Raw genomic sequence first — 123,035 nt, forward strand, 5'->3', positions numbered from 1 at the left:
CCTCAAATTTTATCTCCACATTATAGCTTATTGATAGCAGGTGGGTACTTTTTCATAGGTGAGAAGGGGTGAAAGCATCATTTTGAACATAAATTAATGGTAAGCAGTGTCAGTGTAGATAACCACGTAGATGGTACGGTACCCCAGAGCGATGAAACTTTCACCACTTATAGATACATGTCTTGGCTATGCCGGATATAAATCAGAACAACTCAACTCCTTCCTATATTACTCAGCTATTGAAAAGAAGTAGTTTTCCTGTACTCGGCCAATATGATGATATCTTGTATGGTACCTCTCAAATTAAAACTGATACCCATATCAAAGATACCAGATACTCTGAGCCTGAGGTATACTCTCTGGTACATAATCATTCTTTATTACAAAAATACATGGAAAATCAGCAGAGCCCTATTGGCATATGCATTTCGTTCTAACTGTAGAGCATCATTAGTGCCTTATTCAAATAGAATGATTTGATTCTATGCCTACAAAAATAGTGGTATGGTAGAAAAACACGGCTCACACTCATTGTTTGTTTTGAAATCGCAAAGGTTTTTTTTTTCGAGTCTTTTGCGCTGTCTGGTAAAATAATTCATTTGCAATGTTCTTCAACTGAACGAAACTGCACAAACAAAATTACGCACTGCATTTCACAACAGTAGGCTACTTTTTTCAGCAATTTAAAAAAAATTCTCCAAAGTTTTCTGGTTTAAACTTTTGGACATGCTTTCCAATACTTCCCTCTAAAGCCGACATAATTTGTTCGTGTCCATTCCTTGGAAAGCCAGTCGCCGACGGATGACATCAAAAGCATTTAAACTTCTTTATTGGGAAGTGTGATTATTCCTTTTGTGCGCTCTTCTGTTTTAATGAAGCCCAGCTGTGCAAAAATTGGTTCTTTATAGTGCGATGTCTAGCACATAAGATTATGGCCTGTAATTACAGACACTTGTCTTTGTTTTGATCGAATGCGTCTGTCTCACCTTTGCTTCATTTTGCCTTTGAACATTGCAGACAATTATGCGAAGCAAAAAAGAGACATTCTCTTTTCGCTTACGGGTATAATTATACGATTAACTGAATGAAGTATGCAAACTAGAAGCAAATCCTGATGCTTTTATCCGACTTATGCTTTTATCCGACTTATTCTTTTAAGCGGTATATATACGCTTAACCGATGTTTTTACTTAACATTAGATTGGATTTGGTTTGGGATTTCAGGTTTTGATTCAAATAAACGATTGATTTGTTTAAGCAGTATACTATTAACCGATTTCGTCTGTACAATAATCAAAAGATAATAAATGTCACCAGGAGAAAATGGCTTTGTATGATACTGACAAACTCAGAAAGTTGCAGCATAAGAAACTTTGGAGCTAGTATACAAGTCCCCCCCCCCCCCCCTTGGTAACTCATGACAAAGACAGGACTCGACCAAACATATAGGGCAGTGGTTCCCAGGTCGCGAAGCTGTTGCTCATACAACTACAAAAGTGAATGTAAGTAGGACGAGGTACTGGTCCGCTAATAGTGAGTGCCAGGCTACGTTTACAACTTTACCTGACGTTTCATTGCGCCCAAAATAAAAAAATTTTGTTTTGGTTAGTCTGCCAGACTCGTAGTCTGTTTGCATGCGATGACCGAAATGAGATTCTTGGCGGTCTGGATTTCATGTCGATAGTTTCAACAAAAATGAAACCGAAATGAAGCGGTTGCGGGTGATGTAAACACACCGCAATGAGATCCTAGCAACGAGATTAGCCCTAGTGCTAGTAGTTTGTGGTCTGTTTAAGTATTTATTTGTAGTGTAGAAGGAAGAGAGAACTTGAACATTACATCAGTGCAATAGCTTTGTGTTTTTGAAATCATAATGATAGATATTTTGAACTGGGACTGAAATGCTGGTTGTTTAATTTAAGTGAGCAATTAGCAATTGCGAAACAGCAATACAAAGTCACTCTCTCAATTTTGGTGTGAAATGTATGATTCATACCCACAGATTTCTAAGCTGGCTTTTCAAGTATTACTGCTCTTCGCTACGGCGTATCTAAGTGAGAGTGGTTTTTCAACTCTTCTGCATATGAAAACGAAGAAAAGAAATAAAATGGATGTGGAAGACGACATGAGACTGGCTCTGCCTAGCACGCAACCTCGAATTTCACGGTTAGCTGCAGACCTACAATGTCAACCACCGCATTGATTTGTCAATAAATGCAAGAAAAACATTTTTAGTGCCGACTTTTGTTGTATTATTTGTTAATAGTATACTTGCATTTAGGAAAGAATATAAGTGGGGGTCGCGGTACTTACAAAAAATTTTAAAGGGGGTCACCAAGACAAAAAGGTTGGGAACCACTGATATAAGGTGAAACTAATTTACCTTTGCTTTACTGTTCACACACACAATCCACATGTTTTGGTCAATTCCTCTTTGTCATGAGTTATCAAGGGAGGGGGGTACTTGTATACCAGCTGCGAAACTTTAATTTCAGACAAAAACTAGGTATAAACTTAAAAAAATAAACAAAAGACAATTTAGCTAAAGGGTGTTGCAAGATATATACCATATACACTATACAGTATAGTACTTTCAAGGACTGAACAAAACAAAACAAACATTTTTCGTTAAGTATGACTTAAAATCTTTTGCCAATTGTTTGAAATGTATTCAAGCTTATGCATATTCAGAACAATAATTTACAAAATTTTCTCACAACACTATGCATTTTTATTAATTTTTCTGTGAAGAATATTGTTCCAGTCAAAACCCAATGGGTTTACAGTAGTAGGCCAAAAAAGCTAAGTTTGTAGTTTGTATCAGTACGGTACTGATTTACGACCAAAATCTGGAAGTTATTTCCGATGGAAAAGCAACAATTGACATGCTTGGTAGTTGCAGGCAAATGAGTTTTGAAAAAAGCTCATTATTTTTTCACAAGCTCTCAAAGTTACACATACTGTACGATACTTATTCTTGATTTTCAAAAAAAAACTTATTATGTCTTAAAAAAAAAACAAACAGGAAACTACAAAGCCTTGCGCAAAGCCAGAAAGCTCCTTTCTACACAACTTCACACCATGTTAACTTTTGGTAGGATTTTTATTCAGTGCTTATCACATGCCAGGTAGACAAATCTCTCTGGCCATAGTTTGGGGGCCTGTGATCAGGAGTATATATCTATAAGCTAGCAAGAATTAGGTTGTAAAATAAAACATTGCTAGAAGTTTAATATTACTAGGCTATCACTTATAAATAACCAACATATGCAGTATGTTACAAAAACAAAGTCTCACGCTCTCCTCTTCAGTGTTTTTGTTTCATAGCCTACTTCCAAAATTATTAGACATCAAGCTCCAAACTCGTCAACCCAGTAAGGAAAAAGTAGGCCCAAGTTGACGGAGTCTAACCTATACGCTTAGGTATTAAGAAACACACCTAACCAAATCCTATAGCTGAGATTAAATTAAACACTTTTGAAGGGTCGCTGCTCGGTTTGACTGACTAGAATTAACTGAATAATTTGACATAAGAAATTAATAAATTGAAGGGCCTAGTGCAAAAGGGAGGTAGGCTATGTCAATTTTTACCAAATTTGAGTTAAGCACGCCAGGAAGTTCATGAGCCTGCTGTGCGTCTTGTGCAAAAAGGCCGTGTGTGTATCTTGAGAAATGAAGGAGATAGGCGAAGGAAAAGGTACTCCGTCAGTTGGTCAACAGACATTTAGTCGACAGGACGTTTGGTCGACAGGACGTTTGGTCGACAGGACGTTAGGTCGACAGGGTTAGTTAACTAACCTTAACCCTAACCTAACCCTAACTCTAACCCTAACCCCAACCCTAAAATGAATCGTTCTGTCGACCTAACGTCCTGTCGACCAAGCGTCTTGTCATTCAAACGTCTTGTCGACCAAATGTCTTGTCGACCAAACGTGCTGTCGACCAAACGTCTTGTCGACCAAACGTCCTGTCAACCAAACGTCCTGTCGACCAATCGACCATACACCAAGGAAAAAGGGGATATGTCACATAATTTTTTTATCATTTCAGTGCAAAAAGGATTACTGCAAGCAACAGATTGCAATAATTGAACATATAACCTGCAAATCCTAGCTTATCCAAGCAAAGCATTCTCGACGTTTTTTTATTGGAAACACTATCTCGTGTTCAATGAAGTGTTGCAAGCATCTCATTTTCCAGCACGTGAGGCTATATGCTCCTGATAGAAGTGAAGAAACCCAGTGTCATGGCTTAGAAACATCAAAAAAAGGGGGCACAATGCTGGGGAGTTGAAGCAAGTATGTGAAGATCAGCTTTGCTCTGAGAAATGTAGGTTGAAGTGCTCTTCAAAGATCGATTATTATTAGTCAAGGCATCAACTTTTCATAGACTTTTATTGGAAAAGTTATGATGCACAGCAGCACATTCTGTTTGGATGCATTGAAAACTTCTCTCCTCGACATAAAAAAGAGCAGTAAAGCATCATGCGATGTCATTCCGATACAAGGTTAAAGTAGCTACAAATGAAAATAACCATATGAAAGAAGCATACGTGTGCAAAAGAGCTTTGACTAAAATTTATGTGCTTAGCGATAAGAGAATAGATTTTATCAATGCTCAAATGAAAAAGGGAACTGTAAGTCCGAAACCTGATGGAAGAGGAAAGCATGCACACAGAACAAACAGGATCCCAGAAGCAGTAGTGGATAATGTTAAATATCATATATCATCATTTCCAACTGACGAATCACACTACAGTCGAATGCAAAACCAATTTCGAAAATATTTACCGCCTCATTTGAGCATAACCAGGAATACCTTGATAAGTTACCGAAGAAAGAAAATGATGACATGTTTGTTAAAGAAGGATATTACAGTGCGTGAGAAATATGGAGCAGAAGAAATGAAAAAAGATAGAGAGGAAGCAAGAACCAATCCCGGAATCGTTTTTATAAGTTTTGACAGAGGTGGGCACCCGCTACTTTTAAAGTAGCGCGCTACCCGCTACCGCTACTTGGGCCAAAGTAGCGCGCGCTACCGCTACCCGCTACCAATTTACAAAAGTAGCGCGCTACCCGCTACCGCTACTCGGGCCAAAGTAGCGCGCGCTACCGCTACTTTTTCCTCTACTTTTGTCTGAAATGACACTAGGAAACACTCAAGTCCCTAGTGACGCAAAAATAACCTTGAAAACGAATGTTATCATTCGTTTACGTTGTCATTTTAACGTCGTTATAGAAAACACATTCTAAGGGAAGTTTATTGTTTCGCATCTTTCAAAAACACGAGCATTTCAAAATGAGAGTCACTAAGTCCTGCCGGCTTTCGCTTAAGCACATCTTTTCCAACAGAGAAAAGTCTCTCCACCGCAGCACTGGAAGGAATGGGGGTGTTGTATAATGTATTTAATGAACAGATGTTTTAACTCGGTATTCGACAAGCTCAAGGACTAGCTCTTGTCCGAAAAAAAGGCGTCCACAATTGTTTCTTCCTTCTGCACCAACGTTTCACGGGATGGCGCAAACACTCCAAACAAATATATCCTCGGAGTCATGACTGGTGTTGGCGTCACTCTTCTCGGTATCAACCTGGCTTGATGTCTCCCGCAACGGTCAAATTACATCTGTCTTGACTTTTTCTCGCAATGCGTCAGCATCATCCGTGGAAACGTAGTGCAGAAATTGTAGCCAAGACGTCTTGCAGGAGGTATGAAGACATGATGCCATAACGCATTTCATGTTGTTGAAGCACTTGTTGAATCGTTTCTTCACCCTATTCAAGGACTTTCACTTTCAACTCCTCACAGGTCACAAGATCACTAATCTCGGTCAACTTCTTCTCGCAAATAGTGATGGTTGGAAGCAAGACTCCGCAATATGCCTTGGACTCGCCCTGGAGAATGTCTAAAGGCTTCATCACACGGAGATATTCGCCGAAGAAGTTGACGATAGCTGGAAAAGACCGAAACTTTGCAACCAAGCCGATTATGTAGCTGCTTGACCACGCCAGTATTGCAAAAAAGACAAGCATTTTTTCAATTTAAATTAAAAAGTAGCGGTAGCGGGAGTGCGACTGAAAAAAAGTAGCGCCTCTCCCGCTACCGCTACTTTGGAATAAAAATAGCGCCGCTACTGCAGCCGCTACTCCAACTAAAAAGTAGCGCCGCTACCGCTACTTTTACCGAAAAAGTAGCGCCGCTAGTAGCGCCGCTACAAAAGTAGCGCGCTACTGCCCACCTCTGAGTTTTGAGCTACAACAAGCAATGCCTCTCCCAAAAATATCTACATCTGTTGCATTTTATTTGAGACAACTTTGGATGTAGGAACTTTGGAGTTCATTTGATCCGAAAAAATGATGATTTGAGTAATGTGGAAGAAAACGGATTCATGCACTATTGGGTAGAGAATGAAGGAGGCAGAGTGTCGAACGAGATCATCTCATCTTTCTATGCTTTTATGGGGTCTGCTACTATTCGATGAGTCCAATTCGGTGAGTCTGATTCGGTGAGTTCCTAACCTCTAACCCCAACCCCTAATCCTAAAACGGCAATGATAATTCGGAATGGCCCGTTTCGGTGAGTCCGATTCGGTGAGTCCGATCCCTTAACGGGGGATTTTTTTCAACTTTTTTTTTAAATTATCGGGTACCGTAGCCTAATTATCATTGCCGTTTTAGGGTTAGGAGTTAGGGTTAGAGGTTAGGAACTCACCGAATCAGACTCACCGAATCGGACTCACCGAATAGTAGCAGACCCATGATAATTAGGCTACGGTACCCGATAGTTTAAAAAAAGAATTGAAAAATCACCCGTTAAGGGATCGGACTCACCGAATCGGACTCACCGAAACGGGCCATTCCGGCTTTTATGTTAGAAGCTGAGGAACACGGTGACACACTAATAGCTTGGTCGGATTCCTGTGGAGGTCAGAACAAAAACTTCTTTGATGGCTTTCTGGTACTTTCTTGTTCAAACAAAGAGATTCAAAAAAAATTTTCATAATTTTCCGATTGTTGGGCATAGCTACATGGACTGCGACAGAGACTTTGGTCATTTGAGAAGCAGCTAAGAAAACATCAGCACATGTACTTGTCAGAGCATTATAGAACTACCATGCGGGACACAAAACATCCAAACAAATTCCGTGCCTATGACATGGCAAACTATTTTTGTGACTTTAAACTGATGCCTGAACAACTTGAACTATACTTAAAAGAAGCAAGAATACCTGTAAGGAAGAATTCTCCATTCAGAAAGTTAGTGTGATGTTTATCAAGAAATTCAACACAACTTGCTATAAAAACGATTTTGAAGATGAAGAATGGAAATCTCTGGATATTAAGCATAAAAGAAAAATTGCTGATTTCAACATTGATTCCCTTAGGTTGCACCAAAACTACTCACGTGGAACTTCCAGTAAAAAGTTTGCAGATATCCAGAAGCAAATGCCTTTTGTTCCTCACCAACATCACTGGTTTTACCAGCGTCTCGTACAATGTGATGCAGAAAAATTTGAAGAGTAGGCTATGATGGCCGTAAAAGATCCAAACAACTTAAACGAACTTTTTTAAAACAACCTAAGCAAGAAATAGATTGTCTCTTTGCTTTGTTCTTGAAATCTTGTTCTTGAGTGTGACATATCTCCTACCATGTGAATAAATTGTTGTGCAAACAAGTGGTATGTCATTTCTTGCGCAAAATAAAGACACTCAACTTGTTTTCAAACAACAATAAACTGTACTGGCACACTTTAACAACTATTAGGGACTGACACATAACCATGAAATTTGGTGTAATGCCAAGAGAAGAGCAGGGTACAACGATATACTTTAACCTTCATTTTCTCAAAAGTGCTATTTTTGACATATCTCGTTTTTGCTCTAGGCCAGGGGTGAGCAAAGTTGTTCAAAGAAAGAGCCGCTCGCGGATAAACCATAAATACCAGCAGGCCGCAACATCAGTTGACAACACAACAGCAATAAAAACACAATGATTGTTTATCCATATGAGTTTTGTACTTGACTCACTAATCTCTGAAAATTTGGACGATAAGTTGTTAATGCTGTGCGAATTAATTTTTCCAAGTGTTCATTTGTCAAGGTTGCAAGATGTTTTGATTTTGCAAAGTTATAAATTCTTGTAAAAATGAATAAGTAAGTTCTGGCACTACTTCTAAGCTTCAACTAATCGCTGCTTATAGCGACTTTACTAAACTTCCAATTGTTGCTGACTGAACCAGGTCCGTAGCCAGACGGGGACCAGGGGGGGCCTTGCACCTCTCCTGAAAAAATCCCAACATTTTCGAGCAACAGCTACAATTATAATGATTTCTCCCATCTTTCCCGTTGCAGAGCTCCAACCTAGGCCCAAGTAACTACAATTGTTTTGTTTAGTTAACAGCTAAGATGATTAAACAACTTCGCCCCCCCCTACCCCCTCCTTTGGCCACCTCAACATGTTTAATTCAACCAAGGCCAACACGTGTTAGGTTGGTAGAAAAATTGTCAGAAATTGTGCAAAATGAAAATGTTTTGGGAAAGAATGATAACCTAACAAAGAGGGAATGGTTTTCCAGCAGGCCTACAAACCGGTACCTCTAAATACCCATTGTAGGCATTGTCGAGCATTGTCAAGCATTATCGGGCATTGTCGGTTTTTTGGGGGGTCGTGGAGCATTTCTAGGGGTTGTCGAGCATTTTCAGGGGTTGTCGGGCATTGTAGAGTAGCTACTTTCAGGCATTGTTGGGAATTTCCAAGCATTGTCTAGGTCTAGGATTTTCAGGCATTGTCGATCATTATCAGTGGTTGACGGATTTGTTAGGCATTATAGAACATTTTCAGGGGTTGTCGAGCATTTTTAGGGGTTGTCAGGCATTGTAGAGTAGCTACTTTCAGGTATTGTCTATAATTTAAAGGTATTGTCTAGGATTTCCAGGCATTGTCGATCATTATCAGTGGTTGACGGGTTTGTTAGGCATTATAATATAGAACATTTTCAGGAATTGTCGAACATTTTCAGGCATTGTCGAATATATTCAGGGGTTGTCGAGCATTTTCAGGGGTTGTCAGACATTGTAGAGTAGCTACTTTCAGGTATTGTCAATAATTTCCAGGCATTGTCTAGGATTTCCAGGCATTGTCCATCATTATCAGTGATTGACAGGCTTGTTAGGCATTGTCGAACGTTTTCAGGGATTGTCGAACATATTCAGGGGTTGTTGAGCATTTTCAGGGATTGTCAGGTTTTGTAGAGTAGCTACTTTCAGGCATTGTTGGGAATGTCCATTGTCCAGGCCTTGTCTACGATTTCCAGGCATTGTCTAGGATTTCCAGGCATTGTCGATCATTATCAGTAGTTGACGGGTTTGTTAGGCATTATAGAACATTTTCAGGCATAGTCGAACATTTTCAGGGGTTGTCGAGCATTTTCAGGGGTTGTCAGGCATTGTAGAGTATAGCTACTTTCAAGCATTGTTGATAATTTCCAGGCATTGTCGGCAGCAGTGTCCGAGTGGTTAGCGCATTAGGCTCGCAGTCGAGAGCCTGCATGTTCGACTCCAGCCACCCGCACAGGCGCACATGCTGTTGTTTCTCTGGGCAAGAAACTTTACGATAATTGCCTCTAACCAGTGATCGATTTCGAGTAATGGGTAGTACTAAATTTAAGTCATAAGTAGAGTAGACAACCGGAAACAGACATTGCCGTCGGCTGCAGCGTGGGTCAGGAGTACGTCGGAAGGCATGCACCAATGCATAGCGCTCAAGTCTACTTTCCCGCAATGCAGGATAAAGATATAACAAACAAACATTGTCTAGGATTTCCAGGCATTGTCGATCATTATCAATGGTTGACAGTTTTGGTTACACTTATCTGAATACCTACTATTGGCAATTTTCCCTTCACACAATCCTGATATGTAGGCTAGCTTGAACAGTTTTGCGTTCTATCTGTGAAATGAAGCCACAAACTTGATCCAAACTAATTGTTGCGACGAGTTTGACTTCTGGAAACAAACTCATCTACGGTTTCGATGAGATCGAGGGCTTCCACATCATCTCAATAAGTAGCCTACTTATGATGGCCAGGTCATTTAAACGCTGCTGTGTTTGTGTATACAGTAAATACGTTTACAACCTACGCAAAATAAAAAGGGCTCATTTTGCTGCGCATGGAAAGTGTTCGACAATGCCTGATAAACGTGTCAAAAACCAGAAATGACGACAATGCCTGGAAATCCTAGATACTGCTAGGAAATGCCCAACAATGCCTGAAAGTAGCTTAATCTAGAATGCCTGACTACCCCTGAAAATGCTAGACAACCCCTAAAAATGTTCGACAATGCCTGACAAACCCCTTAACCACTAATAATGATCAACAATGCCTGGAAATCCTAGACAATGCATAGAAATGCACAATAATGCCTGAAAATAGCTACTCTACAATGCCTGACAACCCATGAAAATGTTCTGACAATGCCTGAAAATGTTCTATAAAACCTAATAAGCCTGTCAACCACTGATAATGATCGACAATGCCTGGAAATCCTAGACAATGCCTGGAAATTATCGACAATGCATGAAAGTAGCTACTCTACAATGTCTGACAACCCCTGAAAATGTTCGACAATCCCTGAAAATGTTCGACAATGACTGAAAATGTTCCATAATGACTACCAAACCTGTCAACCACTGATATTGATCGACAATGCCTGGAAATCCTAGACAAGGCCTGGAAATTCCCAACAATGCCTGAAAGTAGCTACTCTACAATGCCTGACAACCCCTGAAAATGCTCGACAACCCCTGAAAATGCTCGACAACCCCTGAATATGTTCGATAATGCCTGAAAATGTTCGACAATGCCTCACAAGCCTGTCAACCACTGATAATGATCGACAATGCCTGGAAATCCTACAAATGCCTGGAAATTCCCAACAATGCTTGAAAGTAGTTAGCCTACTCTACAATACCTGAAAACCCCTGAAAATGCTCGACAACCCCTGAAAATGCTCCACAACCCCCCAAAAAGCCGACAATGCCTGACAATGGGTATTTAGATGTACCCCCTGAGAACCCCTGACACCTGAAAATGCTCGACAACCCCTGAATATGTTCGACAATGCTTGAAAATTTCCGACAATGCCTAATAAGCCTGTCAACCATTGATAATGATCGACAATGCCTGGAAATCCTATACAATGCCTTGAAATTACCGACAATTCCAGAAATTAGCTACTCTACAATGCCTGACAACCCCTGCAAATGCTCGACAATCCCTGAAAATGTTCGACAATCCTTGAAAATGTTCTATAATGACTAAAAAATCTGTCAACCACGGATAATGATCATCAATGCCTGGAAATCCTAGACATTGCCAATAAATTATATAGACAATGCTTGAAAGTAGGCTAGCTACTCTACAATGCCTGACAACCCATGAAAATGTTCGACAATGCCTGAAAATGTTCTATAATGACTAACAAACCTGTCAACCACTGATAATGATCGACAATGCCTGGAAATCCTAGAATTGCCTGGAAATCCTAGAATTGCCTGGAAATTCCCTACAATGCCTGAAAGTAGCTACCGTACTCTACAATGCCTGACAACCCCTGAAGATGTTCTATAATGCCTAACAAATCCGTCAACCACTGATAATGATCGACAATGCCTGAAAATCCTAGACCTAGACAATGCATGGAAATTCCCAACAATGCCTGAAAGTAGCTACTCTACAATGCCTGACAACCCCTGAAAATGCTCGACAACCCCTAGAAATGCTCCACAACCACTAAAAATGCTCCACAACCCCCCGAAAAGCCGACAATGGGTATTTAGAGGTACCTGTACCCCTACAAACCTGTACAAATTAGGCTATTTGATATCAGCTGTCGCTATTCTCGGTACCATACCTAATTCTAAGGGTCAGTGATAACCAATTTGTGCAGTGATAAATCGCAAAATGTGCAGTGGTAAAGCAAGTGGTTTTTGAAGACAACGCATACAAAATATAAACCCGTAATCTTTTAAGTAGCTAACTGCTCTAGGCTGCTGCTGAGCTGAGTCGGAGTCTGCCTCGCTTTCTGACCTAGTCTTGTTTTGACACGATCCCTGTTCCATATCTCGAAAGCTAAAACCTCAATTGTTAAGGTAACAGGGATCAGTAGTCAGTAGATGTAGCAGAAAATATATTTCGCACTTGCTAGTGCATCGTCAGATCAGAACTGACGATGCACTAGCAAGTGCGAAATATATTTTCTGCTATATCTACTGACTACTGATCCCTGTTTCCATAACAATTGAAGTTTTAGCTTTTGTAATCTTTTAAGCAGTGTATATATATTTTTTCTCTTCAATCCAATCAGTGTAAATAAATTTTCTTTCTAGTTTTCTGATCTGTGAAGTGTTCAACCTTGCAGCACATATTGCTACATTTGGATCTAGCACTGCCGTTTGTGAGTGTGGATTTTCAGTGTTAACAAGGGTTGACGCTCCCACAAGACGGGTCATGTTACAACCAAGACAGGCAAACTTGGTGCTTATGGCCTTTGAACATTCTGTGTCGAAATTGATCGATTTAGACTTGTTTGTGAGGCGGTTTGCATCCAAAGATACGCGACTGCAATTGCAATAGACTAGTTCACGGGTGTATAGGCGGAATGTAATCATATACAGTCGAAATCGTTTAAGCGCATAGTCAATTTGTCAAGCTTTTTTATGCACTTAAACGGTATATGCGCTTAACCGTTTACATTGTTTGACAGTATCCTATACGTCAATACCGAACGTTTATCTAACGCAAAAGCGTGAAAACAGACCGCTGGACTTTTTCGAGAACGAAGGCATTGAGCCTTAATACGTAACCCGGAGTGTTAGGAGATTTACAGAATATTCTAGAATAGTACTGTACAACCGAATTCCAAATAACGGTACTACTTTGTTTGGCTGTTGGTCAGCGAAGTGTGACGCAGCAACAACTGTTCACGCGCGTTCCTCGTGGCTTTCGGGTAGCTGCCGTGATCACCCAACCGTAACGAATTCGCTTCAGCGAGCAAGACAGAAAATTCACTAATCATGCGATTTAGATTTTCCTTAGTCTTGTGGTTCTACAGTTCGTACTGCGACGTAATGATACTTGTTTATGATGTAACAATCCATAAATGAAATGTGGTCTTGTGATTCATACAGCACTGTACTCAAATCATAGAAGAGAAGGCCTTTTTTCGTGCGGTTTTACTTTATTGTTTAAATCATGTAGGCGCTAACTGTCTGTCTTGAGGTGTTATCTTGAGCAACTTTGCTTTGCCAAAGGAAATATGCGGTTAAGTGATAAAAGTCTACAAATCTATCAAGAATTCCTAGTCGCTTAGCCGATTTATGCGATTAATCATTATGCGACTAACCGTTGAATTTTCTTCACAAGTGAATGGGAATGGTTTGGGATTATGCAATGCTATGCCCTAAAGCGATTTATGCTCTTAACCGATATGCGACTAGCCGATTTCGACTGTATATCAAAATCCTCGGCACCAGCTTCTTCGAGCCAGTTAAAGTTTTTGCTCATAACAAGTACCGCTATTTATACAACAAGTCAACAATTGCTGTGTTATGTTGGTCATTGTAATATGGTTGCCGTGATTTAACTAGCGAATAAAATGAGAGACCAGTGTTGATCTTAACACTAATATATTGCAATTTTTGCGGATACCGGTATTTAAGAGGTTAAAATGCCAAAATCATTTAAATTTTTTTGGCTCTCCCTAACAAAAAGCCGCCCCCCCCCCCCCTTGCTCTGCGGTCTGGCTACGGCCCTGGAATGAACTCAAAATGAGCCAGGAGAAGCACAATGTTGCTTTTGCAAAGTCACAATTCCATTATTATTATATTGTATTCTGGTCCAGTACACATGGTACTACAGAGAACTACATTGTTTAACAATGGCTACAGTAAAAGACAGACTCTTTTTTGATCTTTGTGTTGTATTGGCCGCAAATTTGATTTTGAAGACAGTGTAGGCTAAGTAACAAATTTCAATTTATACCAACCGATTTTTGCGCCCATATCAATGTGGCGCCCATGGCTCGAGCCATACCTGCTATACCCTAGGTGCGCCACTGCTTGGTTGACAGTCCGAGATAATATATTTATAAAGTATATATAATCTTAATTTTTTTGTAATATTACGATTCAATAGAAGAGCCACAAAATTTATGTTGAAGTTGCATGCGGCTCGCGAGCCGTAGTTTGCCCACCGTTGCTCTAGGCAGTGCTTCCACTTCTGGCAATTGATAAATCCTCTTCAATTTCCTTTTTTGTCCTGAAAAATCCCCTTTTTCTCAGTCGGAAATCTTTCAAAATTTCCTTCATAGGCGAGGTTATTTTTGACGTTAATTAGATTAAAAAAGGTGCTAATACAACTTTAAAGTTATTATAATCTCAGTTAAAGCTATTTTAATCTTGATTTTATTCAGTTGCACCGGTATGTCGAAGCAATGTTGTTTTATTAGAACAGTAGGCTGCACAAAAGCAGCCCATATTTTACAATAACATGGTTTACTTCCTTTGTTCAGTGAGCTGTCCAGCCAAAAAACTGCTTGTCAGTTAGTCGGTTCTGGGACATTTACCACCTGGAGTCCTGAACATCATTAACAATTACCACTCTCATCTTTCCTACCCGGACTCCTAACCTATCCCTAACAGCGAAAATGTACAGGTGGTAAATGTCCAGTTTCAACGAATTATCCATCCATTAACAATTAATTTATTTTTGTGTTTAGTTTAGTTTTCCTTAATGCGCTAAGCCGCTAACTTAACAGTTAACACTATTGGCTAGGCCAGGGTTTCCCAAACTTTTTTGGGCCACAGACCACTATTTGTAAATCTGTTTATTCGCGGACCCCCAATACAAAGGTAAAAATAAATAAAACCGAATTTTGTTTATTTAAAAAACTGACAACATCAATGAGACGTATGGGATTGCATAAGTCATCAATTCTCGGAGTTATTTGTGAAAGACAAACTCGTAAGTCAGAGTCCACGGAAAGTCTGAACCTGTATTTTGTCTTCATGTTGGTAAGAGCTGAAAATGCTGTCTCACACATTGTAGGTCGTGGCAAAAGGCAATAAAATCTTAGTTGCTTTTAGCGATAGCAATGGGTATTCCTCCACAACACTCAACCAGAAAGATGCAACAGCTGTTTGATTGAAACTAAGCATTATAGTTCGATCAGATGATAATTCGGCTAATTTTTTTTCTTCTCGTCCTGACAGATCAGTCTTTGTATTAACAAAAGGGTTTAAAATCCAGTCAAAATTCCCATATGTCTCTTTTAAAAAATACTTCTTGAAATGTGCAGAAAGAAATTGCAAATGTTGTGTAACGTCAGAGAAAATCAACTCTGTATTAATTGAGGGTTTGTTGGTAATGTAGTCACACAGAACAGGAAACGTAAAATGCACAATATTATCATTTATTCTTGTTTTCCATATGTTGAGTTTCTTTATGAATGCTGTTATTTTGTTTGTTTGCGGCAATTATCTTTGACAGGGTACGTACTTTACAACGTATATGTGTGACTTTTTAATTTTTTGTCATATCGCCATGGACCACCTGTGCAGTCGTCGCGGACCACAGTTTGGGAAACCCTGGGCTAGGCTATCTCTTTTTTCTCTTTGTCAGTAACGTCTTCACAATCATCTGAGACTGACGAAAAACTCCAGGATACTAGGCCTATTCATGATACTGACTCAGTCTGACTGTGTACATTATACATGTTGTATACATACTACATAGCCTCTTTTATTATGACACCATAATCAGTTTGCATAGGCAAAAACTAACTTTTCTAAACCGGAAGAATATGACTAGCCTAAGCTTATCATACCTAACTGTATGTCGAACCTCAGTGAACTTTGTCATTGCTACTCAACTTCAACTGTAAATCAACGGATTACCTAATTTTAACTCAAAGAATTGAGAACTAACTCTCTCACTGCAGACTGCAATCACGTCCAATTCCCAAAATGGCAAGAAAAGAAATTAAGCCACAGAAAAGCGAAGATGGGAAATAGAGTAAGAGGGGTTCCGGATGTCCAGTGACGACGGAAACCAGCTGATCATCGTTATTCCAATAGTTGTTAGAATTTTTGAAGGGGAATATTAATAAAATTTTCTTTAAAATTGCTAAAAACAATTCCCTTTTTAAGACAAAATTTCCTTGTAAAATTGTTAAAAATCCTTACTGTCTTCATTTCCTTTTTTATCCTTCAAAGCGTTGAAAAATCCCGATTTCGGGATAAAATCCTTCAAAGTGGAAGCGCTGGCTCTAGGCTCTTCAATTATGAAACGATGCAGAACGATGTTAAATGTTGCCAGATGACCACGAGTGAATTTTTGAAAAAATATTAACAAAATTTACCCCGATTGCGTGAAAGCCTCGAACTTCCAATGCATAAAAGGGTATTTTAAGATGTATAAAAAACAACTGCTTGTTTTATCTTAAACCATTAAGGTTTTGCCACCTTTTCCTTTTGTTAGTTTTGTTACTGTATTTCTTTTTCACAATATCATTTTTTTCTGCATTCTGACAAAGAAAAATAAATTGAATGATCAGGCATGTTTTTTCAAAAATGTGCTTGCCTGTTCAAGGCGGTAGCCACTTTAACAAGTCGAAATTCTGCCACTGCGATTGACTACAATGCAAACGTCAACCAATCAGAACATGTTATAAGAGGCTACCGTCCAATTGTGACCTTTCTAGCACTCAGCCAGAGAGTTAATGCTTGTTTTGAACTTTATTTGGTAATTACAGAAGAAAAATGACCAATAGCAGTGGTGGGAATCGAACCCGCGTCAATGAAATAGCTACTTTCTAGCCCTAACTCTAACCCCTAAGCCAACCAGCTGACAGAAAATCCATCACTTGATTTGCTTTGTATTATCTTCTTTTTGCTTTTTTTACACGTCATAGAAAACGTAGCTTATGATTGGTTGGCGGTGCATTCTACTCAATTGCAGTGGCAGAATTTTTCCTTGATAAAGTGGCTACCGTTCAAGACAGTGTTTTTTGTTGAGATAAATTTTTAAACTTTGTAACTTTTATTGCTCCCTATTTTTGCTGAAAATCTTTTAAGTTTTCTCAATCTTACTTTTTCTCAAAATCGTTCAAATTTCTCCAAATTGAGTAATCGTTTTCTGCTGCGGTAGTTCAGTGGTTACGCGTCCAACTCAAGATCAAGCGGCGCTGGTTCGGCTCTTATGATGAGCACTTGAGCAACGCATTTCAGGACAACTCTCCATTCAGCGGCACTTGGTGAATGGAATCATTCTCAAAAAACAATATCTTAACAATCGTATACTTCACTCTGTCAATTTCGGTAACCGGTCCTGCGTCAAGAGCTACTACAAGAATGCGAACTACCAGGAATAATTTATCAAGGCTTTGTCAGTCTAAAGATAAAGATTCAAAACCAATCAAACCAATTGGCAACACTTCAAAAAACTTCATAAAATTGTAGCCTGCATCCGTGTTGCCGTATGTGTTCCAGACAATTCAATTCAATTTATTTTTCTTTGTCGGAAAAAAAACAGCAATGATAAAGTTACTAATAGTTTACGGAACAAACCAACAAAAGGAAACAGCGGCAAAACCACAGAAGTTTAAAACGTGCATGCCATGTAAATTTAAAGCATACGTCGATCAAAGTAAAGTTAAGCACGGCCACCAAACCTAACAGTTTAAAATAGATGAATTAGTTGAAAGAATCAGTTGGCTCCACATACCTAAAGTAACTGGAGGTGTGACAGTTGATGTAGCCATGCGGGGACGACTGTATTTCACAACCAATACAAAAAAAGAAAAATCAAAACACGAGCATTTAATAAACGTAGGGTGAGCCCATTATACAAAAAACTATATACAGTGTTTCGTTTTTAAATAAAGTGAACTGTTCGCAGCAACGACAGTGGTGTAGTTTTAAAACAGGAATCGATAACTGATGGGTTCAGGAATATACACTAATTATTATTTGAACATTATATTATAGTGATGGTCAATGAAAATGGTCTTGATGGCATGCGGGTGACTTCGGTATCGGAGAGGGATGTAGTTTCTAGGCGTTTTTTAAATGAATTTCCAACCAAACTGCTGGAGAGTGATGCAGCTTCATTGTTGTAGTACCATATTTTTTACAAACAAATCTATACAACAAAGTAACGAGAGTCAAAAGATTCTTTGAACAAGTACAATACACAAACTTCCATTATGGGTCATTCTTCGTGAAATCATCCAGGACATGTCACCCATAGCTACAGATATCTATGAAATTTTACACTTGTGGAGCTTAGTTCTCTGAGCAGAACAATATTAATCTACGAAAAATTAGGTCATACTTTATAAGACATGAGTCATGACCCTTTGCAAATGATCAATTTTTGTGATCACTCAAGTATGAAATTTTAAAAATTCAAAAAATGACATAAGATTAAACCTTACTTAAACACCACGAACTTGATTTCTCTCTTTCACTTATTGAAAGCAATCTAAGATATTGCATTAGTGCTTGGAAGCATGGTCATGTAAGTGTAACCATTGTAAATAAACTGCAAAAAGTTTGCAACAAATTCATAAAAATGATCACCAAGCATGAACCTCATTACAATGTTGACATTTTTTTCACAATTGATAACCTTTACCATCGAAACTGGAAAATTCATGTTTAAACTGAAACATAATCAACTGCCAAAAAACTTTAACTCATTATTTCAACAGCAACTTGCATCACTTATCAACCATGCAGTGGCGGCTTGCAAGGCTGCAGCCCCACCTGAAAGAAAGAGAAAGGGAAAATATGTTTTCCTCTGTGTTTGTCCGACCCGATTACTTTTTTCACTGAAGAATTGCAAATAGAATTAATAGTTTCGTTTGGCAATACCGATTTTGGGCAAATTTATCGGTAAGCACTTTAATAGCAAAGTTTCAGTAATTGTCAAGAAAACCTGGAGCCAATCAGAAGCTACATTGTCTGTGACGTAAGAACGTCCAATTCAGGTAAGGTCTGTTGCAGTTGTAACAAAAAGTGGTGAAATTTAGCCTACTTGTGTTTACTTGTCAGCGGATTACAATTATTACTGTTGTAGTGGTTCACTTCTGTGGAAGATAGCATGAAGTCTATTGAAGACTATGCAAAGAAAACAGCAACAAAACTTCTTGTTTCAAAGAAACGAGGATTATGCCTTCCCGATCACTAATGTAAATCTTCAACCACCGGGCGTAAGCCTGGATACGACAAAAAAACTGCTCTTTATCTTCGGTACTATAAATCCCAATTACTTTGTGAGATTACTTTAATCAAACATATTTCTAGCTGAAAAATGTAGGTCTACACCCTGCAACCTTTAAAAGTTTTGCTCAATTAGCTCAAACTGCCTTTGTCTAAATCTTTTCTATCTTTTTCTGCTTGTGCGGTGCCTAAAATATGTAAATAGTCATGTAAATTAGGCCTACCATATTTTCATAGCCTAAAAAGAGGACACGTTTCGCCAGCGAGTAAAATACAAGTAGAATGTTACCGGTACATATGAAGAATTTTTTACATCCTTTTGAATAATTATAGACCTATGCAGTAAAAGTTACAGCAAAAAAACATACAAGTTTGTTTGTTTCTCGAAAGCCGATTTGTTAGATTTGTGTGACAAAATGAAAATGTGATAATGTCGTAAAAATGTGACAATCAGGCAGTACCTGCAGGTAGCCATGCCTTAACTTTTTTCAGAAAAAAGGATTAGCTTTAACGAAATCATAAAATTACTTGCATGAAGTATAATTGAAGTTGTATACAGCTGTTAATGGGATGCTAAGGACAGACTCAACTAAAAGGCTGTTTCTTTCCTTGTACAATTGTGGCTGCATCATAGATTAAAGTCATTCTACATAATTAGCACTCACCCAAGTTGTAGCCTAAGTATCTATGCCACGATTTATTTTTAAATAGGCTACATGTCATGCATAGTGCACTTTGGATTATTTTTCGATTTGCTTCACTTGACAAAGTAGCCAAACTATTAGGTTGGTAGGCCTAATCAGCAACGTTAACAAGCGCTGAATCAATACAAAATACATCTGGGTAAAATAATAATTTATTGTAAAAGTGTGAGAACCTCAAAATGTAAATATATCAAACTCTTTTGCTAGTTTTTGAGTTTTTTAATGTTTCATTTCTTTGTGATTTACTCCATTTTTTAATTTTCTTATTTTTTTTAATTTGTCTAATTTTTCATTTTCATAAATTGGTAATCAGATCTCGTCAATGAGGAAATTTCCTCACAAGTGGTTTTGCAGTTCCACTCGCACTCATCGCTGACCATTATTTGGCTTTTAAGACAATCGCAAAGCAATGTAATATGTTTCAGAGAACACCTAAAATCGTTTAGAACAGCAGATCAAATAGTAGCCTACGTCAATATTTTTTTGAAAATCTATAAATCAGAATGTTGCATTGGTACAGAAATGGTTGGAAATTGCAAAAAAGTCACAAAACAATGAAATCCTGTTGAAAATATGAGCAAGAAAACTGAAAATGTAAAAAAGAGGACATTTGAGCATTTTTGGGTGTCCTCGGAGGACAATTTATTTTTCTTCAAAAAAGAGAACAAATCCTCTTAAAAGAGGACATATGGTAGCCCTATGTAAAAAGTCAATGCACTTTTTGTGAATAGTCAATGCACTGCGGTACTTCCGCTATTGTTAGGCTAGATCATCCATGTGTCCCTCCTCTCCTTGCCTAGATGAGACCTGCCACTTGTCCCCGCAACCCTTTTTGCAGCACGGTTGTTTTCCGACCAAACTGAGAAGTTTAGAGTTTCGTTATTTGTTGGATGTAAATAAACGCATGATTACATTTTTGACCACCTTCAAACACTAAACCAGTTTCTGTTCAACATACAGTGTTTAATTTTTGCCCTAGGAATCAACTCTTCAAGCAATACTTTCCCTACTTTGTTTGCACTAACATCCTCAATTATATGTCATCGTAAACAATTGCGGTATTTTTGAATTCATTCGAGGATTTGGGCACCGGAATCAATATACCGCTAGTTGAACTAGCAAATTCAATCCACAACACTTTCCATTAGGCTGTTATTTAACACTAAGCACGCATATGTGCTGCGATTTGTGGCCGTGTTAGCAAGTGAAAAAAACGTTGGTGTGAAAGTCACAGAATTGTTGAAAATCTCAGCTCAGTATTACCGTGCTTGCAACTGCACGGTGCTATCAACGTGCAAAACAACTCGGCTCCACGTCCCCTGCGGTCACAGACACGCATATTATCCCTGAATACGGGGGGTATCGCGAGTGCCGGTCGCTCATTGTCGCCTGGTTTGATTGCAAACAAGTCAGTTCTCTGTAGTTGCTTTCCTAATTGCGTCTAGAGATGTTGCACCATAAGCAGCCCTCATTGCATCTGCATGCTCTCCATAACGGTGAGCGTAGGGGTTCGGTTTCGCACGTTTTTGTGGCAGTGGATCACACGCAACTTTTCTAGCCGATTCGCGCTTTCGTTTTGCCTTCAGAGATTTAGGCCGAGTATCCTCCCATCCGATTGTTAATCCAGCGTCTTGGCAGATTGATTGAACATTAGCTGTCATTGCATCTATCCGAGCAGCTGTATCATTTATCAATGTGTGATCGTTAACACGATACAGAACATTACGCAATCGATCTACAGATGCATTGAAATCCCTCATAGGAGTGGTAGGTGATGCATTGCTCGGTCCAGGGGCGTCGTGGTTTGTGGATTCAACATTGGTGGCAAATTCGAAAGACGGTTGTACAACACTTTGTCGAGAATGTGATGGGCAAGGCACCGCTAGCTTACCAATCACGTCGGGATCGAGCACATTCAACACAGATTTGGTGTACCACGTTGGAAAGGATTCCCAACCAACATTTGCCACATTATGAGTAGGGGAAAGTGGTGTAAATTGGACCCTCGTGTAAAATGGACCCCAGCTGATTTGAGACTAATAGCCGTAGGTGACGTCACGATTATCACGTGACATGAAAAAAGTAAGCAAGACAACGTGGTAGCAGTTGTGTTTGATCTCATTTCTTTTGTGGTCTAGTTACGAAAACGCAAGTAAACTATTAGGGGTGCTTGATCTTATTTTGGTTCATGCGTTATTTCGATATAATCGGAGGCCAAAGGCAGGTAGGAAAATAATGTTAACGTTTTGAGACAACTACAACATTCACAGATACTGTACCATGACAGTATTAGACTCTCAGTTTGAGATATTAGTGACGAGCCGGAAAGAAATTTTAGCTTAGGGTTGTGTAAAATGGACCCCAATAAAATGTGTAATTTGGACCCAGGGGTCCAAATTACACGTGAAGGCAGATAACATAAACTATTTTCTTGGAGTATTAAACTTTAGATATGTTAGCAAATATGAGAATTCAAATGATCCAATCGCCACCACAAGCTCGGCTCTAGTGGAAAATGCAAGTTCAGCGTGATCTTTCCAGGTTAGATTGAAGGGCAGGAAATCATCAGCCACTCAGTAGTCTCGACATCCAAGACCCTCAGACCATGCGCACCGTGTGGAGGCCGGTGGGTTAGGCAGTGGTGGATGACATGGTCTGCGGTCGTCCAGTGGCACCACACTCGCATTCTGATGAAGGAGCCAAGCCCCACTTGTGCATGTCTGAACGAAAGCGGCCGACGCCAGTTCGCTAGCGGTTAAGCCTGACTCACGCAAGCCTTGCGAGGGACATCCCCGGTGGACGGGGATCGGCGTCGGGTAGCTATGAAGTCACTGAGCGTGGAGGTGGAGATGTGGTTTTGCCACTCCGTGTTCCACATGTGGTTCGTCCAGTGTTCCGCACTTAAACCAAGTTCTTCTGCGTTCTTAAGTAGTTGTTGTGCGACAGGCACAAAGGGGCGTCTCGATTTCAGCCGCTGCTTTGGAGGTGGTGGTCGCTTGAATGTTGCATGGAGGGGATGGTAGGGGTCCAGAGCGCGGTGAGCGAGAGAACTCGTGGCTCCTTTATGACGTACCTCAGCGGATTGGATGCCTGCTAGGATAGGTGGTAGCCACTTTAACAAGTCGAAATTCTGCCACTGAAATTGACTAGAATGAAACCGCCAACCAATCATAAGCTGCGGTTTAAGTGACGTAAAAAAATGCAAGGAATGGGCCCATGAAGCGTGTGCTGATATTCGAGATTCCAAGTAGGCTAGCCTATTAATTACTGCGACAACTGTTCATAAATGTGTGTTTCTGTTTTTGTAACAAAAACTTGTGCATGGGATGTTCTATTTTTGTGAGTTATCGATGGGTCCAGTTTGCACAATCACACATTGTGTAAATTGGACCCCTTATTTGAAAAAGATGAAATTGACTATTTACCTGCAGTGCCATTGAATTAGAAACTTATAGAGTGATGTTAGATGCTATCCGAATAAAATTGTATATTAAGCTGTGCGTTTTGGCCAGTTATGGAAGGGGTCCATTTTACCCAACCGTTGTGTAAATTGGACCCTCACATAAAAAAATTAAATTTGGCAGTGTTACCTGCAGTTCAAATGATTTAAGCCCGATACTTCGTTATGTTGTACCTTTCATCTACGTAAATAAACAAGTGAAGTATGGAAGAAATCGATCAAGGACTTTCGCTATTATCACAGATTTTGCTTAAGGGGTCCAAATTACACGAGTTTCCCCTAATGGCAAACATATGTTTGCAAGGAAGAAAATTGAGTTGGAAATCTTGGCATGTGCAGTTTGGCGAACAGTTGTAACTGCCAAAGGTTGTTCTGTAACATATTTCTGATGAAGTGCTTTTCACAACAAACGTATCTCCATCTTGAACAATGGAGGTCGCGGTGACGTCTTGGGATGAAATGATACGATTCAAACATGCGTGAATAAAATGTTTGGGCCGATTTTTCAAGTAACCAGGAATCGAAGAGTTATAATTCCGATAAAATTCCGACGAGAACATGTTTTCTTGTTCGTACCTAAACATTGCAAAGATAACAGAATTATTAAATAATAGCACAGTTTTGGTAAAGAGGTGAATTTTTTCAACTATACACAGACAAAACCAAGCAACCACACGGCATTTAACACATTACATTCCAAGAATGGTTTGAACATGGTTGGCAATCGAATACATGGTCTTTAATGGGTGTGCCGCCATGTCATGTGCCTTTCTCCCTTGCTTTGCAGTTTCATTCTTATGCATTTCGTTTTTCAATTCATTGTGTAGATCAGTTATTTAATTAATAGCAGACAAACATTCAACGCTTATTCTAGAAAGTCACTAACCGACGTTTGTTGTCAGGGAGAAATTCCTTGTGGAGAAGCGTTACAAGAGCAGATAACGACTTATCTCTTCTCGAGCTGATGTATTCCATCAGAGTCCTGTTCTGTCGCTCCACTCCATTGTTCGTGTGAAACGTGATGTTCACCTTGTCAGAACGGTAAAACCACACCCAACGCTGAAACCCACCAACAAGTTCATTTTATATTGAACTAGCCTATACTGTTAAAATTATCGTACTTTTACTGTCAAAAGAGTAGTAAAATATTGCTACCTTGTTGTAGTATCTGAAATTACTGGCTATTTTGTAGTATATTTACCAGACTAAGACGTCTTTTTACTCTAAATGTAGTATGGAAGATGGCTATCAACGCAAGTAAAACTACTTCGATTGCAGTAAATACAAAAGTAGCATGATTAGTAAATTTACAGGTAATACATGAGTAAAAAAATTACTACCTAGCTTTGTAAAACAAATTACGATTCGGAAGTTATTTTGCTGCCCGTCGAAAGGACAGTAAAATTTTTAGGGTGGTTCTATTGCACACAAACCTTCTTTTCTGTAAGCCAGACATTCTCAACATAATTCCGGAGTTTCGAATTGCTGATCCAACAATTGCTGTCCTTCAACTGGTTTAACGTTTCTTCAAAAGACTGCTCGCTCTCGGCTCTTGCTAGTGCTCGCAAGAATGTCAGCACAGTTGCTTTATCATCACGAACGCCATTGTCACTTTTCCTGATCCACCTTTCCCAGGCTTGTTCGCGATGAAAGGCACAGAGTAACACGGAGCAGCCTGCGGAACAAGAAGTTGTGGGTACTGAGTGGTAAAGTGACGACACAAATTCAAGAGCATTGAGCAATGCAGACAGCACACAAGCAATGAAAATGTGAATGCAATTCACTAACTTGAAAAAACGCTTTCGATCGCCTTGATTTCCGCCTCACATTTATCGGTCATGAAAAATGGAGGGTTCCAGTCTTCTAACCACTCCTTTACAACAGAAAGTGCTTCTGCTATATCCGAAGCTTGTTTATTTTGGATAATAAACGTAGCAACAACCTGGTAACCAACATTAGTTTTGACACAAAGAAAAAATAGGGGAAGGGAATACCTGGACGTCTTGTAAGTTGCATCCAAGAGGCAAATGCCTTGGCCGTAACGATGCAACAATCGTCTTTGCCAACCCATTTGGTGAACAAATAACAAATTCTGGGCGCATTGCATCACAGGAAGTCCATCAGAATTGGTGCTAATCGACTGTGAATCCCCTGCAACGTAGGGTCGAAACAATATATTGTCGTTAGGCCCGCATGTTTTCTTCCACTCTTAAACTAAAACGTGCAAATTTTCTTGATCCATTTTGGATACCTTTTGCTTTGTGTACGCACCAAAGAAGTGATTCTGGATGTCCTTTTTGGTGGGGTTATACCGCCGATTAGTTTCAAGGGGCATTTCAACATCTTTAAACAGTACATGTTGAACATACGACTTCAGACCACGTTGAAGTTCTGGAATGCTACTTATTCCGTCCGCCACCATTTCCTGTATTTTTGCAATTAGCCTCCCATCGATTCTTTGAAGAGGCCCTGCATTCTGCAACAACAAACACAGCTTGATGGTTAACGCACAAAGTACCTGTTACATCACTGTAACCAAAAAGCCAATCACGTCATGCAATTATGTAAAGTAAACCAACCTCTCCGACAACATGGCCGCTGTGGTCACGGCGATCAGGAAATTTGATGCTCCAGTGAACCTCTTTTTTGACATTTTGAGCATCACTGGCTAACGCATGTTTGAGACGTTCACAAATGCCACGGCGTGATGCAAAGACAGGAAATGAAGAAATCTGAAGCAAAAATAAACTCTTTTTCCTGAAACAATGATTGTCATAACAATATGTTAAGAACAAGCATCGCCAATAATCATTGGTGACAAGTGTACTGAGTGATGTCACTTACCGCAAACTCAGGAAACTTTGTAACTTCCTTAGCGTGAATGCGCGCTGAGCAATTGAACTTCTTCGAACCTTGCGGGCACAGGTTCCTACGGGAAATGTTGTGATCTGATAGCTGTGAAAACATGAATCGTAACTCTTCTCACTTCAACAAACCTGAAAATCCTTATACCACATTTAAAGAACTCTCCACTCAATTGTTATTACTTTCACAGCTAAGTTGAACAACCTAGACAGTACATAGAGGAATCACAATAAAGCTTGACAGGTGAGTAAAAAATGATAAGGATTAATAAAATGTCATTACGGTACTTTATTTCTTTTTAGTTAATGCAAAGCCATATCTGAAGTGAATTATTGAACACAAGTATCCAGAAAAGTAGCGTAGCCTACAGCTCGGGAAACCGCCAACTCTCGTTTTCTATCATTCTGCACTTTGTGGTAGTCTTTCCCATGCTGACACATCAATGTAACACTTCTGGATTTGATGTACGGAGTATCAGATGAAAGATCCCATTGAATACGACTCTTTGCAATATCTATCAACACATACACAACATTTAAGGAATTTGTTGTAATGAAATATGGAAGAAGTGATGTGAATTTTACTACCTTCTTTCTGCCAAAATAAAAAATTGAAAAACGAGACAGTCACGTCAAGTTTTACCACAAGTAGTTTTGCTGTATGTGATGAACTTGGTGGATGTTGAAGTTTCAAATAGCAGCACTGAAGATTGAACCTCATCAAATGAAGGTAAGTTGTGCTGGAACAAATTTAATAGGAATTGACAATGCTAACCTTCAGTAGACACAACATACAATTACAGTAGCTACGTGAGCAACAATGCAAAATCACATACAAAATCAATTACATTGAATCACTGAGTTTCATGTACACGATACATCATTGTAAATACAAACCCGAACAAACGTATCATGGTCAGAAGTATCATAGCTTCCGTTAACTTCTGCAGAGTTCTGAAAGATGCAAAGAACATTTGTTATGACACAAAATAATCTCCCGATACGCTCTTTTTCAACCTCACTGTGGACATTCACCTGACATGGATGGTTGTGTTCATTTAGATTAGGAAAGGTAACACAGCATCCAGTCGAGCTTAACCTTGTTGTATTTCCTTTCAATACTATTTGCAGTTGTTTACTCATGTCCCGTTTGGTCGTGGAAGTTTGTGTAGATACCTTAATAAAAACAGAGGGAATGTGATATGAATGCAATCGTCAAAACCGAGTAGGCCTATGACATAGAAATACTTGGAAAATTGGAATTACCTTAAAACGAAAAATCATGGACAGAGAAATATTGCCAACATTATGATAAATGAAAATAAAGAGAATTTCGACACTTTACACCCTGATTAACGTAAAGTCAATAGAGGAACCGCGTAAAGCAGATACAAAAGCATCTAATTTAGTGAAAAAAATTATATGCTGTTTAATATTTTCGTGCTTTTTATTGTTGCAACTGTTGGTTGTATGACCTAATAACCTTCACAATTTGCATAGAAATTGTCATTATTACAGCTCGCAGACTAATTTGTTCCTTAGCAACCACATAACATCAATAGTCATTTTCTGAAGTGAACTGCTGCAAATTTTACTGATACTATGAGCTAATGAAGTTGTACTGAAGTTTCAAATTAAATTTTTTTTCACTAAATTTTGATAAATGCTCGTAAAAGCGAAACTCTATGTATTGCATATGCATTAAGTTACCTTATATTCTGGAAATTCAGCAATTTTCCACAGTTTAATTGTGGCATTGCACTGATCCGTCACCATGACCTGTTATGAAAATCATAGGATAAGTTGATTTTAGCCAAAACATTTGTAGATGTGCATTCCATAGTAGGTTGAAATACAAATTTTATGGTACTGTATTTACCTGAGTGCTTTGCTGTGAAGCAGCTTTTTTGGATGAACATTTGAAGTGGACATATTCCAACTTGACGTATGGTGTGTCCTCTCGCCAATAAATCACACTACTTGGCACTTCTGCATAGCAACATGTTTAGCAGTTAAAACAGTATACAAAATAAATACATTTGTATATCTTTATAGCATTCTTTTTATTGGAGTCAGTAAACAGTTTCCTCTTTTGTGATGCCTAACCTCGAAAGCCCAAAGGAATGTCAAACAAACAATAATCTGTTATAAAACTAACATGGTGTACAATACAGGCCTATTGTCTTGATCTAAGTAGAGTTGCAATCAACCAAATTTTCATTTTGTGATGGTAGCCTACAAAAATAATATACCGTACTGTACGTAACATTGAAAACCACCAACCCTACTGCATGAATATGGTAAAAAATAAATTGTCTCAAAACATAGATTGGTTGTGACCCAAACCCTGCCTTTGGTTACCGCTGGACATGTCACTTGGTCCAATCAATAACACCACATAGGCGTATGGATTTGGCAAACTAGATGGAAAAAATACAAAAGAGGTCAGTGAAGTAGGCTAGGCTACTTTGAATCAACAAAGCTTTTACACCTGAAAACTGCGTGTCTTTAAGAAACGAGATGAAAAGTTGATGAAACAGAACACATTTGTAAATCTTTATAGCATTCTTTTTATTGCAGTCAGTAAACCATTTCTTCTTTTGTGATGCCTAACCTCCATTTTGGTGAAAGAAAAAGGCTTATTACTGTAGTATGAATATCAACACTTAGTACACTAGTTAGTTACAATGATAGGATGTTAAAAATCAATATTAACATGGCATCGTATGCTCGTTTCTGAACAACAAGAAGTTTTGTTCCTGCTTTTGCTTCGTACTCTTCAATGGATCTCATGGCATCTTCCACTGAAGGCAACCACTACAACAATAAATAATTTAAGGTAGCAAGTATAAGGTAGCTGATAGTTCGAAGCTTCATTTTTTCTTCTTTCCTTCTACTATATAAGAACTTCATTTAGGTTTGTTTTATTCTGATGATTGATCCAGATGAGTCAGAACAAAAGAACTGCAGCTTCGAGCTACATTTCACTTACTGTTTCAAAGTTCTGTACAACGTATATTAAATGTGAATTTAGAAGCAGTAAAATGGTTGAATATTGGTTGGAGAACTGTTAAAGATTCAATCAATCAATCAAGTGTGAGACATTACATACATTAGGGTGCATCAAACGCCCTTAGGTTCTTGGATTATATTGCCTATTCTCTCACATGTTACTCAAATATTTACTCAAATATTCTCTCAAAATTTAATTGGCGTTGTGATAAATTTTTGATGAAAATTTGAAAAAAACGTACATTTCCAATACATTGTATGACAAATCGCGATTCGTAAATACATAATTGTGACAAAAATGCACATTTACTTTGTATGCCAAATTTTTATGCCTCATACCAGACAGTTCCTGACATATATTATATATATATACCTGAGTGCTTTGCTGTAAAGCTTCTTTTGGTCGACATTTGAACTGGACATATTCCAATTTAATGTATGGTGTATCCTCTCGCCAATAAATCAGGCTGTTTGAAATTTCTGCAATGATTTTAGCAATGTGTTTGGCTTTAGTTGTTGAACAATATACGATACATAATGAAAATGTTGCATATTAATACACCCAGTGGTGCTTTTTTAATTGTCATATCAATTTATTTTTTTTTCATTAATGTGTCCGGAATGAAAAAAAGATACAATTAGTTGCAATAGTCAATACGCCAGTATGTTAATGAACAGGAAAAGGTGACATGGCCACAAAACTCTGTCCAGCAACACTCGAATCCTGATAAAAGCACTTCTCGTTGACATATTAGCTTACAATTTTATGCCAGTTGAAAGTGAAGATGCCACTTTTTGAAATAAAAAAATTTGAGTACTTCTAAAAACATTACTTCAATACCAATAAACAAGTCACATAGTTGCCCTAAAAAGATAACATTTACACAAGGTGGGCAAGTTGTACAGATCAATGTGGAGGCAGGGTGTGAAGACGATTGCGACACTTGGAGGTGAATCCGGCCCCCTCGTTAACGGGGACATCACCGGATTAAATCTGGACTACTACTACACTACACACTAGAAGTTATGATAACATTATAATAGCTAAATAAACTTAAAAATCTCTACTGTCAAATAATTTTTGAATGGACACAATTACATTGATGGTTGCAAATTTGTACATGGACTCTATATTTGTAAAAAAAAAAGGTAAACTTCAACAGTTTAGTATGAATTTTGAAGGATGTTATGTAGCAAACAACATTCACACCATATGCTCGTTTCTGTGCAATAAGAAGTTTTGTTGCTGTTTTCTCTGTATAGTCTTCAATAGACTTCATGCCATCTTCCACAGAAGTGAACCACTACAACAATAATAATAATTGTAAGCACTGGCAAGTAAACACAGTGCAACCACACGCCATGTACCCAGGTAGCAATAGTCGGCGTGCAGCTGGCGTCATCAGGGCGGCGAGCGCTCACATTGGCGACATCGAAAATCGTTAGCTGTAGGACAGCGCCTCACTGGCAAATATCGTCATGATTTTTTTTCTTTAAAGTCATGACGATATTCGCCAGTCAGGCGCTGTCCTACAGCTAACGATTTTCGATGTCGCCAATGTGAGCGTTTTCTGCTAGCTCTGCGCCGTCGACTTTCGAGCGAGAGACGCGCTTTCGATTTTCGCTCGCTTTCCGCTGGCAACGCGCAGTCGAGTTTCGTCAGATGGTGTTGGTTTCCTACGAAAAGCCGAGCTTCGCGCTTGATTAGAAAAATTTCGTCATCATACCGTTTAGTTGCGCTTGATTGAAGTCACGTGCCATTTCAAACACGCGGTTGATTTGATTTGAAGAGCCTGTTTGTCTGATTAATTGTCTTTTCACTCTTTTGCGCTTGCTCAGTTGTTGGGTAGACCACTGCTGTACAATAAAGCTTACTTTGCACTAATTTTGCTGTACCAGGTTACGCCTACAGCATGTAAGAAAGTGTCGAAAGAGGGAACTGTGTCCTAGTTTATTGTGGTTTAACCTTAATTACATGAAGATTTAAGCAAGCTAACAAACGCTTTCTTTTTGATCTGGAAGAAAAGTTAGAAGCAGATGCGGATGTTTTGGCAGCTATTGTAAGTCACTGTAGGCCTACTCATTTGCTATACACTTTTATGCCACAAGCTACAATGCTACATGTGTGGTAGGCCATGTCGGAATAGGTACATGCAATCATATTTCGACATGGCTACACCAGCCTTATGTCATGCAACAACCGATCAGTTAAATTCTAACATGACGTGTTGACAAAATATTTGTTATTGCACCTATAAAGTAACTGTTGTCATATTAGTTACATGTTTGTTTTCGCTTTGCAGGTGGTAACTACAGTAAATCATACTCAAAAAAGATTAGAACCTCCCAGACAGCAAAACTCGTCATTTTTACATTGATGTGACGTCTACGGACATTGAACCAATGTAAAAATGACAGATTTTGCTGTCTGGGCTTTTAATTATTCAACTGCTCAGTTTCAATTTTTAAAACTTGTTTGTTTTGCTCTAAACGCTTCCACATACATTTTGTGTGCAGAAATACTTTAGTTTGTAAAATAGAATCATGTTTATTAAACCAATTTATGATGATTTTTAAAGAATAACCCAACGATTAACCAATATATAGAACGTGTGGTTGTTTGGTTTGAGTTCACGATCTAGACTTCGCTTGTTACCTTGTTCAGTTCTAAACTGACTATTGAGTAACGCGTGGATGTTCATTTAACAGCGATGGAAAATAACGGTTGGAGGAAATGATTGTACGGAAACTGTGTGGAGAGTTATGCGACTTTTAATGAATGACGATCTGGCCGCTCAGTTCAATTGAAGTGGAAAAAACGAAAAAACTGCCTTTCTTGATCTGAAAATAAAAAAGTGTTATTTGGTAAGTTTGTATTTATATAATTGTATATTTAAGTAGTTTTACGAGCTACCGTCAGTAATAAGTGCTGCAATGCTATTGCTAACACCATGCATACTACAGTACGATGGTGGAAAATGCCAGGCTTCTTTGTTTTTATGAATGGAAGTTAAATATAAATCAAATCAACTGAGGATTGACAAATTGGAAGATTTATCAAGGAATGGAATATTTTTCTGTAATATAAACGTTAAAATGTGACAACGTCCTGTAATATATCAGTTTCTACTATTTAGCCATGCCTTCCCAATGTCACATGCGTGGTTGTTGTTGCAGGATAAAACACTGGTTTCAGCAGCACCTTATCACAAAAGATATTTCAATAATACTGAGTATTATCACTGATGAATTATATTAAACCCTCTCCCCCACCGATGTGACGCTAACGTAACGCTTTACATACCCCCCCCCCGTCGCAGGCGTTACGTAATATTTGAACGTTCCCTAATTACAATTTTGTTTTATTACTACCCGTCTTGCTACGTCATAGGGGGGTTTATACAGTACATTTAATTGTAATGAACCCCGCTTATGTCCTCATGCAGGTTAAGGACACTTGCCATCGGTTCGATCCCTAATAATGAGTTAGTAGTGTAATTAAGTTGTTGTTGTGAGCGAAATTGTTTTCACAGAGAGCTCATATTGTATTATTACAGATGTGATTCGAAGGCAAGCCAAGGCGACGGACAAAGTTTTCAAATCTGCAGTGAAGCGGTATTTGAAGGCGGCTGGTGACAGAAATGAAAAAAAAAAGAACCGGGCAAACAAAACTTCCGGCGCAGATAAAAATTCGGACGATACATGAACGCTATCTGTTTTTTGATTGTCTGTTGACCTTTTAGTGTTCTCTTTTAACATCTTGCTGCGAATTATTATTTTTGCGTGCCTCTTAATTCGGTTTGCTTCCTTCGTACAGTAGTTGTATTTGGGAAAATCTTATCCCGACAAGCTATTGCCAAACACTGTTGTGCCGTCTATGCACTAATATTAATTCTTGTGGTGAAGTCGAGTTTAATGTTATTAATCATTTAATTAATATCTTTAATGTTGTTATTCAAACGTGTTTTCGGAGGGGTGTTTTGCCGCCAGTCCTAATCCCTAACATTACCCCGAACCAAAGCTCTTTGGCGTCAAAACGACCTGTTCCCATTTTTTTTATATTTACCTAATGGATGTCGGAACGCAATAATCACTCATGATTGTTGGTATACTGCATGTATCCTATGTGGATGTTTGAATTTTGTGCTATCTGGCTTTGAAGGTTGCCAGCATGACAGCCACAACAGATGTGCAAACGAAAATGCGTTATGGTCGTCGTTCAGGTGGCCCTTCCCTATAATTGTGGTTGCCGTGCTGGCAACCCTCAAAGCCAGATAGCACAAAAAACTCATTAATTTGAATTTCCCTGCTGGCTACGTATTAATCTTTATTACATCATAGAGTACAGTGGAAGTAATAGTAGTGTTCTTGATGTTGCTGTGTATTTTCTTCCAGTGCTGTGATTTTGACGTATTGCAATACCTATCATATAATTATGCTTATATAATTATGATACTGTCGTATGTAGTAAGTTACACAATTGGTTTCTAACCGGGAGTAAATTTTACTCACCCCTACCCTAGGCCTAAGGTAAATCTTGCAAGCAAACATTTTAATCAAACTCATTATAGTTTGGAAAACCAAGAAAGTTTTTTTTAATAAAATTTTTTGCTTAAAAATTATTGTTTCGCGAAAACTGTCAAAATTCACTTAACACCTGCTGGGCTTTTACAAATAATCTCATGTTTATAGTCTTTAGCTTTGCTCTGACATGGCTTGGACTTGTAAATTGTTCTGTTATTTGTATTACAAATGATCAGAAAAACCGCCATTCATTATTACTGAAACATTTTTTAGCATTGTGTTACGAAAATGGAGCTGTGGTAAGACAGTGTATTAAAAATCTTCATTGTTTTCGTTGTTTTACATTCTTGAATTGCGTCTCGCTTTAACCACAAAAAGACAATTAATACACGAAATGCTTCAAAAAGTTTTAGTGTTTTGTTTTGATAATTTCGCAAACAACAGCTGCTGCTGGTGGCCGAAAAAAAAAGGGCTTCAGCAGGGCGACATTCGTCAGTCCAGCGACAACGCGCGCAGCCGCAAAAACGTGCCAGTAAGTTTTGCGAAATTCGTTGGCGTACAGACAGCACGCCGTTAACTAACTTGAGCGACTTTCGCGATCGAGGCGCTTACGCACAGCCGACTTTATTGTCGAATTTCGCCAGCGTTACGCCGGCTATGCGATGAGCAGATCGGTGGCGGCTGGCTGGCGATTATCGCTGGCGCGTCGCCAATAACTTCGCTAGCGTGGAGCTGGCTAGACGCCAATCTTTGCTACTTGGGTAGCTGACAAAACAAGTAGGCTAAATTATTGAACTCCAAAGTACACCACCACTATTAGTTGAAATACATACTCTAAAGATCTAAATGAAATATGAGCACTTTTTGTATTGTTTTTGATTACTCTTAAGAATAGATCTGACTCTACTGTAACAAACCTTACCTGAGTTTCATGATGATCATTCATGATGCGGGCTATTTGCGTTTAACAAACCTTACCTGAGTTTCATGATGATCATTCATGATGCGGGCTATTCGCCTTTTCCTGCTATGAAGCTAAACAAAAACAAGCCAGCTATCAAGCTAATGCAAAATGCAAATGTGAAATGTCGTCAATTTGGTTTTCGCGCGTTTTTTGCGTTCTTACGTCACATACAACGTAGCTTCTGATTGGCTCCAGGTTTTCCTGACAATTACTGAAACTTTGCTATTAAAGTGCTTACCAAATTTATCTACAGTCCGATTTAAATTTATCTGGCAATACCAATTTTGGGCAAATTTTTGAAAAAGTTTTCCCGCGCTTTTTCAAAGTGAACAGCAAAGTTTTTGCTCTCCAGGTCTAAATATATAAGTTGGAATCAAGAAAAATTTAGGCCTGGAGAATAGCTAGATTTGTACAAATTGAGAAAGGAATTTAATTGTAGTCATTTTAGTCGAAAAATTTTTAAAATCGATAAAGAACTCGCGGAGAAGGGACAATTCAAAGAAACCTTGATTTAGCCTAGCTAGTAGCTACAGTATAAAGGCCTACCAGTGAATTCAGCAGCCATTTTTCTATTTGCATATTCTGAGTTGGATCGCTCATGGATAGCCACTTTTAATATTGAATATTGAAGACAAAGTAAAGAGAAGTCACAAGAAATGTTTTTGTCCTTTTTATATTCCACCCAACCGTAGTCAACCTTCATTTTCACTCAACCAAGTTCAAACCCTACCCAGGCTTGGTGCTGCAATCATCGACTCAAAGGAATGTTGTTTATGGTTACCAAATCAAATTTTTAAAGAAATGAATCTGGACTGTTCATTGTACCGTATGTTACAACCCCGTTTTTGTTTAATTTTGTTTTGTTGGCCAATAGTTTGTAGTTCTGCGCAATTTTGAATTTATAGGAATGTAATCAGCTCGGTCTGACTGATTTTATAATTTTTGCCTAATTTTCATATTTTATGACGCAACAATAATATTTTTGAAAATTTGACCTTTCGAGCTGTTCCTTCGCTTGCTTTTTCTATTTTTATTTCCCCATGTTACAGTAGGCCTAATTGATGTCCTAATTAGGCTACTTGATCCATTAACTGCAACAGACCACATTTTGTTTTCAAAGCTGCATATGTTTAATTTTAATACCACCGTTTTAAACTGAAATTAAATGATTAAAGTTTGTCTGAATAAAAAGTAGTAGGCCTACATCAATTACAGATAGGCTAATATTCACTAATCATCTTATATGTTATTGCGCTCAATTGTGTCTTTGTTTTTTTCTACAAGTCGTGCGGTCACGCTGAACCGGTTTCCTTAATTTTTTATCTTTCGGGGGGTCTTCTGTGACATCACAATTCATTTTTTGACTTGCCTATGAAGACTCAAAGTAAAAAGTTCAGGAAACTTGTAATTTTTTTTTTTTTTAATTTCTTTTCAATTTTATTTTTAATTGTTGGCGCAAACACGTAGTGAACGGCAAACTAACAAAAGGGAAACTGGAAAAATAACTAAAACGTAATTTACCGATGCTTGACATTTGTCACATTAAGAACAGAGAAGCAGCTGACTCGATGACTGATATAGTTTTTCGCTGCTTCCTGTCTGTTGTGGTACCTAGATGGCTATGGTGCTATTCTATTCATGTTGTGTATAATTGTACCGTGCTATTGTTGCAACAGACAAAATAAAAGTTTTCTCTCTCTCCGAGATTCTGGATTTTACACGCTCTAATTGGTTAAAAATTATCCTTGAAGCTCCACCTCTTTTGGTATTTTACAGCAATTTTTGAATCTGTTTGGGGCTGCATGGAAAACAGCCCCGAATACCTTTACAGAATTTTTAAAGTTAGCTTTTATTTTGCAGAGTAGCGATGAGCCATGAATGTAGAAGTGTTAGCTATAGAGTTAGGGTATTCAACAGGTTATAGGAAGTGCTAGTCCAGCCGAGGGCATCTCAAAATCACTTGAACCTTGTATGCAACGGCTAGGCTAGTCAAGACTATGCTCAATACTAGTAGCCTAAATTTTGTCTAAAAAGCAATTGGCCTACTGTTAGTTTTTTTTATATACAGCTTAGGAATATCATCAACTTTTCAACAAAGTTTGAATGCATTTTTTCAAAATTTGGGGTAAAAACATGCTCAGAACGCACCAAATTCAATGTGATTTTTCTAGGGGACTTCCCCCAGACTCCCCAACAAAATCGTTCGCCTTCGGCGATCGAGCTCAGCAACGGGCTTCGCCCCCCGAACTATTCATTGCAGCCCCACTGCCCAAAAACACCACCAGCTGCCACTGTCAACCAGAAACAGCAATCGGTTTATTTCTTCTCTATTACTCCAAAAAGTTAACCCAATAATCCATCCAATTCAATTTATTTTTCTTTGCTGGCGCGAACATGTAGAGAACGATAAAGTAATCACACGAATTTTACACCAACAAAAGGAGAAGATGACAAAACCAAAAGGTTTAAAATATGCATCAATAAAACGGTTTGAAAAACATAATCTTAAAAATGCACAGCCACCAAACCTAGAAAAGAAAGCGAAAAAAGAAAACTTTTATTTCGTCAATAATAAGATAGACCTACAACACTTGCTAGAGTAGCAAGGGCGATCTCATCTAACACAAAAGAAATTCAAAAAGTGACAAGTTTCCCGAAGTTTTTACTTTGAGAGTCTCGCATTCAAAACTTGGTTGTGATGTCATAAAAGACTCAAAAAAATAAAAATTGCACGAAACCGGCTCAGTGTGACCAGAGCCACTATATACATAGTCTGGAAAGTCATGTTTTGAGGTTGTTGTTTACAGCGCCACCTAGGAGAGCTATGGTTAAATCACAGAATCTGCTTGGAAGGTATGCAAATACAGGCATATTGTCTACTATCAACAGTGAAACTGTTGATGATATTGTGGTTGCAGACTTGTTTTAAACTATTGTAGAATGTTTAGGATGTTAGTTACAGTTATTATCCAGAAAAATTCGTTTGGTCTACTTTTCTGAGGCTTAGTTTAGCATGACTACAAGTAGTTAAAAGATGATGTGACTTCAAATTACTAAGGAATTGATTAGTTTATAGTTTGAAGTAGTGGTCTTTAAAGTTCATAAGTTTCAATGTATCAAGTGTATACAGCAGCTTACTAATGGAAGGGTTTAATTAGTAAATAATTGTGGAAGCTTTAAGTTGAAGTAGGCTTGAAATTTGTACCGTAATTGGCAGATGCTACTTAGCCAGCATCATTTTCAAAAACATTGATTGATCAACTAATTCAGTTGACAGTTATTTAAAAAAAGTGTATAAAGATACAACAAAAGTTGATAGGTTTCAATCTGTGGCACTCAAAATAGCCACTCCCAAAAATAATTTGTAAACAAAGAGCATTAGCAAGACAATTTTGAGTAGGCTACTGTACCGGTAAGTATGCAGGTTCAGTAATTTAAAGCAACAATGTCACAAAGGTTACAAGTCCTGAGATTTAACTTAAAACTAGTTAGGCTGAGGGAAGATACAGCAGAATCAGAAAGGCTACCGTAACGTGTTCCGTATTTGAAGAACCTGGTTTGCGACATATATAGCATCTTAATTGATTACGTACAGACTGGAAATTTGATTGAATAGACCAGTTAAGGCAGTTATGCTGACAAAGGTTATGTTTTGTTTATTTCCTTTGTGTTGTAATTTCCTGTTATCTTAAGCATGCCGTTCTTTGAAGATCAATTAGTCTACTTTGAGACTACTAGCAGACACTAATGCATTAACCGGTTAACCACTACCTTTGTTAGCAATTATCTTTTGTTGTTATTAGCATTACAGTTCATAATCAAATGCTGTACTCTATGTAGGGTTGTGAATTATCTTAGTTATGATTATTTAGTTTGATAATGTCCCAAGTTAAGCGTAAATGGGGTGGAATAAACTGCTGTTTACCACAATGTAACAACACTACAAATATGGGATTTTGTTACTTGTACAAAGTTCCAAGTGATGAAAAGAAAAGGTTTTCTGTTTCAACAGCACAGTGGGAAAAACAGTTTCATCAGGTAAGATCAACACAATAAAATAGTATAATTTTATGCTGTATGTCATGATGGTTGACATTAGTAAAAATTAAGAGCTTATGCCTAGTGAATCACATAATGTGTCACACATATTATGTTTTTTTTTAAATTTAAGCAATAAGCATATGGTGCTCACTGCTACTTTACTCGTATATTGAGAAGATTCACTAATCTAGCATCCCTGTGTAGTGTGTTTGTTTGTTTGTTTATCTTTATCCTGCATTGCGGGAAAGCGGACTTGAGCGCTATGCATCGGTGTACGCTTTTCGACGTACACCTGACCCACGCTGCAGCCGACTGCAATGTCTGTTTCCGGTTGTCTACTCTACTTATGACTTAAATTTGGTACTACCCATTACTCGAAATCGATCACTAGGTAGAGGCAATTATCGTAAAGTTTCTTGCCCAGAGAAACAACAGTAAGTGCGGGTGGCGTATATAGTGACTCTGGTGTGACCACGCGGATTCAGAAAAAAGTAAATAAAAATAGAGATATAATTAAGCATAATAAAATAAAGACATACTACTTTCTGTTCAAATAAACTTTGTTCAATCAATTTTACTTTCCAAAAGTTACAAGTGAAATAATTTATGGCGATTTAAAATTTAAATCATAAATGCAATTATATTTCCACCAAAAAGGTAGTGAAAAAAATGCAAAAAAAAAAATTGTAGTCAAAAGCGAATTAACGAGAACGATTATAGTTGCAACAATTTGTATAAAACATTAAAGCTGCAGATGTAAAATAATTTTGATGATACGAATTTTAGTACAAAAAAAAAGATCTGGCAGCACTATTTCTAGAAATATAGTTAGGCTACCATTCAACATATTACAACTTAATGAGCAATTTGATGACAAAAATAACTAATTTGCACAATTTAAAGTTGTATTTTAAAGTTGTATAGGATAAATAATCACATCTTAGTCCAACACAAGCAGTTTTTGTTATTTGACCGAATTTCCATTGGAAAGCCTACTTCTTGTTTTCTCTTTTTTTTCACATTTTTCTGACATTCCACTTCGTAATTTCCTTGCAAACGTTTGAAGAAGATGAAATTGTAATTCTTCCTTTTTTTTTTTGAGTTTAGCTTATCTCCAGGTCCTAAATTTGCACGAATCCAGTTTTTAAACTTGGACCTGGAGAGCAAAAATCTTGCTTCCGACATCTTTTTAAAAATCGTAGTAGCTAGTACAGGGGCGGGCAACTTCTCCAGTCGGCGGGCCAGATATGGGAAAATGAAGTACTTGGCGGGCCGGATTCGTGAATCGCTACATTAATCGCGTATTTATCTACTTAGACAAGGAATAAATCGTATGTAATGTAAACTTGAAGTTTGAAGCTTAGAGATCAAAAACAGTATTTAATGAATTTATTAACAATTAGCATAATGTACTTCAATAGCTGCTGAAGTCAGTGAGACATCTGTGGTCGATTTCGATAACACTTTCATTGCAAAGCAAACATAAGGCCTACTGCTTACGTTTCTTGGCAAAATCCATGGGAAAATATTTATTGTAAATTCATAATCTAATTTTAACTGAAAACAAAGAATCTAAAAACACAAAGAACTGAAGAATAACTAACAGTCACTATTATTTGCATACGTTCCTCCCCGTTTAATTATTAGGCTACACTAATTAGCCAAATTTCACTTTGATATATTTTTCCGGCTTGAAACAAGGTTTGAGACTGAAGGAGATTCTTACAAGAGACAAAGAAAAAGGATGGAAGGTCCTGTTTATGACAGAATATAACATGCTTATTAAGGCGATGTGAAATTTGAATTGACAAAATCGAATTATCACACAGGGTGACTACTGTTGTGTAGAGTATTTTTATGAAGATTTATATGCGATAAAATCCAGTATCTGTAAACATGTAAGCGTTTTAAGGTTAGTATTTTCTAATTCTTGCAAGGTGATTCCACAAAAAATACTATCACAACGCATCAATCCACGTGATCCAGATAGCGCGCTCTGAATGGCTAGTTGGGGAAAACGCGTTGTGTGCCGCACACACGCGCGCGCGCGAGCGATTGCTGTCTGCTGCTGAGAGATTTATACCTTGAGATGCTGAATTGCTGATTATTACTGAAGATAAGGCTGCAAAATTCAGATAAGAAGTTGTGTTCAGCCGAAATGTTTGCTATGATTTTATGCTTGGTTGTTAAATAATCATTCAGGCTTCAGTTCAAAGTTAGTTTAGGCTAGGTTTTCCAAATTGTGTAAAGTAGGCCTAAGAGGCAGTGTCTGTAATTATCAGGTCTTCTGGAATAAGAACTGCTTATTCAGGTGAAGTTGCTGTTTGTGGTTCTGTATTTTTTATATGTAGCTTTGAGAATGACACTAATAAAGTTCATAGTATTACGGAAGGCTCAGACAACTAAGTTTTCAGCACTTAAATTCTTAGTTCTGTGTACCGTAGGCCTGTAAGTGGGCTATGTTTTTTTTCTTCAAAAAATGCATTAATCTCTTCACATATTATCTTTAGTTCATAAAGCTGACCTTGTTGTGGGTAGTATTGTTAACTGTTAAATCATGCCTAAAAGTTCTAAAAAGAGAGTAAGAAGCATGGAAAGCTCTTCTGTCATTGGACCCTCCAAGGAGCTTCCCACTGCTGATTTACCAACACTACGATATGTTCTTGCATTCTGTACTTTGTTGAAGGTGATACTCAAGTACTTTATTACTGCAAGTTTTTCTCTGACTGGTTTTAATTAAGCTTGGTAGTGACATAAAACATAGACCAACTCGTATATCTTCGTATGGATGAAGGGTAGTTGTTAAATATACTAACACATAGCTTGCATGAATGAACAGTACACGTAGGCTACAATAACCAACTAGAAGACACTTTTCAAAACCTTAATGTGTTGAAATAATTAATTGCACGTTTACAGAGACAGAGCACTCATAAGGAATTGATTTTTCAGGAAGCTGGAAAAAAGCTAACTATTCTCTTTTCAAATGAAGATTGCATTCCTAAAACAATTGAGGTTTCTCCTCTCCCAACGTTATCGTAGAGTAGAAGCACCGTTATACCAAATTGGGCCTCTTGACAAAAGGACAACGAAAACGCTTCAAAAGAGAGTTAACAAAAAGGTAAGTTCTTACATACGGTATCTTTTCAAACTTTTTTGTCTAGTAATTTTCTATGAAATGTAAGGCTTTTATAAGTATATTCTTTGATAACAGGGTCATGCATAGACATGTCCCATGTTGTGTACTGGGGTTGGTCTGTTGTTATATTTGTTGAATGGAGCCATATGAGAAGGAGAATGGGTTACTGCCAATTCTACAACCCCACTTCACCATTGCAGATGTAGTTCAACCAACTCTAGATAGTAGGTGATTTAAGGATTTTTCGATTTTCTAAAACATTTCCTCGTGGGAAAGTGATTCAGATGTTCTGATTTCTACGTCTGTAAAGGCAGGCTTGTGCTTTCACTAAAGCTAGTCGTGCTATGGCGAGAAGATTTTTCTTGACTATCACTGATTTTTACTGCCATTTGTCCGAAAGAGTATTAATTGTTATGTTTGGTATATATTGTTTTTCGTTGTGACAGTCAGAAATAAAAACAAACTGAACTGATTTACATGGATTATTTTGTGTTCTTTACATTTATCAATCACACAAAAAACTTGTTTTTCAAGAGCCTCAAACAACAGCGAGGAGATGATTTCGCTGCAGCAAAGAAGTCAAAAGTGATAGAGGAAGAGAACTGGAAAAAACAGCAGTTTTCTGCAGCAATTGATGAAGAAATTGACTCTCCTTTCGAACCAGCTGCACTTGGTACATCTGAATGTGACAATGCCCCGGTATTCAGTGATGATTCCGCTCTGCGATCTTTTTCTGTGAACATGTTAGAAAATATTCGCAAAGGCAGTAACTCTTGTGATGTTTCTGTCCGCACTTTTACCCAACCAAAATTAAATTTGGATGCCAGCTCACTGTTCTCTTTGATTGGGACCATGCCACGCTTACTGAGTCTGTCCTTACTTCACACTTGACCATGGATGAACTAAAGGGTTTGATAAACACAAAGTTTGAATACCCTCATTTTCTTTCCCATACTCAGGCTGTGCAGCGTCTCATTTGGGAAGTCACTAACGACTGTGGAAGTATTGCTGGCCATCAACGACGGGATGGTTTCATTCGGGCGAGAATTGCTTCGCGTAGGGTCTTGCCGAAAGCAAACACGAAATCTGACTTTCTTTCATTGGCTGCAGTATAATATTTTGATATTCACCACTGTTTCTTGTTCATTGTCTTTATTCTTCATTCGTTTGTGCACGTTTTACAAGCACATATAAAGTTGGTTGGTTGATGTGTAAGCTACCATTGGAGAGTTGCAGTTACTATATCTGTCAAAAAACAAATGTAAATCGGCGAAAACAATCGAATATTAATGCAGTGCGTTGTGTGATTATGTAATGCATATTACTACAACAAAACCAAACTGTCATCTTATGCACAGTGCATTCCTACTCTTGCCATGGAAGTGAAAAAGGCTTTAATATCATCAGTTTTTGCTGACCAAGCAAAAATAGGGTTGCCAGGTGATTGTTTAATATCTTACCGTACACCGCCAGACTTTACCTAAAAGGGCAACTAGCAGTCGCATCATATGTCATTGTTGTTGTGATTGTTAAAGTTCGAAATTTTTACAATTTAAAAAAAAATAAACAAAGTTTTTTCTTCAAAAAAATTGTACCTGGCAACTCTGTGCTGGCAACAAATGCCAAAGACAAAATCGACTACATGTTTAAGGTTACTGAATATTTTTGCGTGAAATTTTACAGAAATACTCTACATAGCAATAGTCACCCTGTGTGATAATTCGATTTTTGATTTTTTAAAATTTTTTGATTTTCACATCGCCTTAATGCTTATCACTTGACTAAAAACCGAAAACAAAGAGTCAAAGAACACAAAGAACTAAAGAATAACTAACAGTCACTATTATTTGACGTAGTAAGCAAGTAGTGGGGGATTGCGGCAGAGTGTGGCCGCGGGCCACATTATCATGTAAAGACCGGGAACTGTCTGCGGGCCGCTCAAAATCCCGTCGCGGGCCGGATCCGGCCCGCGGGCCGTATTTGCCCGTCCCTGAGCTAGTAGCTACCCATTGGATCTTGTGGATAAATCCAAGGGCGGCACGTTGCTGGAGGGCGGCAAAATGTGATAATGTTTTAAAAAACGAACAAAAACAGTCACATTAATTTATTCTCAGAGAGACTCAGACTTAAACGACCTAACCTAAGTTAACACTGATCTAAGTGAGAGTTAAAGTGGAGTTAAAGTCTGGAACGATCTCCCCAAAAACATTACTGAAATCGAAATCTTTTCATTATTCTGCAGCAAACTGAAAACCCATCTGCAAACTGAAATTCAAGCTGATTAGCATGCGTCAACTTTTGTATATTTAATCTTTCAAGTAGCCTACTAATAGGGGGGTGTGTTATTTGACGAATTTCACGATGGCAACGTGGTACGGTGCTTAAAATATGTGGAGTAGTATCCAAATCCGGAATATGAAAACAATTATCATATTGGACCACCGTAACCCCCATGTACATGCCCCCTGAAAAGGGGGTATCCATAAATTCACCAAAATATGTGTTTTTAAGCCTTGTCACCAAACGACGTGTATTTTGACGGTATTTATGGTGCTCCTATAGGCGTTTTCGGAGTCTGTGAGTTTAAATATGGCATTAGAAATTACCTCCAAAAATCCAATATAATGGTAATCCAATATGGCGGCCAAAATGGCGCTTAGAATGGGTACTTTCGTAAAATTTAACTAAACATAGTCATGTAATATGTCGAATTATAGGTTTTCGGGGGCGTGGAATTCGAATTCATGATTATTTCAAACGAAAAATAAGCTGATAACAACATATTTTTAAACTTATGACGTATATGTAATTTAGTAGGCTATAAACACAGTATTCAGCTCTTTGTTAGATTCATGCCGTCAAGAACAGAATTTAAATCAGTCATCGTAACATCCGCTTTGCAACTCAAATTACTCAGGTAAGCTTTCAGATTGGCTCCATAAACAGAAGATGGCAACTTTTTATGGTCTTTCAATAAACAAAAAATGTCACTTTGTTTTGGAACTGAGAGTGCAGTGTCACGGGCGTATCTGATCTCGAGGCATAACCGCTTCTGTTTCTCAATCTCTGTTATATTACTATTTAGAATCTCATCCACATCAGAGTCCTTTGTAAAAGGACCGCCTTGTTTTTTCAGTACCATGAGTATCATAAACAATTAACTGTAGTAAGCCAGCCATCTTCAGTCTAGTGCATTGGATACCGCCAGACTTGTAACAAAGGACTTGCAGGACTGGTGAGCAAATACTGGCATTACCCTTAAATCGTGGCAAGCGATAGAACAGATGATCCTTACAGTTATTGAAGAATACAAACTAAGGAAAAGTAAGAGGAATAGGTTAACAGATACAGAGCCAAAAAAGGGGATTTTTTGGCAAACACGAGGCAGACATTTTGGACTGGAGACAGAGCTTGGTAGAAGTTTTCTGCAACTGGCATGTAGACACCACATCCATGAGTTGATTGGGGGCCATCTTGCTCAATTGTGTATAGCCCAACCACATGATCCAATGAACAGCTGTTCAAGCAACTGGTAAACAATTGGAGCGAATTGAACCACAACAACTACACATTGATCGAGGTGACTGCTCCATAAAGAGAGTTGACAGGCTATATGCATAACACCATCACCTTCCTTCAGACATGGATCGAGAACAGCACCAAGGAGACTCTTCAACATGACTACCTGGAGGTGACAGAACTAACACTGCTGTTTCTTGGAGGGATCGTCCCTGCCAGTTGGAGATCCATCACCATCAAAGCGCCTGGGGCATTCCACCATGCCCGTTGGATTAGCAAAACTTTGTACACGTTTAAGGTGGCACTCTTCCGATGCCAGCTTGGGAATGTATATGCACCCGAAGAATTGGAAGACATCACCACTCACCAGTCTTGCTGTATTCTTGGCAATCTTTTACACAAAAGCGTAGTTAACGTGCAGGAGTGCTGCTGATGCACCATCGAATGACCTGGTACTAATGAAGAACCCCCTCAAGGCAGAGGCCAGTATCAGCAAGGACCCAATGATGTGGCCTGCCAAATTTCTCTCCTTGTTCTGGCCAGACAGAAGCTACAAAACCATATGTGGTATCTCTCAGAGAGATTGGTCTCTTTGGCAGTCTTTTCAGAACGAACATCATCTGACAAACAGACGATGAGAAATGCTATGCTGATTGCTGAGGTACCATAACGCGACAGACAGTACACAGACAAGAAAACAGGAGATGCCAGCCTCATCAATGGGACACAAAAGCCCTCAAAGACTTCATTGGACATGACTCTTGGAGCATGTTTGAGCTCTTGAATATTGACTCCAGCTTTGTCAAGCTGTCCGTTGCACAATGGACCACCTCAGATAACTACCATCATGGCAAGAAAGTTGTGGCCAACCTCCATGTTGTCAATGACGCAGCAAAGCGGGCACTAGGACTCGCCACAGATTTGAACACAAATAAAGCGTCCAAATGTGAAGAGCAGCTCGGCTCCAGGCACTATACAGAGTTGTGAAGGGTGTCCGAGAGAAGCTGCATGGACTGGCAACGTCATCTGAGGTTGTGACAAAAAAGTCACTGGTCTCCGTTTTGTACAGTTGGGACTAATATGAATGTTTATTGTATGAGTTTGTATTGTGTACTGAAGTTACTTGGAAGTAATAGACTTCCATTGGTACATTTCGGGATAACTAATTTTCATTTTGTTCAATAATTGACCATAAATATGAAGAAAACATGTTTTTTTATTTAAAAGTGGAATTAATTGTTTCATAGACCTCGTTTATTATATGTTCCATGCTCTTTGGCTGTCTTTTTTGCATATTTTGGTACCAAAATGAGCCCTGACAGTCATTCACAGCCTAAAAAATCACCACTTTAGTCAAGTAGTTGTCTTGCCGGAAACGGTTGTTATGGTAACGGACTGTCTGACCGTAAGATGTCATTGAAAAATAAAAATTTTATCATGGGTTTGCTCCTGATACCCATTCACAACTTTTAGGTGACTTACAACTTCGTAGTATAAATTCTTAAAAATAACCCCTTTTTTGGCCCAGCCTAATAAGAGGATATTGCAAAACACAATGCAAAATAACAAGCATAATTCATCAGTATGAACATATATAAATACTCAGGTATATTCATTGCACATGCCAGGAAAGAATAAGCCTACTTTTGGGATCAAATTCGTATTCTACGCCCTCGAAAACTTATAATTCGACATATCACACAACTATGTTTGGTCTAAATTTACAAAAGTACCCATTCCAAGCCTCATTTTGGCCGCCATATTGAAATACCGCCATATTGAAAATTCTTAGGAATTTTCTAATGTCATATTTGAACACACAGACCCCGAAAAGCCACATATGAGTAAGATAAATACCACCAAAACGCAAGTATAGTGGGTGAAAAGGCCAACAATCTCATATTTTTTTGAAAATAGGGGTACCTTTTATTCAGGGGGCATGTACATGGGGGTTAGGGGGATCGTATGTCGAATTTTCATAAATATTCTAGATTTTGATACTGCTCCACAAATTTTTAGCACCGTACGGTATGAATCGACAATTAACACACCCCCCTACTACTAAGTTACTGTTTGACACCAAGCATCTGCTTAGCTTATTACAACAGCCACTGTCGTGCGTCTGCCACCACTACTTAAAATTATTCAATTTCAATAGGCTGCTATTAGATGCTAATATGTTACCAACGCAATACGCCTTTAATTAGCCGAACTACGCATATTGTACTTGTTCAAAGAACCTTTTGACTTTCGTTACTTTGTTGTATAGATTTGTTTGTAAAGAGTACGGTACTACAACAAAGAAGCTGCATCACTCTCCAGCAGTTTGGTTGGAAATTCATTTGAAAAACGCCAAGAAACTCCATCCCTCTCCGATACCGAAGTCACCCGCATACCATTGGTCACAGCGGTAAACCATAATCTCTTTGTGGGAAAATTGTAACATAAAGTTCCCGGATCCGTTCGTCTGTATGTAGGCCTAATGACCGAAAAGAAACACTCTTCCGAAAACGTCTATTCGAGAATTGTGTTTCTGTAAAAATAGCCACTGGCTGTCGAAATTGGGTACAACGCGATACACCACTAAACTTGTCACTACAATGCAAATTACTTGGATAAAAGACGAAAATTTTGTCCAGCTGGCAAGCATTAAGCAAAACAGTTAAATTTGCGACCAACTTCTTCAAGCAACAATTTTGCAATGACGAGAATAAATTACGATATTTCAAACGCACGTAAGCAGTCACTGTGACGCAATAAGGATAAGCAATGATAAGCCATTCAAGCACCTGTTCAAGTTTTGGCTTACACCTGTTCAAGCCTGGCCCACACCTGTTCAAGCCTGGCCCACACCTACTCAAGTAATTAAAGATTTAACGATGATGTAATGTTATGCTGCAGCTGCAATGTTTTACAGGTCTTGCAACGATTCTGCCTTCTGCTCATTTTTTAGATATATCCCATTACGTAATACGCTAAGATTCAGTAGACCTAAACGGTTTATATGAAGACGAACGGTTTATATGACGTTAATATACCGTTTGATATGAAAATTGTCCGTAACAACCATCAAGACCATTTTCATATCTCCTTCACTACGTATATTTTTCATCATCATGTTCAGTTCAGTTCAGTTTATTTTTTGTTTTGTTGGCGAAAAAGAAAGACACAAAAAGCAAAAGCACAATAAACACAAATAATTCGCACAACAAGGATGGCAGCGAAAGACCAAAAGGTCACCAAAGTCAGCTGCCACCCAAAAATTTAAACAAAAGACACAAAATTAAGAACATTAACACATATATAATATACAGTATAGCACAATACCAGCACTTTACATAATGCATTAACAATAGAATAACACAGGGCAACATAAAAAAACTGTGTAGAGAAATAAGCGGATGATACGTATCAGGAGTGATCATTGCACGAATTCTTTAATAAACATTTATATTTAAATTTAAAAACATTATAAGACCTTTCTTTTATTTCTTTTCGTACTTGATTAGATAGTTGCACTCCATTAAAACATAGCATCTTCTTACCAGAGTTTGACGTTGTAGAAGGCAAATATAAATCATTCTTTTGGTTCTGACGGGTTTTTTTATGATGGTTAATTTCGTTTACAAAAATGAAGCAGCCAGCAAAGGCCCGGGGCAGCATTTTGTGCACATATTTGTACATAAATTTTGCAGTCTCTAATTTAATAATATCGTCAATTCTGAGCACATTAAATTGGTGATAAAGAACAGTTGTATTTGTTGACCTCGGAAAAAATAAGCAGGATCGAATGAACTTGTTTTGTAAAACTTGTAGTGGAGCAAGCAATGTAGAGTTTGCTCTTCCCCAATTTATAATCGAGTATTGGATCTTGGATTGAAACAAAGCATAATATAAGGTTTGTAATATTGTTAAAGGGGCAATGTATCTCAGCTTAAATGCTATGCCGCAGACCTTTGCAAGCTGCTTTCTAAGATTAATAATATGACTATCCCAGTATCCCATGTCTATCGCTCATCCAAAGTTACACCTAGATAGTTTATACATTTCTTTCTTTCGATAGATCGGCCCCTGATGGACAGACTAAAATTTCTGCTGCACTTTTTTTGTTGCAGAGGATCATATAAGTAGTTTTATAATAATTTAATAAAAGTTTATTGGATTTCATCCACACATCAATTTTTCCTATCTCTCTATTGACATTTTTTTGGAGAGATGACAGGCATTTATCTGACATATGAAAGTTTGAGTCATCAGCAAAAAGTGTAGTTGAAAAAGAAGATGCATTTGGAAGATCATTCACATAAAGAAGAAAAAACAAGAGACCAAGGATTGACCCCTGTGGGACACCACATTTAACAACATTGAAATTAGAATTGTGAGCCCAGCCTCATGGGCGAAACACGTGTCTATCGCTGTCAATTCTTGCTACAAATCGGCTGCCGAGAAACATATTGAAATTAGAGTTCTTACCGTTAATTTTTGTACTTTGCATTCTATTTGTTAGATAAGATGTTAAAACGTTTAAAAACTTGCCACGAAAGCCATAATGGTGAAGTTTTTTTAAAAGTATGCCATGTTCAAATTAGTGTAGGCCTATACCGTATTCCTGAACCCATCAGTTATCGATTCCTATTTTAAAACTACACCACTGTCGTTGCTGCGAACAGTTCACTTTATTTAAAAACGAAACACTGTATATAGTTTTTTGTGTAATAAGCTCACCCTACGTTTATTAAATGCTCGTGTTTTGATTTTTCTTTTTTTGTATTGATTGTGAAGTTCAGTCGTCCCCACATGGCTTTATCAACTGTCACACCTCCAGTTACTTTAGGTATGTGGAGCCAACTGATTCTTTCAACTAATTCATCTATTTTGAACTGTTAGGTTTGGTGGCCGTGCTTAACTTTACTTTCATCGACGTATGCTTTAAATTTACATCGCACGCACGTTTTAAACTTCTGTGGTTTTGCCGCTGTTCCCTTTTGTTGGTGTGTGAAACATAAGGAAAATATTAGTAACTTTATCATTGCTGTTGTTTTCCGACAAAAAAAAATAAATTGAATTGAATTGAACTACCCAATTTTATAAACCTGCGTTTATTTAGGCTAATCACTTTTCCGTGACGCAAGTTTAACCGATTATCAACAGGAGTTTTCAACCTTTTTTCCACCGCGACCCTCTCACAGTAATTGACGTTAGGGCTACTACATGTCCTCTTTTAGGAGGATTTGTCCTCTTTTTTCATAAAAAGTGAATTGTCCTCCGAGGACACTTGAAAATGCTCAAATGTCCTCTTTTTGGCATTCCTATCATTTTCAACAAGTTTTTATTTTTATGTGACCTTGGCAAAAGCTAAATAAGGCTAAGCAACGATACCTTTTTTTTTTTTTTTCCTTCGCGCAACGCTCAGAGTTCAAGATGGATACCACTACATCTTGCAGGTTTACAATTTTCTATATGAAATGGATTTGTTTCCTGTCTCATCATTAGTGCGTCCGCTCCGGAAGCCGTCCACACACCCAAACACTCAGCAGGCACACCATACTTACATGGAAGATACCTACCAGGGAGGCGAGAGACTCACTACGACCGAAGGGACCCACCGCGGTAGATGGTAATCTGTGGATGTAAATGTTTGGTTAGTGGGTGCCACAAGCTGATCTGCCTGTCTCGACTTTCCTCTTGCTGATCTTGGAGCAGACTAGGAGATGGCGGGTCAAGCATGAGAACTAGCGCGTTTTGGTAGATAATTCATTTTTTAATTTTATTTGAGTTTGTTTGTGTGTGTGTATCTTCTTGTTGCCCGCTTGAAGAAGGGCACCTGTTTGGAGAAAACGGGCCACTGCAGTCTAAGATCTCATTTGGCAGAGATGCCAGAGAGGAGCGGCCAGAGGGAGGGTAGCTTTCGCTGACCCCAGAGTCATCTTGGAATGGGCCGCTGCAATCCTGTCATCCCAGGGCGAGTGGGACGACGGAGAGGGACGGTTGAAGATCCCCCGCTGCAATTACTCTTCCGGCATCAGGCCGTTGCAGATAAGTGAGAGGGACGGGTTAAAGGTAGGTTGTTACGCCCTTGGCTGTCTAAACTTCTTCAAAGATGATCTACGACCGTACTGTGCTAGTGAGACCCACCGCTGCAATCAGTCATCCCTACCACCGAGGACGACTGAGAGGGCGGTTGAAGAGAGGGTCTCGACTGGTTCTTCTTTCTTCTGACCGTAAAAGGAGGTTTAGAAGGAGTAGAAATGTCAGATGACAAAGGAATGTTATGCTTTTGTGTTGTGTCTTTTGTTTTTGTCATGATCACCCACAGGGCTTGAATGGTGGACCGTTTTGTGTCCTGTATATATGTGTCGCCTATGTCCAGAGATATCTTCTTTTGGATGATGATGTGCTTGGCGATATTCATCATGGTCAGAAGGATCAGGTTGTTCTTTTGTCCTCCAGAGATTTGGTTGTAGAGGATCATGTCCTTTGTTATTTCCATGTCTTCGTTGGTTAGGTCAAGATATTGTTGTTTCAGGCGCTCCCATATTCCTATCGCAAAGGAGCACTTGGTGAGGACGTGGGCCACATTGTCTTCTGGTTTTCTGCAGAATTTGCAATTTGCTGTTCTGTCGGAGTGTATTGATCTATTAAAATCTCCCCATTTGTATCCTCCATGTGCAATCCGAAAGGACATGGAGGATAGGTGAGGTGGAAGGAGGAATTTGATTTCTTTATTTCTTAGAAGAATTTCGTTCCAAGGAATCTTCTTTCCGTTTTGATCAATCTTGTTAGTCTTCTTTTCATTTTGCGTTTTCAGATTGAGGTAGATATTTTTATAGGAAGTATTTTCCCAGTCGTGTTTCAAGCCTTTGAGTTTGCAAAAGGACTTGAAGATGTCCGCATACATTTCGTTTGGAACTGGGGCATGCGGAATGCTGTTGGATAACAGATGAGGTGTGTCTCATTCTGTAGCTCAAATTGAACATGGCCCATTCGTGCCAGATTTCGGTGGCGTCTTCTAGTGGGAAGACTCTCGGGGTGCACAGCAGTCCTGAAATGCGTTGCACAAGCGCACACACTCTCGGGGTGTGCGCTTGAGCAACACATTTCAGGACTGCTCTCCATTCAGCGGCACCTAGTGAATGGAATAATTTCTCGGCAACAAGACTTCAACAATCGGAAAAACTTCACTCTGCCAATCTCGGTAACCGGCCCTGCGTCAAGTGCCTCTACAAGTATGCGAACAAGTACCAGGAATAACCTATCAAGGCTTTGTCAGTCCGAGGATAAAGATTCAAAACCAAACCAAACCAACCAAAGGTGCCGAATTCTGTCTATGCGACTAGTTTGGAACTTTGATTGGATGTCCACCATGTTGATGCCTCCATCTTTGACAGGAGGAAATGTCTTGCTTCTCTGGAGCTGTTCAAGTGGCGAAGGATGCCAGAGGAAGCCGAATAGGATTTTGTTTAGTTCAACGATACCAAAAAGGAAAAGTATGTTTTCTGTGAGCTGTGGCAGAAGTAGGCTATCCTTGTTTAAGAAAAAAAGTTTTGACTTTGAGGTTTGCTTGCTGTGAATATGGTAGATAGGCCTACATTTATTTCTGTGACAAACGAACGCAGTGTTACTCGATGACCATGTGATATGCATTTCTATTGGTCGACTCTTGTGTTGCCCATTTGGATGAATTGACCACTAATTTCATTTTCCGAGTTCACATCCTTTGATTGGATGCTTAGGTTATTGCTTATGCTGTCTTACTTCAAAGAATAGGATAACGCTTTTCAGCGGTGTGTGGAAACAGTGGCATAGCGTAGCCAAGGTGGATGGGAGAGTGGGGGCTTCAAACTCCCTTTGGCACGCGTATGGCGTCACGATATTGAGAATGATGCTTTCAGTCTCTTTATGTCTCTAAAACAAAGTTTGCCTAATTTTAAACAAAACTACAAACGAAACTGTAAAAGAGCGAGTTTTGCCAATACCAAATATTCAAATATTTCAGCCAGGAAATAGCAACAAGAAAACATAGAGACTTTGCTTCATTTCCGAAAAATGACGTGATCTTATCCTTTTGCTACGCCACCCGACAGCACCAGTTTACAGAAATATTCATACACACTTTTTTGTTGAAAATGCTCTCAGAATGCACCAAATTCAAAGTAATTTTTCAAAATTTTCTGGGGGAGGCCCTCACACCAGGCCCTCACACCCCGTCGCTGGGTGTAGTCATAGGCGAATACGCAGACGGGCTTCGTCCGCCGGCCGTCAAAACCCCCCCTTTACAAAATTCTTGGCTAGTCCACTGTGTGGAAGTATCTGTCAGAGAAAAATGTTGGCATTGATGATGTTAAACTGTTCGATCTATACAAGTTACCAAAGCAAGTGCAAAGGTGTCTTAAACCTGACAGCTAGCTTGCATTAGCTTTGTTTAAAATATCTTCTTCTTCTTTCGTTTGAGACTAGATCAAATTTCAGGGCAGGTGGTGGAGAGCCAGGTGAGTGTAGCTTCGTCCAGCGTTGCTATACCATGCGTTCCATTTGGTGCCTTGTAGATGGGACATTCGAGAACGACATGGTCAGCAGTTTGTTCCTCCGCGCCGCATTCGCAGGCCGATGAGGGAGCCAGACCCCACTTGTGCATGTTGGAATGGAAGCGACCGACTCCGGTTCGGATTCTGTTGAGCTTGACCCAAGTCGGCCGAGGAAGGTCCATACCAGGGGGGCGCGCCACCGGGTGGGGCATAAAACCATGTAGTTTGGTGTCGGTGGCGCACCATGCTGCATTCCAAGTGTCTTCCATGAAGTGTGCTGCGCTGATGGCACGATCGCTGAATGGTTGTAGTAATTCAACAGCAGCTGGCACATTAAAATATGATGGCACATTAGAAAGTGAATAGAATAGTTCAAATATTGCAGAACTATAGATTTTTTAATGATTTGTTAAAAATTGAGTAATTTTTCATCTGCTATAAGCTATGGCTCAAAATGCAAATTTAAAACGCATGTTTTCTGTCGAGAAAATCAAATGCACAGCTAAACGTTCATTGACTGAATCTGACAGTTAAATAAGATGTAAAAATTGTTTAAACGCAAAAAGCATTTTACTTGCTTAGCCTAACTAAACATGTCCTCTTTTTGGGTGATGAAAATATGGTAGGCCTAGTTAACGTAGCCTTGTGACCCCCAATAATATATACAATAAAGGAATATTTAACCCTTTACAGGCGGCGAAGACTATCTCTCGTTAGGCCTATTTGTTCGTGATTTTTTCGTATATTGTAGTTTTTAGTCTAACTAAGAATATTTTATGAAAAAAATTAGAATTTTTATTTCTTTGTTTGTTTTTTATTATGTTCCCAAAATGGGAACGTTGGCATGTAAAGGTACCAAAAAATATCGTATCGTGGTTTGTATTTGAATACGACGTAAACTTGGGTAGCCTACTTTATTCGATACAATAGCATTGAAAAAGACAATAAACAAAAGTACACACGTTTAAGAGATCCACAAACAACAAATGTACTTTCTACCATGTAGCTGTACTTTCTACAACTACCCTGTCACTAACTTTATTTGTGGTGGCATGCGTGGATGCTTCCTTGTGGCATGCGGCATGCTTCCTTGTGACGATGATACAAGAAAATGATTCAACGAGTCGAATCGCGTGGTTGCAAACGGATGTGCAGTAGGTTCTCTAAGTCGACGCCTAGGTTTCTCCACTTTCACCAATGACCGAGCAATCTCGCACCTGAACTGAAGGTGGTTTTCAGAACATTGATTGACGTGATTATAAAAACAGAAGGCAGCTACAATTGAAAGGTCGAAAATATGGGCAAAAAGATTCCATCACTATATTTTCGATCGAAGTCGTGGCCGGTAAGAAGATAGCAACCTGTCACATACATCCACACCCCCCATTCCCTGATTGTATAAGCAATCAGAAATGGTTGTGTTACTGATTTTTCCTTATGTTTCACTCCTCGTTGAACTGTTTGAGTTGATGCTACATCGCAGTAATTGCTTGCAATAGTGAAAGCACAATTATCGTTCCATCTGGCACAAATTACAATGCCGTCTGATCAGTAATCATATTCTCCTCTAGGCTTTTTCTGGAAGGTTTCGTACTGGAGAAAGGACAGGAACCGTTCTCTCTAATTCTACCACATTCTCCGTTCTCTCTAATTGTACCACAGTCCTGTTCTCTCTAATTGTACCACATTCTCTGATGTTTTCACTTTTCCCCAGCAAGATCAGTAAGTAGTTGATGGCTTGTGAAAAAATTGTCAAAGAGAATAATATGTTGGTTTTTGCCGGCAACACATGACAGCATTGTCTCAACTACGTGTGCTCCCAAAGGTTCAGCTCTTCTTTCATCTTTACCGCAGTAGATTTCGAAGTTGTAGGGATAACCATCGGAGCTACACAACATCCATAACTTCTAACCAAACTTTACTGGCTTTCCTTTTATACATTGTTTTGCACTGTGTAGTCGTCGATAAGGAACCATCGATTCGTCAATGCTTAGTAACTGGTGAAATGTACCAAATTGTTGGCAATTTGACCTTAGCAGATCTAACAGCGGCAGTAGGACTACCTTGGCCATTTTAAACTGAGCTAGATTATGATTGTCAGTCAGGTGCAAGTACGTTTTTATATTGCGGAAACGGTCTCTGCTCATGGTCTTAGAAAATAGCGCTTGAAATTAGCGCTGACGCCGTCAATTTCATTGAGAGCTAACGCAGTAGCCTACTTTACGCCGTGAAGTTTTTAGGCAATTCGCGCTAACGCTGACGCCGTTAATTAATTTTATTGACGCGTACAACACTGATAGTATGCCAATAAGTTTTCTCATATCAACCTCATCAACTTTGAAGTTTATCCTATTCTTGTCTCTCCTTGTATATAAGCTTGTTTGCTCTACGAGTAAAGAAAACATGTCATTAGTAAAGAACAGAGAAAATTTCTCAAACATGCTTTTCCCTCCATGAGCTTGAACCTTATCGAATGGCTGCAGTTCTTTTGGGTCGCTCAGTGATGCTTTGTATTTTTTTCGCCATCTGCAAGCTCTTTCCGTTCCTTTGTTAGAAGTCATAGAAGTGTTTTCTGCTTAAAATCAAGCTGTGAAAATACCAAGCTGTGAAAATGTTCTCTTGGTAGAAGTAGTGAGAACTTTTTTGAGATAAACTCTGTTATTTGTGTACCACATGTTGCTAACGTTCCCATTTTGGGAACAACGTATAAATTTAATCATGAGAAGAAAAATGTTAAATATAACGAAACAAATGGTAGGGAAACAAGTTATTAATAATAATCTCACATAAAAAACGCAAATCTTTTGAAAAAAGTTTGGTTTGTGTTTTTGAGAAGCACTTTTTTTCGAAAGCTGAAAAATATGATTTTTGACTAAATCCATCGCTTTCATAAAGGAATAATTTTGCAAATCACAATTTTTCAACAAATGCATCTGAAACAATAATCATTCAACAACAGTATCCAAAACAGAAAATTTTTAAATGAAGTCTGTGTAAAGCTGTGCGCGACTTCAACCCCATGTTCCCATTTTGGGAATGTTGGTGTGCAAAATTTAACCAAATTTGATTCATGCCGACATCTAGTTATGTTTAGTTTTGCTGTTACGTACAACGTACAATTTTAGGCATAGGCCTAAATATAGGCCAATTAGAAAATAGAAAAAACATGGTGATTTTTTGTCAGTTGTGTAAGTATGGCATGCAATGGTATTTTGGAGCATGGTTGGAAGTAGAACAAGAAAATGGTAAATACATTTCTGCATCTAAGTGGTCCAGCTTCTATTTCACTGGACAAACATATATGTTGGGTCACCAGCGACAATTGTGTAGTGTAGGCCTACCCAGGGCCGTTAAGAAAGAAAGTTGGGTCCGGTATGGATAAGAAGCCCTGGCCCTTTCAAACAAGTTGGCCTAGTGGGTTGAAGATTGTGCAAGCGTCAATGATGTGATCTGCAGTCCGTTCCTCAGCATCACATCCACAAGAAGAGGCCGTTTAATGATCAATCATCAAATTAATATTTGTGAACTTACACTAATTCAAAATTGTCCCTTTTTACAGCAAAAACTTGCCAGAAAATGTAGCTTACCGCACCATGTTAGTCTTTCATTAATTCTCTCTTTTTCGTAAACGACACTCGTTTTATCCTTACCGCTAATAAATAAAATGACAATGTCGATGCAGGGCTATAAGCAACCAACCCTTTACAACAATTGTTTGCCCAAAATTCATATTACAGCATATGAGTTTTGAGGGTTACCATACACAAAACTAAAGGTGAGTCTCATACTTGAATCCAAGCATCGGGGGATGAGAAGATAAGGTTCTCAATATACTAACCCTGATGATGTTCGCCCTTCGTTTCCGAAGTAGTTAGGGCAATTTATGACATATAATACCCTTACCCCAAAAAATTGCAACAAAAGGTTTTTCAACTGATTTGATTAGTATTGGGTGTCAGTTTTAACATATTCAAAATCTTAAGGGATCAAACTTCCGGAAAGTGGTTATTTTCAAGATGGCTTCCAAGATGGCTGCCAAACCAATAAAATAACAATAAATTGACCATAACTGGGTCATCATATGACAAAAACATGTAGTTTTGGTGTCTACATCTAGGTTTTTATACCCTGTGAAGTTAATGAGACCATTCTCAGAATTGGTGAATTATCTGATAGCCTATAAATTTATTATGGCAATCCAAGATGGCTTTCAATACAATTAAAAATGAACAATAACAATGTATTGGTTATGAAAAAACCCGTTAAATTTCTATTTATATTTGGGTAAACTAAGCAGGCATAAAGAGTTCATACGATGTAGTCATGTAGGCCTACAGTAGACTCTTGACATCATCAGCGTAAAGAAAGCACATGGATCAAGTATTGCTGTACTAAAGCTCATCGCTGTCACTCTCGATGTCATCGTCTGTAATTATGTGATTGCTGTATGGACACATGAACCAGTTTGGCATGGTCCAAGATCCTTAATCAAACAGGTGATCTCTTCATGCAGGAAGTGATGAAGCACGAGCTCAGTACATGCCCACTCGCCTTGTTTGAAGCTAGACATTTTTTCCGAGAAGCCAATAAGCCTCAAATAGCTACCGCTACCACAGAACATGCCAGAAGTGTGACGTCAGGCAATTATAAAGTAGTGAAAAAATCTGCCCCGAAAACCGATCACTACTTTCTTGATGGAGGGTTCTTGTTGCATCGAGTGCCATGGAAAGCTGGAGACAGTGATGGGTCTATTGCACAGTGGTATGCAGATTTTACGATTCGATATTATCGCTGAGCAACGGTGATCTTTGATGGACATGGTGGTCCGTCTATCAAAGACGTACATGAACGTCCACCGGGTTGTTCACTTTACTGCAGACACCAAGTTCATTGAAAAGAAGGAGCAGTTCTTGTCTCGAGCTTCCAACAAGGAAGGATTAATTTCTTTAATTTCTACTCAACCGAGGAATAGAAGCTGCAATGTGATCAATGCACCATGTGATGCAGATGTTGACATCGTCAAGACGGCAGATGGACAGCCCTCATCGACATAGTACGACTTTAATTGGTGAAGACCTTTTAATATTGTTACTATACTATGCTGACACTGATCCAGACATAAAGACCTTTACTTCCTCTCCGACAAAGCTTATACTCAACCAAGATACACGACATCAACAAACTGAAGGCAATCATCGGACCAGACATATGATCAGTTGATCACAGCTCCTCTTTATTCATACATTCACCGGTTGTAATTCAACGTCAAGGATATTTGGTATCGGAAAGTAGACGGCTTTCAAGAAACTAGTGAAAGGTCAACCAATTATCAAAGAATGTGCAAATTGTTTCATTCTCCTAAATCAGACAGACCACATCATTAAAAATCTTGGAAACAAAGCTATGACCGTTATGTTTGGCAACGATGGCAGTAGTAACCTGGAAACACAGCGCTGCAATACATTGGTCAAGAAAATTACAACATACATGGCCTTTGTTCACCCTGGACGTTTGCCACCTACATCATCCTCTACCAAATTTCACTGCCTTCGAGTTTACTACCAGATTATGGTCTGGATGGGTACTTTGGGTAGGCTACTGGGGGGATGGAAAGTAGACAATAATAAGATGGTTCCAATCATGACGGACATGAAAGTTGCCCCGGACAACCTACTGAAAATGATACACTGCAATTGCGAATCGTGTCCACCTCACTGTAGTTGCCGGAGATATGGGCTACCATGCCGTGCTGGATGTGGACCATGTGTCAAACTGGTTCATGTGTCAACCCATACAGCAATCACATAATTACAGACGATGACATCGAGAGTGACAGCGATGGGCTGTAGTAATGCTTCATCCATGTGCTTTCTTTACGCTGATTATGTCAAGAGTCTACTGTACATGACCACATCGTATGAACTCTTTAAAATAACCACTTTCCGGAAGTTGAATCCCTTAAGACTTTGAATATGTTAATACTGACACCCAATACTAATCAAATCAGTTAAAAAACCTTTTGTTGCAACTTTTTTGGGGTCAAATCATATATTGCCCTATCTAAAGATGGCCAATGAGACTTGGATCAACTAACGCTACGGCACAAACGAGAGTACGGTGGTCAGTTCCTTTCTCTCGGCCGCCTTTACTTCAGCAACTACGCCCACCCAATTTATTACACTCTGGGTAGAGGTGAGCAGTGTGTTTGCAAACAACCAACATAAGCCGGGAGTCGAACCAGGATTGCATAATTGGAAAGCGAGCGCCTTACTCGCTGCGCTATCCCACCGCGGCATAAAACTAGATTGCAGCAAAGTGTATCTCACAGTATTCTGACTAACTGTGTCCAAATTTTCCTCCCAACAATAACTGGCTAGTTTTTCTGCCCAAATGTCGTACCGTACTATAATAGTTTCGAAGGTTGCACAAACTAGGTGGTTCCAACAAATATGTGTTCCACACAGTTCTGACTAACTGTGCCCAAATTTTTTTCACAATTATTTTGACTAAGTTAAAATTTTTTGCCCAAAGTTCATGCTAGTGATGCAAACCCGCGCCGCGCCGCTTGCCGCGTAAACTTTCAAGAAACTAAACTTTCGTAAACATAAACTTTCAAGAAATTAAACTTTCGTAAACGTAAACTTTCAACTTTTCAAGAAAATTAGTTATGAAACTTCAAATTTAAATTGGAAACACGGATCAGTTTTTTTTTTCCTTCAGAAACCCTAAGCTGGAAAGCTGTGCAAATGCAAATTGTAAATGCTTGCAGTTGACAGGGTTTTGGAGCTGGCTTGTCAGGGAAGCTGTACGAATGTTTTTGGTTAATAGCCTAGCTGATAAGCTCAGCTCCCAGTTACCAGGCTATAGCCCTAGCGCAACTACCGCATTAGTTACTATAACAGTTAGCCCAGTGAGTTTAGGCTATAAGTTTTACTCTTGTGTGTGTAGTTCATATTGCCACTGACATTAAAATTGCATTATTGCTTACAAAAAGTGTTCAAAAGTCTTGATACTGGATCCAGGAACATCCTATTTGTCTTAATTTGTATTATGTCTTAGAACTTAGATGCATTGCTGCTAAGAGAGCATGATCTGGTTAGCCTAGCCAATTACGGTAGTGTACAACTGTACTGGTAGGTTACCAGTTATATGCTATGGGTGCTTTTTGCTACAATTGACTTTCTCAAAAATAACGCGTTAAAATATTTTTTAAAAATTTTGTAATTTGCGTTGTTCGGTGCGGTGCAGTGTCAAAGTTCCAAACAAATTGCGGTGTGCGGTGCGGTGCGCGGATAGATGAGTCAGTTGCGGTGCGGTGTGCGGCTAAAAATTTTGGGTTCGCTGCATCTCTAGTGTGCGGTGCGGTGCAGTGTCAAAGTTCCAGACAAATTGCGGTGTGCGGTGCGGTGCGCTGACAGATGAGTCAGTTGCGGTGCGGTGTGCGGATAAAAATTTTGGGTTCGCTGCCTCTCTAGTTCATGCTATATGACTTCAGACTAAGAGGGTTAGCCTACCATACACAAAACTAGATAGCAACAATTTTCTTTGCAACAATAACTGGCAAATTTTTCCTCAAAGGCTGTAACTTAGCATAGCCTACTATAAGAATTTCGATGGTTACACAAAATTAGGTTGCAATGAATATGTGTTTCCTTGCTATTCTGATTGAGCCCAATGCTTTTTCGCTCATAAGTTCATGCTTGAGTTAAGTCGTCACTCAAAGATATGAGACATGCAAATATTTTATCCAAATTGTTGCATTTCTTGTCAATCAGTGCTGTTTTTAAAATGCACTTTTAATTATTTTTATAAAGCAAGAAGTTGAAAAGAATTGTGATTTTAATAAATCAAAAAAATATCCAAAAATATTCTGCTCAATGCTTTTTCAATTTTTTCCGATTTATTTCCAAATCAAACTTTAGAGGGTGAGACTGCACCCCTAGCTCTTACACCCATGCGCTCCACCATCCTGCAGCTCAACATAGAAGGTTGCACAACAAGCAAGATCAAAGTTGCGGAGCAGCTTGCCCATATCCTACCAACCAAGCACATGTCATCCTTCTCTAGGAGACACATTGCACCTCTGCAGATAAGTTAGCTATTCCCAACTACACTCTAGCCGGGTCTACCCTAAGCAGGAGGCACGGCATTGCTACGTTTGTGCATGAGAGCCTGAGAAGTGGACCTTTGTGGATTAATCAACTGATGCTGAGATTGAGTTGGTGCGCATTGGTATCGCAGACTACGACATCGGCAGTATCTACAAGCCTAGGCATACCATATTTTCATCACCCCAAAAGAGGACATGATTAGTAAGCAAGTAAAATGCCAGTGGATTTTTACATACAGTGTTTACATCTTCTTAGATGATTAGGCTATAGGCCTATGTAGCAAAAGTGACAAAGAAAAAACATAATATATTTATTAGTCAGACTCAGTGAATGAACGTTTTGTTGTTCATTTGATGTTCTCTACAGAAAACATGCACTTTACATTTGCATTTTAAGCCATAGCTTATTGCAGATGAAGAACTGCTCGATTTTTAACAATTCATTAAAAAAAATCTATAGTTCTGCAATGTTTGAACTATTTTGTCCATTTTTTAATGTGCCACCATTTAAACAAAGTTAATGCAAGCTAGCTATCAGGTTTAAGACGCCTTTGCACTAGGTTTGGTATAGAATAATAGATCGAACAGTTTAGCATCATCAATGCCAACATTTTTCTCTAACAGATACTTCCACACACCGCTGAAAAGCGTTATCCTATTCTTCGGTGTAACACAGCATAAGCAATAGCCTAAGCATCCAATCAAAAGATGAGCACTCGGAAAATGAAATTAGTGATCTATTCATCCAAATAGGCAACACAAGAGTCGAACAATATAAATACATCTGACATAGTCATCGAGTAACACTGCCTTTGTTTGCCACAGAAATAAATGTATCTACTATATCCACAGCAAGCAATGTATTGTCAACCTCAAAGTCAATAAACACTTTTCTTAAACAAGGATAGCCTACTTCTGCCACAGCTCACAGAAAACATACTTTTCCTTTTTGATATCGTTGTTTAGCCTTATGAAGCTTTCGCCAAGGTCACATAAAAATAAAACCTTGGTGAAAATGATGGCAATGCAAAAAAGAGGACATTTGAGAATTTTCAAGTGCCTTCGGAGGACAATTCATTTTTTATGAAAAAAGAGAACAAATCCTCCTAAAAGAGGACATATAGTAGCCCTATAGCCTACAAGCCCAACCCTCGCGAGTTTTATCATCATCTCTTTCGGTGTCCGACGTTTTCTTCGTAAACAGTTCTTCGTAAAGCAATTCTTCGTAAGCAATTTTTCGTAAAACAATTCTTCGTAAAGTTAATTCTTTGTAAAACAATTCTTCCCAAAGCATTTATTCGTGCATGCAATGGAGATTTGATGTATACGAAGAAATGCTTTACGAAAAATTCTTTTACGGATTTCATTTCACCAACAACTGTTTACGAACAATTGTTTTACGAAGAATTGCTTACGAAGAATTGCTTTACGAAGAATTGTTTACGAAGAATTCGCCTATAACCATCTCTTTCAACATTCCCCTTTCCCAGTCTTTACACTGGCGACTTCAACTACCAGCACATCGACTAGGGTTACAACAACATAAGCAGCGACGGAAAATCGCTGGCGGACGCTCTCGTAGCTATGTCCCTGGGTGAAATGAACTATAATATAAAATTGAATATTAACTACGTCACAACGCCATCAGCAATCACCATTAACATTTAAATCATTTTCTGGGCAAAATCTTTCTATCACTGAAGTTGATGTATTCTGAAGCTGGCTTGTGACAGTGATTGGCACATAATTGAAGATCGACATCATTCTTGAGCAAACATTTTGAACATAAGTCACATTTTGAAAAGTTAATGTTGAAATCCATTTCCTCCAGATTGCGCTAGAATCACGAACAGTGGTGAAAGGGTGGTTTAAAATAATTTTATTTAAAGTCTCATCTATTGAAACGTTCATCGCATGTGACATCGCTGTTCCCTTTACTGATCTTTCTTGTTGGAGGCTACGTATTTTAAAATTTTGGACAAGATGGTCGGCTTGAGAGTCCAAAGTACTAGGAGAAATGCCTCCCTACAAATAAAAACAACTGTATTAAATATTACTTGGCTAAGAAAAAAGCAGAGTCTAGGGAGAGCGTTTGCAGTTACAACACAAATGTTAATTCAAAATATGAATTCTGTTACCGCCGCTGCTCGCCTACTTAATTTCAATGCATAGTCTGGTAGATCAAACTTCAACTTGTTCCTATTATTCTTGACTTGACAGTTTTTGACACCCACACTGTCTAATTAAGATACAACGCTCAGTCAAATTTACCAAAGGAGATGAATAGGCTAGTACAGTACAATTGCGGCTCAAGCCTATGATGCAAACACTTAAAAAAATAACAATGACCAATAATATGGTTGATTGGGGTGATGAGATTGATTACCAAATGTCTAACCAACCACTGTAGTAATTAAGAGGCTGCAAAATACGTCTACGCTCTAATAAGTCAATCTCAAAAAGACAGTTCTAATGCGACCGCAAGATGATCTCACGGGATTAATTGATCGACCTTGGATAAAGAATTTAACGGTTACAAATAACGAATGAATTTGAAGGGGATTCGTTACAGATTCGGACAAGGCTATTATCTGCTGCTTAATTATATTGAACGGTAGGTGAATAAGTAGGATGCTTAAGTTGTCCACGCAATCGAGGGAGAAAGTTGTCAATTTAACACAACAGGTCAGACAGATTAAAACATGTCTGCATTCGAACAAGATTTCCCTATCAGCTTCGTAGGGGTGTCCAAAAATCAGGCGCGGGCCAAATTCGGCTCGCGATACATTTTTGTATGGCCCGCGTTTGTTTTTTCACAATCTGTTATTTTTAACCCGCAGAGACACAGAAATCATATCAAGTCAAGTCGCATTAAAAAAATAAATAAAACAACATTTTCTCACAGACAAGAGAAAAGCCTGCGAGAATTTACAATCATTATTGGGTCATAAGTGCGAAATCAACTATTGTCCTGAAGAGTTTAGTAGGCCTAACGAGTGACAGGCGAGCATTCATTCATTTTCTTGCGAGCGAATTCCGCAATTAAAAAGTATTATTGCAGCGGTTTTCAATCTTTTTGAGTTCTTCTTCTTTAACAGATTAATCATGTTTGATCAGCTGTGGCCTCCCATATGAACTCCTTCCATTTAACTTTTTATTGTGTTTGCTTGTACTTATGGTTTTAGAATACGTTTTATTCCCATAAGTATAGCTTGATATTGTCAAAATATTTCATTTTTGTCGTCCTTTTGCCTTGCACCATCCCAGTCAACATTAAATTTTTCAACGAGTTGCTTCTTGCTTCATGTCCGAAATATCTTAATTTTATGAGGTTAATATTGTTTGTCAGACTCCAGTCATCGTCTATTTGTTGGATAACAAATTCATTTGTTTTTCTTTCCATCCAGCTTATAGGTAACAGTCTCCCGTAGCACCACATTTCAAAATTTTTTAACTTTGTAAAGTCACGTTTTTTCATGTCCAAATCTCATATGCATACGTTTGCAATAACGTTAACTTTGTGTTCTTACCAATTGACCTCGGTTTCCACACCATTATGACTGTTGTAAGTGATGTCACAAGCTGTTTTTGCCGTTTTAATTGACCTTCTAATTTCTGTGCTAACGTCGTAAGTGCCTGTTATGACACAGCTCAGATAGCAGAAACTGCTTACATTTTCAACAGCATTTCCATCAATGTATAAGCTTGGACAGTTTCATCTGTTTTATAATATAGCCATCACTTTTGCTTTTGTGTTACAGAGCACTTTATGTCTTTATGTAATTATGTATTAAAAAATCTTGCGGAACACCAAACGAAATGTTCTAATGATGCAACTAACTATAAAATAAACCACACTACAATCATTTATTCATTTTCAGTTTTTCTCAGTACGATATCTGGGCTATTTGGATGAGCACAAAGTTGAACTAACGGCAGGGATTGCAGAAAGACAAACGCGAAACTCTTGGGATTTTCACTTTTGACCAGTGTTTCATGGAACACACATCAAACTAAAACATTTCTTGAGGAATACCAGACGACTTTTCATGGAACACTAGTGTTCTGCAGAACATCAGTTGAAAATTACTGATTGATTTTCACTTCTTTCTGCGTGAACGCTGATGAGACTCCGATTCCCTGCAGCTGATTATGAACTTACGAAGCCGAGTGTCAAAGTCGGCAGCAACGTCTTTCTCTTGTGCTTTATTTAGCTGCAGCTGGATGCAAAAATTCCCAGAAATGCGAAAGTTGTGGTTGTCCGATTCAACATACTTACGGAAGCTGACGTTCTTGGTTATAAACTAAACAAAAAACACTTAAAATCAAAACTGAGCCACCCTCGCATACGTGATGTTTTATGCTTGTCTACCACCAGTGATGTACGCGCATACAAAAAATATTGACGCCGTCAGCGTAAACGCAAATGTTCGAAAAACCATACGCCGCATGCGTTAACGCAACGTGGAAAAAAAGTTGGCGGCGTCAGCATCAGCGCATACACTAGCGTAAACTAATTTTGTTTGCTAGGTGCCAAACATTCACACGGTATAAACCACTCGAAACAAACAAGCTTTATTTTGAATTTCCACGAAGAAACACAAGCATCTGAAAGTGTTCATCCGACATTTTGCTGTGTTTTGGTTCCAATATGTCTTTGCCTATTGAAAACATTCTTTCAACTGCAGCGCTGGAAGATACTGGCGTGTTGTACCGAAAAAAATACATTAAAAAGTATGCGTTGACGCTATGCGCTAAAATACCGCGAAAACTTTACGGCGTAGCCTCAAGCGCAAACTATCCAAAAAAATGTGGCCGCAAGCGTTAGCGCAAACAAAAAGTCTACGCCGCAAGTATGCGGCGTAGAATTTGCGGCGTATACGTACATCTCTGTCTACCACTATACTCGAACCAGACTTGACCTGGATATTGAAGTCAATGCGTTAGTTTCATCCTTTACATCAACACAGCTGTATTTTATAATATTTTTGAATGTTTTACTTCGTAGTAGTAAAGCAGATAAAACTTACCACATCCTGTGATGATATGTAACTTGTATAACGAAATACTCAAACTTTACATTGCTTTGTTTTATAATAATGGTATTAAATAACCCAATATTATTGTACAGTATAATGCACCTGTTTTGAGAAAAACAAGATGATCAGAGATTGTTGGCCCGAGAGCGCTTTAGCATTATCAAATTTTGCCCCCCTTGGGATATGTTTGGACACCCCTGTTTTATGGCATCTTATGCAGACGAACATAGATAAGTAGAGAAGACGAAAATGTCAATTGAGGTAGGCCTATTCCATGGTCAAATGTACCTTTCCTGAATCACGTGATTGAATTGTCACCTGGGAAACAGTTGTATAAGAAAACAAAAAACATCGTCCGCTTGATAGCTCAGTTTGTTAAGCGAGTAGCCTATATTTACTAACAGAAACTGCAAAATCAAGAGGCGCTTGTTCGAGTGACAGGATGTGCACTTGAGCAATGCATTTCAAGAACTGCTTTACATTAAGCGGGATAAACTAGATGGAATAGTAGCCTATAAAAGTTCACAGATAACTTTTCAACAAGCGGAAACTTCACTCTGTCAATCTAGGTGACCGTGCCTGTGTCAGTGGTTCAAAGCCTCCACATTCCACAAGTATGCAAAACTGCCAGGATAAAGCTCACAAAAGAAGCTTTCTCTGTTCGAGGAAAATGATTCCCTTATTCAATATGTTGATACCCTAATGGTATAATCAAATTTAAACCAGCTTATGCATATGCTTGTCACAATCAATATGCGAGGTCTCGCGACGGGCTGCTTTGTATCTTGATCGAGTGTGCTTTTTTGATTGTAAAATTCTTATGCTATAGGTTATCATCGGTCATTGTCCGGTAGTAACCTTTGATTGCGAGATCTCTATTATGTAATGTGTTTCCAGAGTATTCGGGACATTCATTCAGAACAAATCTGGAATGTTCTGTTGTTTTTTACAATTGCCGAGTGAAGTTTGTCATGACGTCATAAGGATGTTTATCAGTAGATCTGTGATTGCGAAATCTTTATTATGTAACGTGTTTTCTAGAACCTTCTACTCCTACGTGACAATCTAGAAACTTCTTAAACTTGCTTGTTTACGTTTCGTGCAACGTGACAGGACAATGAGTCTTTATGATATAATATTACGTAACCTTCTCGAAGTTACTGGACCGAGCAACCTGCTATAAATAGTGGTGTGAGTTGATGGATTATTATTATGAGTTGATTATAAGCTAATTATGAGAGTTGCATTATGAGTTGATTATTATGAGAGTTGTGTTATGAGTTGTGGATTGGTAAAAGGTGCAGAAATTATTGTTGATTAAGATTTGAAGTAGGTAATTGAATGCAAGTAGATGAGAATTGGTGCTGATATAAATTGTGTTCGAAATTAGAGTTATTTGAGAAGCCGTTCGTTAAAGTCCTTCAAGAATTTTCATTATCATTTCACCAGTTGAACTTATTCGACATTTAATTGACTGCTTTTCGGTTATACCGATTAAACTACGTCATTGAACCTTTCCAAGTCTTTTTCCTGGTAAGAGATAGAAAGAAACCGTGACATTCTGGGGGCTCGTCCGGGAAAAACCGAAAAATATATTAACCGAAAGAACAATATATCAACAACAAGTTGTCAAAATGGCGGATACCGTCAAAAATGAGATGATTGAAAACTTATGGAGCATGGCTGAACGAATGGGGCTGAGTGGCAATGAGAAGTCTCAGTTTGTGATGGAAGAGTGTCACAAGATAATGGATCAAAAAGCTCAGCAAGAAGCTGACGAAAGAGAAGAAAAAAGAGTTGCTCGTGAAATAAGGAAAGCAGAACTTGAAGCCGAAGAGAAGCGGGCACAACGCGAAGCAGAAGCTGAAGAGAAGCGAGCACAACGCGAAGCAGAAGCTGAAGAGAAACGGGCGCAGTGGGAAGTAGAAGCTGAAGAAAGAAGAGCGCAATAGGAATTGGAAAAGTTAAGGCTTGATTTAGAAAGACAAAAACTGGACATTGGTGAGCGATCTAATTCTACTAACGATAATGTTCGAGATGTTATTGTGGCGCAAGTTAGACGTCTAGATTTGCCATCATTTGTTGAGGAAAAAGATGATTTAGATAGTTATTTGTTAAGATTTGAACGATATGCTACAATAACCAAATTGAAGAAGACAGCGTGGGCTACTCAATTAAGCATGTTGTTGTCGGGGCAAGCCCTTGATGTATATTTAAGACTTTCACAAAAAGATGCGATGGACTATGACAAGTTAGCTTTGTTAAAGCGATACAATTTTACCGAGCATGGATACCGTCAAAGATTCCGTGAGGCAAAGCCTGAACGACACGAAAGCCCAGGTCAATTTATTGAACGTCTAAGAAACCTTTTGTTAAAATGGTTTGAGCTTTCGTTTGAACAATCTTTCGTTTGAACAATCTTTCGTTTAAGCTTTGAGCTGAGGTTTGAGCTTTCGTTTGAACAATCATTGGACGGATTGGCAAACCTTATAGTTAAGGAACAATTCACAGATTCATGTTCAAAAGATCTGTCTGTTTATTTAATGGAGAGAAGTCCAAAGACTCTAGAACAGTGGTTCCCAACCTGGGGGTAAATTACCCCTGGGGGGTAATTTGCCTGTTTTCGGGGGGTAACGAGACTCGATTTAAAAACAGTAAAGCAAGTGAAGGTTGTGATCTTTATAAAAGCAAAGAAATTGAACAACCGTCTCTTCAAGAAACTGTGCAAGAAGATGGGAGAAAGATACGAAGCATTACTGTACCACACAGAAGTACGATGGCTGTCTCGTGGCAAAGTCATAACCCACCTGGTCGAACTTCGTGAGGCTGTCCATGTTTTTCTGATAGAAAAGAAGTCCAACTTGGCTGAATACTTCTCTAACCAACAGTGGATTTCCCAGCTGTGCTATCTGGCTGATATCTTTGGTGAATTGAACAAAGGCAATCTTTTAATTCAAGGCAAGAATGAAAGTGTGATCGACACCAAAGTAGTTGTAGCAACATTTATCGTAAAAGTTAAATTGTGGAGCAAGCGAGTTGGAAGAGGCACAGTGGCGCAGTTTCATACGCTTGACATGTACCTACCTCGAAGTCAATGGACTTGAGTTGACAGCGGCGTTGAAGGAGGACATAGCTGACCACTTAGGCCAGCTAGCCAAGAAGATTGACAACTACTTTCTGAATTTGAACACGGCTAGTCTCCAATGGAACACTAAGCCCTTGACATGTGATGACAGCCAGGTGGATGATGACGAATTTCTGGCCAAAGAAGAATTTATCATTCTCCGAATGAACCAAGTGTTGAAACTTGATTTCAAGGGGAAAGGTAGGAACTCTTCTGGTTTAGCAGACACCAGGATGCACCAACATTAATTAGCAACACGTGCATTAAATATCCTGACATCTTTTTCAACAACGCATCGCTGTGAACAAGGATTTTCAACTGTCTTAGGAATAAAGACAAAGAAGCGTAATCGCCTGAATGTTAAAAGCGACCCAAGAATCGCCCTCAGTACCAAAAAGCTCAGAATCACAAAGCTGGCGGCTGAAGTCCAGGCCCAACCTTCGCATTGAATGTTTACCACGCATTTTTATCTTGTATTCAATATTGTATTACATTTTGATTGTCATAGTTAGCCCTTTGAAATACATAGCAATAAACACCTTTGTTTTTGAAAATTGATCGTGGGGGTAATTCGCTCACTTCAGGGTGGAGATTAGGGTAACAGCTAAAAAAAGGTTGGGAACCACTGCTCTAGAAGATATAGCCAGTGTGGCGGAACAGTATTTAGTTGCCCATGGTGAGAAGTTGTCGACCGAAGAGACGTTGTCATGCGATAATGACGATGAGCAAACAAATAATTTTAAAGGAGGTGCTGGCTATGTGATGTTGATAAATAACACTTCAATCCAAGGACCGTTAGCGAAGATATACATCTAAACTCCGTATTGCAGTGGAACTGTGAAAGCGTTATGTTTACAAAAACCTTTAGTTGATCTTATAATCGGAAATGTTACTGAGAGAGATTCTGATGTTACTTGTTATTCTTGTGGCAAGAATAGTCACTTTGCTCGAGATTGTTCTGCACATAATCAGCGACGATATCACAATCGCGGATACAACGAGCGCGAAGAACCGAGGAGAGGAGGCAGGCGACGACCATTTGGAGTTTGCTATGGATGCGGTACACGCGGACATTTTGCCAGGGAATGCGTTGCTGACGGCGGACTTTCGGAAAACAGACGTTGCTGTGACAACCATTGCTACCGATGTGGGGAGATTGGACACATAGCCAAGAGCTGCCCTTTTGATGAAAAGGCTTGCTACAACTTTCACAGAGAAGGTCATCTGGCCAAGGACTGTCCGGAGAGGAAGTGTTTCCGATGTAAGAAGATGGGTCATCTTGCTCGCCGGTCCACTGAAGACATTAAGGACGGTGAAAACTTGCACAGTGAACGTAATGATCATTGTTTTGAGAAATGCTGTCGTTGGTAGATCATGCAACGATGGACTAATGAGAACTGTTTTATTGAGTAATTAATTGTTTTGTGGTGTGTTTTGTATTGATTGTGTTGTTACATTGTTTGCAACAATATTCTAAGGGGGGGTGTATGTCACAATCAACGTGCGAGGTCTCGCGACGGGCTGCTTTGTATCTTGATCGAGTGTGCTGTTTTGATTTTAATTTCATTATCATTTCACCAGTTGAACTTATTCGACATTTAATTGACTGCTTTTCGGTTATACTCATTAAACTACGTCATTAAACCTTTCCAAGTCTTTCTATCTCTTACTAGGAGTTACTTCCTAGTAAGAGATAGAAAGAAACCGTGACAATGCTTAACAAGCAGTAAACTGCTAAAATGTCTGGTTCTTCTAAACAATTAAACTATAAAAGGAAACCAGTTTCAAAGCTAGTGTTTTCCTGACTGGTTTCTTTCTAACCTGAGTATTTGCTTCAATCCATTGTTTTATGTGTGATGTCATCGCTAGTCCAGCAAAACGATAAATCTGATAACCCATTTCAAGAGGATGTGGACAAACATCTTCGTATCTACAATGGCAGGCTATTATTATCATACAATTTGGGTAGAGAGGTAACTCTTTTAAACCATAAACAGACATAACTAAGCAACAACACTACATTTAACATTATAAAAACAAAAAACAACAAGCGAACGTTTTCGGCTAGTCATATAGCCCTTTTCAAGCCTATAAGAAAAATACATTATTGAAAGAAATGCTAACGAATCATATAGTACCACAGCAAAAATATGGTCAAATCTAAACATTTGAGAAACTGCCTCGCTCACACAAAATGATAACTGAAAATTACACAGCGCAACGGGTCAAGTATTTCAGAGGTAAAAATAATTGATTGTTCAGACAAGGACTCAGGCAGATTACGCAAGAAAGACAGAAGCACAAGAGATAGTGGCACAAAACAAAGTAATGCGAAAAGCACAAGACGTGATAATTTAATCAAAAAACTGTTAAAAGGTAAGAAGCTCCGCAAGCAAATAATTGCCTGTTGAGCCCTGGGTTTTTGTGTGAGCGAGGCAGTTTCTCAAATGTTTAGATTTGACCATATTTTTGCTGTGATACTATATGATTCATTAGCATTTCTTTCAATAATGTATTTTTCTTATAGGCTTGAAAAGGGCTATATGACTAGCCGAAAACGTTCGCTTGTTGTTTTTTGTTTTTATAATGTTGAATGTAGTGTTGTTGCTTAGTTATGTCTGTTTATTATTATCAATCAATCAATCGTTTATTTATCAAAAAACAAAACACAAAAGTGACATAAAACAATAATACATACAATGTTTAGGTTTTGTTATTGATAGGGAGACAACGAAACGACCATACGGTCAACTAGTCAGTTGCACCCTGGAAAGAATAATTTGAGTTATGAAACTAATCAACAATTTAACCAAATTAGTTACAATCAAAAAAGAAAACACAAACAAGACTAATACTTCGACTAGTAGCTTACAATTAATTGTCAGCTTCATAAAATTGTATGCGAGATTTTCCAACAAATAGTAATCATGAAAATCAGTGGACACTGGACACCATGACAATAGACATTGTTGAATGTAAGAGCTTAGGCCAAATGAAGACCCACTTGTCAAGTATCATAACTTTGCAAAGCTGATGCTTTGCTATGTTTTTTGAAATCATAAAAAGATAACTTTTTGAGATTGCTTGGAACTTCTGACCACACCACTGGTCCAAATACTTGTATGGATTTTTTGCCAAATTCTGTATTAGTGCGTTTAACAAAATAATTATTGTTTGTTTGATATCTAGTGTTATGGTTGTGGATGAGTGAAGAACTTGTGAACAATGCACAGTAGGCAGAAGGGTACAAGTTCATGCAGACTCTGAACATGTGTTTTTTTACTTCCAGTGTACATATGTCTTCCAGCTTTAAGATATTCATTTAAAAAAATAATGGACTGGTATGGGCTCTATAATCGCTTTTTGTGATTATTCTTATTATTCTTTTTTTGCATTTTTCTGAGAGGGTCTAGAACTTTGTTGCAAGCTTTACCCCAGCTAGTAATGCAATATTGAAGGTGAGAGTAAATTAAAGTATAATAAACGGTTGTCAATATGTCTGAATTCACATAATCTCTCAGTTTTAATAGTGCCCAAGAACCCTTTGCAACTTTCTCACAGACTTGTTCTATGTGGTGTTTCCACGTTAACTTATTATCAATATAGACACCAAAGTACTTGATTTGATCTTTTTGCTGAATTGGTTTACTCCCAATCTTAATGTTAACATTTCTTATTTGTTTTTTGTTTGTAATAAGCATGTATTCTGTTTTTGTAAAATTTATTGATAACCTGTTAAGTTTCATCCAAGTGAGAACCTTTTCGAGTTCTGTGTTCACATTTTGTTGTAAGTCATTCTCACATTTGTCTGCCATCATTAGATTTGTGTCGTCAGCAAATAATTTAACAGTCATTTTTGTTGAGTTTGGCAGATCATTTACATACAACAAAAAGAGGAGAGGTCCTAATGTTGAACCCTGGGGAACTCTACAGGTAACTTTTCTAGAAGTGGACGGAACACCATTTACAACTGTGTATTGTTGACGGTTGCTGATGTAACTTTTTAACAACTGTTGGGAATGGCCTCGAAATCTATAGGGGAGGCTGGGGTGCATTGGAACACAGGGACGTATGGAACAGTCGAATTCCCCTTTTTTTCTTTAACTTTTAAAACCATTCAAGCATGACAGTGGCTTCATTGCTAAGTTGCTCACCACATGTTCTGTTTTGGTAGCTGACATGCGCTGAGGTAGGGTGCTGTTGATCAAAATGTGTTTCTGACTAGTTCAAGTAAATTGCAGTTTATTCAAAATAAACTTAGTTACAGAATATTCAGCGAAGGAAAAATTGTCCTACCTATGAAACTAAGAACGTAGGGATACTAGCAAGCTTGTGTGAAACAGTTTTCTCAACAGGTTAGAAAACAAGTGAGCTTCCGCCATTTTTGTTAAAAAATTTGCCTTGGGGTGGATTGGAACAAAAATGTTTGTCTGCATTGGAACACGTTCCAATGCTCCCCAACATATTGTATCTGTTAGTTATAAATAAAACAGTCTGCTTGCAGGAAGCATAAAGATATTAAAGCCAGGTTCATATTATTGTCATAGGTTAGGCCTACATTCAAGTAGGCTACGAGTAGCCTACGGACTTGATTTCATTTCAAGTTGGCTACAGTTTTAGGTAGGCTTTTTAGACTTGAACTCGCACCTAATCTCTCGTAGCTTACTCGTTGGTTAAAGAGTTTACCTAACAATGGTTACCCTTACACTAGAGAGTGTAAGTTAATTGTTTATGCCTATATAAGTAGCCTATACTGTGGGCTAAAGTTACACACTACATGATTTGTCTTCATGTAAAAGTATCAACCAATAACTTGCTGACTTTTGGTTTGACTTCATTTCCAGTAAGCTACTGCACAGTGCACACTAAAACTAGTGCCTAACTTGTCATTGCATTTTCCACAGACAGTTATGGTGTTAGGTGTTGCTGTAACATATTCACGCATAGCCAACTCTTGCAAAACTAGCGACAGAGAAATTTTGTCTAGCCTGTATTGTGAACATGGTTCGAAGTCGTAAACGCAAGACTGATAGAGATTTTTCAGGAAATGTCATGAAGAGTGCCACCGAAATGGTCATAAACCAAGGATATTCAATACCAAAAGCAGCTGCTCAACATAATATAAAACACAAAATGTAGGCTATGCATGGCTGGATACTATTCCTACACAACGTTTGTATAACGAAGCACAGCCTATTTCTTTTTGTTGTTTATCTTCGTTGAAAAGGAAGTTTTTTCGTCAATTTTTCTTTTTAATAAACACGTTTTTGTGATGTTTTACTTGTGTTCCATTGTACCCAAATCGATGTTCCAATCCACCCAGTCTTGTGTTCCATTTGACCCCGGAAAAAATCCACGGGGCGCATTCGAACACCAAATTTTGAGCTCGAAATACTCGGCAAGTGTAAAAGTTTGGAGAAAGTGGAATAATTTAAAATATAGAACTACACTTATACTATCAACTAGCGAGACGTCAGTATGTTTAAACAAAACCTGATAGAGCTAGAAACAAAAACGTTTTTAGTGTTCCAATGCACCCCAGCCTCCCCTATTTTTTTATTTTAATGAGAATAGTATGGTCGACTGTATCAAAAGCCTTAGCAAGATCAAGAAATACCGAACAGGTGGTTTTTTGTTATCAAGATTTGCTAAAATGTCATCACAAATGTTTGAAACAGCAAGTGAAGTGGAATACTCTGGCCTAAAACCAAATTGGTGAGGTGTAATAAGGTCTTTTTTTGCTAGATATTTGTGCATTTGATCAAACAGGCATTTTTCAAATACTTTTGTAAAAGGTGACAGGATTGATATTGGTCGGTAGTTGCTGCAGCTTTTTTTAGATCCATTTTTATGTATAGGAGTCACTTGAGCAATTTTTAGGATGTCAGGATATTCACCTTGATTAATACATTCATTGAATAAATTAGTGAGGATGGGTGCTATTACTAATGAGGATAACTTTATAAATTTCATAGGTATTCCATTGAAGCCGGTACTTTTAGAGCACGACAAATTGTTCAGATGTTTAAGCACTTCTTCTTCAGTGATGGGTGACAGAAAAAAGGAATATGGAACACTTCGAAAATTTAGTGGAGACCCAGTGGTTGACAAAGGAATCTTCGATGCCATTGAAGGACCAATTTCAGTGAAATAATCATTGAAACAATTGCTCACTTGTGTTGGTTCAGATAAGATTTCATTATTAAGATTGATTATTTCTTTTGGTATTTTTGCATTTTTCTTTTTGTGTTTAATAATATCATTTATGGTTTCCCATGTCTTTCCAGTGTTGTGTTTGCTCTCTGAAATTAAAAAGTTGTAATGCATCTTTTTTGCTCGTTCCCTAATATGAGTGAGCAAATTTATATATTTTTTGTAGTCATCATGAGCAGATTTATCAGTTGGTGTTTTTATTTTTAGGGAATATAATTTGTTTTTGATTTTGATAGAGTTTAAGATTGCTTTTGTTATCCATGGTTTAGCCTTGAGCTTTTTTTCTTTTCTTGTCAAGATTCGAGGTGGTGCATGTTTATTAAGTATGTCGTTATATGTATCTATAAAGTCATTAAATTGATTATGGATTGATTGATCTAATGTACAGTGATTTGTAAACGAATTTTCAAGATCACATAAGAACGTTTCTGCCGAAAAATTTTTTGTATCTCTAATTGTATGAGTATGTTTCCCCTCTTTAGGTTTCATTGACTGTATTGCAATTGTAATTGGAAAAATCATTATTGTAATTGGAATTGGTAAAATTATTAGTAAAACTATTATTCGTAAAATTAGGTAAAATTATTGGTATTATGGTCTCAAGGTATTAATGGTATATGGTATCAGTAGTATTATGGTATCAAGGTATTATTGGTATATTAGGTAAAATTATTATTGGTAAAATTAAAATTTTAATTGGAAAAATTATTATTTATTTGCGTCAGACAAAGCTGTCCATATCCAAAACAACAAAATAATGCACAAACTGCAATTGCACAAAGGTCACAGAGAGCCACTTTGGATATCGTCAGTTTAAAAGCTCACTAAATAGGCTATCTACTGTTACAAATTTACCTACAAAGAGCGTTGGAAGAATTGAAAGTATCAGAACAATAAAAACAATCAGATGACATCAGGTCTGATATAAAGCGATTTGAGGAGTGAATGCAACAGTTGATAAACAAAAACATGTGTTTCCTTAATGGAGCATCAAACGTTGTTATATTAATTAATATTCATTGCTTGATATTCACGGGCACAGACATAACGAGGCAAATTGCTCAATATTCTAAAAGAATCATTGTAAGCAATACGTAATCGTTTTATGCTGGAAGATCTAAACTTGTTCCACAACTGAGATGTGAAAAAGGACATGCAATAAGAGCGAAATACAATGTTTTTTACAGCGGGAGTGAGCAATTAGCAAAATTAGATTTTGCATTGTTTGTAGCACAGTAGGCTACTGAGAGCGTACCTGCCTTGAAATATCATTTTCATCTGAGAGAGAACTCTCAATAAAAGCACCCAGGTATTTTACAGAGTCTGTGAGCACAATTTCAAATTTACCTTGATGTAGTAGAGGAGCACGTGAAAGATAAAAGTGTTTTGGGTAGAATCAATACCAAATGACTTTTTAGAATTGAAAGTAGCCTTTTTTCATTTCTACAGTAATGTAGGGAAGGTCGGGTTAGTTGAGCCACTTTTTACATTTTTGCAATTTTTTTTATATGAGTTGCTTTTATTTCTTCATTCACAGTGCTCTACCTTCTGCGTATATTAAACAATATTTGTAGGAAGTACAAGTCTTGTCGAACGACGACAACCGGGTTCACAGGTGTTTAAAAACTAGCAGTCAAATGGCTCAACTTACACCACGGTAAGGGTTAGTTGAGCCACAGACTGGGGTTAATTGAGCTTCATTTATTATGTTTGAAAACACAAATTTAACCACGTTTCTTTTCCAAGCCTTAGTTTATGTTTAAAGTAATAATATCAATATCTGAAAACAGGTTAACAATTGTTCCAAGAGTCGCTCGTAACTCAATGTACGTGCACATCAAATAATGAAAGTAGGCTATTGCTACGGCATCAAAATAACACCATTTCATTAAAGCTTGACCAAGTTTATGTGCCTTTGTTGAGTTTTATGTAGTTTAACACTTTGCTCCTCAAAGGGAGGCCGGATTTGGCCCCCCCCTCATATTTCCTTTAATTATTTGAAGCACAGTAACGCCATGCACTTGGTTTTTCTTGACTTTTCCTAAAATTGCCAGGCGGATCTGATGATATTAAATTTGATGCTAAAAGTTGTGTAGTTTTCTTGTAAATTCAAGATTTTGGTGAATTTTTGCTATTTCTAGCTAACTTCCAGCAAAGCGTGAAATGGATTACATTGCGATGACAAGCCATAAGCTCATAATTGCTTCGTGCATCGATATGCGCGAGCAGAGAGAAGCATTCTCTTGCTTTCTTTTGTTTGGTTTGACCTCAATAATACAAAGCGCGTTATTTCTTATGCTACAAAGAAAAGCCAGTGATCGCAAAGCTGTTAATTAGAAACAATAATAGCAAACGTTTTTTGCGTTATCAGCTCTACAAAGAAGAATAGCAATCCACGATCAAAATAGTAGACTATGGAGGCCACAAACTATTCAAAACAGTTGTTTCAAGCAGATAATATTCATTGACGAATAAAAAACGTTACAATAAGAAATCTTCTCTTGGATAAAGACACGAAAACTTGGTTTCGAAATAAACGTTCTATGGAAATGCTCTCATTGACAAAACTTGCAATTGAGGAAATGTATCACTGCAAATGCTTTTGGGAGAAGCCGGAGAAATAGCGTTTTTGCAAACAGTAATTGTGAGATACTCAAAATTATGAGATAGGCTTCATTTACACGTAGCAGCTAACTCGATGGCGTCCCTTCACTGATTTATGTCGCCTACTTGTTGTTATGTCCTGTATTTTTGTTTCACAGTGCACTGTGTTTTGTTCCAAAGAGCGCAAAATAAAGATGATAATGCTTCATCTACATTACAAAATATTTTGTAATGTAGGCCTACAAACAAAATGTACAATGTACACAATGTACATTACAAAATATTTTGTACTGTAGACGAGGCATAAAGTTAGGCGTCACATAAGACAAACAACAAATCAGCTTTCTTCATCATTGATTCAACATCTGAATACGTTGCGCCAATGTATAAGAGGCCGGCTATTGTGAAGACCCGCCATTTAGGCTATAAACGATCCGATTATACCAAAAGTGGGACAAACTAGTGGATCAAAGAATGAATAAACAATGCTGAGAAAACTAAATCTAAGTGACGAACAATACCGATGTCTTCATTTATCTTGGAAAAATGCTGCCCAAACTTATCAACAAAAAATACCGTAAATAACGGCAAGGATCCCGAAAGCAGAATTTGCTCAACTTTGGCATGAATTTAGTCAGACATCTACAGTAATAATTCCACACATACAATAACGGGCTCTCAACTGCTGTAAGATAACACGATGGTTCTGGTTCTGGGCGATTTGTGTAACAGTTTAGGGGAAGACACTACTTGAAATGATGCACCACACAAAAGATTTTCAATGAAGACTGAGTCTAAAAACCGATGTGGATTGTGCTGCACAATGACTTCAAGTTCAGGACAGACAAGGCACAAAAATATCACGATAAAAATAAAGACCTTGTGGGAGATTTTCGAGAATCATAACACGATGCAAATACCAAAAACGCATGGTTTGCATGCTGCTCTAAGCTGGCCGGCAACCACAAAGGTAGACAATACAGGCAGTTTATAATTCGATAACAGCGCAATAAACATTATAAATACGTAAACCGACAATTTTCTTTTACAAACGTTTTACGTCTAATAGTAAATTTTCCCTCAACAATTTTTTGTGAAGCACTTGCAAACCACGGTTTTATAAAATAATTCATCATTATTATTTTTTACTTCTCGGATATTGTAAAACGTCATCAGCAAAATCACAAAAAAAATTTCATTACTTCAATGTAGTAGGCCTAAGAATTTCTTATAGAATTGTAGCCACGTTGTTTCAACAAAGAAGCCATTTTTTAGCAATATAGAGTTATAGAAAATAATTTGCAATCATGCAAATGGTTGGAAAGAATCTAGGAAGTCTTCTCACAATCTGGCACAAAATGATTATGTTTATTGTATCTCTGTAAAATGTTTTACGACAAACTTTGAAGCTTCGTTATAATCATTTTTATCTTTGAAGTCAAAAGTTATTTTTTTTTTTTTGGCCAGAAACATAATCACTGCCTTGCTGATGTTGTCGATATTACGCGTATTTTTAGTGCTTCAAACAATAAGGACCCAGTCAGCAATCCAGTCCTTTTACATTGATTCAACATTTGTAAACGTTAAATTTATGTAGATTTGCTGACTGTGGGTTATTTCACATTTCCTTTGTTTACGCACGTTCCTCAATTCGCTGTTGCATTATTTCGACGCTGGCGGCAATTCGCTGTTGCATTATTTCGAATTGATTGACACAATCTTCAATAAAAAGTGAGCTTCGAACTTAGCTTTGTTGATATAAATGCTGTATTTTTTGTGGATGTAATTTATGAGTCATGTTTATAAACACCCGTAAGCGAAATGACTTATGATGTGGCCTGCATGATATTTGTGATGCGACTTGACACAAATCCACAATTTCAAAAGCACCTAATTTGAACTTAGAAATTTCAGATAATTTCAACAACTTGTTCAACTGTCTTCTCTCTACTAAAAATATTCATACTACAAACTCAATTGTAGACCTAAATACACAAACGAAGATGTAAACAGCTATTCAAGCAGGCTAAGGTGTTACTTATGAGAAATTTGGTTCCATAAAACTAGAAGCTAGCCATGAGTTTGGGAATGCATTAGTTTAGGATAAAAATGTAAGACAACAAACGCAGTTTTGTTTTTTTTTCAAATTCGTGTAACAATGTTACTTTGATTGTAACTATTTTAGAATCAGTGAGTAGCTTACAATAAGATTTGCTCGCAAGTCGTAAATTCTAATCAATGCAATGATTCGGCACACCGCACACACACTTCGTGCGTTCGATCGAGCTCTTTGTTATTCAGAAGTTTGCATGAAATCGGATTAGCACGGTAATTAAATAGCGGCAAGTTAAATCAAAATTGTCGTTTTTGGGTACCTTTGCAAAAATTGAAATATCAAGTTTAACATATAAAATTTTAAAATAATGACTTTTCAAACTTATATACAAATGATTTGCTTTCACACCAGTGCAACTTCTGTTCAAATAGCATCAGCGGATAACACGTAACAGCTGATTGAATTTGATCCAAAAACGGCCCCCCCTTGAGCAGTTAACTTCCAAAAAAACGTTGAAAAGCAAAGGGTTAAAGAGATTTATTGGACCGTAAACAGACTTATCCAAAGGCTGCAATCTATGTAAGGTGTGTGGAGGTATCGTAAGCATTATAACGCGCTTTTTACACTGGCTCAACTAACACCGAAGGCAGTGGCTCAACTAACACCTTAACTATACCGCCATGAAAATGTTAAAACTACAGCAAAACTTCATGGCACACGATGCCGCTTTTTATGCGGAACGTAGCTTGTTTGGTAAGCTACCAAACAAATTAAATGAATTGTCTCAGTAACCAAGTATAAAAAAAATATTATTGGACATACCTCTATTTTTAAAATCTACTTTCCAAGGTCAAAACACAACTTTTTAACTTCAGCAGCACATATAATATCAATCGTCAACTCAAACCAGACGGGAGACCACGCGATGAGAAACTTTAAGATCACGTGATGATAAAATGTGGTTACTTCACCACATTTAAGAATTAAAAGGGGTGGATCAACTAACCCAGTGGCTCAACTGATGTAGTAGAGGAGCACGTGAAAGATAAAAGTTTTTTGGGTAGAATAAAATACCAAATGACTTTTTGAATTGAAAGTAGCCTAATTTCATTCCTACAGTATGTAGGCTATCCTTTTTTTACTGTATTTATGTACAATTGGGTGCTTCGGTTTCAAAAATTTAAAAAGTGCAGTTTGAAAAAAGCGGAAATGCTGTCCCATATCAACAAGTTTCTCTAATTAACGATCAAAAGGCAAAGAGAAAATGAAGAAGACAAAAAATTAAACAAAGAACTCCAACAATATTTCCTGAGTTTTTTTGAATTCAAATAAAAATCCAAGTAACAATTTGCATTTTTGTATCCTATGCAAACTTACTATGATAAAATAAATCTACACAATACCTTACAATACACAAAAACAAAACAAAAAATAGGGGCAAAATGAAGTTTATTTAAGCAATAGACTAAGTCTGCTAACCTTTTTTTATACCAGTAACTTATGCCTACGTAACCCAGTTTTCATGTCGTAGTGAAGTAATGCAGCCTAAAGGAGTATATATTATAAGCAAACGTAACCTTTCCAATAATCTAAAAAAAGCATGTTAAAAACTCTAATTCAAAATGAAGTTTGAATACTTAGCAAGGTACTAAAAATGTTTTTATTAATCTATTTTTCTAGGCAAGCTGTTCAAAAATTTAGAGTTCATTATCATCAGCCGGCCATGCCACAGCTGGCAGATGGCCTCCACATATGCTTCCACACCATTCTGTTTTTTGCTGTTCTCATCCAGGTGGTGCCAATCTTTTCTTTCATGTCATCTCGCCATCTTCTTTTTGGTCTCCCTCTAGTTCTTCTTCTATATCTTGGTGTCCATTCTGTGGTTATCTTTATTATTTTTGTCTTTTTCTTATTCCTCTAGCAATTGTTGCAGAGCACATTCTGACTGTGCTGAAAAGATGATGTCATCTGCAAATCTGAGATTGCTCAGTAGTTGTCCATTAATGACAAGTCCAGTCTCAGATTTTAACATCTTGAATATCTCTTCAACTGCAGCTGTAAACATAACAGGTGAAAGAGTGTCACCTTGGCGCACCCCTTTCTGAATCTTTATTTTATCACTTAATTTCTCTGTTCTGATTTACGCAGTGCCATTTGTGTATGTGTTTTTGATAATGTTTACTATTTTATCTGATATACCATGAATTTGAATTGCATTAAAACAGAGGAGTGCTTGATGGAATCAAATACCTTCTCATAATAATCAACAAATGTCATAAATATGGGTAATTGGTATTCATTCATCTTCTTTAAGATCTGCCCAACTGCATGCAGGTGATCAATGCAAGAGAATCGTTGTCTGTAAGCTGCTTGTTCAGGGGGTTGGTTTTCATTTAGCTGCTACTTATTCTGTTCTTGATGATTTTCATAAATAGTTTGTAAATATGAGAGAGTAGGCTACTTTTTTTACTAAACTTTTTTTTGAACCCTTAAATCGGCGTCACAGAAGCAAGGTCAGGGGGTCTATCAAAGTCCGATTATGAACCACAGTGTTAAATAGTCTTCAATGTGTCACAAATTAGCTTGTGTAGATTATTTATAAATACTGGTATCCATGAACATTACAATCTCTTACAAACCTGATTAATTTATAGCTATTTCCAATCCATTCATGATTTTTTTGTACAAACTTCCAATTATTTTTTACTGAATTGCACGTATCTGAAGTGTCCTTATAAATATCTCGCATTTTTAATTTTAGTCTTGATGCAAAGGCTCCTCTCGGGTCACGTACAAGCTCAAGCACCTGTATAGAAGGAAGTGTTATAAAACTAGAAAATGTTAAAAGCTTTTTAAAAAATTTGATTAACCTAAAACGTGCAGTGGGGAGACCGGGGCACAGTGAATCACAAATGTTTATTTTTGCATTTATTCACATTCAAATTGACACAGAAACATCAAATTTTGTGACACGATTCCACATGATCTAAATTATAATTGACTCTAATGCAAGATCTGTTGCACTTTTAGTTTTTGAAATTTTGCATTTTAAATGTAAACAAAAAATTGAGTCACTGTGGACCAGTGCCGGTACACTGTGAACCACGGTTACAATCAGTTACTTTTTAAAAGTGAGACATTTATTTCCTCTTGTAAATAAGCAAAAGGAACAGATCCATGAACTACACAGAGGCGTCGCTATGGGGTGGGGTAGGGGGAACCATCTCCCCGATTGCAAGCTTGCCCCCCCCCCCCCCCCCGGTGATATTTACGACTAAAAGACGTGGTAGGTTATTATGGTTTTAGCTTCCGATCTACACAAGTTGGCGACCCCCCTTGCCTGCATAGGAAATCCGATCCTCAAACAGAATGCATGAACAAGAAAAACACTCAAAAAACAAGCAGTCGTACAGCAATTGTAAGTGGCGTGTTTATCCCTCCAAACTCAGTGCATGCACATGTGAAAAAGTTTAAAAAAAGTTGGCGTACACGTTCTGAGAGGCCTGCATCATAAAAAGGCCTCTAGACTCTAGGACTAGGTTAATGATTTCTCTGCAGGCCTATCGGAGCATATGGAAGATGGTACCGTATCCAAAAAGGTATTTCTACAGCATAAGGTCACCTTTATGATCAAATAGGGGCTGTTCTTTAAAAACAGTTCTTTCAGAACATCGCCGAAATTTCTCCCCCTCCCCCTAACGAGCACCTGCATAAGCCTCAGAGAGGCTACTTGTTCAAAAGTTGTGCAGGTGAATTTAGACAAAATGAAGCTACCAAGACGTTAAAGTGAGAAAACAAAAAAGAAAGCTGAAAAACACAATGAAATAAAGAAAATGCATTATTCCCATTTACAAGGAAACAAAGCGCAAAGAAAATCGGCATTTACATTCACAAACAAATGTTTCTTTTGAAGGCGCAGTAGTCCATTTGCCTAGGAAATGAATTGTTTGTACGCAGATAAATCAATTGGAAAAGTTAGTTGTCTGCCAGCCCTTGAAGTTCCTCCGGAGCTTTGTGGATTCGGCAGTTTAAGAACGACATCCTTTTTTGCCACATTACATACATCAGCCACGTCAGGAAAATTGAAACCAGACCATCTTGATTTTCTTAAAAACTTCACTTCATATTCTTCACCAACATCAGTGATTACACCAACATACATTGCAATTCGTCATTTTTCGGTGGGAAATTTGCACAAGACAAAATCTCCAGTTTGCAGCTCTTCGTTATCAAATCCATTGAAACTGAGAGATTCAGATAAACTTACCTCAGATTCATCAGAGCAAACCACAATATCAAGTTCATCTTCACTGCTGCTCGGTACATCTATCTGAATGATCTTTTTCTTTGTCTTTTGTAAATTTAACTTCTTCCCTCTTTTTTGGCCTGTTTTCATTTTTTCTGTAGCTATAGCTTCCTTTACAGGTGTGTCAGTTAATATTTGCAATTTCCTCCTTTTTCTTGCAAAAGAAGACTTTTTTCTTGGCTGAGTGCACTTAGGGAATGGAGAAACCATCTCTGGAGTCACAAATGCTGCAGGGGATGGTGAGGGTGGGTTAGTGGTACATTCTGTTCTGACAACATTTGATGATGTAGAGGGAACTAAAGCAACTTCCAATTCATTGGACGTACAGGTATCTTGATCATCAATGCTACATTGAACCCTATCCGAGACATACGACGACAAAAACTCATCTTCTCCAAAAACAGTTCTATTAAATGGCCATATGCCACTGGCAGCGAATCCTGATCTTATGTTTCTGGGTTTTGAAGCTTGCTCATCCGCTTTACCAACCAGCTCTGCTACATCATAAATGGTAATAGTCTTACCAGGATGAGTAACCATAAAAGAATTAGCAGCTTGATTATAAAAAGTCTTAAAAGGGCCATATACCGATCGATCAAGGGGCTGAAGCTTATGGCTGCAGTGTGGTGGAAGGGTAAGAAGGGTAATACCATTTTCTTTGGCAAGATCTATCGTTTCTATGCTGATATGGCTGTCATGGTTATCCAGTATAAGTAGGACTTGGTGATCTTTTGAACTCTTTGTATGTTTGATAAAATGCTTCATAAATTCCGTGAAGCATGCAGCAGACATCCATCCAGATGGATTTGCCACACCAAGAGAGTCTGGTTGAGCACCCTTCATCATATGATCTGTAAAGTGCACTCGGGGAAAGACAAGCATTGGTGGCACAGAGTTACCAGCCGCATTAACTGCATACAATACATAAACAGACATAACTCAGCAACAAAACTACATTTAACATTATAAAAACAAAAAACAAAAAGCAAACGTTTTCGGCTAGTCATATAGCCCTTTTCAAGCCTATAAGAAAAAATTTTTTTTTTCTTTTTATAGGCTTGAAAAGGGCTATATGACTAGCCGAAAACGTTCGCTTTTTGTTTTTATAATGTTAAATGTAGTGTTGTTGCTGAGTTATGTCTGTTTATGGTTTAAAAGAGTTACCTCTCTACCCAAATTGCATACAATACAGTAACCAACACCCAGTGCCGGTCTTAGGGTATTTCGGGCCCTGTGCGGAATATGCTTTGCGGCCCCAACGATAATCATCCAATTCAATAGCGTAGCTAGGTATTTTGAAAGGGGAAGGGGCAAGGAGGTGGTTTGACGGTCGGCGGGCGATGCCTTATGGCGTGGACACCCAGGGTCTGGGGGACCTCCCCAGAAAATTTTGAACAATTAATTTGAATTTGGGGCATTCTGAGAGCATGTTCAACAAAAATTTGGGTATGAATATAACTGTAAAATGGTGCTGTCCGCTGTCAACAAAATCGAATTTCAACCTATTTCGTCCGCTGAAATTATCGAGAGATATTTTGAAATGTTTGCGGCAACTCCGATCAGCGACTTCGGCTCTGTTGTTTTTTTCTCTCGATCTTTTCATGGAACGAAATAGGTTGCACTTATTGAGTTTCTATGCTGAGTCTCTATGTTTTCTTGTTGCTAATTCTTTTGTTCAATTTTCCCCTTGGAAATGACAAAAGTTACTGCATTTTCTGAGTAAATTGCGGGCCCCCTAATTTGCGGGCCCTGTGCGATCGCACGGTTTGCACACCCCAAAGACCGGCACTGCCAACACCCCACGTTCTCCAGAAGTCAGCTTACCGACTTGCTTTTCATTGCGGCAAGCAATAACTTTTGAATTTCTTACAGACTGCACAGTTGTGCAGCCAGTTTCATTAGCATTATAAATGACTGATGGACTGTAATCAGCCCTTTCCAGACACTCTTGTAGCTTGTCAAAAAATGAGGATACATTACTCTTGTTGAAGGAAGTTGCCCTAGCGAGACTGGTTGCAACTGGCTTCCGTAAAGAAAGCTCAGAAAACCTCTTCAAAAAACCAGATAGCCAATCTTCTCCTGCAGCTTTATTTTTCTCCCAGTTGGATGGGAACGACTTTTTTAGTTTAGTTGCATACTCGTAAGCTAATTCTCGAGCACACTTTGGATACAAGCCATAGTGAATTTTGGATGCTTTGATGAAGTAATCCTTTAACATAATCTCTTCAACATCAGAAAACACTTTCCTGCAAGCATATTTTGGTTCAAAAACAACATCAGTGGCACATTCAGAAGATTATGTCTTTTTTAAATACCGCCATAATGTAGTAAACGGAATTGAGTAGGTTTCAGATACATTGCGGATTGAAGCTTTATTTTTGATGATCTGCTCTACAGCTTTTTTCATCAACTCCGGAGGAGTAGCACCAATTTTTCTTGGCTTATTTCTAGCTCTAGGCATATTTAGTTACAAACGTATCTAAAATAAGAAACTTTTTTTCACATATATGACAGTAGCCTATGCTAAAGTCTGGTACACAATGAATCAAAACCGCCATTGATTCGCTGAGGCATGATTCACTGTGTACTATGCCTATCCTCAAAACAAAAATGAGAAAAACATGCTTTTCTCAAACGAGTTTAGTTTTAAGTTTTATTCCTATTTATGCCCACTTATAACTGTACTTTTCTATATAAACACTCTTGCATAAGTTTGACCATGCACAAAGATATGATCAAAACTCTTCAACATCATTTTTTTTTACTTTTTATTAACAAAATCGACAAATTCTATCTTGGACAAAATGCTGAACTATGACCCGATTGTGATTTTGCACGTGAAACGAAAGCTTTACTGTGGTCAGGCAACAGTGATTACAGAGAAAATGTAATATATACTTTTTACGTTTGATCGGGTGATTCACTGTGTACCATGATTCACTGTACCCCGGCCTCCCATAGGCCAGTATATCGAAAAAAATACAGAAAGTACAGTACGCAACTTTTATCCATGTTACAACTACTACGTTGAGGCATGTGTTTAATAAGATTTTAACTTATGGTACTGGCCAGAGTCGTGTTAACCGCCTCCCGGCCGAGAGAGACCCACAGCTATTTGGGGGCCCATTCAGTTTGGTCTGTTTATTGTCTGTTTTACTGTTTAAAAAAAGAAAAAATCTGCTGCAGAAACTCGAAAATCAAAAGCTTAAATCGCACAAGGCCTCATTTACTGCTTCCAAAACCCCTGGCTGGGGGCTCACCTCCGTTTAGGGACCCACGCATATTTAGCTCGTGTAGCGTTTTTTGGCTTGTAATTTTACATTCAGGATAAAATTTAATATGTAATTTTTCTCCATATTTGCAAAAGTTTCTCGCTTTGCTCGCTCAAACACATTTATTTACCTAACTAGTGATGTTGGGCATGCATAGTTTCAGAAATGAATTTAAGGAATTAAAAAGCTTTATACCTCACAAAAAACCAACAAAATAATTTTATATTCTGAACTAAACACTACTCACTCAAATAGCCTAGTTAATTAACAATTAAATTGATGAATTTCAGTGTCAATGGACATAGGTAATGAAGTTCAATATGCCGTGAAAATGTTATTTAGGTTAAGTGAAACGAAGGTGAGGACAGATAGATTTTGGAAGCTTTAACTTCTTGAAAGACTACAATGCCAGACTATACAAATTTTCAAGAAATAAATCATTGAAACTTTTGCGGTCGTGAAAGATTTTCTTTTAATTCAGTAAGCTAACTTATTTTAAACCAAACCTTCTACTCAAATCTACTATTAGGCTAATTTAATAAATTTGGTTACATACAAAGTATACATCTTAATGAAAAAAATAAAATAATTGGGTCAAAAATGCCTAAAAAGTGACCAAACAAAATTATATTTGCCAAAATTTTCTGGGGGCAAGCCCCTCACAACCCCTCTATCCAACTTTACTTTTTTGGAGGTAAAGTTTTGCATTGCCCGTTTATCTTATAAATTTTGCTTGTTAAAATTTTGGCCTTTACCTATTTTTTTCCAAATCCGCCAGTGCATTGTTGGCATAGTTACTATTTCGTTCTAAAAAATTTAAACTTTTGTTTCAGGTAATATCCAAACGTGCTTGTAGAGTTGTAGGGCTATGTATGGTAAATGTAAAACACCCGGTGGGATGGTCGGTATTCAGTATGGTTGCTTTATAAGTTGCTTGGGTGTGATTCAGTGTGGTTGCATTTTAAAATATAGGCTAACATGCTACAGAGTACAGAATGTTGTTAAACGTTCACAAAAAATAGTTAGTTTTTTGGAGACCTTTGTAAAACATTTCATAAAACTAGGCCTACATGTACTTATTGTACTGTTTATATACATTTTTACTGTATTAAAGTTTTATGATTTTATTACCTTGAGATCAAGATATGGATCTTCAAGTAATGGTCTTAAATGTTCGATTCTGCAGATTCGTATAACTTTGATGACAACAATATCAGCTGATTTGCATTTCATGGAAGCCAAAGTCGTGTTGACTGGTTTGCAATTTAAACAAGTTCTTGTTTTGTTGCAAAATTCTTCGGAGCACAATGCTTTCGTTTTGATCCTGTAACGAACATAAATAGAACAACATTTAATGATATTGTGCTGAGTTTAAAATTTGGAGCTTGTAGAAAGATATAGAAGGAAAACCTGAAATAGGAGAGAAGAACCACGACGACCGCTTTCGCGAATGAAAAAATTGTCCAATGAAGGCAAAAACGAGCTATGTTCATGCAAATCTTTCTCATTATAAGGTTCAATATCAGGCTCGATGAGAAAATAATTTAATGTAAAAAGTTTAATCAAACTACTTGTGCTTGTGTTAACTGCAAAGTTGATTGTAACATCATGCATGATTGTTATTCACCAGCTATGTACTGTAAAAATAACACCATTCCATCACGGAATGGCCCGTTTCGGCTAGTCCGATTCGGCTAGTCCGATTCGGCTAGTCCGATTCGGCTATTACCTTTTTCGGCTACAGCCCGATTCGGCTAGTCCGATTGGGCTAGTTCCCTATTTGGCTGCAGTCTATATCGGTTACTTCGTATTCAGCAATTTTTTGAAAATCAAACGATAATCCTTCTGTAATCCAACAAAATCCTTCTGTAAATCCAATGACGTTTTCTGTTTATTTAGAGAATTTTGTATTTACAAGAAAAACAAATTGAAATGAAATTTAGCAAAAAATGGTTGAACTATTTAATTGAACTGTTTGCTCAATTTATTTTTGAACTGTTAATGTTTGCTCAGATAAAATTGACATGCATCCTGCGTCGCCGTCTGCATGTAAACTTTGATTTAGAATATATTAAAATCCTTAACTATTACAAAATTCTAAACCCAACGACGCCTTTGGTTTATTTAGAGATTGTGTATTTTATTCCACAATTTATTGTTTCTTTTGCCTTTGAGTGCCTTCCCAGACGGCAAAATCCATCATTTTTACAACGATTCAACGTCTGCAGACGTTAAATCAATGTAAAAATGGCGGATCTTACTGTCTGGGGTGAGCCGTGCGATAAATTAAAGCCTTTGGTTGCGTTATAATGAATTGCGTAATTACCACTCCCAATTACGCGCGCCGGTATTTAAAAGAGAATAGCGGAGAAAAAAGTGGAAAGTTGTTTACCACAGAAATGCATGTCACCGCATAATAACGAAATTCTGGAAAACCTTTTCGAATGCGTTGATTAATGATTTTAATTGGGAAAGAAAGCCAAAAGTAGACATTTTTTTATTCAGGTTAAAGTGAAACCACTCTACGCTGGACTAAAGCGCAAAGTAACTATCAAGTTGCCTTGCAAAGCGGAAGGTCAAAGTTCGCAATACCGCTCGTAAAGTTGATTTTTTTCCAAAAATTATGTCGTTGAAATCAATGCTTAATTACTCGTAACTTTCACGTGATATAGGCCTAATTTTTTTTTGTAGTCAGAGTGTAAAGATGGAGGTTTGATATTATCGAATTGAATCGCCGGTTAGTACTCTAAATTGATGGACTGCGTATTATCATAAAAAACTGTCGTCCGCTCATTTGCCAGTTTGACTATACTATTATGATAATATATGACTTTGTTTTAGAGCATCAAATTTATGCTATCTCCGTAATTAATAACTCGTATGTAAGTTTTTACATGTATTTTGAACAATAACACACTCGAACAACTAACAAAACACTTCTATTTATATATCTCATTAACCTCTATTGTTAACAATGAAAACTGTTGTTTTGATGTAAAAAACATATTTTGAACTAACCCAGACAACAAAATTCGTCATTTTTAATTTTTAAAAATGACGGATTTTGCGTCTGGGAAGGCACTCAAAGGTAAACACTGGATAAAATGCAAGAATGCATAAGAAACGATATTGTAGAATAAAATACAAAATTCTCTAAGTACACAGAAGAATCGGACATACTCTGTTATCATTTTTAATGTAAAAATTCCTTTTGTGGTCCTTTTGTTTTGAACAATTCCAAACTGTGCTGTTGAAATTTCCGGTTTTAGTTTTGGTCTCAATCTCATCATCATGATTCGGAGTAAGATCTTTGTTAAATGATTCACAAGGTTAATTGTTCTGTGGAGTGAGCATTCTGTTGCTCCGGTTTTCTTTGGTAAAGTTATGAATATGGAACGTACCATATCACTAGAGATGTTTCCGGTGTCATAAATATGATTTAAGATCTCAGTGGTTAGGTGTAAACCCCACTCATCTAAAGCTTCGATTATTTCATATATAAAAGAAAATATATTGTGGAATAAAATACAACATTCTCTAAATAAACAGAAGGCGTTGTTGTCGATTATATGTGAGCAAACAGTTCAATTTAATAGTTCAAACATTTTTCGCTAAATTTCATTTCAATTTGTTTTTCTTTGTCGGAATGCAAAAGAAACCATATTGTGGAATAAAATACAAAATTCTCTAAATAAACAGAAGGCGTCGTTGGATTTACAAAAGGATTTTGTTGGATTACAGAAGGATTATCGTTTGATTTTCAAAAAATTGCCGAATAGAGAACTAACTGATAAAGACTGTATCCAAATAGGGAACTAGCCCAATCGGACTAGCCAAATCGGACTAGCCTAATCGGGCTGTAGCCGAAAAGGGAAATAGCCGAATCGGACTAGCCGAATCGAACTAGCCCAATCGGACTAGCCGAATAGTAGCAGACCAGGGGTGCATTCCTAATTTTTTTATGGGGGGGCTCTAACATTTAGCTGTGTTGTTATAGACAAAGTATGTATAAGTAATCAGTGTAGGTTAGCCAACAATGTTCACCTTTTTTAAAAGGAAACACTGTTCAGTATGTTTTTACTTCTGAACATCATGTCGAAAAACAACCCATGCTAAAACATAGCTTGAAGTACAGAAAAAGGTAGAAGCAACAAAACGTGAAAACGTGGTTGAATCCGATATAAAATTATAAGTTTGAAATTTGGCTTGGTTGCCACCCTGCAATCTCTTTTGCTTTTTTTTACTGCGTAGGCCTACACTTGAAACTCGATTTGCATGAGCTAATTCCAATCTCTTAACTCAATTGTAAACTTATTTGTATGAGCCAATCCTAAGCACACTTGCAAAACATTGACTGCAATAGGAAAGTAAGGAAATGCAATTCTTGAAATGAGCGCTTGTGGTTGCAGATTTGCTATATAAGAACCAATAAGCTGCCAATGTGACAGTTACACTAAAATCTCATGTAGTTATTAACGAACAGTTTAAAAAACTCCAATTACAGCAAAAACATATTCTAAGTTGGTGCAAACGAGATTACACAAAACAAATAGCCTGTCTGCCAGGTCTTTGGTTTTATGTGCTAAGTTAAAAGCACCACGACAGTCGTTGACTTTAGCCAGAAAACAGTTTTTGCAGAGATCTGAGTTCATTCAATGTGGGCAGCTTAGAATGCTTAACTTGAATATCCACAGCCGACCGATGAGTCTGCAACCACTTCTGAGTTGCCGCAGTGCCATTCCATAAATGAGGAGGTGGTCCATTGATACTGATGAACAACAATGCTGAAACAAGTGCTATGGTCAGCCGTGATCGTAGCGGTGGGATGACCAAGTTCATTTGTGAAAATCCACGTTCGGCTTATAGCAATCATGTTTAGTACTACGTTCTTGAGCAACTTCATCGTATCTGGTATATGACAAGGATTGTCAACATACAATCGAAAATCGGAAATAGGAGTGATGACATGAAATCTCTCCTTTATTTTTCGTAATCTCTGCTCCCCTTCTTGCCATGGAACTTCGACTGCAGCAGGCCATAACTCTGGTACAATAATTTTCAAGCTCTTCACAGAATTTTCATTGTTGGTGTCCACCATCCTGCTTCCAATGTTGTCAACCAAAGCTTGAATAAACCGATTACGATCAAAAGAAGGGTAGTTTCTACGTCGAGCTTTGAACTGGTCCAATGTTGTGCCTTTAAAGGAGTAGTTTTTTGTACTTCCGGGACTCAAGTTAACAACTTCATCAAAGAATACTTTCCTTCTTGAATAGCTTTTTTTTATTTGAAGTAGAGAATTAACAGTCCATTTGACATGACGATTAGCTACTACGAAGTTGATATTCCCAGTCTGGAGAGTTTCTGACAAAAGTGATAATTGGCGATTGCTATCAACTTATGCTCGTGTTTTTTTGCAGTTCTGTTGTGAGAAAGCTGTTAAAGTGTTACTTGTTCAGTCGAGAAGTTGTTGTTCAGCCAGAAAAGCTGAAAAATGGAAGCTTGAACGAGCCCCCCCTGAGCCCCCCCTACATCAAGCCTTTTCGTATTTCGGGGGGCTGAGCCCCCCCGAGCCCCCCCAGGAATGCAACCCTGTAGCAGACCCATTCCATCAAGCACAAGTTTATAGTAGGCCTTGTAGTAACCTAACAGGCAATTTTGCAGGTAGGCTACTTTAGTGAACTGAAACATCGCTCATTGGAGGCAGTTGTAACCGGAAGCGTGGCAAAGATTCGAAGTAATTTATGGATGATTGCCGAGTTATTCAACAGCTTGACACGCATCCACAAAAGTCGCATGTCTTTTATCCACAGAAACTGCAAGCCAATTCGCTCTTAGTAATTTAATAGTAGCTGCAAAGCAATTGCTTGGTTCAACATCCAGCATTTCATGGTAGGCATGGTAGAAGTCGAAAATCTTGTCGATTGGGCAGTCCTCATCTTCATGAATCAATGAAGGCAGATATATCATGTGCTGACTTTAAAAGCTAGCGAGCAGTGCTCATTGGACCTCTCGTGAATTTGTGCCATGCAATTGTCAAGAAAAGGAAGAAAAACTGTTTGTTTGAAATAGATCTCCGCGGTTTCAGCTGGAATGTTAGGTCAATGTTGTTGTCTAGGTGCTCTCCGCGGCATTCGGATTTCTTCGCCAAAAACTGAGCAAGTCTTGCCAAAAAGTTGGTGAAAAAGCCTATTATCGCCCCTTAGGTCTTGTGACACAGTTGCGCAGGATGAATTACCCAAGCAATTATGTCTTACTTGACCCGTTGCGCTGTGTAATTTTTAGTTATCATTTTGTGTGAGCGAGGCAGCTTCTCAAATGTTTAGATTTGACCATATTTTTGCTGTGATACTATATGATTCTTTAGCATTTCTTTCAATAATGTATTTTTCTTATAGGCTTGAAAAGGGCTATATGACTAGCCGAAAACGTTCGCTTGTTGTTTTTTGTTTTTATAATGTTAAATGTAGTGTTGTTGCTTAGTTATGTCTGTTTAATTATGTCTTGCGCTACAACTCTTTTTTGCAAAATTTGTGATTTTTTTTACCTGATCATTAGGGGGAGGCCATCGCCCCTTATCTTCCCCCCTAAATACGCTACTGATTGCCGTTTATCCAATGCAAGGATATTTCTTTCGAATTTTTATGAAGAACTTATCGAGTGGCACTTTCTTGTGTAACAGCTTTATATCTCCGTCGTTACGCACGTCTGTTAGTTTTTCCTCGTTTTTCCTCTTTGAGGGTCAAAATAACGTGAGAGTCCGGTGACGAAAATGGATCTTTTACCCATGCACAATTTTCTGTTCACAACGTTAGAAAAGTAATTCTTATTCTTTTGTACAAAGATTCGAGATGCTGAGTAATCAATGGAATGATTTTTTTTTGTCACTACTGCACCAAAACATGCGACTCTTATGCCATTGGTTAGGTCAATGGAATGTGATTGAACGAGTGAAGCAAATAGTCTGAGTACCACCACTGCCAATAAAATAGATTCAAGCGATACAACAGTTACAGTAGCCTACCTGAAACAAAAGTTTTGTTTAAAGCACAAGTCTCGAAGATTTGTTGCAAACTTTTTGTCATCTAAAGCACCAATTTTTTTTGAAAAGCTTTGAGGATCTTCCATGTTGCATTTGAAGAGATTTGTCAAATGTTCAACTTGACGACTTTCATTCGATCCTTCAATACAATTGTCACCAAACGGAACAAGCGGTTCGAAAATATAGAAAGTATCGTTTCTTTGGTTGAAGTATTGACCGAGAAAACTTGAACCCGATCTATAGTAGGTAATGATAAGCAACACTGAAAAATAAATACATTGTAACCTGCCACGCGATACCAAAAGCAGCAAATACAAATACTTTAAACAATTTCTGAAAGTGGTTAAAGCAAAGGTTTACAATGTATCTTTAATTAACTTATTTGTTGAATTGAAGCTGCACATGAAGTGAGAAGCAAAGAACGATTTGTAGCCAAATGTAGTAGGCATATTTCTTTATTATTAAACATTTTACGTCTATTAGTAGTTACCGCAACATTTTTTTGTGAAGCGTTTGCGAACCACAGTTTTGTGAAATTATTCATCATTATTATTTTTTATTTTTCAGATGCAGCAGAACGTCTTCAGAAAAAATTGCAAGAAAATATTTTATTATTTCAATGTAATCGGCCTATAGCTCTTTATTTTCTATATTATCGTAGCCGCGTTGTTTCAATAAAAAAGCCATTTTTGGGCAATAAAAATTTATATCCTATCCTAGAAATATTTGGAAAAAAATTAGGAAAATTTCTCATAATCTGGCACAAAATAATTATGTTTATTGTATCACTGCAACATTTTTACCATAAACTTTGAAGCTTCGTTATAATCATCTTTATGTTTGAAGCCACAAGTAAATTATTGTTTTGTTTTCAGCCAGAAACACGATGGACAACTTGTTCAATAATCGTTGCTTTGTTGGTACATCGCTTTGTCACCTTTATGCGTATTTTTTATTTTATGTGCTTCAAAAAATAACGACCAACAATTCAGTCTTTTTACATTGATTCAACGTTTTGTATTGTAAGGTTTTGTAAACGTTGTAAGTTTTGTAAACGTTGAATCAAAGTAGAAGAACTGATTTTCTGACTGTTGATTTATCTCACATTTCCTTGGTTTACGCATGTTCCTCAATTTGCTGTTGCATTGTTTCGATGATGGCGGATTGAAATCAAATCGGTCGAGACAAATACAATCTTCAATAAAAGTGACGTTCAAACTTAGCTTTGTTGATTGGAAGTGCTGTATTTTAGTGGATGTAATTCATGAGTCATCTTTATAAACACCCTAACCCGAATGGCTTATGATGTTGCCCAGTGATTCTCAACCTTTTTTGGCCCATGGACCAAGTTTTAAAAAAAATATCAAATGGACCACTTTTCTATGTTGACGCCGCATGAACGCCACCAGTCGAAACTGTATTGAACATAGGTCAGAAAATTCAAGGGCGTGTTCAATCTTAGTCCTTAACACTTTGCGTCTCAAAGGGAGGCCAGATTTGGCCCCCTCTCATATTTTCTTTGATTATTTGAAGCACAGTAACGCCATGCACTTGGTTTTTCTTGACTTTTCCTAAAATTGCCAGGCGGATCTGATGATATTAAATTTGATGCTAAAAGTTGTGTAGTTTTCTTGTAAATTCAAGATGTTGGTGAATTTTTGCTATTTCTAGCTCACTTCCAGCAAAGCGTGAAATGGATTACATTGCGATAACAAGCCATAAGCTCATAATTGTTTCTTGCATCGATATGCGCGAGCAGAGAGAAACATCCTCTTGTTTTTCTTTGTTTGGTTTAACCTCAATAATACAAAGCGCGTTATTTCTTATGCTACAAAAGAAAAGCCAGTGATCACAAAGCTGTTAATTAGAAACAATAATAGCAAACGTTTTTTGCGTTATCAGCTCTACAAAGAAGAATAGCAATCGCTCACAATCAAAATAGTAGGCTATGTAGGCCACAAACTATTCAAAACAGTTGTTTCAAGCAGATAATATTCATTAACGAATAAAAAACGTTACAATAAGAAATCTTCCCTTGGGTAAATGCACGAAAACTTGGTTTCGAAATAAACGTTCTATGGAAATGCTCTCATTGACAAAACTTGCAATTGAGGAAATGTATCACTGCAAATGCTTTTGGGAGAAGCCGGAGAAATAGCGTTTTTGCAAACAGTAATTGTGAGATACACTTAAAATCAGTGACGTTCGGTGGCTAAACCGTTGGGAAAACAACTTGGAAATATGCTGCAGCAAGGTAGTAGGCACGAAGGGCGTAACCGTCGGGTGAATCCTGAAGGCGTGTTGCCGAAGGCAACACTTCCAACGGGGGGTTTGGGGGGCCTACCCCAGAAATTTTTGAAAAAAACTTCCAATTTGGTGCGCTCTGAGAGCATTTCCAAAACAAATCAAAAATAAAAATCTGTCAAATTGTGCTTCGCCTATGTCGTGATCATACATCCATTTAATGTTTAGAAGTCATGAACAATCTTAATTTTAACGTTGCAGGACCAAATCCTGTGTTAGACATAGAATAATAGTTGTCTAAATGTTTAATTCGTCATGAATGTTCATTCTCAGATATTCAGTTAAGCCTACACTACAAAAACTAACACTTAGGCCTAAACATTACAACCGCAAGCAATTTGTACAAAAAGCTGGATAAGTTTGCCTCCTGCGTATAGAAGCTTAACAAACTAAATATTGCATCTGCACCTGAACGTTCATTGGCGAAGTAACGTTATATCAACGCTGTAAAAAGGGCAAAGGCATGGCTATGAAAGCTAGTACAGTAGGCTAAAGTACATGGCGAGGAGACATCAAAAAACAGCAACAAGCTTATTGGCATTATGATGCTGTGCGTGTACCGTGACGAGAGTCCATTCTGACGAGTTAGTCTAGTCGCTTTAACGAATGTACGCATTGACGTCACTGGGAAAGCACAACTAACCTACCATAACCATAACACATCTGATTGGCTAAGCAGCTGGTGACGTTTTGCAAAACGGGTGCGGATTGGATGAAACGAAGGCGTTTTTTGACATTTTTGAATCTGGGAAAGCAAGTTTGATAGTTGCTTACCTGGAGCCTCAGTGATTGTTTCTGACAGAAGCGTTTGCGTCAATCAATTGGCATTTATAGGCAAGACATGCGGTTTGGTGAGGACTTAGACTACTCACAAGCGTTACGAGTAATTCTAGTCACGAATACAGTAATTTTCAAGTTAAAATAGACGTGATAAAAATAATAAGAAGTTAAACCTAGAATTCAGTCATTATATTTTGCTTAGTTTTTGCTAAGGTAAGCACTGCCTTCCTTGCTTTCCCTCACCGATCGTCACTGCTCAAAATTATGAGATAGGTTCCATTTACACGTAGCAGCTAACTCGATGGCGTCCCTTCCCTGCTTTATGTCGCCTACTTGTTGTTATGTCCTGCATTTTTGTTTCACAGTGCACTGTGTGTTGTTCCAAAGAGCGCAAAATAAAAATGATAATGCCTCATCTACATTACTAAATATTTTGTAATGTAGAAGAGGCATAAAGCTAGGCGTCACATAAGACAAACAACAAATCAGCTTTTTTCATCATTGATTCAACACCTGAATACGTTGCGCCAATGTATAAGAGGCCGGCTATTGTGAAGACCCGCCATTTATAAACGATCCGATTATACCAAAAGTGGGACAAACTAGTGGATCAAAGAATGAATAAATAATGCTGAGAAAACTAGATCTAAGTGACGAACAATACCGATGTCTTCATTTATCTTTGAAAAATGCTGCCTAAACTTATCAACAAAAAATACCGTAAATAACGGCAAGGATCCCGAAAGCAGAATTTGCCCGACTTTGACATGAATTTAGTCAGACATCTACACTACAGTAATAATTCCACACATACAATAACGGGCTCTCAACGGCTGTAAGATACATAATAATCAACCTGGTTCTGGGCGGTTTGTGTAACAGCTTAGGGGAAGACACTACTTGAAATGATGCACCACACAAAAGATTTTCAATGAAGACTGAGTCTAAAAACCGATGTGGATTGTGCTGCACAAAGACTTCAAGTTTAGGACAGAAAAGGCACAAAAATATCACGATAAAAATAAAGACCTTGTGTGAAATTTTCGAGAATCATAACACGATGCAAATACCATAAACGCGTAGTTTGCATGCTACTCTAAGCTGGCCGGCAACTACAAAGGTAGACAATACAGGCAGTTTATAATTTGAACAGCGCAATAAACATTATAAATACGTAAACCGACAATTTTCTTTTACAAACGTTTTACGTCCAATGGTAAATTTTCCCACAACAATTTTTTGTGAAGCGCTTGCAAACCACGGTTTTGTAAAATAATTCATCATTATTATTTTTTACTTCTCGGATATTGTAAAATGTCATCAGCAAAATCACAAAAAAAATTTCATTACTTCAATGTAGTAGGCCTAAGAATTGTTTATAGAATTGTAGCCACGTTGTTTCAACAAAGAAGCCATTTTTTGGCAATATAAAGTTATAGAAAATAATTTGCAATCATGCAAATGTTTGGAAAGAATCTAGGAAGTCTTCTCACAATCTGCCACAAAATGATTATGTTTATTGTATCTCTGCAATATTTTTTACGACAAACTTTGAAGCTTCGTTATAATCATTTTTATCTTTGAAGTCAAAAGTTAATTTTTTTTGGCCAGAAACATAATCGCTGCCTTGCTGATGTTGTCGCCTCTACGCGTATTTTTTGTGTTTCAAACAATGATGACCCAGTCAGCAATCCAGTCCTTTTACATTGATTCAACATTTGTAAACGTTAAATTTATGTAGCTTTGCTGATTGTGGGTTATGTCACATTTCCTTTGTTTACGCATGTTCCTCAATTCGCTGTTGCATTGTTTTGACCCCGGTCGGACTAAAAATGTATTTTCAAATTGATTGACACAATTTTCAATAAAAAGTGAGCTTCGAATTTAGCTTTGTTGATGTAAATGCTGTATTGTTTGTGGATGTAATTTATGAGTCATGTTTATAAACACTCGTAAGCGAAATGACTTATGATGTAGCCTGCATGATATTTGTGATGCGACTTGACACAAATCCACAATTTCAAAAGCACCTAATTTGAACTTAGAAATTTCAGATAATTTCAACAACTTGCTCAATTGTCTTCTCTCTACTAAAAATATTCATACTACAAACTCAATTGTAGACCTAAAATACACAAACGAAGATGTAAACAGCTATTCAAGCAGGCTAAGCTGTTACTTATGAGAAATTTGGATCCATAAAACTAGAAGCTAGCCATGAGTTTGGGAATGCATTAGTTTAGGACAAAAATGTAAGACAACAAACGCACTTTTTTTTTTCAAATTCGTGTAACAATATTACTCTGATTGTAACTATTTTAGAATCAGTGAGTAGCTTACAATAAGATTTGCTCGCAAGTCGTAAATCTTTATCAATGCAATGCTTCGGCACAACGCACACACACTTCGTGCCTTCGATCGAGCTCATTGTTTTTCAGAACTTTGCATGAAATCAGATTAGCACGGTGATTAAATAGCGGCAAGATAAATCAAAATTATCGTTTTTGGGTACCTTTGCAAAAATTGAAATATCAAGTTTAACATATAAAATTTTAAAATAATGACTTTTCAAACTTATAGACAAATGATTTGTTTTCACACCAGTGCAGCTTCTGTTGAAATAGCACCAGCGGATAACACGTAACAGCTGATTGAATTTGATCCAAAAACGCCCCCCCCCCCCCCCTTGAGCAGTTAACTTCCAAAAAAACGTTGAAAAGCAAAGGGTTAATAAAATAATATCTAAACCTAATTAACTAATTAAGCAAACCTTCTTAATTTGCACACTCAACCTTAACTACTTGAATAATCATAATTTTAATTTCAAATTTTATTCTAATAAAACATCATGCACAATTGCACATATCGTTTCAATAAAATGGTAATGTCTCAGTTGTCAGTTTTGCTTTCTCAGCAAAAGCAGCTTCTGACGTTTTGTTAATTTAAAGCACTGCAGAATACAGTACTTAATTTAACGTTTGTAAAAATATAACATGTGACATTCATAAAATAATTTAATTAACCTTCTGTGAAACAGCGAATAGCTCTATTCTCCCTAAAGAAACTTTGTACCATGAAGAAGCGCAATCTTCGTGCACCGACAACACCACAACAATTACAGTACATCAACATATGATTTATTAATTAGACCTGCCAGCACTTCACTTATGCCTTGAACAGTTCAATAGCCTACTTGTCAACTAGTAAAATAAGTTCAAAAACTGCAGAGCTTATGCTTATCTACAGTAGCACTTCCAGAAAAATCGAACAAAAATCACAAAGTAAACATGATTATTACGTCACGCTTCTTCTTCGTCGTATGAGCTGTTCTTCTGGACTATATGTTTGGGCATGATGTCATCAGCCACTCGACAGTCTCGCCATCCAGGGCCTTCAGTCCAGGCGCTCCATGTGGTGGTTGATGGATTGGGCAGTCATGGACGACATGATCTACTGTCTGGTCTGTGGCGCCACACTCGCATCCCGGTGAGGAAGCCAGGCCCCATTTGCACATGTCTGAACGAAAGCGACCGACGCCGGTTCGTAGGCGGTTAAGCCGGACCCACGCAAGTCTTGCGAGGGACATTCCCGGAGGGTGGGGATCGGCGTCGGGTAGGAAATCACGGAGTCGGGAGGTGTTGTTTTGCCACTCCATGTTCCATGTGTAGTTCGTCCAGTGTGCCGCACTTATTCCAAGATCTTCAACGTTGTTCAGAAGCTGTCGTGCGGCGGGCACAAATGGGCGTCTTGATTTCAGTCGCTGCTGTCCTCCAGGTAGGCGCTGAAATGTACTGTGGAGGAGGTGGTCGGGGTCCAGTGCGCGACGAGCAAGGGAAATCATGGTTCCTTTGCGGCGAAGCTCAACAGGTTGGATGCCTGCAAGGATGGGAAGGCAGTCCGTTGGAGTGGGACGCAGGCATCCAGTCACAGTGCGTAGTGCGTCATTGATGGCGGTGTCAATGTGGCGGGTGTGAGAGCTGCGGCACCACACTGGTGCGCAGTACTCAGCAGTAGAATGGACAAGGGCCAAGGTAGCTGTGCGAAGGGTTTTCGCATCAGCTCCCCAACCGGAACCCGCCAGCCGCCTCAAAAGTGCAACGCGCGCAGATAGTTTTTTGCGCAGTGACTCCAGGTGTCGTCGGTACGTGAGTGACCTGTCCAGGGTTACGCCGAGGTAGGTGGGTTCGGCGCAGTAGGGGAGGTGTTCGTCATCGGTGGTAATGTTGATCTCACGTTTTGCTTCCTTGTTGTTTAGGTGGAAGGCCGCCGACACTGTCTTTGCCTTGCTGAGCTGTAGCTTCCATTTCTGGAGATATGTTGATATAGTTGACATGTCCTGGCTTAGGTTCCTCTCCATTGACTGCCAGTCTCCGGCTGGATGCAGGAGAGCCAGATCGTCTGCATAAGCATACTTCCTGGAGATGGTGTCAGGCAGGTCATAGATGTAAGTGTTAAAGAGGAGGGGAGCCAGGACAGAGCCCTGTGGGACGCCGTTCCTGAGTCGACGTAGTCTACTTCGTCGGCCGCTACCGGTGGAAAGGGTAAAGCTGCGGTTTTGCACAAGTTCCATAATCATATGGACCATGTGCCTGTCAGGAAGGAGACGGAGTAGTTTGCAGGTAAGGCCGCTGTGCCATACAGTGTCGTAGGCAGCCGTGAGATCGACAAACACGGCGCCAGCCTTCTTTTTTGCCGAGAAAATGTCCTCGATGTCTTGGGTCATCAGAGTGACCTGGTCTACAGTTGATCTTCCGTGGCGAAAGCCGGCTTGTTCCCGAGGGAGCTGAGGGTCTATTATCGGTTCGACACGGGCGTAGATAAGTCTTTCGAGTATCTTGAAGGGGATACAGAGCAGAGAGATGGGACGATAGCTCTTCGGATCCCCTGGGGGCTTCTTCGGCTTTGGGACTGCAACCACTAGGGCTCTTCTCCAGATTCTTGGGATGCGCAGGTGACGCAAGCAGCAGGAAAGGAATTCTTTTAACCAGGACCTCATAGAGGGAGCAGCTTGGAGTATTAGTTCCGGGCATAGGTGGTCAAGGCCCGGGGATTTGCCTGGCTTTAGGTGCTGGAGGGCGGAGGCAAATTCTTCTGGGGTAAACTCACCAGAGATGTTGCCCTCGACAGGTGTTGGGACCTTCCAGAGGTCCGTCATTTCCTTGAGGACGGACTTGTCTGATTCACGGTCTCTCGTTCTGTGCACTCCATTTTTCACAAGTTGTGAGGCGATGGCATTTGCTGAAATGGGGCATTGGCTACGAGAGGCACGTGATCTGCCAGTGAGGTTGTTGAGTGTACTCCAAGCTGTGCGGCTGGAGTGCGTGAAGTCGATTGAGTCTATGGCTTCTGTCTAGCGCTTCTTCCTCTTTGAATCCAATCTTGCCAGCAGGGCTGTTGCTGAGTTGGTGGTGGCGGTACCCTGGGGGGAACGGAGGAAGTCGCGGTAAAGCCTGTCGCACTCCACATCCCAGCAAGGTATGTAGTTTTTCCGTCGACCTCGCGGGATGGAGTCTTTTGCCGCAGATATGATTGCATCACAGAAGTCCTGGTAGGCTTCATCCACTTTGATGGTGTGTTGGGATGGGAGGTACTGCGTAGCTTCGTTTGTGAGGAAGCTGTAGTATTCCCAATCGGCCTTTCTGAAGTTCCATCGCTTGACAGGCTTGCTCGAAATAGGTGTGGCAAGCAAGGGGGCCGTGATTAGCGAATGTCGGTGTTGAGACCTTGGGAACTTCTCTTACACACGTCTGTCCGGCTGGCGATCATCGGGGTCATCACTTGCGAAAGCCTGGTCTGGGTTCGTGCCAGTGTTCCAACGACCGGAGTGGAAGCTCGGTGCGCCCTTAGGATCGTATAAGAGGGCGAGGTTGTTGTTGGTTGCCCAAGCGGCCAGACTATCTCCGTCGTTGTTGATGGAGTTGTACCCCCAGTCAGTGTGGTGGCAGTTAAAATCGCCAGCGTAGAGGCTGGGGTGGGGGAACACTGGGATGGCTGTTGATGTTATCCGCGAAGGTGGGGGCTTGTAGACATTGACGATGTTGTAGCCTGCTACATCTATACAAAGCCACTCGATCTCCGATTGAGCTTGGGATTGGTCAACCAAGGACCAGCTCAGCCGGTCATGGACAAACGTGGCGAGGCCGTGTTTCCTGCTGCAGGTTGCGCCTGCGAGTGTGAAGTTGGTTATTACCAACTTATCCACAGATGTACAGTGAGTCTCCTGGAGGAGGATGATGAGGGCTTGATGCTTGGTGGCCAGGTGCTCGATGATGTTGAGCTTGCTTGCCGTGATGCCCTCGGTGTTCAGCTGCAGTACGGTGGGTCGTCGGTACTTTTCGACAGTGCGAGCACTGCCGTGCCCTGAAAAGGGCATTTTCCTACCCACCCTGCGCTGAACAGTCTCATTAGCTCTTGTTTGACAAGCTTCGTTTCGCATACGTATTTTGTATAATTTTGTATGTTACTGACGGGGGGGACCACGTGAAGGTGCTTGTCTTCCTCCCCAAACGATGACATACAATCATACATGCTACATAATTTTCTTACACCTGTATGCAGTCCGTACACAATTTACTGTAGTAGATGATACAATTTTGAAGAACGTTTTATAAAGGATTTATAGAACTCTCTGTGGACCAACATAAATTCCTAGTGGACCACCAGTGGTCCACCTGGACCACGTTGAGAATCACTGATGTAGCCTGCATGATATTTTTGATACGACTTGACAAAAATCCATAATTCCAAAATCAACTAATTTGAAAATCATTCAATCAATCATTTTATTTTTCGTCATTAACGAGTCCGGGACGAAAAACATACTAACTACAAAAATCGATAGCCTATAGACCTACCAGCACGTAGGGTTATGACTAGGAAATTTTTTTTTGCCTGTAGCAGGAATCAATAAACATTTTGGTATAAATTTAGAAAATTATAATTATTACAACCGTTACAACCCCTTGTAGCCTATTTTGTACTTTACGAAATTGGACTGTCTAGGAAGCTGATTTCCTTCAGACCCCATCTCTTTGGAAATGCTTCAACGTAGTGTAGGCTAAAGGTGAAGCCAGGCTGAAAGCTAGGGCCATTTCTAGCAACTCCTGGGGCTAATAAACACACTTAAACGTCTCCAACGGCAATCTATTTTTGGCGGAAGAAGGCAGTGTTTGACGGGCACTCGGGCAGGCATCCTGAAAGGCGGGCGTCGATGAACAGAGCATCAGGCAGCCCGTTGCAACCAGTTTCCCTGAAGCTGCACGTTTCGACCTTGATAGACCGCAGTGGACAAGGAGTTGGCCAAGAGTGTGTGCGACTGCGTAGGCCTTGCGTTGCCACGGCCACCTTAAGCAACCATACCACTGAATGGCTTTTTGTTATTTTGACCTGGACCAAACAAATTCCAATGGCAATGATATCACGGGTAACGGGGGCAGGCTTGGTAGAGTTAGAAGCCTCCAGTCTGTTTTCACACATTGGCGGCGGATTTTACGGCACTCTTTGTGTTTTGATTATTGTAGGTTTCCGTTTTATTTCTAGCAAAAGCCTAGAGTCGAACGAGGCAAAATTGCTTTCATACTGTATGTCAAAAAAGCGAAAGAAAGTTTTTCTTCAAAAAAAAAAAAAAAAAAAAATGTATCTCCAAACACTTGATTTGTTTTAGATTAATTACTTGTCTTGGATAATAAGCTACTATTCCAATACCTTACCTTTCTTCTTGGGCTTCAAGTTTGTGTGTTCTTTTTGAACAAAAGTTTGAATCATTTGTACATATTTTTCATGGCCTTCCGACAACTGAGAAGACCAATATGAAATTAAAACCAAGCCAACAAGAAAGCAGATTCCAAGCGCAGCTTGTTTGGTTTGCAAATAGGAATTCCTACTCATTATCTTGTCAATGGTTGAATTACCAGAAAGAAAATTTTGATATAACTTAACCTTTAACAGTTAAATTTGCTTTAAAAATGACAAAAATACAGCGTATCAGCAGGCTTACAAAAATAATTTGCACAAACTAAGAAAACTTTTTAGATTTACTGCACATCTAGTCACATTAAAATTTTAGTAGCCTATTGATATACTGTAGCTTACACTGTAGGAAAAGACTTAGGCTACATTCCATCACTCAACAATGTAATGATTTGTAGAATCTACATCTAGTACAGCAGTATTAAAGTAAGGTTTATAGCCTACCATGTAATTTCAAACAGGATATATCGTTTCACCAAATTCAGTAAGCGAAAGCAATAAACTTCAATAGGGTGGTATCAGTGCTGTGTTAAACCCTTTGTGGGCCCCGGGACCAGAATAATTTTGGGCCCTCTATCGTCAAGCAGACCTATAGTATTGTGTATACTTTCACTGCACTGATATGGAAATGTGGTTCACTTCAATAGACTTTCTTACCAGTTTAGAAAACAACACAAGTGTAAGTAACCGCAAACACAGGTCTATCATTTCTTAGCTACACCTTTGCTCGGAATGAAAGCCAAAATTGTTAACAATTTCTAATAAAAAAAATACTGGCAATGGAGTATAGTCATGACGCGGTAATACCACCGTACCGCGCAGAATTTTGACTGTTTTAACTTTGCGTTGCGGTACGCGATAAAATCTGAGGATAAAGCCAAAACTGAAGAAATTATTAATTTTCATTCAGATTTGGTCATCTGGTCTGGTAACATTATTGTTTTTCACCATTTTTATGGTTTATCTGGCAACACTACTTGTTCAGTCAACCAAGGTAAAAACATTAAAGCAGTGTCAAGAGTTTTGAGAATCAGGTGTTTAATTATTTTTATTTAACATTATTTCATTCCAAGGCAAAGCTTTCATTATTTTATGCAGGCATTCAAGTTAATTAAAGATTTTAGAGTATGGTAGCCTTGGTTAGTGTCAAGAATAAACACTTAAACAGGTCACTTGTGAAAGAATGATTTTTATTTTGGATCAAAGCAATTTCAGTGGGCTACCATACAACATGTGATATGCCAGGCCTATAGGCTAAGGTATTTGAAGATAAGAGAAATTTCATGTGCATATATTCAGAAAAAAGTAAATACAGAAGAAAGTTTCTGCTAAAAGTATCCAGCATTTAATAAAAAGCAACTCAGAAGAGCTATAAAAGGTGGATAACAAGTGGTGCAAGTTCCTCAATTGCCTAAATAGGCTCTAAATTTTTTCCAAAATTTGCTTTTGTTTAATAGATTCCCTTACATTTGATGTGTAGCCTACTTGCACAAATTCACTCTTATTTTTCATGGTGCAGACTGCAGAGGCAGTATGACATTTCGAGATGTTTTGCGTTGTAGTGTACGGGAAGACATGTGCAGTGCGGCAGCGGACAGGTTTTTTCTGCTTGTGACATCACTAGTCAAGATATTTATAATTACGGTATTGTAAATGTTAAAAATGAAATGATAAATCATAAAGTAAATTGAATATAGGCTATAGGCAGTAACGTATTTAGGGGGGAGGATAAGGGGCGATGGCCTCCCCCTAATGATCAGGTAAAAAAAATCATAAATTTTGCAAAAAAAAAATTGTAGCGCAAGACATAATTGCTTGGGTGATTCATCCTGCGCAACTGTGTCACAAGACCTAAGGGGCGATAATAGGCTTTTTCACCAACTTTTTGGCAAGACTTGCTCAGTTTTTGGCGAAGAAATCCGAATGCCTCGGAGAGCACCTAGACAACAACATTGACCTAACATTCCAGCTGAAACCGCGGAGATCTATTTCAAACAAACAGTTTTTCTTCCTTTTCTTGACAATTGCATGGCACAAATTCACGAGAGATCCAATGAGCACTGCTCGCTAGCTTTTAAAATCAGCACATGATATATCTGCCTTCATTGATTCATGAAGATGAGGACTGCCCGATCGACAACATTTTCGACTTCTACCATGCCTACCATGAAATGCTGGATGTTGAACCAAGCAATTGCTTTGCAGCTACTATTAAATTACTAAAAGCGAATTGGCTTGCGGTTTCTGTGGATAAAAGACATGCGACTTTTGTGGATGCGTGTCAAGCTGTTGAATAACTCGGCAATTATCCATAAATTACTTCGAATCTTTGCCACGCTTCCAGTTACAACTGCCTCCAATGAGCGATGTTTCAGTTCACTAAAGTAGCCTACCTGCAAAATTATTACCGCACGACCATGACCGAGCCACGTTTGGATGGTCTACTAGCTCAGATGTATTTAAACAAGGATATTATACTCGAGTATGATGCAGTCATTGATATATTTGCCAAGCGCAGCCATCGCATTAAACTGTAAATTGTCATTGCGAATTGTCGAGAATGTTCAAAAGGTAGGCTATTCGAGGTCGGAAGGACTAACTTATTGTTTATGTTCTGAAGTGTTTGATATCTTTTGTTGGTTCATTGATTGGAACAGTAACTTACTTCTACGGATTCGCTCTTGATTTTGGACCCCCTCCCCTCCTATCTGACGGCTTCAACTAACCCTCTCCCCCCATTCTGACGCATCATATGACATTTTGGTATAGCCTACTCCCCCTATTTAAACGATCAAACAAGTCTAATTTTTACCCAAGTAGAAAAAATTTGAAACAATTAACAACCATTTTCACCAAATTTGAGTTTTCCATGTACTACCGTTGAGACTACCCCTATTGGCCTCCAGCCGCTGAGTCAGCCGCTATGCGGCTGACTGACACAATGTCTTGGCCCCCCCCTAACAAACTTTCTAAATACGCCACTGGCTATAGGCATGTGAATTCACAAAGTGTCCAACTCCATTTTTTTTTATTTAACTTTTTGTGCTTTCCGATTTCTTTCAATCAAAAGAAATTGAATACTGGTATGTGAATTCAGAAAGGGCCCTCTAGTATTTTTTTTCATTTCACTATTTGTGCTTTCCAAGTTCTTCCAATGTCTTATAAATTATACAAAGAACAGCCAAATTTTTCAAACATATCGGTAAACACATAAAAAATACCCTATCAATATTTCCATTGATTTTGAAATGGGCCCAACTACATCAATTACACTTCAACTTCTAAATGGTTTCTCCACAGAATCTTCACCGAGTGAACTTATTAGGTATGATGCTTCTTGCCAGTAAGCATAAAATCATTATCGAAGTTTCACCACAAAAGTAAATGACCAAAATAATTAAAACGGTTGTGCAAAAACACTTTGTGGCAATTGGGCCCTTCTTGAATTCAATATTCAATTGCATCCCACCTGTTATATATATGTTAAATATATTTCGGCAGATGTTACCGGAACTAACGTTATCGCATTTTAACTTTCTTTTAAGATAGTAATGGTGTTTTTAGAGATGTTTCAGTGTAGGCCCAAATTTGAGATGTTTTAGTATAATAAGACCTAAATCATCTTTATAATGGACAAGTACACGCAGTAAACTTTAGAAAATCAAAAAAAAACTTCACTGAAACGCAAATGTCTGTTATTTGTGGGCCCCCTGAGATGGTGGGTCCGGGGGCCGGGCCCCCCTTGGCCCTCCCCTTAACACAGCACTGGGTGGTATTTAGGAATGTACCCAGACTGCCATTTCATCTGGTCCAGATCTTTACCAGATCTGGACCAGATAAAGTGGCTGTCTGGATAAATAGGTAACGATATTCTGTGCAGCCTTTCAAGTAGAACGCTATCTTACAAATCTTGTTTCTTTGTGCACGTAGGCTTAGTGTTTTACAAGCCGTGTACACTGTACAGCTCAGCTTAAACTAAGCGTTCTCCTTATTATAGTCAGGACACACCTAGCTGCGTCCGACAATAAACTGCAGCCTTCACGTTGTGATTACGCGCGTCTTGCAAATAAACTTAACAAGCACTATGTGCATACAACTTGGTCAGACAAAATAATTTTAAAGTGTTAACAAATAACACATAAACAACGCTTTCGTTTTAACTGTTGACTCTTGACTGATGCATGACCCCTGAGAAATACAAGTAAAGTAAGTCGCGTCTTTTGTCGGTAAAAAGAAAACAAATCCTTTGCAATCCAATTTATCTCCATTTACATTATCCAGCCAGCCTGATGCCGTCGTACAAGAAAATTGTTTGCTGACGTGTTACTGCCTTTCGCTAACTGACGTTAATGCCGTACTGTAGGTGTGAGTCTTATGAGTAATGGTAAAGGTCTCATAGGTAGTTACTGAGCTTTGAGGAATGAGCAGATAAGGTTCTAACGATACTGGGCCTTCAATATTAACGAGATTAGAGGGACCAGTTCCTTTCTTTCGACCGGCAACTGCCCCTACCCAATTTATTACACCCTGGGTAGAGGGGAGCGGTGTTTATCAACAACCTGCTTATGAGTAGGCTCCGTTTATATAGACGATACTATATCAATAATCGTTCCACTACAGACACAAATGTACTTCCAATATGAAATGTTGCATGACGTTTGTGTAACATAAGCGTGGTTCATAATTCATTAACTAAACCTGCTGCTAGCTTTACTTTCAAATGTGATAACTATACCTGAACGTTTACAGCAGTCTTCAAACCATGTGTCGTCTTCGAAATCACTGTTATATAGTCTATTACTGTAACTGCCATTAGAAATCTGGGCAATTTTAAACAAAATTTCTACAAGTTTTCTACAGCATTAAAGAGGAACTGAAACACAATATGCAACAATCTGTGCTTCATTCGCGTTCAATACTAGCTGATTTCAAAATGCCCCGAAGCAATGTTCCTACTAGTTTACCACATAACTTTTGACGTATACGCAGAGTTGCTATTAATATGGACAAACACAATTTCACACCAATAACGCCAAACAACACAGAAACTCAACAGTCTGCAGCCTCAAGCCAAACAAAAGAGCCGCATTAAAGATCGACTCACTGACTTCAACACCATTCGTCATAGCACATGACTAGGAAACTGTGTTCCGAAGGCTAGTGCAATTCGTTATCACCCCAGTGAACTCGCAACATCAGGCTAAAACAGGTGGTTAAAATCTACATTGTGAAGTAATCTTTGGAGATTTCAACCCAGAGCAGTTCACCACTGTCCTTCGTTTAGTGAACTCACACAAGTCTCCATGGCTGGATAAGACTTGCTCTGAGTTTGTGTTCCATGCTGAACCTGCCCTCAAGTTATGGTTATGTAGAGTCCTTTCTATCTACTTGCACCACCTCAAATTCCCAAAATCTGAAGAGCTTTACTGGTTTCGATCTTTAAGCTTCACAAGCAACCAGTGTTCCATTCAAAATCCTCCAAAGATTGTTCTATACCCGCGTCAACCCAATTATCGACTCGCTGCTCTCAAAGGAGTAGGCCTACACTGGGTTTCGGTAAGGAAAATCCACTATGAATCAAGTGACTCAAGACCCAAGACATAGTGGATTGCTTTGCGACAAAAAAGAAAACATGCGCTATCTTTCTAGATTACACCGCTGCCTACGACATTATATGGCACCGCGGTCTTACTTGCAAGCTGCTTCGCATGCTTCCAGACCGACACATGGTCCATATCATCATGGGATTTGTCAGGAAACAAAGCTTCACCGTCACAACCGGCAACTCAAGGCGAATTAGACTAAAATACCAGCAAAGTGGTGTCCCACAAGGATGAGTCCTGGCTCCATTTGTTTTCAACATTCACACTCACGACCTGCCAAGCAAAATACGCATACCCAGAAGACCTCGAAATTCTTTACTCTACAATGTCGTGGGTAAACCTAGAAAACACCATGAGCCAAGATATAAAACCTTCTCAAATTCTCCGGAAATAACGACTGAAACTCAGAAAAAACAAAACTGTGGCAGTAGCTCTCCATCTGCATAATCGGGAAGCTTATCGTGAGCTGAATGTCCAGAACAATGGAAAACCTCTGTGCTTCTGCCTCAAACCAAAATACTCCAATTTGACATTAGACAGATTGCCGCCACCACTTGTAGTGCCATTGCGCTACTTAAGCATCTGACAGGCTCCACCTGAGAAGACAGGGTTGTACATTCGAAGCTCGCCCAACACAGAATGGGTTCCCGTTTTTACTCTTCGTCTTCGTTCAAATTCAGCAAGTTGCTTCTCTCTCGATTGCAACGGATAAAAAAGATCACCTTACAAACACAAAGTTTCTTAGTTTAATTAGGCTAAGAACATTGGAAAGCTGGGAGAAGGATGACTGGGCGTATATAATAGACACAAACAAACAAAACTTTACTAATGGTAGGCTTACAGATTTTACAGTAAGGCAACGGCTGGCTGTTGGTTAAAAAATGGAGCGAAATCAAAGGCGATATGGAAGGTAAAAAGTGAAAGATGGAAAAGAATTAAGATTTTCTGCTGGAACTATCAAGTATTGCACCAGCTACACTGGCTACTGAAAATCGTGAACATGGTCTAGTTGTACAAGCTATATCAAGGAATAACCACCTCCTCCCCTAGATAGTTCTAAACTCACACTTAGGGTCACAACTCACTCACACACAAGGGTCACAACTAGCTCTTAAAATGTCGATGCCGTTTTTCACCATGCTATGCCATGCCATGCTACCATGCTACACCATGCCATGCTACCGGCAACTCCAAAGTTTGAAACAGCGAATGCAAAGCAGTCGCAAGACCAATTCAATTTACAGGTCTTCCTATAGTGCCAATGCTCCACCCGGAGCAGAACTATCTTGGAAGAAATGGGTAAAGCTCAATGGCTTACCAACTGGGATGGGCCGCTTCAATAGTAACATGTTCCAATAGGGCTTCGACGACTCACCACCTTGTGCATGTAGCACAGACTTTCAGACTGCACACCAGATTATTATCTATCAATGTACAATATATCGAGCCCATGATAAATATGCGGACCTTACAACGCTCGATAAACACACAATCCATTGGCTGCTATGCCTGTATCTAACAACGTGATGACCTACGGCGGCCTTAAACACAAGAAGATAGAAAAACTCCAATCAACAAGAAAATGAGGTTGAAATTTTTCTGTTATATTTTCTTGCATTTAGTTTTTCTCCAAGTTCTAAATTTGCACAAATCTAGTTTTAACACCTGAACCTGGACAGCAAAATTTTTATTTTAATATGGAACGGAATGTATGACATTTTTATCCAAATAAAAACGAATAAACTTTTTTCGACTAACCATTTTTTTATTGTTTTCTTTTATTGTAAGCCTATTCATAATTAACAATAATACGGGAAGATAAAAAAACTATGTCTAGAAATAGTTTGGCATCTGTTTGTAGGCTATGCCATTAAAACATTTAATATTTTTAACTACTCTTAACACTAAAACAAATATTAAAAGCTAATACAAACCAAATTAATTTATAATTCTTTCTAATCCATTCGTTTTAATGTAAAAACTTGTACGTGACCCTTTTCAAGTTACATACAAGCTCTAGCACCTGTGCGTGCAAAAAGTTTTATTGACAAGTTGATTTTTTTACTTTCTTAAAAACATTGAAAATTTTTTTTTTTACTTTAATGAAAAGCAGTTATGCACAAACGATCCTGAAATAATTAATCAAGGGCCACCTAGTTTTATCACATAATGTGAGCTATTACTAATCGAGCGTTTGTACTGTAGCAATATTTTCACCGCTTTTTTATTTTTTTTATTTCAAATATCCAAAATACTGCTAAACAGACTGCAATGGGCGAGCCCCTTAACGAAGTTGGGTTTCTAGTCGCAGGTGCAAAAAGCGATTAAAACGGCCTTCTGATGGAACCTAATGAATTTCAAGCTTCTGTAGTAGTATTTCCATGTTTTTCTTTTAATGGCAAATAACATTAATTAAACTAAGTTGAGTGGGCCACTAAAAAGCCCTGTCCCTTCTCTCCCTCCCCCCTCGGTAAGGAGTGCGGTAGGCGGTTAACACCGCTCTGTTTCAAAGCATAGCGATTAAAAGTCACTAGTTCAACCAGAAAAAAATGACATCGACCAGTGTGGTTGGCTATTAAGCAATAGATCCTCACAATGACATGGCTTACACTGGTGTTTTTTTTTGGAAAACTGGCTGGAATGTGCTGTACCTCTACGTCATTTCAGGCTGAAAGTACGTAAATGATATGACTGTAAAAAGGCACTTAGGAGTTAAAATGACAAAGTAATATTAATTTTAGCAAACAAATATTAATTATATTTCAATTTTTGTAGTAGTAGTCTGCTTTTACTTTTCTAAACAGCTGTTAAACAGACTGTTGAAAATATGCAACATCAAGCAAAAGAGGGTCAATTGAGAGTATTTTGTTGTTTCATTTTTTCACAAACATTCAATATATTCTTCCAAAGTCATGTAAATTCCAAACTATTTTGTTGCATATATGCAACGTAGGGAGCTACGGGGTACCATTTTCATGAATCAAAGCAATATAAAGTTTAAGTATTTTGCTATATAAGTTTCATATCATCACAGGATGTGATAAGTTTTATCTGCTTTACTACTACGAAGTGAAACATTCAGAAATATTATAAAATACAGCTGTGTTGATGTAAAGGATGAAACTGACGCATTGACTTCAATATCCAGGTCAAGTCTGGTTCGAGGATAATAGTAGACAAGCATAAAACATCACGTGTGCGAAAGTGGCTCAGTTTTGATTTTAAGTGGTTTTTGTTTAGTTTATATCCAAGAACGTCAGCTTCCGTAAGTATGTTGAATCGGACAAGCTCAACTTCACATTTCTGGAATTTTTGCATCCAGCTGCAGCTAAATAAAGCACAAGGGAAAGACGTTGCTGCCGACTTTGACACTCGGCTTCGTAAGTTCACGATTAGCTGCAGAGAATGGGAGTCTCATCAGCGTTCACGTAGAAAGAAGTGAAAAGCAATCAGTAATTTTCAACTGATGTTCCGCGGAAAACTATAGTGTTCCATGAAAAGTCGTCAGGTATTCCTCAAGAATTGTTTTAGTTTGACGTGTGTTCCATGGAACACCGTTCAAAATGAAAATCCCAAGAGCTTCGCCTTTCCTGGCCTTAGTTCAACTTTGTGCTCATCCAAATAGGCCTAAATATCGCACTGAGAAAAACTGAAAATGAATAAATTGTTGTTCTGTGGTTTATTTTATTGCATCATTACAAAATTTCATTTGGTGTTCCGCAAGATCATTTTAAAAAAGGTTGAAAAACACTGCAATAATATTTTCAATTACGGAATTCGCTGGCAAGGAAATGAATGAATGCTCGCCTGTCGCTTGTTTGGCCTAGTATGCTCTTTATGACAATAGTTGATTTCGCACTTATAATGCAATAATGATTCTAACTTTTCTCGCTGGCTTTTCTCTTGTCTGTGAGAAAATATTGTTTTAACTTTCAATTAATTTTTTTAAATGCGAGTTTACCTGGTATGATTCTGTGTGTCTGCAGGCCAAAAATAACAGATTGTGAAAAAACAAACACAGGCCATACAAAAAATATCGTGAGCCGGAATTTGGACACCCCTGATCTAGGCCTACTTTTTTACAACAAAACAAACGTAGAAGCGACAACTGCTACTGTAAGCAGTAATTCAGTTCAGAAAATTGGTTCAGAAAGTCCTTGGTGGTAGTCAAAATTCTTTGCTGTCATTAGCCTATTCGATTCGGTTCATTGAGTCCCATTGGGAATTCATTTTCCATTATTTGTGTGGTTTTTATCATAATACTGTTGGGTATTGTAGTAGCAACATAACAAGAGATATCATGCCGAGCGGATTGCATATTATTTATTATTTATCATTATCTATCCGTGCTGGGGGATGAACAGCAGCAGTGGGAGGCAACTTTCCTGTGCTTGTTTTAACTATTAAAATGCAGGGTCACATATGTACTTTATTTAGGCCATGGCATCTGGTGTGTTTGTTAAGCATTAACTGTGGAATTTCAGTCATTTTCGGACCTTTTCAATGCTATAAGCATGGCAAGAGGTGTCGTTGGTTAGCTCTATTGGCCTATAAGCTGTTTGTTTATTAATCGTAAGTGATAAATAGGAAATCTTTGAGTGAGGTCGTCACTTGACAGTCAAACACTAGCTGATCGAACAAGCATTTGTTGGAGCACAATTTATAGAACAACAAGATGGGACTTTTGGGATTACAGGATTGATGAATTTGAAAGGCTGGGATTTTAGGGAATTAGATGAGTTGGAAGGGTTGAGAAGTTTATCGATTGATATTTTTTTGGGATTCAGAAAGATGATTCACAGAATGAGAATATCTCCAGCTCAAAATATCCTAATCTCCGATTCCGCAAAATTCTCATTTTTCAACTCTCCAAATTTTGTATTGTTTTATGAACAATTGTTCAATAAGCTCCGTTGTTTGACCAAATGGAGTTTTTATCAACTGTCTTTCGACCAAAGGTAACAGTATCGATGAACCATTGTATGACTGATATTTATACATTTTAGAATTATTTGTTGCTATTATTTATATGTTTGTTAGAAAGCCCGCAGTAGGTGACAAAACTTATGAATTTTTTCTTTTGTGAAAATCCAAACTACTTTACAATTTCGGTATAATGCTTCAAGAAAAAATTTTCATACATAGAGTCATGGAAATGCTACAATGTTGATGCAATTTGCTTACGGACTCTGGTAGGCACCAAATTGGCAACAAATTTGTCAGTTTAAACAACAATATATGACAACGTTGAATAAAAGATAAAAGTTTACAAACAGACAAGCGATACATCTTCACAACTCTGCTTAATTTTGAGAGCCTTCTTTGTTTCAGCATATGTCTCAAGACAGTTCCAACCCGAGTAAATTGCATTCCGTTCGTAAATTGTGTATAATGTTTAGAAGAAAGGTATAGAAATACTATTGAAACAGCAAAAAACTTTTATTAACATTCAGTTTGATGTTGTAGTTTCGACCACAAAAGCGAAAGATATTGGAACAACATCGCACGAGTCTGGAAAAAGGTAAAAGAGATAAAACAAGATCGTTAAAACATGCTCGAGACCGAAATGATTTATCACATACAAGGATTTGTCGCAGTTGCAACATTTGATCTACATAACTAACCACGTCATATTTGGGAGTATTGTAGTTCGAAAGACATTAATAAAACAAACAACTATTAAAACAGGATGAGCAGAGAAATAAAACATACGACTAAACAGCGTGATTTTCACAAACAAATAAACTTTAAAAAATTGTTTTGCTATGCACGGATCGGAAGCCATTGAGCAAAGCATTACTTTCACGCAATCAAAAGTAATTAAATAAATAAATTTCAGTGAATTAAAGAGCGGCTTTTCAATGCCTGCATTCTTGCCAAAAGTAAAAAGAAAAAAAGCGACAGGCCAAAACACCACTTTTTTACGCTGACAATCCGATACATTCGGCTCCCAAACACATCAACACAGTTAAGTTAGGAAGTGGTGCTCTTAGTATTTATTTTTCTCTGAAAAGGACTCTTTCACTGTTTTCAGCTTTCGTTTTTACCACAAGGTAGGCTACTCTAAAAATTATCTAGAAGGCTAGATTTAGACCGGGAGCCCGCGACGTCCATCCTAGGTGAAAAAGTTACCAATTTCTATTCATACAGCGCTGTCCGGTGGTATGTGGGTACTCATAATCTGGAAGTCTGCCGGGCCGCCGGTGGTGGGTCTGGGAATGGGGAGCATTTTTCATGGCCCAAAAAATGCGCTAGGTCAGCTGAAATAGTTACCGCTTGAAACTTAGTTGGTTGTAAAGTAAATTGTTTCTAGATGATTGTGTGGTATGTGACAGACATTTTCGGTGGTGGGGGGGCTCTGACAGACAAGTTTTATACCCCCCAAAATTTGCGCTAGGTCAGCTGAAAAAGTTACCGGATAGAACCAACTGATTATTAATCTGTGAGCGTTAAGCTTCTCAAAAATATATGTGACAGACAAAGTTGCTGGTGGGTGTCCCCTGACAGACGACCTAAAGTAGGCGACCCCCCTAACTGAGCTAGGTCAGCTGAAATAGTTACCGGATAATACCAATTGAAAATTAATGTGTGAGTGTTAAGCTTCACAAAAATATATGTGATAGACAAATATGGTGGTGGGTCTCCCCTGACAGACGACCTAAAGTAGGTGACACCCCTAACTTGAGCTAGGTCAGCTGAAATAGTTACCGGATAAAACCAATTGAAAATAAATGTATGAGTGTTAAGCTTCACAAAAATGTATGTGACAGACAAATATGGTGGTGGGTGTCCCCTGACAGACGACCTGAAGTAGGCCTAGGTAACCCCCAGTTTTGCGCTAAATCAATTACAGGAATTACCGCAAAAAAACTTGAAGAAGTGTTTTGTTTTATGTGTGCACAACAGAAAATAAGTATTACGTATCACAGGCATTTTAACTACTAATGGAATACCGGAATAAAAATGATGCAAATTGAGCAATTACCCAATTTGGGTTAGGGTTAGTTAGATCTATAATAACAATCACTGTTAAGGGTAGCTTATTGATACTTGAAAAGTTTTTGTCTGAATTTTTCGCCAACACTGAACAGTCTAGCTCTAGCTTATATAAGAAAAAATGTTTGGCAATGGTGGTGAGTCATTGACTAAAAAAACAATTCCAAGTCAGATTCATCTTGCGAGTCGAAATCTCCGCTCCACTGTTCATCACAATTCTCAATGTCATCCTCATCATTTCTTTCCTCGGATTTACTAAATAGCTCAGATGGTATAGCTGCGCCTTCAAATCAGTCTGGAATGATAACTTCATTTGTTTTCGACCAGCCATAATAGTGACATTTGTTCGTTTTCTTGAACAATTCTGTGATTGCGTAATTGTTTCGCGGCATGCCGGTATCTTCGGCTTGTTCTAAGCCTGCAAGATATGTTAACTCTGTTACAGAAGCAGGTCTCTGTAACTGTGACACAACATCTTTTTATGGCACTTTTCGAGTTCCGAAAGCCAATTATTCTTATTACAGTACCTGCGACGCAGCATCCCTATTCTCAGTTTGCTCTAAAGACAGGTCGACTGCCGTCCTAGAGTAATTCTTTTTGGTACGCCTAAATGAGAAAGCACCATTATCTAGTATAGCCCTCAGTTTCGGATACGCGTTTTTTAGTTTGTTGTAGAACAACGATCCCCATCTTGCATAATTTAGACAATTCAGAGCGAAATATATTTCTAGAAGTATTGGTACAATAACCATGTAACCACTTATGTCATTCATCCTGACACATCTCTGCACTTCTCGATAGAGTCGGTTTATTAAGAACACGTATAGTGTCCAGAACTGACAGGTTTCACCAAACACTCCATTCATGGACCTTTTAAAGCATTCTTCATACTTTTCCCTATGTTCGGTGACGACTGGATTGGTCAAGCATACTTCTGCTTTATCAGGGTCAGTTGGAATAGTGGACATGACTTGCTAGGAGTTGTCAATCTCATCTGCATCTAAAGTTGTCAAAAATCGATCGTATAGCTTTCTTTCCATGACCTTGGCTGTAATTTCGTGCACACGAGTACAGTACACCTGTTGTAAAATTTCCTATAATGAACTCTTGTAATAATCCCTCGGCAATGATCTTTGACTCCGACAATATGGACTCTATTCCGCAATCACTTATGAAGGTTCCTTCTGCTCCGAAAAATGCAAGATCCATGTGGAAATTCCCAAGCATAATGAAAAGATTGTCAAAAAGAGGGGCTTCAATGGCTTAAATGGAGTAGGCTTTTTGTGCAACCAGGGGTGTGCAACAGCTACGTCATACGTCACCACGGCATATTGTTGGTGAGTTTCAGTTGCAACCTTCATCGTTCTAGCCAGTGTTTCTTAAACAACGTTAGTGTTGGTTGGTAATCTTGTTATTGGGTCCATGTAACATATTCACTGTAGCGGTAGACAATCCACTCTGTTCCCTGTTACTGCTCATGAAATCAGCATAAAGTGGAGTTGCAAAATCTCTACTTTTGCTGAACCAATACATATCTAGCGGCTTCATTTTGCATGTCAAGATGGACTCTTTATCCAATATTTCCTGAATATGATCAGATGCTTCTCTCACGGAACGTGATTCTTACTTTCTTCCTGTGCTAAAGCGGAGTATGCAAATTCCGGCTCTAAACTTTTCACATCATTGTAGTTAATTGTGTGGCCTTCCCTGTTAGGTATCTGCAAAGTTAACTTGGAACCTGTCATTGCTCCTAAACCAAGTAGCCTATTGTGTGCTTCCATGGCTTTACATGACCTCGACTGACGTTATACACAGCATCTGAGTACATTGATTCTACTTTTCTTTCCATTGTGTCTGTGTGAGAATCACTGAATTTGGATTTCAACCCGTATATTAGTGTGGTATAGAAGAGTTGCAATCATTCGGGAAGTTTTGGGGCCATATCCTTCAAGCTCTCTATGATTGTTGGATTTGGGGTTTTGGTTTTGAGTACCGGTAGCTCGTAAGTAAGTTTAATATTTCACCTCGTAAGAGAAGTGCCACTGCTCAAATCTGATCATCTTGATTGGCACTATTATAATCACCTATCAGAGCATGTTTTTCTTCTTGGGCGGAGAGAAGTGAGTTGTAAATAAAATTGCCTACTTATTGTTAGTGATAAAGCTTTGGTAGAGAGTTTGCTTTGTTGAACCATAGAGAAATAAAACATAGTAACTTTAGCGGGTTTAGCATACTTTATTTCACACAAAATATAGCATAATTAAATAAAATAAACTCAAACGTTTTCGACACGTACGTGTGTCCTCATCAGGAATTAAATCTGCAATACATAAAATGAAAAATCGTAAGATAAATTTGACTATGCACTGTAACTGTAACGACACTCTGGACTGAAAGCAAAAACTGAACAAATGATACGAGAATGATTGCGAGTAAATTATGCGGTGGGAAACAGATCACGTGAGGTGTAGACTACAGGCATTGGACAAAACAATTAGAACACACACAAAAGGAACGATGAGCCACAGGCGAATAACTGCCGGTTGAGAGATGGATTGTTACGTTTGATTCTTAAGGCTTCCATGATCTTAGTCTGAAAATCAGATCTGCCTCGAGAGATGATTTTAAATTGGTCGATCGAGACATTGTCAGTGCACGATTTTTCATTTTATGTATTGCAGATTTAATTCCTGATGAGGACACACGTACTTGTCGAAAACGTTTGAGTTTATTTTATTTAATTATGTTATATTTTGTGTGAAATAAAGTATGCTAAACCCGCTAAAGTTACTATGTTTTATTTCTTTATTGTTAGTGCTTTACCAAACTTATGAGAAATTTTCCTCACAAGGTTCTGTGTGGTGCTAGACCATAGCTCAACATCATTTCCTCCATTTACCAAATACCCATCTTTGTAAAAATTAAACAATATTGAAAATAGCATTGGCCTTTGCTTTTGCATCTCTTTCTCAACAAATTCGCATGTTGTTAGGAAAGGAAGGTTGTGAGTTGGGCGAGATGAAATATTCCAGTTTGTGGTGGTTTGGGGATTGCTTTTAGTCTCACTATCAAAATGAACCCGGCAAGACTTGTGATACTCTGCTTCTTTGGCAATTAAGTCCACACCACTACGAATTAGTGATTTAATCCTTTCGTTTTTAGAAAACACTGCTCTTGGCAAGTGATTCGCATCCATCCATCCATCGTTGACACCTTAACGGTATTTTCTTCTTTGTTTTTGTATTTCTTCCGCTTACAACAGCAAAATATGCAGGATTATTTCAATAAACTTATTTTGTCCGACTTAGGGAGCGAGCTTTTGCATCTTTTTCAACTTTAGCAGAAGATAAAGCAACTGCCTTAGGTTGAAATGTTCTTTTAACTGCTGTACAGGTAAACTTTTTGTGACATGACTGATGATAGACACCTGTGGGTAACGCAGAGGAACTTGTCTGAATGATTTTACGCGTGGTGACAGAAAAGCAATTGGATGATAATAATTGTAATCGAATGCTTGCGATGTTTTTCCATGAAGTCCAGATTGTTACATTCACAACTTTACATTTTGCATCGTCTGAAGTCGTGCTACAGCAAATAAAACATAGTTGATGTTGTTCTGCAGGTCTTTCATAGTTGACCTGAAAAAAAAATGTGTGAGCCTAAAGAGTTAGACGTATGTCAACGTAAAGTTAAATTAGCAACATGTTGGTTACTAATCTATAGTTTTGCGTTGCCAATCGCGATATAATTGTATACGAGTTAATCTCAAATCAAGCGCTTCCACGTCGCGTGCGAAATACCATCCTTTA

At 38.3% G+C, this 123,035-nt stretch overlaps 4 protein-coding genes across 5 annotated transcripts; 1 reads left to right on the forward strand and 3 right to left on the reverse strand.

Moving 5' to 3' along the window:
- Positions 1-24,918: 24,918 nt before the first annotated feature.
- Positions 24,919-28,729, reverse strand: LOC145767293 (uncharacterized). 2 transcript variants are annotated; one of them, XM_082579087.1, is made up of 11 exons: positions 28,187-28,729; positions 28,018-28,086; positions 27,343-27,483; positions 27,205-27,261; positions 26,951-27,047; positions 26,677-26,822; positions 26,288-26,398; positions 26,023-26,175; positions 25,715-25,919; positions 25,438-25,594; positions 24,919-25,118 (listed from the first exon to the last, which is right to left on the reverse strand). In XM_082579087.1, the coding sequence occupies exons 2-11, from the start codon at positions 28,081-28,083 to the stop codon at positions 25,052-25,054; spliced, it is 1,200 nt and encodes a 399-aa protein (XP_082435213.1). In that variant the 5' UTR covers positions 28,084-28,086; positions 28,187-28,729; the 3' UTR covers positions 24,919-25,051. The 2 variants fall into 2 exon arrangements, 1 of the variants encoding a protein (XP_082435213.1); XR_014288758.1 differs by having other exon boundaries at positions 24,981-25,118; positions 25,695-25,919; positions 28,187-28,727.
- Positions 28,730-28,903: 174 nt separating this feature from the next.
- On the reverse strand, positions 28,904-30,668 carry LOC145767294 (uncharacterized). Its single transcript, XM_082579088.1, has 3 exons — positions 30,530-30,668; positions 29,693-29,799; positions 28,904-29,124 (listed from the first exon to the last, which is right to left on the reverse strand). Exons 1-3 carry the CDS (start codon positions 30,597-30,599, stop codon positions 28,990-28,992), a joined length of 312 nt encoding a protein of 103 aa, XP_082435214.1. The 5' UTR covers positions 30,600-30,668; the 3' UTR covers positions 28,904-28,989.
- An 11,085-nt stretch (positions 30,669-41,753) lies between these two features.
- Positions 41,754-43,253, forward strand: LOC145767592 (uncharacterized). The gene is made up of 2 exons (XM_082579444.1): positions 41,754-41,969; positions 42,522-43,253. The coding sequence occupies exons 1-2, from the start codon at positions 41,835-41,837 to the stop codon at positions 42,876-42,878; spliced, it is 492 nt and encodes a 163-aa protein (XP_082435570.1). The 5' UTR covers positions 41,754-41,834; the 3' UTR covers positions 42,879-43,253.
- A 19,702-nt stretch (positions 43,254-62,955) lies between these two features.
- Positions 62,956-106,638, reverse strand: LOC145767521 (carbohydrate sulfotransferase 1-like). Its single transcript, XM_082579359.1, has 6 exons — positions 106,588-106,638; positions 95,777-96,056; positions 89,887-90,079; positions 83,817-83,983; positions 72,126-72,234; positions 62,956-64,166 (listed from the first exon to the last, which is right to left on the reverse strand). Exons 2-6 carry the CDS (start codon positions 95,878-95,880, stop codon positions 63,786-63,788), a joined length of 954 nt encoding a protein of 317 aa, XP_082435485.1. The 5' UTR covers positions 95,881-96,056; positions 106,588-106,638; the 3' UTR covers positions 62,956-63,785.
- Positions 106,639-123,035: the final 16,397 nt, after the last annotated feature.

The sequence above is a fragment of the Aplidium turbinatum genome, chromosome 3 (genome assembly GCF_918807975.1).
Source record: "Aplidium turbinatum chromosome 3, kaAplTurb1.1, whole genome shotgun sequence".
Lineage (NCBI taxonomy): Eukaryota > Metazoa > Chordata > Ascidiacea > Aplousobranchia > Polyclinidae > Aplidium > Aplidium turbinatum.

Bases quoted from the DNA above. Each gene is read 5' to 3' on its own strand.
- LOC145767293 (XM_082579087.1), bottom strand. From the start codon at position 28,083: ATGGTGACGGATCAGTGCAATGCCACAATTAAACTGTGGAAAATTGCT. The intron at 26,176-26,287 runs GTAAGTGACATC...TTTTTGCTTCAG, and splicing joins CAAAGTTTCCTGAGTTTGCG to ATTTCTTCATTTCCTGTCTT. The intron at 25,119-25,437 runs GTATTCCCTTCC...CTTGTTCCGCAG, and splicing joins GCAACTTACAAGACGTCCAG to GCTGCTCCGTGTTACTCTGT.
- LOC145767294 (XM_082579088.1), bottom strand. From the start codon at position 30,599: ATGAAGTCTATTGAAGACTATACAGAGAAAACAGCAACAAAACTTCTT. The intron at 29,800-30,529 runs GTGTGAATGTTG...AAATCATTGCAG, and splicing joins TGCACAGAAACGAGCATATG to AAATTTCAAACAGCCTGATT. The intron at 29,125-29,692 runs GTATATATATAT...TTATTGTTGTAG, and splicing joins CTTTACAGCAAAGCACTCAG to TGGTTGCCTTCAGTGGAAGA.
- LOC145767592 (XM_082579444.1), top strand. From the start codon at position 41,835: ATGAAGATTGCATTCCTAAAACAATTGAGGTTTCTCCTCTCCCAACGT. The intron at 41,970-42,521 runs GTAAGTTCTTAC...TTGTTTTTCAAG, and splicing joins AAAAGAGAGTTAACAAAAAG to AGCCTCAAACAACAGCGAGG.
- LOC145767521 (XM_082579359.1), bottom strand. From the start codon at position 95,880: ATGGAAGATCCTCAAAGCTTTTCAAAAAAAATTGGTGCTTTAGATGAC. The intron at 83,984-89,886 runs GTAATAAAATCA...CCTTCTATACAG, and splicing joins ATCCATATCTTGATCTCAAG to GTGCTTGAGCTTGTACGTGA. The intron at 64,167-72,125 runs GTTAGAAAGAAA...TTTTATTTGTAG, and splicing joins GGATTGAAGCAAATACTCAG to GGAGGCATTTCTCCTAGTAC.